This window comes from Motacilla alba, chromosome Z (assembly GCF_015832195.1).
Source record: "Motacilla alba alba isolate MOTALB_02 chromosome Z, Motacilla_alba_V1.0_pri, whole genome shotgun sequence".
Lineage (NCBI taxonomy): Eukaryota > Metazoa > Chordata > Aves > Passeriformes > Motacillidae > Motacilla > Motacilla alba.
In genome coordinates, this window is record NC_052046.1 from 63,840,249 (window position 1) to 63,984,427 (window position 144,179).

The window sequence follows — 144,179 nt, forward strand, 5'->3', positions numbered from 1 at the left end:
ACTGAATAAATTCTTGCATTTTGAAAAGGTCGTGGACAATAGTCAGGAGGATGTAAACTGTAATGTTGTAAGGTGTAATGGTTCATCTAACGTATAGTATCAACCTTGCTTCAGTGGACAAAATTCCCAAAACAGTGAAGCTCATCTGAAAAAAAAAACATTTAATATTAGATATACAACATTTTGTCTTATTAGAAGGTAGTTAAGTAATGACTTATCACCCTTAAGTAATGACTTATCACCCTTAAGTAAGAAAAGCAAAACTTCTGGCAAAAAACATTTTGAACAGTTTGTCTGCAAACCAGGAGGCCTCCTATTTTGCCTTATAAATATATTCAAGTATTCAGCCTCTTTTAAGCCATTTAAATGCTATTTTTATTCGTGATTTATAACAGTGGTCTATTCCCAACATATTTTTTTACTGCTACTTACAACTAAATTTCCCATTGGAATATCTATTTTTTAACAGAAACAAGGAAAATGTTTCCAGTGTGGGCTTGTTCTTGTTATAGTTGCTGTAAAAATATAATTGTTTAACAACAGATGAAGTGGGAGGAACAGGGGAGACTCAGATATCTTACTCCAAATTTCATCATGGAGGATGTTCTTATGTCTGTTATGTTCTGGACTTGCAAGACATTGTAATGGTGATGAAAGAATTGCCTAATTTTTAACTGTTCAGCATCACATCTAGTATGATATGAACCACAAAAGAAATTAGGTGCAGTGGTCTAGCAGTCCTGTAATTATCATATGCCTACACTAGGTTTTTATCGTGTAATTTTAGACATGTTCTTGGCACTCTCTCAGCTCTATTTTTCAAAACTAAAGCATAATTTCCTCCTACCTGGTAAGATTTTGGTTTTTAATGTGGAGGAAACATGCTAGTTTTCACATATTTTTCTTGGATTTGTGTGTATTTTATGTTGTGCATAAAAACTCTAAAATCATTAATTCAGTTTGAGAGAAACATTTGTCAAACAGAATTGAAGCCTTCCCAGGCAATAGGGCACCACTGTGTGCCAAAGGTATAGCCTAGAAAAGATTTCCATTTTGCTTCTCTAAAACACCCTTAACATCTCTGCTACCTCTGTCAGGATGGTTATATACCTTGAGCTTCCGTAACTCTGCATTCATATTTGGAAAAACGTTTAGTGTGGCGGCTAACAACAGGCCTAGAGGCCTCACAGTCATAGATAACCCGAATTATAACTCAACAAGTCTATGCCTGTGGTGGTGTGTTTTTTCTTGAGAAGTTTGTAATGGCATGTTACATTGCCCCTGTGGAGATGGTTTGCCTCTGAGTCATATATTCTCACCGCCTTTGTCCATCTTCCTAAAGACCTACCCTCGGTTCCCATTCTTTCCTTGCCCATCACTGTAACCTTGCCCCCCTCCCTTGTCTATCAGGAAGCCCTGCCTTTGTTGCCAGAACTTACCATCATTTGTGTATCCCTTGAGACCCCATTGGATTGTTCAAACTGTTCTCCTCCCCTGTTACTCCCGATTGGTTTAGACATTGTATACCCCACCTTGCACTCCTCCCTAGGTTCCTTGCAACTGGCTAAGGTTTGTTTCCTCTCCTTGTACCTTCCCCCATTTATAAGTTGATGTAAGCCGGTGTTCGCTGCCTTTTGTCCCTGACCCTTTCTGGGTATTAACTTTCTTGGGAAACCATACGAAAGGTCCCTCCCTGTTCTTTGTCCTGATCCTTGGTGCGGATACAGCTTGTGCTGTGGAGAGCAGCCTCGCTGCTGTGGCATTTAGCAGCCCTGTCTACTGCCACCTGGACCCATACAGGTCAGGGGTGGCCAGTCTCGGTGCAGTCCATGAAAGGGCTAGCTGGAAGTTCACCCAGCACTTGTGTCATATGCTGTTTGGGAAAAAATATAAACATCCTTAGAAGGAAGGCATAGAGAAGCCGGGGGATTCAAATTCAAACAGCAGATGCCACGCCGCTGCCTGCAGCTGACTGGACAGCCCAGCCACCGCTTGGCATGCCCGCACACAGCTTCGGTGCACAGCCAGAAGCCGGAACTCGGACAGTGCCCAGTGCCAGAAGCACTGGCCTGGAGCTGCTAGCACCCAGAACCACAGAACACCACATCCTGCTGCATACGCAGCCAGGGCTTGAGAAGCCCGAGGGAAGCCATGGCAGCCAGCGTCCAAGGGGCTGGAGAACCCTGCCAGCCCCAGGCAGCCGCGGGGAGCAGTGGAGTGGAGAGCGGAGTGGGGCACCCCACCACAGAGAGACACCATGGGAAGACGCTGAACCACATCACAGAGCAACCACCATCTGCAGTCAGAGCGCTACATAGCACTCTGAGCCAACCAAGAACCACCAAGAACAGCCACACCAAGAACCGCTGTCGTGGGGTGCAGTGGAAGGCCAAGATGTCACGGTCCACTCTGCAGCCCAGCTGGCAAAAGCCGGTAGAGAAGCTCATCATCCTTACTTAACAATCACAGCATCAGCATGCTCATCCAGCTATCCAGCTCTACAGCATTAAGAAGGCAAGTGGATATCACAAACAGGATGGGAAACCAATACTGCTAGATGATTTCACTAAGGAAAAATCTACCTTTTTAAACATCTAGAAGCCTTAACAAAGGCATACTGTAACACTGCTTTGTCCATAGGGTTTCAACAACTACATTGTATATACAGGTGGTGCCTGTATATTTGAATGAAACTAAATATTTCCCTAACTAATATTTTCTAAAAATGAAACTAAAATACTCCCCTACACTGTATTTTACCATGGCATCCGTAACATTCCTTATGTCTCACCCTGAGAACACTGAAAATGTGTGAACTCTTCTACTAGACCTCCTGTCCTTAAAATATGTACTGTATTTAATAACCTCTTAGTAACATGCTCAAGTCTCAGCAGTCATATATCTCTATATATTATGGCTGAATTTGTTTGCATATATAATACTTGCAGTTTAAATCAACTAGAATTCAGCCTTATCTAATGAACATCTCAAAATTAATAACCTGAAATATATAACAAAAGTGCTCTGCTGTATTTCACTACAAGTATGATCAGTTGTTTTGCGTTTTAGGGTAACAAGGGAAAGAACGTATGCCAGGAACAAGCCTTTGATTATGAGAGGCAGCTTGAAGATTTTAAAGGTTACTTACATTGTTGTTAGGAAAGTGGAATGAATAATAGAAGAAGAAAGCTGTTGATGATACATCTACTGACATGGCAAACTATTTTCAAACACAGAATGTATTGTGTGGGGTAGAATGTATTGTGTGTATTGTTGTGTTACAGACTGCCTTAAAAATAAGAGATACTACCACCCCAAAAATCTGATCAAGTAAGGCACTCCTAATCTATTAGTCAAAATTAACAAAGTCTGAATTTATATTTTCTATCACAAGGCTTTGTACATTTATCCATTGTCCTGGGTTGTAAGATATGGTTTGGGGTTGTGTATTCTCTTGCCATCTGTTAGAGGTGGGGCATTTATCTTCTGTTAGTTGGGCCACCTGTTAAAACCAGATGGGGCAATATTCTTTATCTCTTCCACGACCAATCCTCCCTCCAGGGAGATTTCGTCCGTTAATGGGCCATTGAGCCTCACAGCATGACTGATAAAATTACATCATCCCATTGTGAGATGCTCCACCCAGGGGGAGGGGCCAAGCATTCCTACCTGGATATAATCTGCGATTTGGAACAAAGAGGCAGCCTTTTCCCACTGGATTCCCAGAGGAATACCAGACTCGTCTACACCCCCACTGGACCTCCAGAGGAAAACTACACCCTTCTGCAGAGTCACTGCTTCAACAGAACCACATCTGTCACTCCAGGAGGACTGCAGCCACCATTTAATTGGACTGCTACCACTACCCTGATGCACAGGATGTCAGGTCATATTCTGACTCCGGAAATATTGTTTTGTGTTACTGAATTTTTAATTTTATTTTTATTTTCTTCCCTAATAAAGAACTGTTATTCCTACTCCCATATCTTTGTGTGAGAGCCCCTTAATTTCAAAATTATAATTCAGAGGGAGGGGGATTACATTTTCTTCAGGGGAGGCTCCTGCCTTCCTTAGCAGACACCTGTCTTTTCAAACCAAGACATCCATCCACATGATATGACTGTAATTAACTACAACTGACACGCAGGTTTGCATAAATACTGTTTTCCCAAATATAATGGAGCGTGGTAGTGTAGTTATGATATTTTGTGAGAATCCCTTTGCTAGGATTTTCTTCTCCTGAGAAGCTGAGAGGACCTCAGCTTCAAGTGTGAACAAATTGTTATCTGCTACTGTGGAATGCAGCAGGTGCTTTCTCGATTGGTCCATGTGAGATGTTTCTACTTGGTGGCCAATTGAGGAGACAGCAGCTCTCGGACTCTCTGGGAGTCACAGAACTTTGTTATTGATTCTTTTCTATTCCTGTCTCGCCTTCTGATGAATCTTTCTCTCTGTTCTTTGTAGTATAGTTATAGTGTGGTCTTTTTTTAATGTAATATATATCATAATATAATAAACCAGCCTTCTGAAATGGAGTCAAGATCTCTCCTTCACTTCACGAAGTCCTAACTGTCCTGAAGACCACCGCATCATGGTAGGACAATATAATGCATTGATTGCAGTATCTAAAGGCAGTGCATGTGTTTAAATATTCCCTTTGTGTTCAAAGTTTTAAATTATAATGAACAGCAAATTTTTAAAATAAAAGTACTAAAGGTATTATAAATAAAAGTAATAAAGGTTTCCATGAACTCAACAGATCTTAGAGAAGTGTCTGAAAACTAGGTATGTAGAAAGAAAAGAGTTTCATTAGCAGATTTCAGTTGCAGTTTTCTAAATGGGTATTTGCCACGTGTCACTTCTGCTTACAATGTATACAAAATCATTTTAATGCTAAAGATCACTGACAACTACCTTTCATATTTATTCATAGCTAATTGCTCATGCCAACTCCTTTTGAAGTCAATAGCAGGTTTTTTAATATAGCAGCAATAGGATTAAGCCTAAAGGATCTGTCACTGCTGTCACTGAAATACTGATATGCATGTTTTTTTCATTTTGAACCAAAATATGGCCATGGCTTTTCATATTGGGTTTTTGCAGCTAAGTGTGTAGATGCAAAAATCACAGAACTGAGGTCATTTGAGATTACACTCAAAAAACTATACATGTGAAGGCAATAGCAAGAACTTCTAATTAGGAAAAATATTTGTCCTGCAGCATTGAGGTCATGTCCTTCTACTTTTTCTGAAAAACATATTGATTGAAGACGTGGCGTCAACCCAAAAAAGATGTTTAAGGTGTTGGAGTCCAGGACATCCCTCTGGGTGCCCTGGATGGCCCGAGCCGCTGGCAGGGGGCTCTGAGACCTTGGCATGCAGCCAAAGACACACATGGAGTTTTGATCTTAGCCCATGGAGCAAATTACTAACTCTGTATGAAGAATTACAAGCCACACACAAAAGTTTAGATAGCATAGTAGAAGTAGTCACGAAGTGAAGGGTAGGATTTTTGAGTGCTGTACAGGGGGGTTTTAAGCCTTGTACGCAGGGGTCCAAGTTTTGTACATGGGGGTCAGGGGATTCTAAGATGGAGGGATTTGGGTGTGCCCTGTCCTCTTTCTTTCTCCTTCCTAGCCTCCATGTCTTTGGTGATGTTGGCACTCACAGATTGGTTTAGAGTAGAAAGTCACCATTCAATATAGATAGTAGATATTGGGGAAAATGTATAAACATGTAGTATGTAATATATGATATAAAAGATGGCACCAGCCCCTTGGGAGGGCAGAGTGCCTTTATCTGAGCTGCTGAACAGGCCACAGCAGTTCAGGGAGAAGAATCTTTAGATAAACAACAATAAACAACCTTGAGAACAGACAACAGAGGACTCAGTCTTTCTTTAAAGGCACGGGTTGGAGGAGAGACTTTTCCATCTTTTGGGGTCACCCCAATCCGGGGGCTGGAAACCCAACATCTGGCATCCCTGGGTGGGCAGGAGACCCGACATAAGGGTAATTGGAATTACTGATTTAGCCCATGTGCACTGTAAACTAGCACCTTCCTTTTTTATTTTGCTGATTGGCCTGTCATTTTGCACACAATGGTACAGGCACATATAGTTATTCATAGCCCATCTCTTTCAAAATCTGCTCTTCTAAAAAAGATTTGAGTACATAAAAACAGTGCATCTTACCTTTGAAAAGATCATGAGCACAGCCGGAGAGGGGCGTTGCTAACTCTGACTTAATTTCAAAACTCTTAATAAAGGGAAAAGGTTCATTATTTATACTGCTGCCATTGAAATAATTGAATTCGAAAATTTGAGCTTCACCTTGTCCCTTAGGTGTGTATTTTTACTAAGCTTTAAACCCAATGCCACACAAGGCACACACAAGAATCCAGCCAGAAGATATTAATTGATGTTACTTATATGCATTCCTTTGATTACTTGTGAGTTGTTTATGTTAAGAAAGGTTTTTCTGTAGATATTACCAGAGGTTTGTTTTCAAGGGAAACCTTCCCAGCCAAGGTCTTGGCTCTGGCCAGGCCCTGGCCCTGGCTGGCAGGGGAAGTATGCCATCAAACCCAGGTGTTTCTGTCCTAAGAATTAAATCAAGACACTTTGACTTGCAGATTTTGTCTTATAAAAGCTGGACCCCCTTTTCAGGGTAAGCTTGGAAGCCTTTCCCAGAGGGGCTCCCCAAGTCCTTGGTAGGAAATGGGCTTCCCCAGCTATGGCAGACCTTGGGGGATGGTAAGCATTTAGGCAGTGGTAAGTATTTTGGTTCAGTGGTACGTATTGTTTTATTGGATGTGTTGTTTTATTGTTCATAACAAGAAAAGGTGCATGTTATGCTAAACCTCCTTCTGAATTTAATAGGTTAAATTATGTCGATGTTATAGTTATTAACACTGAGAACAGAAGTGGGTACTGATAACCTGAACTCATCTAAAGCATCCTTTACAATGGAATGAGAATCAAAGACTAGAAGAATTATCAGCCTAGTTGCTCAGTGCTGTGCTGTCTCTGCATTTTCTGTTCCTGTGTCTAAAAGCAGAGATGCAAACGTAAAAAGTCAAATTCAGGATGCCTACAAATATGCATTATGATTGACCTGTTCTTGCCAGGTCAAGACCTGCACAAACATTGAAACCTTTTAAATTACTGTGTTTAAAAAACTGTTATAAAAAACTATTCTTAAAAAACACCAGCCTGACAGCCAGCATTCATCCTGAGTGTAAGCTTAAGGCTTTTTAAAGGATTGTTCAAAGATACCATAATGCACTGAATTTTTATCAGTGAAGCTAACTAACAAAAATTTTCCTCAGAAGTCACATGTACTAATTTCAGCAGCCTAACCTACAAAGATTCTAGGCTGCTATCACCAACTTACCTGGACCAGACTATGCAGGTGACCATGCATGAAACAGCTACCTTGACACTTATCTGTGAGAAGTGTCTCCTTATCTGCAGCCCTAAAACTGAACTGATCTTTTAAGGTAATTGCTTTAATGGTCAAATAACTAAAACATCTGTGGAGTTCTGATCTGTGAACTCTTTTCTCTTTGATTGCAAAAGACAGCATTAACTATTTATTCTATTTAGTAGACTGACCATCCATTCATAATACTCAGATTTTTCATCCCACCACCACAAGTGGGAAACAAGTGATTCCATGCTATCAGCACTGAGTCTCTCAGCCTTGGCAAGTTCAGCCCAGTAAGATGCAAATGTCAGATAAACTATTGGCAAAGGGCAGAAAATGATGCATGGGAAAATCCACCTGAATATGAAGAAGAGCTTTACATCCACACTGGAACATGTTGTCGCATTCCACTGAGGGAAACTGTGAGTTCTTTTTAGAATGAGATGGTTGGGAAAAAAATTAGGCCAAATGAGACAAACCTTGTATCTGAGAATTGTTTCTTGGTAACAAAAAGCAAAAAAGTAAAAGAAGTTACCCAAATGAAAGAAGGCTGGAAAAGACAGAAAAGAAGGAAGGAAAATGGAAAAGGAATGGGGTGGGGAGCAGTTGGAGGAGGGAAGAGAGAGAGGGAAGACAGAGAAAAAGCAGGCATTACCACCAGTGGATCAGGGAGTGCTGTCGGCAACCAGGTGATGGAGGGTGGATGGGCTGCCTGCTAATGAGCCTGCACAGCTCTGGAAAGACGCAGCTTCACACGTGCGGCTCCTGCAGCACCAGGCAACCGCACAACCACACAAACGCTTTGAGTGGGCGCTTGGACAGAAGTCCAGGACCCTGGACAGGGTGGCGGTGAGGATAGCAGCAACAGGCTGGATTGGAGCAGCAAGGTTGAACCGAGGTCGCTCAGGCAGGGATGCGGGGGATGAAGCAACCGGGTGGCAGTCAGGGATACAGGGGGGCAGGAAAGGTGCGAGGGCCAGCAGCAGCCAGCAAGGGCAGGAGAGCCAAAAAGCAGGCTGGGGTCAGGTCAAAGAAGAGACCCAGTGAGCCAGCAAGTGAGCCAGCTAACGAACAACAGCAAGCACTCCCCAAAAAAAAAAACCAAGTCTCAAAAGCCCCAACTCACCAAGCCCCAAAAAGCAAAAAGCATGAGACGCAAAAGCCCCCATAAAAATAGACAAATCTCAAAAGTCCCCAAGACATATGGTGGAGTTACCTTTTATGCCCTCTGGCTCCTCCCAAAGTCCACCTGCTGAGAGGACCATTGGCCCAGTCCAACCTTCCATGGCATATCTTTGTGTGAGAGCTCCTGAATTTCAAGATTTTAATAATTCAGAGGGAGGGGGTTTATATTTTCCATTTTAAGGGAAGCTCCTGTGTTCCTTAGCAGACACCTGTCTTTTTCAAATCAAGACACTGAAATATAAAAGAAATCTATTACTCTTGAAACTAAAAGGAGATTGTTGATCATTGATATAAATTAGAAGGTAAGTGTCTATAAATCAACAAGGGAAATAAAGTTTCAAAGATTAAATGAGCATTTGGGAATTAGAGAATTTCTTCTTTTTTCTGGGAACTATACAAGAAACAAAACACTTTCAATGACACCATAATGAGACCTTCTGAGAAAAAGGTATGTCTAACAGTTATGAGTTTGTTTTGTATGAAGTGGAGGGTAGCTATTGCAATGCTTTAAATTGTAATAAAAACTTGCATGGATGTTAAGCAGCAGATTCTAATAAACTTTTTAGGAGCTGCTTAGCTGGATCACTGATAAATCATGGAACATTGAAACCATCTTAGAGGGAGGGAAAAACAACAAGAACATTCAAGTATGGACTTCTAGGTGAGAAACTCTTCACCAAAGAGTTCTTAAAGTTTGTGTGATATTGGTTATCTTGATTTTTATCACTACCTTCGAAGAAAATATATAGTTATTATGATAATTATTATAGTCAAGATTATCACAGAGCTACTGAGAAAATTTAAATAAGGAAAGATATACTGGTGGATTTGGGCTACTTGGTAATCTGAAAATAAGCAAACATTTATCCATCAATATTCAAAGTGATACATCAGGAAGTACAGAAGTAGTTTCTGTTGTCTTAAAGTGTAGGATTCTAAGTTGATGTGAAATGATCTGAACCAAGCTTGGACATACAATGATAATTAAATAAATGTGAGATTTTGAAAGCACATGTACAATTTATTTTTAAATAATACATCCAGCTCAGGTGTCCACAAATTCTTCAAGGTCTCTATCAAGTGAAGAATATTCAGCAAGAATCATATTAATTATCAGTCCATATATGAAACAAATAAATTTATAATACTTGTTTTAACCAATTTTTAGATCTTTTATTAATAAGTATAAATGTAGCAAACAGAAACTTTCAGCCCATCAGGCAAGGATCAGTAAGGTACTATCATCCAAATGTAAAGCAAGTGAAAGAAAAAATACTACCTCCTTTTAAAAACCCCATGAATATGGACACTTAAGACTTTGCATCAACTCCATCTCTAAAATTTAAATCCTGATTTCTCCTGGCATATTGCCATTGGTCGGCAACAAAAAATTAATGAAAACCTAGAGCTTTTGCTGAGTTAGTGATGCCTATTTATTTTTGCATTTTTTTGCTTTTTTGCCTCTTTTTTTCTTTTACATATTCTCTGTACTTTTCACACATATATTTGGAGACCTGTGGCCTATTATTGAATCTGTAGCTAGTACTTTTCCTGTTCTGATAGGCAGAAAGACCAAACCTATTCCAAAGCCCCTATCCTGTCTTGTTTCTCCTTAGGAATCCAGGCCAAAGCCAGCTCTTCAAGACATATTTTAGTCAACAAGTTCAGTTTTCATCTGAGGGGGAAAGACTTAGAACGGGCTTTATCTTTGGGGGGAATTGCATCATCACTTGTACTCCTAGTTGGTGCTTTTTTGTCAATTAAGCTAATTTACAAAACTTATAAAACTGTATGCACCCCCCTGTAGGTGGGCTTTTGTGGACATTTTTCCATAACTGCCCTTGGAGGCCTCCAATAAAGACTAGCTCTTATATTACCTCTTATATCAATATTATCTCAAAAGTGTTTGTTATTCCATTTCTAGGTTGAAAAAGGCATAACTGCAAGTCAGACAAGGTGATCACAAAAGGTCCCTTAGGGGTAACTCTACTTCAACCTTTTGGTCTAGTTCTGTTCTCTGTCACTGCCCTCTTAATGTCCAGAATGGTCCTCCTAGACATCAGTGGCAGCATGGTTAAGCACAGCTAGGTATTCCTTGCTCTACTTTCTTTTTTCCTCCATGCTTCTCCAGTTTATGACAGCGACCAGTACATCTTAAACTAACATTTCAACTACTTTTGTGTATATTTTCAGGTATATCTTAAAATTCTCTCTTAATGGAAGGGCTCTTTATTTACTCCACCATGATGGCCAGTAAGTAGAATGCAAGAGGATAGATTCTGATCTATCTGTTCAGCATACCACCTTGTAGTAAGTATTTTTAAATAAGTAAGCCTTTATTACAAGTGTCATAAAGAAAGATCCTGAAATGCCCTCCCCAGTCACCATGGGTAAATGGATTAATAGCTCATCTGGGGTGCATCTACATCAATGAATGCAGCATGGGCAACAAAGAAGAGGAGTTAGAAGCCATTGTGCAGCTGGAAAACAGCAGTTTAGTGTGACCAGCAGAAAATCAGGATATAGATTGTAGCCCTGTATTCAGCATTGGTGACCTCACACATCAAATCCTGTATCCAGTTTTGGGCCCCTCATGACCAGGAAGACATTGAGGCACCAAAGTGAATCTAGAGAAGGACAGCAGATCTGGGGAAGGGTCTCTAGCATTAGTCTGATCAGAACAGCTGAGGGAGTTGGTGGTGTACAGCCTGGAGAAAAGGATGCTCAGAGGGGACCTTGTCACTCCCTTCAACTGCCTGAGAGGAGAATATATCCAGATGGTCTCTTCTTCCAGGTAACAGCCAACAGTATGAGAGGTAATGCCTCAAATTGTGGCAGGAGAGATTTAAACTGGATATTGAGAAAAAATTCACAGCCAGAAGAGTTGCCAAGTGTTGGAATAGGCTTCCCAGGGAAATGGTGGAGTCACTCTCCCTGGACATATTTAAAAGATCCGTAGATGTGCCGTTGAAGAACTTGGTTGAGTGATGGATTTGGCAGTGCTGGCTTAACAGTTGGACTTAGTGATCGTAAAGGTCTTTCCGTTCTCTGGCTCTATGACTTAAAGACATAGTTTTGTCCTGAAAAGGCAACAAAAAGGGCTTTTTATGAAAATACAAGTGAAGAGAACTACTTCTGCCTGAAGATACTATGTGCTTCAGTTTAGCTTAAAGTTAATGTTTTGCTGTTACAAATCAACATTAGCAAAAAAGGCAAGAAGCATCAGTTTGCTGTGATGTGTTTAAACATCAGTTTGCTGTGAGAAACTTTACCATAAGTGGGAGCTGCCTTCAGATAACTTCTGCGTGCTGACTACACCTCTCTCTGATGTGTGATCTTTTCTATAATTCTGTACAAAGACTCCTGACATGTATCCTTGTGGAGATCTGTACAGGTAATGTGAAATTCCTTTATTTTCCTGTATTATTCTGTGTAACATAAGAAATGAATTCTGAAATTACAGAAATGGCCACTATTGGGATAACTGATAGAACTGTAAGCTATGTCTAATATATAGTTTTAACATATTTAAAGATTTAGTTTTATTTTGGATTAATTTTGTATATGTCCAGAAAGAACTTCTTGTGAATAACAGAAATAATCCTTCCATTAATTGTGAATAGAAAATGTCTGATAGATGTTTTAACATTTAATAATTGGCATTGGTTTGGAGGGAATGTTTATGAAATTTAATAACGAACAAAGTAGGATCAAACTGGATGCAAATTTAAAGATTCAATTTGATTCATCAAAAAGAAGTTATGGCATAATGTATCTCACTGTTGATCTTCAGCTTCAACAAAGATGGTCATAAATGTTGACCTCTCCTATGTATTAAGAAATTACATGATGAAGAGAGAGACTGGATGGCTGAAAATTTGTAGAGACCATTAGCTTTTGCATGTTAAAATTACATTAATATGCTTCAAAAAGCATGGCATTGAAGAAATATTCTAGAAATACATATAGGTCACATCGGGGTTTTGAATCTTCTAAACATATGTCGTGCTTAACAATGAATTCTACCTACATACCATATCATAATATACCAGGTGTTACAGAGGAAATGTGTTATTTCCACAGGCATCAGAGATTTCCTGCATCAACATGACATATATGAAGTTGTTACTATGATAAAACTCCTTTGACAGAGGGGTTGGATGCCAGCCAACATCTTAAATGCCCTGCACTGATGTAAAACTGTCCTGCCAGTTTGCTGCTTCTTTCATAGTGGTCCTGCAATTCTTTGCTGCCTTTTTTTTTTTTTTTTTTTTTTTTTTTTTGGTGGTTGCTGTTTTTGGTGATGATGGCAGTTTTGTTGTTTGAATATTGGTGGGGAAGGCATTTGGTTGGTTGGTTGGTTGGTTTGGGGTTTTTTTTAATTAAAGGAAAAGGATGGATAAGAAAAAGTCTTGAGCCATGGCTTCTGTTACGAATAAATATGAGCATTTAGATGAGTCCTCGCCTTTTGACCAGACTTCTGGACTTCTACTTCAGCAGACAGTAACCTTCTTGGGGTGGCCAGCACCCTAAAACCCACTCTCACATAAGACCTGCTTTTCCCCATAAAAACCTCAGTTTCTACCTGGTTCAGGAGGGAGCTGTCATCACTGGCCTCCTTAGCAGGGTGCTGGAAGAAAGGCTAACTCTGCGGAATAACTACACGGTGCTCCTGTCTCTTTGTCCCTGTGTTGGCCAGGATACACCTCTCAAGACAGAGCTGAAAATCACTGCTAAGAGCTGAAAATCACTGCTAAAAGCTGAACTGCCTGCCCCTTGCTGAGGTTATCCAGCGGCTGAAAGACTTCCTGAGATACCTAGAAAGTTGTGTCTTGCAGGACCTCTCTCTGGAAGGTTGTGGCATCCAGGTTGAGCCATCAGACCTCTGATCGGCTGCCCAACAGGAATAGACATATTGAAATCCTTTCCCTCAATTTCCAGAAAAGTAACCATGAAGACGCATCCAGCTTCAGGGAGTATCCATCTTACATGTTTCCAGGGAATGTGTAAGATGCTTCTACCTCCGTGATAATTTTTGTGGCTTTTATAGTGTCAGACAAGGTGTTTTAGTCATTAATACTTATTTCCTTTTATCTCTTCCCACATCTGCTCTGCATACCAAGATGTTGATTCTTGGTTGGACTGCAGACCTTTTGGCACCAGGAGACAACCTCTTTGTTGGGCCTTTGACCTGCCTGGTTTATCCCTCCCATCTGCACCAGCCATCTGAGGAAGGGTGGTAGGAAGTCCTGCCACAGCTTCCTCTGGAAGACAACAATTTCTTTCCTCTTTTCAGTCATCAGTAGCACTACATCCAGCATACATGGATGCCATTAGATGCTGGTTATTTAATTGTATTAAACAAATGAAAGAAAAGATGCCATAATTTCTCCAATTATTTCGTGAACTGTGAGTGACTCACAGGCAAGTTAGAGGACAGAGGAGAGGCTTTGCTGACTGGCTACATTTCTCTGATTCCTCTTATACAGTTCAAATTAATCTCCACATCAATAACAAGGACAATTAAGCTGCCCAGGGAGGAAGTACACAGGGATCCCAGGATTTAGGAACAGTAGAATGATGCAGGAATGTCAACACCATCTAGGTAGAAAATATTCTGTCTTTATTTATAGGCTTTACCAGGAGTTGACACTTTTCCCTTTTTTCCAGGCTTTAGAAAATAATGACAAAATTACTTTCTTGTTTGATGTTTTAGTCAGTAATGGCTATAAATACTGTCTGGTTTCTATTGGTGAATGAGACAAAACAGTTGTACATTTTTGCTGACATAAGGTACGTGTCACAAAGGCACGAAAGTCAGACTAGAATGCTAAAATGCGTTCTCTTTTCTGGGTATTCTTCTCAATAAAGACCATTTTACACAACATTCCTGAAGAGACTGCACTGATTTCTGTTACGAGGTCAGCAATTACATGGACCTTTGGAATTGTCTGTCCTCTAGAAATCTGGAATATTGGCATTAATAGATTCAGTTTAGTAATTTAATTAATAAAATTCAGGCCACAGATGTAGAGCTGAATTTCTTTCAAATTGTCCAGCTAAACAGAGTTTGTGGAGATAACTAGGATCAGAGTTCAGATTTTGGTCCAATGTTGATATGAGTTATTCAGTCCTCTGATCTACTCATGGACAAAAGCTGGTCATTGCCTTGCACATCCATTCATTAGAGACCTTTTTCCTCAAGCAGAGGTTTTTTTTTTTCTTTAACATATACAGTTTCTGAACTCTTTGTAGTGATGATGTGATTTTTCTTAGTCCCACATGGCTCTAGGAAAAAATTGTCTTCAAAGGCATTAGGAAAAAATTGTCTTCCAAGTCTCTGAAACTGGTGTCTTTGAAATTACTGTGCAGAAAGAATGATCACAGTACACATTCTGCCTTTTTCCATCACACAAGAAGTAAGATTTCCTGAAGATATACCCTTAGTTATCAAATACTAGCACAAGACTATTTTCACAGAATAGTAGGAGAAAACGATCTGAAAATACATTTCAAAAAGTCAAGTAGTCACTAAAATAAGTAGAGGAAGAAAACATTTCATTTCAGTGATTGCATGGGCTCCAGCTGACTATTAAATATATGGTTTTGTTGCACATTAGATCTATCTCTTTCCATTTATTTTATATTTATTACTTTTTATTATTGAAGACATACACAAAATCTTCATTTATTTATCTGTAACCTGAAATCAGTGCATGGCACAGACTGATGCATATTGAAATTGGAAACAACAGGCTAATCCCCAGTGTTATATCTTTTAAACTGAAAATAGACCCGAGTTATTTTGCAACGTCAGTTCAAAAAGCTAATGATAGTTGACATGGGGACAGGACAATATTCACTTTAAGCTTTGGTAGCTTTGCTCAGTATGAGGAAGAGTGCTCAAATTCCATGGGATAGTGTTTAGAGTAATTTTGCTTGAGAACCACATTTGCTGAAACAAAATACTGAAAATGTCTTTTACAAGTGACTCAAAAGCTTCTCCTCTGTGTTATTGTGACCCTCTAAGCAACCAATGACCTGGAAGCCCCTTTTGCTAATACATCATTTTCCCCACAATTAATTTATGCTGTTGTACTGATCAAGTTCTTTTATTTTGTGATGTTTATGCTTCTAATGTGTATTTTAGGCCAGTGATGGCAGAGGGTACTATGACATACAATCATCTCATTGACACAAATAATTTTGTTTCAGAAGTAGATAAATGAACATTGAAATAGTTCTAGACCTTATAAGAACTTGGAAAGCAATGTGGTATGTCATGCTTCCCTAAATGTAACTGTGCACAAACATGTATTTACACCAGATACTCACATCACATACATTTCAGATGAGGCTCTGAAAATTCTTGTATCATGCTGAGAACTGATAAAATAAATGGGAAAATATTGTCATGGACTTCTTTCACACAACTTTAAGCAGTATACGATTCACTTCCACTGTTACCTCCTGTGATAATATTTAAAGGATTTTCAGTGGTTTTCCTGGTAGTCAAGACCAAATGTGAGTATTCCATCAGTGAGGCTTTCAGATTTTTTAACCCTGAACTTACTGGGAATAATGAAAAAAACCACATTAGAAGTTATTTACTGAGCTATCAGTGCAGCACTGTATTTGCTCAGGGAGTTCTGCTGTGAGTTTCCTTAATCTGGATACATCCTTTTTTTTTTTTACATTTGTGTGGAGTTTTTATCTGTCTTTTCCAGTTAGAGACAATTTTGTTCTTTTGATTTTTTTGGTATTTTTTAAATTATAAGCTATCATAGACAAATATAAAACGACATGGTTTGTAGTAAGCCTGATATATAGATTTTCATCTTTTGCTACTCCTGAATTTATTAAGGTAACAGAGCTTTGGAGGCCTTGAGTTTTGGGCAATGCTTAGGTACTAATCTTTTTATTTTTTACTGAATCAATTTATTAAATTTAAGTCCTGATAAGACTTGGATGTTGCATACAGAATTAGAAAGATCTAAACAAGGATCTGTGAGTTCTTATGCTGGCCTCTGAAATGAGAGCCTAAATGCCTGTAACTGTCCCAAATAATTGTTTTGGCAAGCCATGGCATTTGTTATATTTAATTTTCTCCAACTCTGAATCAGAAACAATGATACCCATCTTCCTTAAGGAAAGCAATGATAAAATTGGTCTATTATTAAGACATTTCCCATATTAGGACTTTTCTTCCACAAAAGTTATCCTAATTATACTTTATTAAATTGAGTTCACTTCCAATCACAAATCCAATCTTAACTAGTTCTTTTCATATGCATTTTTGGTATTTTTTAGTAACCACAGTAGCAAAAGCAGATGAGTTGCAAATGTGAATCTTCTGTGGTATTGTTTGCCCTCAATCATCTTTGTAAAATTGACATTATGGGTGTTTTCTAGAAACTCTTTTAGGAGCATCACCTGATTTACTCTGTGTTGAAATGCTTAAAGGAAATGCTTAAAAATGTTTACATCAGTAAATACCTAATTATTTTGGTTTGTCCACTGCTCATAAATTCCACTGATTTCTCAATGGACCACTGAACTAGTTTCACAGATCTTCTATTTTCAGTATATAAGAAAGCAGTAATAAAAATAGATTGCATTAGTCACTCTCATTTCAAGCAATTTTTGTGGCATGTGTATCATATATTACTGTTTTCATTTTATGCATACTCTCTAAGCATGGAAGAGAAATGTATTTTAGATCTCTGTGAATAAATACCAACAACAAAAGCAATACATACTCTTTCAGATGGATTTAGTCCGTTGTAACAGGAAAAGACATTATACCATCACTGTTTATATAAGGGTGAAATAGCAGAATGTAGCTCATAGGTGATGACAGCTCTTAAATTAACTTGAAAAGGAAGAATTTGCTAATAATACAGCCAAGAAAATTTCATTCTGTTGTTGGTAAGTCTCAAAAGTAATATTTAGCAAATATTGAAACTTGAAACAATGGTGCTAACTGTGTTCTTGGGAATTCTGAGTCTTAAGAAAAAGTAGAGAAAGAATGGTGTATTTTCAGCTTATGTGTGAAAATTTTTGAAGTTATTTGCCTGCCTGTTCTTCTGATCAGGATGTTAAAATGCATCCTGATCAGTCCAAGTGCAAATCCTGTGCATTTTCTCTTGACATAGTGCTGCTGTTAGAGAGAACTTGGTGCTGTAGGAAATTCTCATCACCTTTCCTTTTTTCTAGAAGCAATCTTATTTATGCTAATATCTACATGGGGATATCTCTAACATTAGCAATGTGCAGCATCTCTAGCATGTGGACATACTAGCTGCTCCACTCCCCAAAAACTTTTCTCTGTTAACTAAGAAAAGCCAAGGAAAAGGATGGACTATCACAAGGAAAGTATTCCTGCAGTTATTACTGCTGAGCAAATCATTGTCATAATGTATAATTGGTCTTAATTTTAATTTCCTTGTTGTGAATGTTGTGATCTTCCTGAAGCTTAGACATTCCTTGCAGAGCTATAGATAATCCATGTTTTTTTTTACTGAAGCTGTAGAAGACATTCTCAGTATGTGGTGCTGACTATAAATAACTAATCATTGCCAGATGTGTAATTACACACAAAAAGTGGAAGTGTCCTAATTTTGGTCGGGCTAGAGTTGGTTTTCCTCCCATTTGTAGCTGGTACAGTGCTATGCTTTGTACTCAGTGTGCGAATTGTGTTGATAACACACTGATGTTTTGGCTCTTGCTAAGTAATTATTACTCTGAGTGAAGGAGTTGCTAGTGTTTTATGCTCTGCCAGTGAGGTGCTGCACAGAAGCCAGAAGGGAGCGCAGCCAAGACAGGTGAATGGCCAAAGGGATATTCCAATACCATAGAAAATCAAACCCAGTACATAAATTGGGAGCAGATGGCTGGCAGAGGCCAAGTGCTGCTTGGAGGCTTGGTGGGCATCAGTCAGGGGGTGGTAAGAAATTGTATAGTGTATTGTTTCCTTCTCTTGGGTTTTATTCTTTTCTCTCTCTTATTTTCATTCCAATATTATAAGTATTTTTATTGTCATTATTAGCATTAACATTATTAGTAAAATTTTAACTAATAAACTTCTTATTTCAGAAGTTTCACTTTTTTTCTGATTATCCTGCTCATCCCTCCAAGGGCAAGGCGCAGTGAACAGCTGCATAGTACATAGCTACTGTCACGGTTTAAGCCCTGGCATGGAATAACAAACCTAATTTCTGTTAAAATCCCATATTTATCAGACAGTTTCTTGCCTCTATTGTTTGATAATTACAGACACATTATGAGATTTAAAGGAAAAAGACTAAAGTAATACTCTTGTATAATATTTGTTTTTATTTCTTTGTATCTTTTGCACGAGCTGAGTAAACTGGTCCTTGGAATACATTTTTTGTTACTTAAATGCATCTTTCTGTTTAAAAGAATGAATATTCAAAGAAGAATCCCACATCTTGCTGGTAAGAAAAGCTGTGTACTTGGACAACACATCTTAAGATAGCTCAGTTTTTGAAAGACTTACTAGCAAGTCAGCATTCACACAATTGTAGGTGCTTTGAGTGATTATAGTTGTTGATAAAAGATCCATGTGTCTGCCTGAAGATATAAAGTAACTTTTCCTTATTAAAATAAATAATATTTTTCACCAATCTCATGAATTTGATATTGATATAATATAATTTGAAGGAAACTTTTGTATGATATTCAGCTACTAAACCATAACAGTAACTGATGCTGAATTAATTCTGTAGTTGGAGAGTCTTTTTCTTATCTTTCCCAGCCTTTCTTTTCCATGCATAGATTTCTATATTGCAGTGGTAACGGTTATGCACTATTCAAAATAAGCTTTGAAAGATAATTTGTAGTTGAACTTTTCATATGCCCAAAAGAAAGAGGCAGAGCTGGATGAGTCACTGTAGTGTCAGATTCCTTCTGCTTGCTTGTCTTCCTTTCTCAACTGCTGAAATATGCTTCTGACAATACTTCACTATTATGTCTTTTTCTTTGTTTTTCTCCCTCATCTCATTCAGACTCAGGTGTTTTACAGTGATAAGTGACTGTAAGGGATACCTTTTATTTGAGAATATCAAACTGAATATGTGTAATAAGTTGTCTGCTTTGTAACAGTGGAAAAATAGCAGATTATACTTGTATCAATGGATTAAATACTTTCATTCACTGAAATATGAAAGACGGTTTTAAGATGAAAATTAGAACCAAAGAAATCTGCACTTTGTACATATAAACTGCTCAAAATACATTGATAACAGTTGATAGCGTACTCTTGAGATGGTGGCATATCCAGAAAATAAGAGATAAATAATCACTCAGACAGTTTTGAATTAGTTATTTCTTGGTTACAAGAGGTAAAAGGACTCTTTTTCTTGTATAATTTATACTGATACTTACATACTTTTTTGTTATATGGTGATGTAGCCTCTCTTTCAATGAAATTTTGTGCACTTCACATTGTAACATTGCACATAATAAATCCTGATGTACTATATAAAGAAGGACTTTTGACAATCTACAAGATTTTTATTTTTTCTTCTCCTACTTTGGAAATTAAATCTCTCTGGCTATCATTTGTTTGTAGCTCATCAGTAAGTATGTCTTCACATTCTTATGTGCCCATACTGACCACTAAATATTAATTCTTAATAGAATGAAATAGAAATTTCATGCTTGGAACAAGAATCTACAGGAGCAGCCTATTCCATCGCATTTTCTCTTGTTAATTTCTGTATTTTTGTCTTTTATGTGGAAGAATTTTTAGGACAGACCTCTTAGGTCTTTAATAGTGCAGCTTGACGTCAGAGAAAATTTGGAATCATACCCTAATTTTTGGAGATTTACCTAGGAACTCATTTACATGCATGTTTTATTTGTTCTAGAACATCTAAAAATAGTGTTTGGAAGCCAGATGAAGTTTGGGAACCTCCAGTGTAGCCAAAGGAGGAGTGATTGATATTCACATATGGCAATGCTGTATTATCACAATGTTAAGAAATTTAGGGGAAAAGATTATGTATGATCCTTCATATTTGTGCTTGTTAGGAGTAATAATGTTTTACTTAAAGAGTAAAAGAGCTACTGTCATTAAAAGCTTTCCTAGAGGAAGAAGTTTTGTGCATTTAGCCTGTCTCGGGAGTTGTTGGCAGCAAAAGAAAGATGTTCTTTCAAAATTCTTTCTCCTGCTACAGATTTCATCATTTTGCATCCCAATTGCAAGGATAGGAATAGTGGAATTATGTTTCTGTTCCTGGTGTAGGTGCTCACGTATTGGCAGGAACTGGGGCTGTCCAGCACCACATACATCTGGTTGCAGCCTTCTCCAACAAGACTACCAGGCATAGCTGAGCCCCTCTGCAAAGATGCTGGTGCCTCTGGGAAAACACATTAAAAAGATGGCAAAACACTGCACAAGAGAGAAAGGAGTGAGGAAAACAGCTATGAGAAACAGCCCTCCCTTCACCAAGGTTGGTGAAGGAAAGGGAGGAGGTGCTCCAGACCCTGGGGCACAGATTCTCTTGCAGCCTGGGAGGATCATGTTAAAGCAATTTGTCCTCTACAGCCCATGGAGGACCACGCTGGAGTAGAAGGTTGCCTCGACCATTAGCTTCAGTCACCAAATCGGGGACTGCACAGGTCACTCTGCTATGCCAGGACCAGACAGAGCTGTAAATATATTAATTAATATATTTGATCTCAAAAGAATAGGTATTATTTTGTGCTCTATCCATTAAATATATTTGGGTTAGAAAACCTTTTGCTAAGATTTTATCTGTTTCCTTTCTTTTTTTTTTTTTTTTATCTCTTAAGATACAAACTTTAAACTAGATTCCTGGAAGCTTGCAAACACTTGGCAGCTGTGGAGAAATATTGTGATGGACAGGCCACTTGCTTTGTGTATTGCTGACTGTCACAAGGACTAGAGTTTCCATCTAGAGTACTGATGATGCAACTAAACTCAAGCAGGCTTTGGTCGTATTAACTTCAACATTTGGATATCTACATAGTGGTGCTAGCAACCAGGACAAGGAACTGGGTTCACAGTATCACCACAAGCAAAATAAAACCAATTAAGACTGAGCTTGCAGTGCATAAATTCCAATATGACAGAAGAAATAGACATGTCACTTTATAGCAGAACAATGTGAAAGATAAGGTGAAAATCTAAAATAAATAAATAAACAAATTTGAATGGAATTCTGACAGCAAGAACTCTCTGAGATGCAAACATTTAGGAATGTTTTCATTCAATCTTCAATTCTTAAAAACTCTGAAAATTAAGCATATATCCTGTGTACCCCGTGTCTGGTGTTATGAGATGAAAAGGAGATGTATATACATATATTTATCTGCTATTTACTCTAAAAGGTAGAGAAAAGGCACAAAGGACTTATTTTATTTTTTATATTAAAGAAATGTGCTCTGTTTAGCCTTAGACCTGCAAGTTCTGTAAGTAAATTTATCCCATAGACTAGTGTAGATTTTTAGTTTTCTTTCTCCCATGTAATTTCTTTAGCATTTTTAGATTCTTTGTCAAGTGATTGTCAGTTTATGTTGCAGTTGTTATTGATACTACAATCATTACATCATCAGTTCCTATATCCAGCTCAGAGCTGCTTTTTAACATGGATAGGATGTTTTGTGCTCGGTGACAAGTCATGACTGTTTTTGCTGTTCTGTTTCTTTCCTTAGATGTTGAAAATCAGTTCTTGTGACCTTAGGATGGTATTGGCTTGCTCAGTATTGCATTTGTGACACATGGCGAATACAGCTCATGACTAAGAGGGCAACACAAAATATAGCCCATTTCAATTCTTTCAGTATGATTTCAAGAATTCTTTTTAAAGCCTTTTTTACAACTTTTTTACAGCATTTATATAAATATTTGTGAATGAAGTATATATGAAGGGTGATGAAGTGACAATAAGTATACTCTTGCCAATCTGGTTCTGTATTTATTAACTTATTCAGAGCTTATTAGTGTTTTTCTCTGATAGATTACAATGTGACAGCTGCCTAGAAGCCAAAGAACAAGTTTTAGGACTATCCATCTGGTCTTACGATTGTTGGAAGATCTAGACTTCTGCTTATGAACAAAGTCCTATTAGATGGCAGTTAGGATTACACATTTTCATTTTAAGATAAAATTTCTCTATTCATCTGTTAGCAGTTTCTGTTACTTGACATGAACCCTGACATAGTTAATGAATTACTGTATCTGTTCCCACAGAAGAGTTTGTTACCCTTCTGGGATTCAAATTATCTTTATCATAAGGCATAACAGCAAAAAGTAGTTTTAACATATTTTTGTGTAATATGTAAAATATCCACTCAATTTTGCAACAATGTAAATGTAAAATGTAAAACTCCTTTTCCACTATTGTATGAGATATGGGTTGTAGTTAATACTAGAGGGGAGATCATCATATATACAATAAATTCACTTTAACTTGGCACTAACACAAAAACCAAACCCTTTACTTAAAGCTGCTCACTGTTATTTCCCAAGAAATGTTAATGCATCTGGTAACCATAACAAGCAGAAAACACCCAGTTACAGCACTATTTTTCAGAATACACATGGGCCAAGGTCATTCCCATGTTCCAGAGGCAAAGTATTATAGATGGTACGAAACTGTCACAGCTAAGAACTTTGTCTTCTTATAAGCAGGTAAGATTACTTGAATTAAAAACCTGAATTCTGCATGTATGAAGTACAAACTTGAAGTCTGTGCTTCAGTCTAATGTGAGTTATAAAAAGATGGGTACATTTTCCAGCAGCTTCTCAAGCTGCCCATACTGGCTACTTGGTCTAGTTTATCCCGGTTACAGTTTATCATTGCTTCTGGTACCTACGGAGTGCATTTGTAGTGAACTACCATTAGTCAACTCAATGTAGAAATCCTCATTTAAAGTATACCCAAGTTCTGCTTTCAGTCCTAAGAGAAGCAATAAACTCTGTTCTTCCCTTTTACTATCCTTTTACTGCTTCCAGAATATTTTCTTCTAACTAGTACTCCTAGAAAACTTGTAGAATTCCAGCAGCTGTTGTGCTGATTCTGGCGGTTTTCTCACTTCCTGTTGTATGACAGCTCCAGCTGCTTCTGTTGAAGCAGAAGATAGAGAAGTTCCGAAGAACAAATATGACGCCTATTTCATTATTTGTTTACAAAGTTATTTTGAACTACTTACTGAGACAACAAGCATTAGGGACACTTCTTGATCCTAGAAGATGCTGGTAAATCATTTCTTAGACGGTCTGTAATCTCCTCTGTCGTTGCAAAAGATAAAGGATTTAATTAGTCTTTGAGAACATGAAGGATATCATACAGGAATTTAAGGCATTACCTCTCAGAGAAAAGATTTAAGGCATTACCTTTCAGAGCACAAATCTAATTTACATGCTGCCATGTGCACATTAAAGGGTTTGATGTACATGAAGAAATGCTCATGCATTACAATTTAAAGCCATAAATTTTGAAACTGTATTCTCTCCAAAGCAGGCAGATCTTCCTGGGGAGGCGTCACCGACGTATTTTATGAAAAATCCTTTTGTCAGGATTTTCTTCTCCTGAGAAGCTGAGAGGCCTCAGGAACAAAATGTAAACAATGACTATCTGCTGCTGTGGAATGCAACAGGTGCATCTGTGATTGGTCTCATGTGGTGTTTCTAATTGATGGCCAATCACAGTCCAGCTGTGCAGACTGTCTCGGTCAGTCACAAGACTTTGTTATTCATTCCATTCTATTCCTGTCCAGCCTTCTGATGAATCCTTTCTCTCTATTCTTTTAGTATAGTTTTAGTTTAGCATTTTTATTATAATACATATGACAATATAATAAATCAGCCTTCTGAAAAATGGAGTCAAGATTCTCGTCTCTTCCCTTGCCCTGGCTGCCCTGCAAAGACCACTTCAGGGAGGAGTAGCAGGGTTTAACATACAGAAGACAATACAGTTATATTGTGTTGGTACAATATGGAGAAGGTAAACTCCTAGACAATTGAATTCAATTCTATCTACTACTAAATAATAAGGAAAAGTACTGTCATTATTTCTTCTGGTCTTTATTTCTTTATTTGGTTTCTTGGGGGTCTGTGTCAATTAGGGCTTTCTCTGGTCTTTAGGTGTATGCGTTAGAAGTTAGTGTAGGGTGGGACAACAAGTCTAGGGGGCAGCAGTGGAAGCTTTTTAAAGAGTTTAACAGTGTGGACAGAGGTTGCTCTGTGACAACTGGCCTCAGCAATGGTCATCTGGTAACTAGTTAACTACTGCAGGAAGTAAGCTTCCAGCATATCCTTAAATACATGGGAGCAGAACACTAATGGGAACACTACTGTTATTTGTCACCCTTTTTTACCAGAACACAATGGAGCAAAATTTCGTCTCCCACAGAGAATTGTGCCTGGAATTACAGAAATATCTATAATCACAGAAAGGAAACTACACCACTGTTTCCCAATTAATTGAACCAAATGTTCAGTTCTTGAGATTTGATATGAGACAAGAGGCCTAGCCAGATTTGGTTAAAGATTTATTTGTTGATGACGATGGATATTTTGAATTAGTCTGTTTCAGCTAAGGAGAGACCAATAAGGAGGATGTTGAAAGTGTAGCCAAGATAGGATAAATATTTATTTAAATTATAAATATTACAATTTTATAAAATAGGTAAGTTACCATAACAAATGATCACTTTTCCTCTCAGGACAATCAATTAGCTCCTTGCAGCATTTTGTTTTGAGAACCTGACAATCTTCCTAGAAGGTCTGGGCTATCACACAGGGAAACTGAGGCAGGGTGGATGGATTGTCACAGTTCACAGAGACACCACAGCAGGTAAAGTACAATTGCTCTAACTGCAGGTGACTTTTGTTACTACCCTTTTAACTGAACATAAATAACCAGTGCTGTATTTAGGAGTCCTGACAGTCCCTGCTTAAAAATGCATGCTAAACTTTGTGTGTTGCCTTTTTAGACATGAGGGTAATTCACTAGTTTCATAGATGCAATTTTACATAGCTTTTTTTTTTTTTTGAGGAGGTGGGGGGTATGTTTCTAAATATGTTCCCCACTTGCATGTTCCTAAAAATGGAAAAGCATGCTGTGTTGTGATGTTGAATTACTTTACAATTACTTTACATTCTTTTCTGATCTTAAAGTTTAATTTAGGAGTGTGGACATGTATAATTCTTCATGTGTACTGATCATTCTGAGGTGTAAAACCAAAAAATCCTTTTATCCTAACTCATTTATACGTGCTTCACCAATGTTACACTGCCCCCCCATTCATGCACCAGCCAATCTCTGGCATATTTAACACCACTATGCGTTATTGTAGTGTTTTTCAATTTGTTGCTGCTTCTGTGAAGCTGATGTTTGATATTGTGACCAGTGAGAGGCAAATAAATAGTCTTTGGAGGATATGGGCATAACTGACTTGTGCAGAAGTCTGTGACACAGCGAGGAAACAAGAAGATTCTGCCCAAGATCCAAATGTATAAATTTACATTTAGCCTTCCTAAACCAGTAGTGCTAAATAACTAGATAATTTCTTTATGTTTATGAAGAGGTAATGGTGAGAGGAAACCTGATTGGTTATCATTTACATTTTTGGTCTTCAGTCATTTAATCCTAGCATAAGCTTTTAATTTAGCTGCTAAATCTCCCACCAGTAAGTTTGGGCCTTAGCTGTTTTCTAAGTGGTGGTCTCTTCAGTTAGCAGTATTGTATTACCAAGACAATATACACTTGCTGATTGGTCAATGGGCTTAAAACTAGAAAAGAAATAATGAAAGAATTTAAGTGGCTAAGCACATCTCACTCTCCATTCATATATAATTTTAATGCATATAGAAAATCTTGCCCTTGTGAAATAAAAATCTGCTTCTAATACCATAATGAAAAATGAAATGAAAAAAATTTAAAATCTCATTAGTGGGAAATTTGATAAAGAGCATGTTGGCTTGGAAAATTGCAAGTAAGAATAGCTTTCCACTTCCAAAGAATTATTCAGATATTAAAGAGTAGTTGCTGAATGAATTGGATTTTAAACACAAAATATTAACGTCCTCCACTGCTCTCAAGTAATGTAATCAGAAATGTGATAGTTAAGATACTCTTTTAAGATATTAAAACTTAGGGTAAAATATCATTTAAAAAAGGAAAATAGTGTGTCTTCATCCTGTGATAATTTTTCATTAAAAATTATCTTGGCAAGTTCTCCATTAATCAGCAGGAATTTTATTAGATAACTTAAATATATTCACTACTCTATAAACTAAGCAAGCATTAGACTAAGGGAAATTGCTAGGACAATTTTGTCCTAACTACAGTTTATAGCTATCTCTTCAACTGACAGGTAAAAGATGTTACAGCCACATGGCACTGCTGATACTCTTTGAATACCAGATTTATGTCTTTGCATTTACAGAGTAGCAGAGTTACTAGAGAAAGCCTGAGAATTAAAGCCTTGGAGAACTCTTAAATTAACATTTTTAATTTATCATTATCTGATAGATTCTATACAAGTAGTAATTTTTGGAAAATAAACAATCAGAGAAATTAGAAGATAACTCAGACTTTCTAATTTGTTTGAAAAAAAAATTAAGAGCACCTGAGCATGAAAAGATGTATTGGAGTAAAAATAAATTAGACTTGTCTGTCTAGCTCTACAGGGAATAAAATGTAACTTGCTACAATTTAAATAATACTGGAAAAATTTTAACATTGAAGAAATTCTTGGATGTTGTTTGCTCTGGTCTCAGCTGGGATAGATAAATTTTCTTCCCAGTAGCTGGTGAGGTGCTGTTCTTTGGATTCATTGTGAGGTGATGTTGATAATGAACTGATGTTTTGGCTCTTGCTAAGCAGTGCTTACCCTGAGTTAAGAGCTTATCAGTGTCTCGTGCTCTGCCAGTGAGGAGCTACACAAGAAGTTGGGAGGGAGCATGGCCAGATCAGGTGGCCTGAATGGGTCATTGGAAAGGGTTATTTCAACACCACAGAACATCATGCCCAGCACATAAACTAGGTGCAGTTGGCTGAGAGAGGGCGAGCACTGCCCAGGGTTGGGTTGGGCATAATTCAGTGCGTGTTGAGCAACTGTATGGTGCATCACTTCTTTCTCTTTGGTTTTATTCTTCCCTCTTTCTCTTTTCTTATCATTACAATTGTTATTGTTGTTGTTTCTATTGTTGCTGTTGTTGTTATTAATTTTATCTCTTTTATTATCATGCTTTCATCTCAACCCACAAGTCCTACTTCCCTTCTGACTCCCCTCCTCACTGAGGGCAAGCAGATGAGTGGCTGTGTGGTACTTAATTGCTGACTGGGGTTAAACCAAACACTAGTTTAAAAGCAGCTTGAAAATATGAACTTGAGCTGAACCTTTTTATAAAAGGAAAGAAAAGCCAAACAAAAGTTAATATAATTGATAAAGGGGTGCAATACTTACCTTAGTTTTTCGTTTGTCGTTCATTGTGTGTTTGGTTCACTAGAGATTTTTCTTTAGTGGAAACCATGAACCAGATGGAATGCAGTGTGAATCTTCAATATAAAATAAGATAAAGTCTGCCTGTTAGTCCTTTTTTTTAAATTAACTTTGGACTTTGAAAAAACATTCCAAGAGCACTTTGCCTACCTTGTGGAACTGCAGTGTTATCAAGCTTGATAACCAAATATTTTAATGTAGAACTTTGTGTTCAATTTAAATGTATTAAGCTCTTCCATAAGAACAACTTTGGAAGCTGTTCTACAACTGTTCTACAGCCAAAGGTCATTCATGTCTGTGGTCTTTATTTCCAGACTGAGCAGCAGAAATTCTCTTAGTTACAATTTATTGACAACTGAGCATCAAAATCTGCCTAATACTTGCCACTTTTAAGTCTGGTGCATTTAATAGACTTCAGTGACACAAAACTTGTTCAAGTCAGAAGTGGAGCTAAAATATACCCAGAATGTTTCACACATAAGAAACCTACTCATCACTATGTGAAATGTTCAGTTGAAGTCACCAACAATACAACCAAATCCATGAAAATTTGCAGAAGTGGAAATTTTAGGCAGAATGAAGATGTCAAAGTAAAAACTTATGCGTGCCCTAGAAAATTCTTAGCTTCTGTGGGGCTTTTGGGCGCATCCTCTTCACTTCAGTATAAAAATTTCTGCATGATGACAGTTTCAAGGTTGTTTTCAGAGTAACACTCTCAGAGCATTGTTGCAAACACCAGGATTTTCCTTTTCATCTCCTCAAGGGAAGGAAGAAATTCAGTCCAGATCTCATTATCAGGGTGAGGCCTTTAAACAGGAAATCTTGTGTGAAAGTTGGTACTTCACAACCAAAATCAGACTACAACAGCACTATATAAAATTACAGTTCTCCCTCTGCTCCATGAAAGAATGGCTGAAGATACATGTATGGTATATGAATCACAAAAAACTTCTGATTAACATATTGGTCACTTTTCTGGGGTGGCTCTTGTGGTATTTCTGTTATTGAAACTGATCTGCTTCAAATGAATTCAGCCATTGTTGAATGAGATTGTCTTCAAGCAAAGCTCTCAGTTTTCCCAGCCCAGAGGCTCTCAGAGGCTCCATTGAAGGAGGCAAAGCCTGTACAGGAATGATCAAGAAACCAGGCTCAGAATCATAATTTTTGACAGTTATTTAAATGAACACTTTTTCCCCTAATTACAGCTTCTTTAGAAGCTGTAATGCTTCTCAGGAAGGATTACACCAGGAAAGGATGCTCAGTGGAAAAATGTTTCTGCCTGCTAAACCTATAGATCTCAGTTACAATTGATCAGCAGAGGACAATTTCTCAAATGTCAAATTATGCGTGAAAGACACTTTTCAGTGGACTACTGCCATAGTTTACCCTATGCTATGCAATGTTATCTAGAAAATGTTGCCCAAAACAATGTTTTCCCTCAAGGAATCTGCTCCATTATAATTCTCTGAATTTATCTCTATTTAAATTTAAAACTTTCCCAGAAGACAGATTCCAAAACTCTTCTTGTAACCTTTACAGTAGACTTGAAATGCATTGTAATTTGGGTTCTGTTTTCAACTCAATTTAAGGTGTTTTTCTATTAAAATTACATTTACAGCTTACATCAAAATAGGTGGTATAGTTCTGAAAAAGAAGTTTAGTGAGTCACACATTAAAACTAAGATAAACATAATAGCCTACTTAAATTAATGTATTATCATATAGCCATTATAACAGTGCATTTATTTTATGTGTATCATAACATCATTACCCTCTTGAAGTAGTCTATGATTCAGCACCTGAATATTACTGAAACTGGCTTTAATCTACTTTTAAAATAGACAGAGAGATATGCCATCACACTTAAACAAATTCATCAGTGTAAAGCATTGCTTTATATTTAGTGGAACAATACAGTCCAATGTTTTAATTTGCTTAGGTTTCAGATATTGAAAGAATGGCTGCTTTAGTAAGAAAGCAGTTACAATGTTTTACTTTGAAATTATTTTACAAAAAAAACCTTTATTAAAAGCCTTTTTGTATTAAATTTTGTTGCTTTGCAGATTTTTTCCCAAAAAGGATCTATTGTAATTTAAGATGAATTGTTACTTTCCTTTTCTTCTTGTACTTTTAAATAAGTTAACTAAATATCTTTAACTGTCTTTGACTAAATTGGTCAGTAAATCCTTGTATTTAAGTAAACTGATTTTTTTTTAAACTCTGAGTAAGGCTTAACTTCTTCAGATTTCTTTGGCCAAATAGCTATAGATTTATATGTAAGGCATGAGTTCTGTTACTTACACATTCTCATGTCTCAACACAAAAGAATCTAGCATTTTTACTGGAACTAGGTACTCAGTAAATTGGGTAATCTGATTCACAATTGTGGAGTGCCAGTGTAGATCAAATGCCTTTTCTCAAACTGGCACGTCTCTGCTGAAATTGGTGTATTAGTTGTAGTGTGCTTACTTATTAAAGAACCACGAAATTGTTAAAAGAAAATTAATAGGATTTCAAAATTAATTACTTGACAGTTAGAAAATAGCAGAATGAGTATTTGGTATGGAAACGTAGTTCATCTGACTGAGTGCACATTTTCCATGAGTCTCCCATTTCATTCACTGTTAGTAGCAGATACTGTTCAATTAAATTTTCCCCCTTTCAAACTATGCTCTGTGGACAATGTTAATAACCTACTTTCAGAAATTCTCTGATAGTTATCATTAGAATTACAATATTAATGAATTATTTTCAAAGCATAGCTTTGAGGTGAGGGAGAGACACTAATTCCAAATGCAGAGATACCAGAATTGGCCAAAACATTTGGCTACCTACACTGAAGTGCTAGGATCAGAGACTTCCCTTTTCATTGTGCACAAGTACACCTCTGGTGACTTCAGTAAAGAAGTGTTTGCTACTGCAAATCAGAGTCTGTATTTATTTGGTTTGCAATCCTAGTTCAAGAGCCCTCCAATCCCCTTCCTCTTCTCCTCTTTCAAAGATACCCAGGGTGGCCCAGGTCCCCATCCCCGGCACTGGCTGTGAATGATATCTGACAGACAAATCTTAGTCATCCCTTGCCGAACCCTACATGGTTTAAGAGAAATCTTTTAATGCATGACAGCACTGGAGCCTCATGCCATAGCCCTGAGAACTGGGATATGTTTTGGATCAGCATAGCCACAGGATCTCTACTGTATTTCCCAGTAATTAATGTGCAGCTTACTGGGAGGAACCCTAGGGCCAAATGAAGAGGGATCTAACTTTCCAGGGCCTTTCTCTTGCCCCATTCTCACGTAAAATATTCTACTTCATTCATTCCAGTCCTCTATGAGACAAAACCACACTGAATTAAGTAGAAGGAAGAGTAAGGGAATAGCTACCATGGTTTCCCTAGGAAATATGGGAACTAAATTAAGGTGTGACCAGCTTGATAGTAGTATTTCCTAGCTTTAGACTGCTTGCCTCGGCAGAAACAGTTACATTGTCTCACTAATGATAACACTATTTCAATATTTTGCTGTGGTGACACAAATTGCGTCTGCAATAACTGTGAGGTGAAAGACAGTGAAACAACTGCTGAAAGCTGTTTCTCTGCCTGATGATGTTTTGACCCTAATTTTAATGCTGGTTTACAGTACTTCACTGTATCATGAGCATTGGTAGCTTGATCTTTCAATTAATTGTCTTTTATTTTTAGTAATGTAGCTGTATTCTGATGGACTTATGCAAAAAATACCATGATTTCTATATTGTAATAGAGTAAGAGAAAGCTATACAAAAGCCCACCCACCCACTCACCCATCCCTAAAAAAAACCCCCAACCAATTCAAACAGACAAAATCCCACACCAAACAAGCAAACAAACACACCTAACTAAAGAAAAAAACACCTTCACAAAATACCCAAGCCAAGGCAATTACATAAAAAGCATTCCAGAAGACATTTTACATTATTTTAGACAAATGCAACTTACATATACATACATAAAATAAAGTATGAAGGCAATGAAATTATATTTTTATGTCATGTTAAATGTCATAAAATATAATAAATCATCAGTCCTTTCAAATTTCTCACTTGTAAACTGAAATTCTTGAAGGCACTTTTATTAAAAAAATATTTGCCTGGTAACATAACATTGTGGACTTGGATTTACAGATTGAAAAATCAATTCAGAGGAATTTGGACTGAATGAAAAATTAAATTAAATGTTCCTTAAAGTATTTTTTAAGCTCTTCTCATACACATAGTACATCATCATTACAGGGGCTCACTCTCAGAATGGCTGTATCTGTTATTTTCTTGTCTTTACCTCAAGGTAAGCCCGTTACATTCTGTAAGCCCTGGAATCACTGCTTTAAATTTTAACTTGGTGAAGATGTGAAAATCAAGAAGTAATAAAATAGAAAATGGTAAAATTGTACTCCTTTTAGGAAAAGAATTGAATCAAGTTTGAGCATATCCTGGGAGGTTGTAATGAGCTTTACAAAAAATTAAAACATTATTTAATGCTAAAAATGAGTACTATTGGAGTGAGAATGATGTCAGTTTTTTAACCAGGGGGGAATGTTTAAACTTGCTTTAAGCAATTCCTGCATATATCATAATTCTGCAAGTGATGATGGTCTTACCTGCCTTGTTTTTGGAATCTGAAAGCTTGGTGACAGCTTCAAAAGTAAGATTCCTTAGTATGAGGCAACTTGAAGCTAGCTGGGTTCAAGATAATCACCCAAAGCTTTTACTGAAAGAAGCTGTTTTCCCTTGCAATTTATGTGTTAAATTAGCATGCTTAAATTCAAACTGAAAAAAGAAAACATTTGTCCAAAATTGCAGATCCACAAAAAGATAGCCACTTCTCCTTCCCTTAAATGACTACAAGGAGACATGAGGTATATTTTTTTCATTTTGGATCGAGTACTTTTTTTTTTTTTTTGGTGGGGGGGTGGGGAATGAAGAAGCAATGTGTATCTATACACATATAAATGAATATGTAATTTTGTGTATATATATTCAGATATACACAAAGTCACATAGCTTTCAAGCTAGAACCAGACCAGATGTGACCTTATATATGGAGAAGAGATTTGGCTGTTTTTTGAAGTATTAGTGTACCAAATATTATTTTATGACTATCTTAAATGTTAACACTATAAAACTTTTTCTCTGATTCCTTGCAAATAAGGATAGTCCTTTATTTAATGTCACGGATGTTCTTATCTTCTTACATTTTCCATTTTTACAGTTTTTAATAGAGTCCACAGCAGAACTAGTAAGTTCTTATTATTGGTTCTAGCTGGAGTACCCTTACATCATCTGCTTGTTTTTAATGTAGATTTTGTATGTAAATAATGTGTTGTTCAGGTGAAATGAAGTCATTACTAGATACTAAGACCTTTTAAAAGTACATATATTGTGCATGTATTGTGCACACTAAGAGCAGATGGTCTCCATCTCCTGTTTAGAGGGTAAAGGATCCTGATCTGAATGTAGTAAATGACAATTTAGTATTGACACCTGTCCTGGTTCAGGGCAAATTTGGGAGAGAACCCCCAAAGGGGCTCCTCTAGGAAAGCAGATTCAATTGGCCCCTCCCCGCAACCGGTCCGGGAGAAAATACCTCCTTGGAGAAAAGTGGAAAAAACCTGTTTATTAAACAATCAAACCTGAACAATATTAAACAATAAAACCCCTTGCTGCTCCAAAAGAGATGACAAACTCAGAAAGTCCCCTCTGGGCTGTAGCTCAGCTCACTCAGTCTCTTATCAGTCCCTCTGGTGCTGGCAATGCCGCGGCCCAGGCCCGGCCTGGTGGCCACAGGTGCGAGCTGCCGCTGCTCTTCTGGTGTTCAGTCCAGAGCAGGTTTAAACAAGTCCAAGGAAAAGGAAAAAACCCACAGTCCAGGGAACTTCTTTGCCTCAGCTAACTAAAACTAACAAACAAAGGAGAGCTCTGTCCCGCTGTCTGTCCATCCACAGACAACACAGTCCAGGAGCAGGAATGTGAAGGAGTGAGAACAGTGTCTGAAAACAAACTGTGCACTTCTTCTCTCCCACCTTCACTCTCTGGAACAAGCCTTAAAGGTGCAAAACTTATTGTTCACCATAAACAGAACAAGACAGTTGGGGATAAAAGCATCATATAGTCAACCTAGGACAACACTTCTCTGTAAGCCTGCCTTGGGAATTTAATATAAAGTTCTAGAGCAGGTTTATTCATGCCAGATTGTTTTAGTTGGCCCTTTCTCATTTGAATTTTTTGGGTTTAGCTGTCTTACCAACTCTGCATGCTTAGAGAAGGCTGAGCTGGCTGTAAGACTGCTACACTTCTTTTTGACAGATATATAGTTGCTGGGAATGGTCCTTACCACTCCCTTTAGGCCTGTCTGATTTGATTTAGGCAGATTTGATAAATGAGAGAGCAAGTTTAGGTTCACTTTAAAATATCAGGTGTACTCCAATACTCTGAGTCAATAATTTGAGCTCAGGCCATGGGATTGTTTTATTTTAGGCTTACCTGTTATCTTTGTGTAGTGTGTCATCTAGCAAGCTCTGTGCTTGTCAGTTTTTGAAAACATCACTAGTGTTTAATTGTTGTCCCATGGAGGAAGGGTAGGATTTTTCATCTCTGTCCTTCAAAGAATGCAGGACTACATTTCTTTTCTTGAAAGCTAAACATTGTGGAAATAAGGAATGCAGAACATGTTCACCGAGCTTTATAGTGAAAAAAAGAACTGATCAACCACATAACCAAGGATGGACTGTGACCTGTAAAGTGTGCTGACAGACATTTTTGCATTCTTGGATGTTTCAGGGTACAGGGTCTAACTTAGTGTTTCTCACCCTGACATTATACTGCATTAGAGAAGGAACTGCTAAACGGACAAAACGTGCTGGCATCAGAATGAAGGGGTATCTAAAATCTCTTCTGTATTAGAATCATCTAGAGAGCTGCCTCACAAGTTCTCACCTTGGAACCATTTTTTCTGAGGAAAGAATCTAACACATTATCCTAAAAAGAACATCTAATCAGTGCATCATCAAATTAATAAATTATTGAAATCAATCAAATCCATGAAATAAACAGTAAAAAGTCCTCAGGATCCAAAGTGGAAGAGTCAAAAGCAAGAAAGAAATTCAAATGTGAAACTGCAAATTATTAGCCATAATTTCTAGTTTCCTGAAGCCTCATCATCAGATCAGGAACAAAACTATAGTCACCACCTTAAAAAGAGCTTTCAGAGTATTGTAGAGAACTGTTGACTCTGGTTTACTTACTAGGGAAATGGTTTGAACTTATAACAAAAAAGGAGAAATGGTTGCAATAAAGCAAAAGCAAGAGAATGTACTATTCCCATATTAAAGCAAATTTTAATATATCCATCACTAAAAAAGTTAAGAAAAACTTACCTTTCTGTCCTGCTATGGGACAAAATTTAGGAGGAAATTTCCCAAAGGGGTCTCCTCTGAAAAAACGCACTCTAGTAGCTCCTCCTCCCAGCTGGTTTGGGAGAAAAATCTCCTTGGAGAAAAGCATAAAAAACCTGTTTATTTAACAAGCAAAGTATTCACAAGCATGAAAAAATTATTAATAGTAAACAATGAAACAGACAGTGTCCAATCATTGCTCTGAAGAGATGGCAAAATCAGAGAGAGTCCTTCTGTAGTTCAGAGAATCCTCTGTGAGTATGTCTCAGTCTCTTCAACCTCTCTCAATCCCTCCAGGCTCAGACCCAGTGTCCAGGCTGCAGAGCAGCTTGGAGGACTCCCCCAGGCGATTGTCCTGGTGTCCTGGACTGGAGAGAAGACAAACTGTTCCAGAAAAAAAGACACAGACCTGAGAAACTTTCCTTGCCGTAGCAAACTTGGAAAACCAGCGAAAAAATCAAAGAAAATCTCCCTGTCTCTCCCTCTGCAAAAGCCAAGAACTCGGAGAGCACTGCACTCCTTATCTCTCTGCATTTTGAATACAAACCGCGAAAAAATTCCACCGCTCCCCCGCCTCTCTCTTTGTGGGCCTAGCCTAAAGCTACAGGACCCATTTCTGAGCAAAAATACTGACAATGGGAATACCAGCATCATAGAGTCACCCCAGCACACTTTCTTGGGATAAAAATACAATCCTCTTATTAACAACAGATTAGAAGTAATAATAAAGCTGAAAATGTAATTTTTCACAAAAGAGTGTTTCTTGGCTGTTGTGCCACCTGTCTCTGGTATTTCAAAATCCTCTTTCTAAAGTGAGTAAGATCATTTAGGGAAACAAAAACAAAGCCAAAAACATATACGGAGAAAAACAGCTCCCCCACACTCCCACGCTCACTTTCACTCCAGACTCCTTACTCCTAATAGCATCACAAGGCTACACATTTTCCCTACAATGAGGCTGTTTGGTGGCATTGTGTGTTTGAGGTCAGGATTTTCTCCACTGCTGCTCCTTATTTTCATAATTTTTCTCCATGCTGTTGTGGGTCCTCTGGAAGTTCCAGTCTCTTTGGGGAAGCACCTCCTTCTCTCACCATAGCGATCCCACCATTGTTTCTCACTCTTGCTTTCTTTCCTCCTCTTCTCTTTCCCCACTGTTCCTTTCTCTTCCTAAAATATTTTTGCACAAAGGCATGACCACTCTGGCTGAAGCATTCAGACATGGCCTAAAAAGGTATCTGCAGGTGCCTACTGAAACTGCACAGAGCAGTCTCACTCTCCCCTTTCAGAGGTGGCTCTGAAGCCATTTGCCACCAGCACATGGGCACCTGCACCCAGTAGAGGGTTTAAGGTGCTGCTACTTCAAAATTTTCCAAAGACAAAACTAAGATCCCTGCAAATGGTTCTAGAAACTAGCTGGTGAAGAGATAAGGAGGTAGAGGACATGCAGAAATGAAAACTGCACAATGATGAACAAAAGGAAAAGTACCTGGGACTCTGGTTTGTCAGTTGAGAACTACCCATTATAGCACAATTTTGCCAGGAATGGTAGGCAGCTCAGTCTAAAAATCTAGGAAACATTAGGGAAGAATAGACCAAAAAATATCACTATTGTACTGTCACATCTTGAACTCTACATGCATTGTAACCCTTTTTCAAAATACTGAATCACAAAAATGCAGAGAAGAGTAACAATTATGGCTGAAGTTATACCATTATTTTTAGAGGAAAAGGAACTGTAAAACCTGAAAAATGAAGGAAGGATAAGAGAAATAGATGATACATCCCTGCAAAATCAGGTATGGTACAGAGAAGGTAAGTATAGACAATTCATTACTCTTTTTAGCACCAAAACAACCTGGTAGGCTCCCACTGAAATGAGCAGGAAACATTTTTCCTGGGCCTTTTTTGAAGGGGAAATGCTTTTTCACAGTGTGCTTAACATCAAACTGTGAAATTAATTTCCATAGGAGGTCATTACCACCAAAAGTACAAATTAATCTGAAAAAAATGATTAGGCAAATTAGTGGAGCAAAAGTCCATGGGGACTAATTAGGTGATCACTTGGCTCGGGATGTCATAAAATTACTGATTCCTGGGATGTTGCATTACCTTGTAGCAAGCCTTAGAGAGCAGGCTTTGCAGGATACTACTGAAGGCAAGTTTTTGGCCAATGATCTGAACCAACACAACATTCCCTGAACACAAAACATGGGGAACAGCCTTACTTAGCCTAATTCCATTGAAATACATATTTACTAAAGAAAATAGTCTTTCCATTTTACCTCTTTTTCTCTCTTTTTCTCCTCTTGGTAAGTTGCAGGCCTGAGTTGTGCATTCTATTCTCATTATCTTTTTTCTTCCCAGAAAATATGAGAGACAGCAGTAGGAAAATAAAATTGCAGTCAATAATAAAATAACAGTTACCTGTTACTGACAAATAAAACCCTAATATGGAAGAAGGCTCACAGGAGATGGGCAAAGGCAATGTACCCACAAATGCACCACAATGCAGCATGGACTAATGTATGGAGTGACTGATTAACCTACATTTGTATTGTGTTTTCAGTACATTTTATTTCCTTGTTTCATCACTTTGTTTCATTTGATTTCTCTAGTAAAACAGAAATCCCATGTAAAATCATCTTCAAATAAGTAAATTTTACATTAAATATAGCCTTCCCTCTGTGGAATATCTAAAAGGACCCAGTCAGAGAGTATTGGACTGTGGTACAACTATAAATCAGCATATTTTCTTTTGAAATAACACAGTTACTAAAACTATGCTGTGCAATGACCAAGGCAGGGACTCAGACCAGCATGGATATTGAGACATTTTTTCAGACAAATGAAAAAATTGTTTTATACACTTCTTCAAGACACAGTATTTCCTTACACAGTATTTTTCACTAAGCAACCTATCACATATTGCCATGTCAGCTTTCTTAATGCCCTTATATTCAGTGATCGTGTGCTGCTCGGGTGTCTGGCAGCTTCCAGCAGGCTCCTCTCTGCGCAGGCCATCTGCCACATTGCATCTCCTCCCACCAAGGTCAGGAGGAGAAAAACTTTTCTGTGCTGGCATGGCATTCTGCAGGCACTTTCCACAGCCTGTAGCTCAACTCTATCTTATCTCTCTCTGCACTGCTGAGGACCCCCAACCATACCTCAAAAATATTTCCAATCTTCTGTTTGCTTCTCTGCAAAGGATCTGTCATGGAACATTTTAGTTCCAGTTTGGGTGGTTTTGTAGGTATGGTGTTGACTGCAACACCAAGTTTCATCTTATTTTTCAGTATACAGTGTGATGAATGAATAACTAAAGGAAATTACAGTATTTTCTGCACATTTGTTTTATCATTTATGACAAAAATAGAGCTCATCTCAACCTATTTACTTTGGACTTCTCTTCTTTGTTGATTTCATAGGCTTTTTTCTCTGTAAATATTACTCAGCATAAGTTTTTCAGTACTCTCCATTCACATAGCTTCACTCCAAACACTCATACCTTATTCTTAATAAATCCCAATTATATCCACCCAGTTATCAAACTGTTTTGATGTCAACCCCTGAGGGGTTTTTCTGTTTTCTCTTGCTTTGATTTTGGTTTGGTTTTGGTGTTTTTTGTCTTTTTTTTTTTTTTTGAGTGAGTGAGTGACTTCTTGGTACTTAGATGATGGCTGGGGATAAACCACATTACACGTTAATTAAGAAAGACAGAGAATGGTATTACATATAAGGCACTGTCTAAGTCAGCAAATTTTGAGTAAATGGCATAACAATGCAGTGAACAGTGACAAATAAAGATTGCCATCAGAAAATACAGCAACATTTGCAAACATTTTCTAAAAATGACTGAAAATACTGGTTTTTCTCCACAAAAGAAGAAAAAAGGTGGGAATTGCATAGAACACAACTTTGCCCTAAAATATATATTCATTAGCTCCAGCACTTAGCACTCATCTGGCTCTCCACTCCAGACATTAATATCTTTAATATCCAATATTTGTGCTGTACTCCCATAGTAGTAACTTTAGTAGAAATGTAAGGAGAACATCAACCAAAACACATTAACTTTATAACATGTTTTTAGTTTGAAAGTAAAGCATTTAAATTATGTCATTAATGTATTCTCTCAAATTGCAGTTCTCAAACAGATGCTCTACTGCACTTACTCCCCTTATACTTCCTTAACATGGAAGTAAATGCAGCATTTAAAATGGGAGAATAACATAAATAAAAAGGATTATGATGAAGTTTAAAGTACCACTTTATAGACAGTTATCTTGGTCAGTAGTAATGGTGATGTTTTTTCAGTGTGTTCATTGATCACATCATTCTCACCTAAACACAGATTTCTCAGTAGATCGGAAAAAAACCTGAGAGTCTGGTAACTATCTGCTTTATTTTAAAGGGAGCTACTTACATGCAGTAAAATACCAAAGATGGGTTGGATTTAGTTTTCGTTTTTCATACACTCCAGTGCTAGAGGTTTTTGTGTGGCAACTGAATTTCCATTTTATGGGTGCTTTTGCCTAGCCTAAGTAGCACTGGAGGCAAAGGAATGAGATCCCTGCTGCAATTGTAAAAAGGAAATACTAGAGGTTATTTTGCATAAATTATATTTATTCTGATTGCCTGGGCTGAGTATTTAAAAATTTGTTGTCACCTTATAATCAGTGTAGGCCACTTGTAGAAAAACTTTATAGTAGTAAAAATGGTAATATACAAGAAAAAGAAGGCTCTAGAGGCTGAGTCTATCTTATAGCAAGATTGTCCAATTTGCAGGGTAGGTTTTCTCCTGATCCTGAGAGTGCATGTTTAAAATTGTCAAGTTTACATAAATAAATACAGAAAAGTTGGAATTATTTCCACATAAGTGAAAGGCAAAATACAGCTCAGAAATCTTATTTCATCTTTAGCCAGGTCAGCCCCTTGAGAATTTACTACTGTAACAGTTAGGACTGATTGAAGCCCTAACAAATTTTAAAATCATCTGCTTGTTTTACTCATGTTCCTGGTAAAATGACAGAATTTTTAATTTACTAAAAGAAAAAACTTACTCTGTTTTTGTTTTTTTTTTTTTATGAAAAATACACTTTTTGAAGTGCTGACTTAATTTCTGACTCTCAGTTAAGGCTTAAAAAAACCTCCCATTTCATTTGTCAGTGTTGTACATAGAGATGTGGTTTCAAATTTAACTGGAAAGGTAATTTACAGCACTTATAGCACAGAAAAGAAGGAGAGCTATATAGGTCATATGGCATTACAGATAACTTAGGAAAAAAAAATAGAAATTGCCCATAATTTGGAATTTACATAGAAGTTTATTAGTGAACGTGAAGATATACATTTATTGGGTTTTTTAAAAAAAATTCATCTGTTTTCTACTTGAACATCAAAAGTTAAATACTGTCTGGATGATATGAACCACCAGAAGTCCAATCAGTCCTATGAGTCTGTATTTGAGAAACAGGATGGAATTTCTTTGTAGCAGTTATAGACAGCGGAAGCTGACAAATGGGGAGACCTTTCTGTGTTCCATGTTTTGCTACTTCAAAGAGCAAGATCATCTGCAGACATACATAATCTTTTTGTGTATTAATATAAAGTGGCAATTTACTCACATTGCAATACTCACCATGAGTCTAAGAATTATTAATATACATATGTATACTATGAAAGATACTTTGAAAACAGAAAGAGATTCATCAGTTCAAGAAATACATTTTTTTTACATTTACATTTTTTTACAGGGGTTGTTTTTTTTCCGGTCTTGACTGGAAAAAAAGCATTCCTGTTCAGAAAATCGTTATTATGTGAATGATCATGTGATTTACATCTACACGGGAAAAAAAAAGCGAAACAGCTGTGCAATTTTTAATTCTTACACATTAAAAATAAAATAATAACAAAAAGAAATTTAACAAAAAGCTAAAATGCTTTAGCAAGAGTTTGAAAGAAAAGTATGAGGCAAAGATATCAGATGACTTAGCTGGGGAGGTTGGGGTTAGGCAGAAGAGTTCAAACACTTTAATGTTAAAACAGTATGTCTAGACACTACTTAAAAATCTATATTTTCTTGAGTTATTATTCAGACCTTATGTATATTTAACTGCCAGGGTTGTAGTTCATTCCCATCTTGATTTTTAGGATTTGACATAAGAGATATTCTCAGAGCATGCTTTTTTGGAAAGTGTTCAAGTGGAATAGAGTGTTACATTTGAAAAGAATCTTGTTGCAGTACTGTCAATATCCCTACTTTTGTATTTTTGCATTTTTAATCTATACTTAGATGGTGGGATTAACACAAATATTTCCTCTTTAGCAGGAATTAATTAAGAAGTACTTTATCTTTAAACTATTATCCATCTTTCAGTCTTTAATCCAATCTCCAGAGTGGAAAGCATGTCCACAGTCAATTGACCAGGACTGATGAGCAGGTGCTCAGGATGGCACGAAGGTAAAATCCAAGTGAGATATGACTTGATTCTGCCATTTTCAGCTCATGTGGTAAGAACAGGTGTAGACTGAGCTAGCTTCTGTAATGTTGGCTGAGTGCTGCTCCGCTTCGGAGGTTCGAGTTCTTTATTGAATAATTCAACAGCTTGTTAAATTTCTCCATATAAGTAATGTTGAATAAACAGCTGCATTATGAGAGTCTACCAAAGTGCAGCTGTTAAAAATAATGTGATAGCTGTAGTCTCCAGCTTGTTCCAGTGTATGCATTACATGAGGTTTTCTTGAAGCATAAAAATTGAGTATGGATTTCAATGCACAAAACTCCTCCTACATTTGGCTTAACTCCTTAATCTGTATTTATTTCTATAAATATAGGGCCACATATGCACCCTGTAAGTAATTCTGAATTGTAACTAGAACCTTGCCTTTTTAAAAGTATTTCTATCTGTTCTTAAAAGAACTCATTAAAAAAAAATCTCTGAAAACCAAAACCCCAAAAACCCTGGGAATGAATATAGAAAAAATATTATCTGTTAGGACTAAAAAGTACTAAGAACACTGAAGATTAAACCTGTCTGATTTTCTCTGCTGCCTGTAAAGTGTGGTAGAATCTTTTCTGAAGTACCTGTCACCTCACTTTTGAGTTCTAAGAAAACACAGCAGCTGTTGTTCATAGGCCAACTATAAACAGCAGTAAAGAACACTCTTGATATTGACTTATAAATCACTTCGTATAACACACAGGCACTGGCCAGTATATAAAATCCAACTGTAGTGCTTGATACATATGCACCTGTCCATCAATATGCTGTTAATGTAATGCTTAGAGATACAGAAGAGTATCCACAAAGCCTGTCATCAGGAAATTACTTCTAAAATAACTCTTTAATAGCCATTGTATGTATGCAGAGGAGCAGTATTATGTATTTTCCCCATATTGTTTATTTAAGTGAATGTAATTTATTTTAGGCCGATCTGAAAATCCTAAAATGCACATGGAGAAAACGGAGGTGATCAGGGTAATATTTCAACCATATCAGCTTTCAGAGATTCAATTACTGCTCAAATAAAAATGTTACAACATAAGTAAATCTGTGCTTATATATATATTAAAAAAACTAACTAAACAGGAGAACAGATTTATTTCTTTCTTAAATGAGCCTAAGTTAACCTCTGTACATTAAAGAGAACTTAGTATAGACGCTGTTCTATAAATAGAAGTTCTCTTCAAATGGTGCATCGTCCTCAATCTTTTTGTGGCAAACTGATTTAGGTCTACCAAGAGTAAAAATTATTGGAATGGACTCTCTTCTAGCAAACTATTGTTTTGCCTAAAATTTGAAAATATTTTGAAGCCCTGAGTAATAAAACAGCTCATCTCACAAAAAAGCAAAATGCATCAAGGACAAAGACAACTTTGTCTATACAGAATCACAAAATACTCTAAGTTGGAAGGACCCATCACAATCATGAAATCCAACTCCTGGGCCTGCAAATAACCATCCCCAAGAATCAGACCATGGCCTGAGAGCATTGTCCAAACACTTCTTGAACTCTGTCAGGTTTGGTGCTGTGAGCACTTCCCTGGGGAGTCTGTTCCAGTGCCAAACTACCCTGTTGGTCAAAAACTTTTTCCTGATATCTAACCTAAACCTCTCCTGACTTATCTTCATGCCATTCACTAGAGTCCTGTCACTGGGCACCACAGAGAAGAGACCAGTGTCTGCCCCTCCTCTTCCCTCACAAGGCAGTTGTAGACAGCAATGAGGACTCCCCTCAGTCTCCTCTTCTCCAGGCTGAACAGGCTAAGTGACCTCAGCCATTGCTCATATATCTTCCCCTCAAGGCCCTTCACCATCTCCGTAACCAACCAAGGATGCTCTGTAGTAACTTTAGTTCATACTTATATTGTGCTCCTGCCATAAATGAGTTAATTGCAGGATATCTCCTTGTATAGCTACAATGAATCCTAACCAACGTATACTTCTGCATCACTGACAACTTCAAATTCTTTGCTTTTTTCATCAGCAGTAATTTTTTTTTTTTTTTTAGATAGCATATGATGTTATTGCTGCTGTTATGGACTGTATGATTTATTCCCTTTTGTCCTGCATTGCTCAGCATTTTTCTTTGAGAACTGACCCATTTATTGCAGAGACACCTTGTTCTAGTTAGTGATTTACCCTTCTGTGACTCTGGCTATAATACCTACGTTTAATTATCTAGTTTCTTTTGCTTCCTAACAAGAGCATTTGTGAAGCACTAGCTTGCACTAGCTTTCACTAGCCTTGGAGGTATTTGTCAAGATTTGCAGAGCAAGCCTCTTTCCTCACACTAACTTTGTATGTTGCCTTTCATGTCATGCTAAATATGGTCACTGAATAAATTCTGTTATATTGCAGCTTTTTAGAAAGATGTGTGTTGGTGACAGATGTGTCTGCAGTTTCACAGACCACCTTGCATTTCCCCCTCAAAACAACCTCTCATGCACAGATCAAAAAATTCTTTAAATTTTGAGTAACTTAATCTAGGAATTTTTCCCCATTCCTGGTGAATAGTTCATAGGTTCCTGAATTTTTTGACATGTAGGATTTCCCACATGCAATTTCTTTACCTTGCAATTTGCTTTAAATAGGAAAAAAACCCCAAACTTTACAGAGGGTCAGACTGACAGATACAGGAGGGAATGTGGAGGTTTTATTTCACTTTTCCTAAGTGGTTGTTCTCTTTTTCAAGACGTGTAATGGAAATATGGCATACAGAACTGATAGTGAGAGGAAAATTTTTAATTTTCTGGGCCTGGTCAAAGGTTTCACAGCATAAGGAGTCTCTGTGGCTGGAAACTGCAGAATTAAACATCTACTCCTACAGATCTCCTTAGTCACATGATCCAGAAATTTGGTGAGAAAAGCGTCCAAAAGATTGCATTGTTTTGGCACTGAAGGAGATCACCAAGAATTTAAACAAGTTCAAAAGATCAAGGGAGATAATTCTTCTTTCCCACCTTTCATTTCTTTCTAGAGGAATGAAGGAAAAGCCCAGGTATCCACTTTGGCTTTTGCTGAGAGACCTTCCCTTCTGTTTCAACCTCATTTTAACAGCTGAGAAGACCAACTGCAAAAGTAGGTACTGTTTCAATCAAGACCTCTGGTTTTTATGTGTTTCACTTCTCTGATACAGAAACTCTAAGGATATCATTAACACACAGACCAATTACAGGGAGACTAGCAGAGTTCTTTCACTCGTGCCTGAAAAAGAGCAGAGCAGCTATGGACTGACTACCCACAGAAGAGCCTTCCCACAGGGCACATAAAAATGTGGTGGCTGGAAGGAAAGGACAGGCAAGTGCTGCAGCAGAATTAAAATGTGGTAGTTACGAGGGGCTGACTGAAATGGTAGCTTCAGTTAATATTCACTTGAGACCTGAGACAGAAACTGAAGATCTGCTTTACTTAATATGGAAAGAGAACATATTGGTTTTCAATTGAAAAGTAAAAATTACTAAAATAACAAAGAAGTTTTACAGTCTTTATTGATTTAAATAAATTCTTCTAGAGAGCAATGATAGTAGTTGTAATACAGAGCTGCCAACTAAAACACAGAGATAGCTTAAACTTGCTAAAACTCACTAAGCCCAAGAAGAAACTTGGAGATAAGAATTAACAGTACTTTGATGCAACAACTCTGAATTCAAATTGGTCTTGAAATGTAAATATCAGTATCAAGGAGATGACAGGATACAGGCTGTGACAGCCAGGAAGCCAAGGTATGATGTATGGAAACAAAGGTGCCAGTCATGTGTCAGTGTTTGCATGGGTTGGTCAGTACTGCTGAGCATGCACAGGGTGGATTGAGAAAAGGGCCTGCACAGCATGCTGAAATGTAGTGTTTTCAGTTTCACTTTCATCTTTCTGGTGGAATATAAGAATGACCTATGTATGCTTAAATACAGGACTCTACTCTTAAGAAATATTATTCAGCATGGTTATGAAGTTTCACCTTATGAAAATTCTATTTTTACTTGATTGGTAAAAATACTGGTTTTTACTGGTTTTGCCAGAGTTTGGGTATATCTTCCAGCCTTCAGGAAGCAATTACTAAGCCAAATCTAAAGATGAAATGGAGCAAATGACACACAATTCAGTTAGTTTAAAAATGTCCTATGCTGTAGAGGAGACAGAGCAAAACCAACATGTAATGCCATTGACAATGGCTAATTGACTAGATAAGGGGAGTTGAGACAAAGGAAAAAAAACACTGCGTTCACAAACCCAAAGAACTGGTAGCCTGCCAGAAAAGGTGTATCTCCTGAGGATAAAAAGCAAGGAGCATTTGTAAGGTGTAGGATCTGTCAGTGGAGAAGAAGGTCTGTGAATACATAACAATGTTTCATCTGAAGAGAGTGCATGTCATCAAATTGCTTTCTGGGTTGCCCTGTGAAAATAATTTCACAGGTGAAGAGCACAGAATGGCATGTGGTAAAAGTTAACCTAGCAAAGAACAAACATTTTTTTTTTGTAGCAAGCCTGAGCTCATTCATTAGCAACTTGCTTCCTTTTCCACACTGAAAATAAGTTTCCTCCAAACAAGCAAGTTTTTCTTGCAAAAACATCAGCCTGCATTCTAAAACCATTGCCCTAACAATGCTGCTTTGCAGGATGCACAGCTCAAATCTTGACAATCTGATATGCTGACAGAAATGCTAGGAGTCCTGGATGTGAGACATGTCCAGGATTAATTTGTCCAGCTCAAGATTCAGGGAAAGATGCTGTTAAATCCCATTTGCAGTGCTGTGGTTCAAGGCTAAGGTATCACAGGTGCTTTTGAAAGCTGAATGTCAATGCACCTGTAAGTGTTAAGTGATTCTCTTATAATATACTATAAAATCTGAAAGCCATTGATTTGGAGGACGTGAATGTCACCTGGAACTCATTATAAATATTACACTGCTGTGAAAAAAAGGGCTTCCTAAACTCTTATTCTGAGAGCACAGGATGTTTTTGTGCTCTGTGCCAGAGCTTGAGCTGGTAGGACCTACCTCACTACACAGCAATTTCCAGTCACTGCCAGAGAGGATTGTCATTGTACACTACACTTCTGTCTGTTCTTCCTTCTGCTTGGCATTTTTTTATTTTGAGGAAAGGACATGCAAATGAGAACAGACCTAGATGTGGCACATCTGTGTTTTGCATTGTGGAAATTCTCCACTGAGAACAAACAACAAGACTACAGCACTTTGTAGCAGCTGAGAGAAAGAACTTCTAAGTACCTGTTTCTGGACACAAACCTAGATTCATCATATCTTTCTTTAGCCTAAGACCAACACACATTTTCTCACTTTCCAGTCAGAAAAAACAAGTATGTGAAAATATGGAAAAATATCCCAAAATTCTGCCAAGCTAAGTGGTGATTTTCTGTTCAAGCACTTCAGACTCAGATTTGTTTCTTCCTCTGTAATTCTGTAATTAGAGAATATTTACATCTTGTGACTTACAGCAGTTTACAAGAGTTTGTTTACATATATACTTTTTCTTCCTTTCATATATTACTTTCTTTCATTTAGGGCTAAACCTATGATTTCAAAACCAAATATTTCTTTTGCTCTAATGTTAAAGCTCACAGTCTGTGTTGTTTACTTTCCACAGTATTCCTCTGAACTATAAAAATAATGGTGTTTTTAGTTTCTATCAAAAATAGCTATTTTTGGGTTTTGTGACATAATTTTCTTTAAAGAGCACTAAAAAATAAAGTAGTCTAAGCCAAACGAAAATGTCCTCTCCCTTTTATTTAATGCAAATCATATTTCTAGAAGTCAAAAGAGTAGGTCTGAAATTGGTTCAATGCTTATACTTCCTCAGAAGAAATAGTCTCAGCATTGAGAAGCTTCTAAAGGACTTCCATAACTGTGTCTGGTTAAGAATTTGTGAGCTTTTCCTGAGTTATCAGAGTTACTGTCACAGAAAAAATAACTGCCCTCAATACTGTCTTTGACAAGACTACAAGTAATAGGATTAGATTATCACTTCTATTTTTATGTGATAAAGTTGCCTTATTTGTGATTTTTAAAACTTTTTAGTTCAAGAAATTGAATGAAAAATACTAGAGAACACTAAGAAATATCTTTCTTAATATGTCATTTTAAAATTTAGTGGCTGCCTATCTTGACTATATGACTAGAAGTTAGGTGAGCTGCAGGGATAACCTAACACTGTTGAAGTCAATCAAAATTTAACACCAAAATCAGCAGATAAGCAACACAATCTTAGATCTTCTTCACAAGTCTTCCAATTGACCTGAGTGACATACGGGAAATGTCATTTCCTTGTGGATTTATCTTGCCTGGGTTGGTGCCAGTGTCTTCCCTGCAGACTGAAAATTTCTGGTGCAGGCTTTCCCATGGGAATTTAAATACGTAGGACCCTCATCATCTGTGAGTGGAACACCAAATCCCAGTTTGCAAAGAAATAAAACATAGAGGGGGGGGAAAAATAGACATCCTTGCATTTAAGAGAATGACTTGACCTGAAGAGGATGCCACTTACTTATTCTTGGAATGGAGTAGATGAAGTAGGTTTTTGTATTTAGTGCCAGGTCATGTTGTAAACCAGTTTGTCTCACTTTATACTGTAAAACTGTCATTGAAAGTCACCATTAAAGACAAACTTGATCATGACAATGCAGGCTGAGAATTAGCTTCACAATTTACCACAGCAGAGGGTGTACTGTAAACTTAGAGCATCCGTTAATTATGCAGTAAAAAATCACACACATGCTTTTGTCTGCAGCAAATACAAGATTATGTTAAGGTATTTTAGCTGCCAATCAAAAGGGCTTGCTTGTTCACCTGGCCATTAGGTCTGTAAGGTCTATAAACTGCTGATGAAGACAGAAAAATCCCTTTTTTGACAGGGTTTGTATGCCAGGTCAGTGCAGAACAGACTAAATTAATGTTAGGTCTGACCTGTCCCAGTGACCAGAAATTCAGTTTTGGATATGGAGAAGATTTCTTTTTGTTGAAACTTATAAGAATGCTGTAACAGTGTTGTTGAACTATGCTTTTCCATTCAGGAAAAATAAAGGGAAAATAGTCTCAACAAAATGTCAAACTCAGCAAATGCCCTAAAGTGTTACTGGCAAAGAAATATGTAAGAAAACATAGTTAAAGGCATGGGAAACTCTTTTGTATGACTTCATCCATCACAAAGTAATAAAAGCCAAGCAATTTTGTACTCTCTTACTATATAATTTAACCAACATTAAATTAAGCAAAATTTAAAATAGTAGTAATAAAAATGGGAATTAGTTCCCAAAGACTGAATAGCTGTTGCTGTGGCTGTAACTCAGGAAAAAAAAACATTCTTTCCCCATCTTCAAATCTATAGCCTTGGTGGGTATCTGGCTGTAAACTTTTATTAAAATTATGGTTCTTACTGGGAGGTCATTCACTGTTTTAAAAATATATATCATAGAACCTCACAAATCTGCTATTTAACTTCTTAGAAAATCTCTTTCCTATTCTCAGTCATGGAGAACTCATAAAGTAATCTCTCATAATTTCACAAAAATATTCTTAGGAAATATATCTTCACTTCATGCACATAGAGATATAAATAAATGAAACTAAAGCATAGCCTTCCAAATGAAGGAAAAAGTCAGCTTTGCTTTTACAACCGTGGTTACTCACTCTGAAAAAGAAATCAACATGCAAACTCTACATTAATAGATGTAAACCGAGTATTATTTTATAACTTTATGAGATAATTCCTCAAACTTCATTTTTGCAGTAACAACTGAAGATTAGCAGGAGTGTTGACAACATTTCTTAACTACAACTAATCACACTGTTGTGCAGGGGTTTGGATTATGTGGAAACCCAAGTTCACCTTGCTGTGACTCCAGGCCTTTCAGCCCTAGAAGCTTGCCTAAATATTAGGGAAAAAAAATCAACCCGGACATTTTGTGCCATATTAAAAGAGTTTGCAAAAGCAGAGATGACCTGGCTACGTCTGATCACTTCTTAGCTCAGGAGGGCCGTTTGAAACACCACAGGGTCAACACAGGGTGCTGTGCTTAAACCCCAGCCAGCAGCCCAGCTGCTCACTCACTGCCCTACCAGTAGAACTGGGGAAGATAATTGGAAGGGTAAAAACCAGAGAACTCAGGGGTTGAGATGAAGATAGTTTAATAAGGAAAGCAAAAGCCACACGCACAAGCAAACAAAACAAGGCATTAATTCACTGCTTCCCATGGACAGGTAGATGTTCAGCAATATCCTGGAGAGCAGGGCCCCATAATGTGTAAGGGTAACTTGGGAAGATAAACATCAAACACCATCACTCCAAACATCCCCTCACATCACCTTTTCCCCCTTTTTCATCCACTTTGTATACTGAGCATGATGTCACATTTACCTTTGGTAAGTTATGGGCACCCATCCTGGCCACATCTCCTCCGATCTTGCCACGTATCTCCGACTTCCATGTCAGTGCATCAGTATGGAAAAGAGAAAAGGCCTTTAGTATACAATGACAAAAACATCTTTATACTATCAACCCTGTATTCAGCACAAATGCAAAACAAATTAGCTTATCAGATACTATGAAAAAATTGTAACAGTCAAAACCAGTACACAGAGTAAACAGTTTCAGACCTTTCTGATTGTCCAGTGGAGTAAGGGACTCTACAGGATTCACTGATCTGAGACCACCTAAAACCAGAATAGACTCAATGCAGCTGAGTTAAACCTCATCCAAAACATAACACTTAATCCTCAACCTTAACCTGTAACCCCTAGGCCTTAACACCTAACTCTACCATTCTAACCATAATCCTAAACTGCAATGGCCAGAACCCTAATTCTAGGAACCTTAACTCTAACCTCAAACCCAACCCTGATCTCTCACTCCAAACCTAAACCCTAACCTTAACACCTAAGATAAAAGACTTTGGACAAGATTTCACTGCAGGCATGACCAAGACAAACGTATTAGGATTAACCCAATGATAACATATAGCTGTGATTTTTCTTCTTCTCTCCTTCAGCAATATGTCCAGTTCAACTAATAGCATAAGGAGGTGTACAGAGTCTTTTGAAACTCTCCTGAATACCCACTAACTCATAAAGAATGTGTCAGCAGGGCTGGACAGTAGTGGAGGTTATCTTAATTCCCTAAGTCTTACCTGGAAATACTTTAAATCATGTTTGCTATTTTCAAAATTTGAAGGAAAAGCTGCCCTGTTGCCCTAATGAAAAGAGGATTGGAGGTTTGATGTAATCAGAAAACAAATTGCTTTCTGGAGTTGTAAATGTTTATCCAGTTACATTTTAGATGTGTTTGCAATTTACAAGTTAAATTGCAAGCTTGGAAATATGGCCAGAAATTTACTTCACTTTCTTTCATTTGACCTAAAAGAAACACCTAAGTAAAAAGCAGTCTTCTGGCTAAGTAATATTTTGTCTTCTAGAAAGAAAAATTCTTCATTTGGACTCCAAAACAGAAATGTATCTGATCAATGGAGTGAATTTAGGGCTTGACCACAGGTGCAGGCACATTTAAGTAAGGGAGTCAAGGGGCATGTTCTTGCAAGAAGGACAGATCGAGAGAAAAAATAGACACAGCTATATGCATTTCTTACCTTGTTTACTCAGTAGGCCTGAATTAGTCAAATTTCTCCATTTGCACTAGTTGGAAGGCAAACCAGTGGGAGATTTCAAGTCAGAACTACAATTTCATAGGAAAATTTAAATAAGTGTAATAGTACAGAAACACTAGCTTAACCTGACAGAATCAGAATACAACCTGACACCCTGTTGGTCAAGGTGGTGGGAGCAGTCCAATTAAATGGTGGCTGTAGTCCTGTTGGAATGATGCATGTGGTTCTGTCGAAGCGGTAATCCTGTCGTAAGGTCTGGTCCTTCTCTGGAGCTCCAGTGGTGGTTATGATGCTCTTTTCCTGTGGAAATCTAGTAGTGCTGCTCTGGTGTTCTAAGCCTCAGATTATATACAGGTAGGACTATTTGGTTCCTCTCCCTGGGTGGAGCATCTCACAATGGGATGGTGTAATTTTATCAGTCATCTGTGAGACCTTGATGGCCCATTATCAGAGACAGCCCTCTGGAGGGAGTTATCAGGGCTGACTCGTGGTGGAGATAAAGAATACTGCCCCACCTGTTTTAGCATCTTATGAAGACAGTAATAGAATACACACTTTTGGTTACATCTTACAGTGTAACCTAAGACATCATTTAGGTAGGTTCTTGTACCCTTTCTGGACTCTGAACTTTTCCTCCAATTTCTTTTTTTGGATCAGATATAGCTGTTGCCCTCTCTCCCAGTTGCCAACCCTTTAATCCTTTCATCTTCACCTTTCTTTTATATCAGCTTCTTCTATCTTTCTCTTCTGTTAGTTTCCCAGTGTTCTCTAACCCTTATCTCTGCTCCGTAATTTTTCTCTTAATCCCAATTACAAAAAAACCCAAAAACAACAGGCTGTCTCGAGCCTCACTCAAATACAATATGGGAAGTACTGCAGCTCATCATTATAAAATTTCACATATACAGTCCCTATGCATGTGATAGACATTTTGATTAAAAGTAATGAGGTTTTAGCATTCTTGAAAGGCATACTAGCTGAGAGCCATCTTGAATTACCACAGAATTAGCATTTTTATAACCAATGTTTGTGGGACTTGTGCAATATCCTATGTCACAAAAGGAAGGAGAGATCATGACAACTGACAATATCTTCTTTCAGAGTGGTCCCTATCTGCATGATCATTCTGCTTGGAATATGGACATGGTTTGTATTTTCCTACTATAAAAAAAGCATGCACTGATCAGGGAAGTATGTGATGCAATAAACACAACAGTGTATGCCCCTAAATTAAACATGCTTCCTTGCTGTTGCACTGCAACTTTATCTGGGGACCTCTGCACTGGCTAAATACACTACTGCAGAAAAGAATGTAAAACAGAGAGTACGGCTTCATTGGGATTTAGTTCTAACACTTCCTAAGGAATTACTGCAGAATTTCTTCTAAAGAAAAGTATACGCTCCTCCTGTCACCCACACAAAAAAATGGCTGAGAAATGTGGATAAGTTTGTTCTGTCTCCTCACTATTGATCCTGTGATTGTTCTGCAAAGTGATTGCAAAGACTAAGTCATCATTGCATGCTAGTCACAAAAGTGACAGGGAAAGTGAATGGGAATATGGATTCTGACTTGACTTTTGTGCCTCTGAACATCATGAGAAATTTAACATCCACCAACCCAAACCTTGAGTCCTATATGGTAGAATAGCTACAAAAAAAGCAGCTTAGTGCATTATCATTTATTCTGCTGCCTATGGAAAAGCTGTTGCATTATAATTATGAAGTATTTGATGTGCTGCTATTTGTAATGCCAGTAGTGCTAAAAATGAAATGCTGGACTTCTGTTACTAGAGGAAGAGATAATATTTCAGGAGGTGTATGATGAAAGTATGATAGATGTAAGTATCATACTTTGATGAAAGTATGATAGATGATGATAATCAGAAGCACAGAAAATATTTAAATTTAGGCTGTACAAGCAATTCTGTAAGTATAAGTGTTCTGTGCACTTAGTCATAAGCAACTAGCAGGATATCTGGTGCCTTTGCTTGAACCATCAACGAAAATATTGAACGATATTGAAGTCTGCAATGACAACAGATTGAAGTAGCAGTCGTACTTATAAATTCACAGAGCACCATTCATTGTTTTAGCTGGGTTTTCTAAAAAAAAAAAAAGAATGGTTAGGTTAATATTATTAAATACATTCCATAGGATTAAATCGGAGTTAATGTTGTTAAGCAAACGCAAGAATGCTGCATCAGCCTTGCCTGCTCCTGAAATAAAAGCATGTACAAACGCATGACCTTTACACAATGTTGTGTATTTTATTGAAAGTAACTGTATAGGAATCAGAAATCCGTATTCACTGTAATTTGATAGATTGACATAAAATTATATGTTAAAAAAATAATGTAAGGGTACCTGACAAACTTACCTCATTCATCCTTCTACCTTGAGTTAAAAATCCAGATTTGTGTAACTTGGTCCTAAAGACAACAAGGGATTGAAATGCTACAGTTTCCCCAGGAAATCTCTTCTAGTCTTTCTAGTGATAAAACAGGCTGGATTAATTCAGAAGAGATTTCTGGCCACTCACATAAAACATGAAATACTCTTAATGAAAAGGGACTTTATATGGTAATACGCATTAACAAACATAAATGTTTCATGTTTCTAGCCATCACCTTCAGCATGAAACGCAGTTCTTCAAGAACTCTTTGCCATAGAACCTAATTAGCACTCTGAAATTTGAAATGCTTAAATGCATGATTATTTGTATTATTCACATTTTTGCTCCTCCAGTAGTCTTTGTGAAAGAAATTCTACTGTTATCACCAGATGCCATGAAATAGGATTTACTGAACATGTTTCTGGTTCACAGAGCTAAACCATGCCTCTAATTAATGTAAAATAACCAAACTATTTGATATAAATGCAATTCAAATATTTGAATTGATTAATGATTTAAATATCATGAGGATGTATGAAAAAGAGGAAATAATTTCAAGGCATTAATTTAGATAGCTTGATAGAGGTATGAATTGCTGTAGATGGCACATTAAAGATGAAGGAATTGGTGAATTACTAAATATGAATAGTAAAACTCTGCACAGTAAACTCATTTTCTGTAAAAAAATAATTCTATCATTGTAAATGAATGTAACATTTGGCTGAATTATATTGCATATGTGCTATACATATATGTGTTATTTGTGACTGCCTGTTACTTGAGAATACAGTAGAGAATAAAACTATACCAGGAGGGAAACCTAAGGAAGGGCGGAACAGCTAAGAAAGGGGTCCTCCTCACTGCAGTCAGAGCTGTAAGACTATTTCTGAATGAAAGCTCAGGAGTGATTTGGAAGAGGAATGAACAAATTGGGAACTTGCTCTGGATCCACTTTTAAGCAGCTTCTGAGATTCTGGGTCTCTGTTATATAGATAACATCGGAGCTTTGAATGGCATGGACAGAAGGTGAATACAGTGAATCACTGTAGGGGATGAGCTGGTTTACGTCTTAGGATGCCACAGTCCTTTTCTGACCCAGAAGTATGTTTTCATGGTAGTAGAATGACAGGCATGGGAACAGCTGAAAATTTTCAGGAAAATTTCAGTTTTACATTGTAGTAACTGGAAAAATCCTTTTGAGTCTTGGTGGTTAGGTGCTTGAACTTTTTTGGTCAGTTTCAGTCAGACTGGTTGCAACCAGACTGGGCAGGGAGAGAAAAGTGCACTGCTGGGCATGGCAGGAACATCACTGTCAGTTCTCAAGTGTCTTAGACACAGGCAGGGATTTCTTGTGTTAGGTGAGAATTAGTTCTCATGAAGCAGCAGGGGAGCTGGGTTTTTACCTTCAGGGCGGATGAAGTGCAGCAGTATGTAGAGAAGAAAAAGATGATGGAAGCAACACGGTTTTCTTCTGAACCTACATGTGGCCTGGCATGAAACCAAGGAGCTGTTGTAACTAACTGTATCATAAGCTGCCTTTGGCAGTTGAGGATGGAATCAAGTAAAACCACCTCTGAAGACGGGTGAATTCAAGATCCTCTATATACATTTTCCATGCCTATTTTCAATTAGTCCATCTGAATACAAAAATAATCTAATATACAAAAACTATATAAGGTATAAAAAAAAATCACAGATATTCAACAGAATTGACAGAATCCTGACTTTTAGACTGAACATGTGATGTAGTTTTTACAAAGGTATTAAGTAGGGTTTTGCATTGAATCAAGTTTTTGGGTTTTTTTTTTAAGAATGTCAGGTATTATACAATGGGAAATTTGAAATTCATTCTCACAGATAGAATGGGTTTTTCTCCTGTTGCTGCTGATGCCTTAGAGAGATCACTTTCTAAGACTAAGTTATCAGAGCCACAGCAGAGTACAGAAAATGCAGCTTGATCAGGCTTGTGTGGAAAGAAACTGCAATTTCCATTCCATTCCACTGAGACTGAATTAAAACTTTTTTACTACACACAACTGATTTTTCCAATGTAACTACTATTACTACTGTAACTACAATGTAACTACTATTACTACTTAAGATTTTCAACAACTTCTCTAACCTTTCTTCACTCATCATGCCCGTGAGGGAGTACTCTCCTAGAAAGGGAAAATATGTACTTACTTTCAAATTTCTTTGCATCCTCTTGTGAAATGTCTGTTACAGATCAGTTCTGGACACAAGGTAGCAGACCAAATAGAACCAGGGAAGGGTCTGTCATCCCGTGAGCTCTTGCTTGTAATCTAAGCTAGGAAAGAGAAGTCACACTAGATTTACCAGAAACCCTTCCTGGATCCCGTGGGAGGTGTGTCATATTGGTCTTACTTGTTCCGTAAGAGCAAACTTCAGGGCTGTGGGTAGACCCCTGTCACACAGGATGAGCATAGTTCCAGGGCAGTTCACTCACTTTGAAAAAGGAAAACAATACTGAGAAAAGCGGATTTAGCCAATAATTTAATTTTCATGTTGCATTATCCATCTCAAAGGTTAGGTCTTTTTCGTTTCGTTTTGGGGCTTCGTGGTTTGTCTCTCTTCCTTTTTTTTTTTTTTTTTTTTTTTTTTTTTTTTTTTTTTTTTTTTTTCAGAGAATCTGTCACAGCAGAAATTAGGAAAATAAAGAAATAAAGGCCGTGTTGAGACGTGTGAATGAAACAAGTCCCTGGGGAGCGCGGCACGGGCAGTGGATTTAGCCGGACTCCAGAACTGCAGGCGGGTCTGTGCGGGGACCACGTCGCTTCCCTTCTGCATTCCCGCCTTCTCCTGCGGCTTTGGGACAGCAAGACCGGAAAAAAACTCCAGTGCCTGGTTCAAGCCACAATCAACCATAGCGGGAGCGAGGGGAAAAAAAATCACCAATGACCAAAACCCTTCATCCGTTCCTTTTCTGCGGCACAGCACTGGCACTCCTTCGCTCTCACTTTCAGACGCCCAGCTGGGCAAAACGGACGTGACCCAGGCGAGGAGTGCACGCCTTCCCCAAACCCGGCGGAGCTGCCGGCGCGGCTCTCCCACCTCCTCTCGTCTCGCCGGCGTCGCCCGCGTCCTCCGCCCTGCTCCGCACGCCAAGGCCCCACCCGCTCTGCCCGCATTGGCCACGCTTCGTCCGTCCCCACCCCTGCCTCGGCGAGGGCGGCAGTGGCCGCACCTTCGGCCGAGCGGCGCCGCAGCGGATCTGGATGGAGAGGGGAGCGGCGGAGCGCGCCCCTGCTCGGCCCTGCTCGCCCAGCGCTCAGCGACACCGTGGACTCGTCTCCCCGGCCGAGGCGAGCGGGTCGCCGCTTGCGATCCCAGCTGCCTGGCAGGGCGAAAGAGAGACAAACTAAACGCCAAAGAACCTCCAGCCTCTGCTCCTGCCTGCTTTTATTTATATCATCTGTGATTATTTCGGGAAAAAAAAAAATACATCTCCTTGTTTTTAACAATTCGTGCCGCGTGTGCAGCTGTTTTCAGCACGCCCCTGATAAACAAAGGAAAAGGGGGAGGGGGCCCGCGTTTCGCAGAAGACATGCGTTCCGGCAGGAAGAGGTGGACTGTGTGCACCATAAGTCTTCTCCTCATCTTCTATAAGACGAAGGAAATAACACGGACCGAGGAGCGCCAGGAGGCAGCTTTCGCCGGGTAACTGCGGGTCGCCGCGACAGGAGGGCGGTCCGAGGGGACGGCTGGGCCGTGTGGGTTGTCAGGTGCTCCGGCGCTACTCTGGCTATGACCCGCAGCCTGCGATGCCAGCGCAGCTCGGCGCTCCCGCTGGCGGGCGCTGCCGAAGGCCCGGATGCCGCTGCGGGACGAGCGGCGAGCGGGGCTCGCTGCCGGGGCTCGGCGGCCGCAGGGTGGGTGCGAGTGCACGGGAAAGGACGGGAGCCGCCCTGCTTCGGAAGTTGCCTCCCAGCCGCAGTAACGGGGCGCTCCTGGGAAGTTTCCGCGGCTACCCCGGAGGCCGGGACGGCCGGAGGTAGCGGCGGCGGTCCCTTGAGCGCATTGTGCGTCCGCTTCTTGCCTTTCGCAGGCAAGCGTGCTGGGATGCCGGTGAACGCCTGCTTCCGTCTTTGATGTTTGCCTCGAAGCTTTGCTTAACTTGACTTTTTCTTAAGGATTGTTGCTCTGAGAGAAGTGTGGGTCATCCCCTTTAGCTCTCGACCTTCCTCTACTGGGAAGTCTGGTCCCTCTCTGAGACCATCTGTTACAGACTCTCCATTTGTTGCCTGTATTTGACTCAAAACGAAAGGCAAAGAGTTCTTTGCCATTTTTTATCTTGCACCTCAGCTTTCTCTTCATGTACGTGAATGCCTGCATTCTTCATTTTTCTCCCAACTTGCAGCTGCTCTCTGGAGATGCTGAGTTTTCAGTCAAGCTGTTTTTTCCATAGAGGTGTATAAGATTTTAGTTTCCCTGGAGCAATGCATAAATTTATTGGTCGTTCAATGTAATCGATAAAAGCTAAGTAGGAACTTACATTTTCTGTTTGTTTGTGCATGTCGACTTGGGTAGAATTCTTTTACAGCAGATTTTTGTCCTCTTGTGTAAACTCTTGCCTTAATTTAAGGAGGAGGCATAAGGGGATTTTAAGTACCCGTACAGGCCTGGAGGAAGCTGAGGCAATTACAGCCTACTTGGCTCCCGGAGTTAAGGACAGAAAGCACATCCCTCTTTCTCAGGCAGTCTGGTGAGGGAGGGGGACACAGGCAGCTGAGCACGGCTGGGCAGCTGTGGCCCCGGTAAATGCTGAGGGCAGGGGCTGTCCTCACCTCTGTGTGCAATATTTGCTTCTTTTTTTATTCAAGATTTTCACAACTTTCTGGTATCTCTTCCTCTTGTTCAGCCTGGGTGTAACCCGATTTCTACCACAAAACTGGTAGAAATGTTAGAAAATGGTAGAAAACTGGTAGAAGGAGATGTTCTCAGAAGTTTAAAATTTGGGGTTACAGCTGTGTAAAAAGAGACATGAAAATGAACATGTGAGGTAGAATTGTCATTGATACCCACGTTTCTTAGTATGTGCTCCTTCCTCTCAGCCTAGAAGGAACTGAAGAAATTATTCAGAAATCACTTTATGTAAGTTTGCAACAAAAAACCTGCCTTCCGCTCACTGCACATTGTTTGACACAACTTAAAACCTTACTAAAATGAAGTGGCTTTTTTCAATATTAAATGGAAGGAAACAAGTGTGTTTAGTTATAAATACGTATGTTCCTAATGTTATAAATACGTATGTTCCTTTTAAAATACAGCTTTAATATACTTCTGACTAGTCATTGTGATATCTCTGTTTCTTTATCAGGGAGACTTTTTGTGCTGTATGGTACTACTCACCTTCACTATATTTTTTTCTTCACAGCCTGTCATTCCATTCATTACTGTATGAAGCAGAAAGAATAGCCTAAAAATGTATTGCTCATAACTGCTGCCCCTATTGATGTTACACTTGCCTTTCTCCTGAATTAGGGGTTTGGGATGCTGGGTTATTTTTGACTGGTCATGTGGGCAAGCAAAGTCAGTTTTCGATGGGTTGTTTTACTTTCAGAAGTTATGGATGTATGAGGTGGCCCATTTTATGGTTATTAGTGGTGCCAGACAATTCAAAATGGACTGGCTATATACAGTTCCAGATTACATGAGAAAGTCTAAAACAGCTGTGTGCTTTCATAGAGAAGTGTGCTAGGACAATTACTGTGAAGCACAACCTACTTCAAGTAGACAATAATGTCCCCTTAAAGGTTAAGCAAGTAATGAAACATGCATGCTATGGGCAGAGTAGTGTTGCTTAAGCAGTGTCATTTTCTACTGATGTGGAATACACTTGAAGTCAGTTACTTTATTTAATGAACTATCTTCATGAGAAGAGAGCCTTCTTATATAGGTCTGATTGGTCACCAAGGCAAGGTAATCCAAAGTGAAGGCTGACACTGTCAGCTGTAAGCTGCTGCCACAGTATGGCAGCTCTTACAGTTATATCAGGGAGGATTGCAATGATTCTAGAACATACAAAATAATCCACATTTCTTTCACTTATTTACACAATGAAGAATTACCTGGAGAAAGTCTTGATTTTTATATATTAGTTTATTTAATATTGCTTTAAGTGAAAATTAATGTAATAAAAGGGAGAGGAGCATCTAAATGAGCACAATTGTGTTCACAGTAATAACTTTAACACAAAGTGCTTAGGATCTTCTTTCATAAGAACATAATTTAAGATTTTTTCAATGTATTATCTGTGTAACTCACCGCAGTTGTAAATTGCGACTATTGAAATCAATCACATTTCAAGTGCTATGGTTTAAGTGTTGGCAGTACATTTTGTTACTAAGTTTTGTCACTCGTTTCACTGTTCAAGTGTGTACTAAATAATATTTAATCTAGAATAAACTAGAGACATCTCTGTTAAATTATATATAAATTATATACATATATCTAAAATTAATAGTATTACAACAATTTTGGAAAAGTTTTAGAGAATAAAACATTTTAATGTAGCAAAAGGTATTAGTTGGATTCTGGCTATTGGATTGGCTATTGGACTTCTGCAGCATCTTCCTGTGCCTTCAAGTTAGCAGGATTTGGGCAATTTGCGTACAGATCACGAACCTAAAGTTGTAGGTTTTTGGTAGATGGCAGCCTTACCTCTGCATCAGTGTGATGTCTAGGCTGCAGGGTGTTGGCATGAGGGTGAGGGAGAAAGGGAGCTGCAAGTAATGTAGGATGGTTTTGGTGAAGAGTATGATAATGGTTTGTTAGTTACAGGAGCTTTTGCAATGACAGCACATTTTAGAAATTACTGCATGTTACCAGTTTTGTTAAGTTAGCTTAATTAATGTCCTGTTGCAGGTTAGCTTGTGTTTAGCCTGTTGTATCATTTACTAAGTATTATTGCTTTATATACAGCAGTAATGTTGCTGTGTTTCTAAGGGCACTGATACCATTGTCATCAAAGCTTACAGCCACAGAAAAACAAATGTCAGCAATTCTGGAAAGCTTTCGGTCTCACATCTTTACCATTTTGTTCATTGAAGGGCTATGGTCAGATATTCTGTTTCCAAGTAAAGTTATTGTTATTGGCAGTATTTCAGAGCATGCTTATTTAACAGACAAACATAATTCAATATATTATTGTCCTGTATACACCTGTGTTACAAGACATTTTTTGTGGCCATTTTTGTGTTGGACTTGTACATCCAACAACTTTGATGTATTTGTCATTAACAGCCATGTTTGAACTCAGCTTAACGTTGCTCTGGCATCTCAAAGACTATGGATGATACACTATGGATGATATTGGAAAGATGTGGAGATAAAAATGAGTTTTAGTAATACCTTAAGTTGTGCTTGTAGTGCTTAGACTTCCCTGTCCCATGTATATTATCCTGTTGGCTAATATCACTGCAACTTGTGCTAGCTCACCAGGTGTTCAGTGGTTATCACCCAAAGCTTACTGTATTTATGTTTTAAGGTTACCTTGCCAAAAAGTTCCAATCATAAGACTGATGGACAGGATAAGACAATTGGAATGTTTTGGATGTGTACATGCAAAAGTTTCATGAAGTGTTAGGAAAATTTTGTATTTTGTATACCATTAAGCTCCAGAATACCATACTTTAAAATCTTTAATGTTTTTAAGCAGGAGGCTGAAGATATCTGTTAAACCAGTATTGCAGATTATGAGCTGGGCAAAGGCTTGAAATGTAACACTTGATTCTTAGTTTAGTACTAGAAATTTAGAACCTAGAAGTACAGAATCTGCCTTGCAATCATAATGAAGTTTTTTCCAGATTCACAATTTGGAGTTTATTGTAGTTCTTGGTATGTCATTCCATTACAAATATAAACAAATGTAAGCTCTTATTTTGAAGATTCAACTATTACAGATAGCTGTGTCATAGATTATTTTTTTTCTGTTACAGTTTATTTTCTTTAGAAAGCTAAGAGATAGTTGCTTATTTTTGTTGTGAATAAAAGGATATATTGCTGGTGCTTGGGATGTAAATTACTTAAACTGGAGTTAACCTTGACGTAATTGTGTGTTTTCTATATTGCATTGCAGAGATGGTATACTGAGTTTGAGTCGATCAATGATCAATAGCTCCGATAAGATAATTCAAAAGGGTGGCTCCTCAATTTTCCAACACGCTGCAGAAGGTTGGAAAATCAATTCTTCTTTGGTAATGGAAATAAGGTGAGTTTCTTAAATAAAAAAGCAACTCATTTCACCTTGCCTATAATTATTTTCATTCATGTTGCTTTATAATTCCTTTGGTCTATAAAACAGTAATTTGATTTACATTTGCAGGTGGATGTTTTTAAACTGTACCTATTTAGGTTTCAGTGTTAAATGCAACTGCATGACATTAGGCTTCAGAGTAAAGTCATCCTTCATAAGAATTTATAAAATGTTTCCATCTGGCTGTGACTGTAAAACTTGTGCAATCAATCTCTATTATTCATGTCCATTTTTAAGCTGGTTGTCTAGAACTCTTCCACAATCAGTGGTGAGAAACTGGTGCTTTTAGGATGTGATTTTCTCTCATCCTAAAGGTTTGATATAGAACAGGTGAAAGTATGCTAAGCATCCCAGTTTTCATCCCTTGACTATAGAGGGAGCTTAGGCAAACAGCTGGGATGCAGGAGTCAATAGCTGGGCCATCAAGTGTTTCGAATCCACTTGTGACTGTGGCTGGTCCATGTCACAGGTTCAGACACCTGAACTGTCATAGCTGTCTCTTAAGCAGTTTCCTTTCTTGATATCAGGCCAAAAAGAGCCTTAGGCTTTTGCTGAGGGGGCAGCCCAGTAGCAGAGTTGAGCTGTGTGATAGTTCTGATGTATCTTTACAGTGGATCTCTGCACCTCTGCACCTGGGGCCAAAGAGAGTAGCAAGATGCCTCTGAGAGTGTCATGTTGTATCTTCCCCATCTTTATGAAGAAGATGGCTCCTGAGAGAAGCATATGGAGCGTGGATTGGCAGTGTGGAGATCTAGGAGTGCTGCATTCTATGAAAAATGAGGGAAAGTAACTATTTTTAACAACAATCACATAGCAGATTAGACTTGATTTCTGAATATTAAGATTTTGGATAGTAATGTATTCTAACTAAAAGGTAGTTTCTATGTGATTTCCCTTTCTACTTTTAAAATTTTTTATTTTTAATTTTTTAAAATTACAGGACAATTTACAAACCCCTTAATCAGGCATTGTTTTCATGTATAAAAGCATTGCTTCTCTGAAGGAGAAATTTAGGGATTTTTTAAATGACTGCTATTTTATGTCCCTCATTCTAAAGCATGGAGAAGATAAAGGTAGCTCAGAAATGTATGTATCATAAGTTATGGGTCCAAAAGTTGGGCGAAAAGAGCTTTTTCTACTTGTGAAGTAAGCTGATTTGGAAATGATTGAGTGGCTATAAGTAGAGACCATTATTCTCAGTCATTTTACTGAAATTTGATTATCATGTTTCAGAAACATTTAAAGCCAATACACCTTGCTGCTCCAGCCAAACAACAAACAAGAAAAAAATATTACAATAACCTTTTGGTTAAAATCAAGAGAGAAAATTAAGCTTGGGTTTTGCCAATTTTCCCCCTGTTCCAAATGCAAAACATATTATTGAGACAAAGAGGTAAAACAGTAGAGAATGCTTTAGTATTTTTTCATCCTATTAATACATGTGTATCATTTCAATCTACTAGATTAATGAGATTCAAAATAGCTTTTTTCTTTATTGTTTCCAGAAGGGGCAATTTCTCTTATGTAATAAATCACTATTGTGTACTTAAGAACCACTTTTATATGTGGGTTTTTTTAAAATACCATGCAGGGAAGGGGGTCTTTTTTGTCTCATTAGTATAGTGAAGAAAACAGTGTGTCTTACACACTGGCTTAAGTACTAGAAGTAGAGGTTCCAGTGTAATTCTTCCATAGTAAGATTTTCTGTACCATAGAGGGCATAAAGCTGAGAATATTTAGAAGTCTACATTGCCAGTCTTGTTTTCAGAGTAAATGGCTACCTTAGTGAACTCTTGGGCAGAGAGTAGGTGTGAACCAGAAAACTATTTTAGATTAATGTGACTTAGGGCCAAAAGCTGACATGAACTCTACAAAAGGAGTCAGTGCTACCCACCAGGCATAATCTTTCCAGAAATCCTCTCTGCTGACATGCATAGCACATTCAGTTACGGTTCTCAGTGGTGAGGGAGGGATATCAGGCATGCTTTTCACTGAGGAAGCTGCATGCAACCCCTTATGATGTCTTTCAGTCTGATGCTGACTAAATTATGTACATTCTCTACTTTTTCAGGTGGTTTGCTATGCACCTTTCTTCCATGTTACAGCAGTAAGAAGCATTTTAGCTGTAGTTTTACACTTACACACCTATCAGGACTAACTTTAAAAGTGTCTAGCAAAGTCGTACAATATTCTTTTGGTTTAAATAACAGCTTAGCCCTCCATAATATGTTACATGCACTGTGTAGACTATGAAGATGATTCATTGTCTATAATTGCAGCTGTAAACATGAAGAGTGGTTGGTGGTCTTGTGGTGGGACCATAGGAAGTAACAGTAAGAGAGAAACAAAAAACAAGCTAGTGCCTGTTGAGTAATGTATAAGATGTTATCAGTTCTAAGTAGTGGAGAAATAATTTGTAAAGCCATTAGTGTGCATCATAAAGATATTTCATAAAACTTACAGTCACCCATAAATGAGAGATGTTTTTGTGTCTTACTTCAGCTTGCCACCCACATTAGCAGTTTTCAAATGTAGAAAGTATTTTTTTGCTTTGTACAAGGACTATTGGTCAGTGATGTGTCAAGTCTTGTTGATTGGCATCTAGAATATTTGTTATTGCTTTATTGACGTTGTGGGCATCATCTCTGGCCATTTTATTTTTGCTCAAGTTAGTGATGTGTCTATCAGCCTCAAAGGCCGTAGGAATTCTTGGCCAAGCCAGACTCAGATAGGAGTCAATGAGTGTTAAATCTTGTTTATCAGGGCCCCAGGAAGGATGGACAGCTTCCAGTGGGTTTATGGTGCTCTAGAACTTTACAGCCAGAGAAGGCAGTCTGTAGGGTGTAGGAGACTTCTTGGGAAGGCAGCAGCCTTTTGGAGATACTAAGCAGGCTTAAGAAAACAGAGCTAGACTTTCTGTGATTGAGGTGAAAATTATGGATATTACTAATTACTTGGGACTTTGTGAAATGTGCTGCCTTTACAATGACTTGATTTGGTGGGAGACTGATTTTTGCAACTTGTTGCAAAATGTTGCCTTCTCATTTCTGGCAACTTCTTTTAAGAAGAATTGATAATTCCTGTGACAAAGGGAAGAAAGGGAAGAAGACTGCTTTCTTGGCTCCCTTTTCTATCTGAGTTATTTCAGTCATGAAAAGGAGTCCACCATCTGCTAAGGTGTTATGTCTTATGTCCTTTTTACTCTCTGTAGCAATGTGAAGATTTTCCTTATGCTTATAGAAATAAGGAGACTTCATTTGTAATGAAGGCTATAGTTTCAGAAAGTGGGGATGTGGCTGAGATGGTACAAACCTGTTTGAAAAAGCCTTCCACACAGGGCTGATGACAGCACATCTGTGACCTGTGTGAAATGAACTACAATTTGATGTCTGTGACTTTTTTCTACTTACTTTTAGATAAATATGGGAATTTGTGTTGAAAGGAGCAGAAGAAGGTTATGAATTGCAGGAAGGCAAATTTTTTAATAAGTACATTGGAAATGTATTTATCTCTGCAATGTAACTAATGCAAAGAGACTATTTCCAGTTAGAAAAGTGTGAGAATTTGTAAGATGTCAGCGGCATAAAAAAAAAAAGCATCTTCCTTCTTCAAAAGGTTCAGATTATTATCAATTTTTGTCTTACAAGTTCGTGTGAAACAGCTGTGACAAGTCCCTGAAGTGTCAGCAGTAAATACAGAACCAGCAATAGAGCACTACAATTGCTCTGAAACTTTTGGAGCAATGTTCTGAAGCCATTTGCACTGATTCTTTCTGATTGTTGTTGTGTCAAAGACATAGAATCCAGGGTTCTCTGGTCTGGTTTAGTCATAATAAACCTCAGGAGATTTTTTTCTTGCCAATCTATCTTACTCTACCTTGCTTATCTTCTTCAAAAGCTGGTATACGGACGACCTTCCTGTGATAAGTAGTTGAGTCATGGTCTGTTTAAAATCCCCCTTCCTTTTGCATGCCCAGTCTCTTGTATTACAGCATTTCTGTTTGTGCAGCCTCCATCAGCTGAGAACTCCTAGAAGCCCTTCCAGGGCTATTTGCAGCTAGGTGTGTTTTTAAAAATCCAAATTATGGGTTGAACTAGATGATCTTTCAAGTCCTCTTCCAACACATACTATCCTCTGATTCTAAAGGCTGCTTTCCTGGAAGAGCTGAAACTTCCTTTCAGACTAAAGTAAAACTTAGCCCAGGTGCAAATAGCTGTGGTCCCCACTGCCTCCTCAAGAAACCAACAGGAGCTGGAAATCTAGTCATGTACAAGAGCAAGCTGGGATCTTCTGTTACCACAGAGTTTGTCCTTTCATGTTGTTTTTAATTAAAATAATTTAGCAGGCAAAAAATCATGTTTTATCTAGGCTGTAATCCCTGGTGATTCTAAAGAATCCAAACAGTCTGCAGGAGATCAAGAGGAGGGATTAGAAATCTACAGCATAAAAGTTTAAAAAAATGTTGAGTGGTTTCTTATCTCCTGGTAAATGAAGGATATTGCTAAGAATAAGGTGTAGTCCTAAGCAAGGCATAAGGGACAAGAGCAGCCTCAGTTGCTGTGGAAAAGATCTGAGGAATAATATGCTTCCAGTAGGGCCAGGGAAGCTCTGACAGAGGTGCATGGGGAGGTTGTCAAGTCCCCACCACATGGGATTATTAGGAACATATTAGATAAACATGGGCTGGGGGACATGTAGATAAAGACACATCTTCAGTGGGCACAGAGAGGATCAAGTCCATCATTGTTCCATAAGGTGATTGCTGGTGAACCCTCCTGGGCACTTAGGATGTGTTCCAGAGGCTTCTCCTCACACTGGAGGTCTACTCAAGTCCAGCAGCAATGATTTATGGCACTGCCTTCCACTACAAAAATGACTTTTCCCAGAAAAAGCATTGACAGTCCTATTTCAGTTTTCTTAAGAATGTCTAAAAATATACACGGTTTTGTAATCTTAAAATTCAAATCATCTAGTGGTCTGTTTTCTTTTGTTCATTCACACAGTTTTGAGGCAGATGAAGAACAGTTTGAGATTGTATAAAGTTCTGTGGTACAAAGACCACAGTACAAAATGAAACTAGAAAACTGAAACCGCGTCATAAGAAAAATCTCACCATGCTGCCCCAGAGCAGTATATAGTCTTAACATTTGGAAGGCTGTTCAGAGACATTACTGTTGCATGAACTCATCAGACAACCTGGAGTTTCAGTTGGTTCTTAAATATTATGGAGATCTGTTTCTGCTTATTAAAGAAAAACCGTAGGTCAGCCAGAAATTATGTCACTGTGGTTTTTTTGAGTCGTGTAGACATGTTCCAAGCAGCTGCTTGACTACAATTAAGGTTGAGTCACATCAGTCTCACCTGCCCACAAAATGGCTCAGGTCACATCCTGACACAGTTTTATTTGTCATAAAAAAACTTTAAAACCACCTCAAATAAAACTGTTTGTTTACACAGTTTAGCTTAAGGCTGCAGAACACCGTTTCTTCAAGGTTTGCTAAAAATAGTGCTCTTTTTTCCCTTGCAGTTGAGCTTACTTTTGAATTTAATATGCAGCTTGAAGTGGATTAACACTTACTTGTCATTATTTTGTCATGTCTGTTTAATCAGAATAACTTTGTTGTGCTATTTTTGGTACTCTTTGTGGGACAGAACAGAGGTTTAAACAAGTTGTTATTACTAATCAGCCTCAAGACTGACAGAGACACTCAGTTATGTACACTCAGTATTTGTTATGCCCCTCAGTGGTTTTTTTTTTCCCTTATCTCTAACATGAAATCGGAAGTACTGTTATTGCCATGGTATCAGTGAATCAGTAGCACAGAGGAACTTAAAACAATACCATGGACTCTGCATTATTTATCATATTACTGTCAGTATTAGAAGATACCTGGATGCAGTCAGATGAATCAATGAAATATATTTTAATGTTAACATTATTGCGTAAGGATTCTACTGTGTACTACAATACCTGTGTTCACATTTAACTAAATATGCTAATGACAGCTTTAGATAAGAAAATATTTTTAAATATGTGAGAAGATACTAAGATTAGAGACTTCTTACCATCTCAGCATTTTATTGAAAAATAAATTCTGTAGACATTTTTGAAATTTCAGCTGTGTTAAGTGAGTGGTTGATTATCTGATTCTAATTCAGGTCCACATGAAATTCTTTGGAGGACTTTTATAAGCATATAGATAATGAGTTTTGAATGTAAGCAACCAAATGAATAATGGAAGCCAATGTGCTTTTACTTTTTTGACACTTTTTGTGCAACTTCACTGCCTTCCTCTTACTTTAAAAAATAGTACAGAAGATACTGTGTTCATGCCCAAATGTTGCTACTTTTTTGCCAACATGGACAGTTTTAGGCCAATTTTTTTCTAGATAACAGGGACTAAAGCAAATCTGGTGATCGTGTAACTGTTTGTAGTTAGACATCTAGTTTCCGTGAATTGCACATAATTTTTTGAAGTTTTGAGACTCATCAGTGGTCATCCCTTCTCAAGTCAAAGTTCATGTGAAATGAGTTTCTCGATGGCATGGCTGATGATGTTCGTGGCTTTTGATGGATTCATATTATTCTTTACAGCCCCAGCTGTAGTAGCTCTCTTCCTATGTGATGAATAATTGCAGTAATTTTTAATACTTCTAGATTAGGCAATTCTTTCTTTCTTGCTCTTTTTTGTTTTGTATCAGTTGATCTATCTGTTGCCGAGTGCCCACAAAGTTAAGCTATGAAACGCAAGGAGATTCAATTTAAAGGCCAAATTTGAGTCTTCATCTTCTTACAGAAATACCTTGACTGGTCTTACCAAAGGCTGAACTAAGGATTTTAAGATAGTCTATCATGCTTTATTATTCTAAGTCCCTTGTATGCCTTACCAGAAGGTGCCTTTGGTCTGAGGCTGCTTGCTTCATATGTGACAGCTGTAACAGCCTAACACATTCCAGATATTCTTTCCTTTTTTCTTTTTTTGTTTTTTTCCAAGTTTAGAAAATGAGAGGAATTAGTTTAAAAACCTTTTTATTATGTTTCACTTCTCCTATGGCTTTTAAGATCAATTCCATGGTGAGTATTTTGTCTTGTTGGTTGCAAGATTCAGACATACTCTTCTTTCTTGAGGCAGCAACACAAGAGCTGGCTAGTGAGCGTGGGTGTTTCTGTAGTTCATCCCTTTTAATTTGTGGGAGATTGTTTCACCTTTATGGCTGTGACTAAGTGTTGCAACTGCTACAATACCATTTCTAGTTATCTTTTCCTGTTTGGTTGTGCTCCATGGAAGCTCTTCTTTAGAAGCTTAATATGTAAAAAAACTTTCTTTTAATCAACAAAATATCCATTTTGTTTTAAATTCCACCTTACCTACTGACAACATTGAAAAATATTAAGTTTTTGTTTTTCTTCTTATCTTGGTAGACTTGCAGAGGCAAAAATTTCTAGTAGATTTATTATGTACTAAACACCCTGCCCCGGCTCAGCACTCCCTGTCTGTTCCACAAAAAGGTTGTATTTGGTTCAGATGTGATCTTTCTTCACAAACGTACCTGCTTCACAGGTGGACACAAGCTTGTAAATCTTCGCTCATGTCATGGTTTGAAAAGATAGATGCCTGCTCAGGAAGCCAGGAGCTTCACCTGAAATGCAAAATGTAAACCACCTCCCTCTGAATTATTATAATTTTGAAATTAAGAAGCTCTTAGGCAAAGAAATGGGAATAGGAATAACAGTTCTTTATTAGGGAAAATAAAAATAAAAATGCAGTAATAGAAAACAACAGTGACAGAGTCAGAATATGACCTGACACCCTGTGGGTCAGGGTGTTGGTAGCAGTCCAGTTAAATGGTGGCTGCAGTCCTCCTGGAGTGACAGATGTATTTCTGTTGAAACAATGACTCTGTAGAAAGAGTGTAGGTTTTCTTTGACAGTCCAGTGCTGTTGTAGATGGGCCTGGTCTTATCCTGGGATTCTAGTGGGAAAAAGCTGCCTGTGGTGTTCAAAATTTCAGATTATATCCAGGTAGGACTGCTTGGCTCCTCCCCTTGGGTGGAACATCTCACAATGGGATGATGCAATTTTACCAGTCATGCTGTGAGACTCAATGGCCCATTAACAGAAGATATCTCCCTGGAGGGAAGATTATTTGTAGAAGAGATAAAGAAAACTGTCCCACCTGGTTTTAACAGATGGCAATAGAAAACACATTGCCAGACATGTCTTGCATTTGCAACCTAAGACAGCTCACTTGCAATCCTGGGCCATCAGTGGCTCCTCCATCTCTGGCCCAGGGATTTTTTCAGCTTTTTGTGTCAGGGGTGTACTGAAAACTGCTCTGCACTGACAGTTTAAGTGTCAGTCATTGTGTACATTAGTTAAAACATTGCAGTCATTGAGTATCTCTTTTGAATCTACGTATTGAACGTGTGCCAATTTTTGGACCCTAGTCACTACTTGTTGTGGGCAGAATGGAAGCTTTGGACAGCGTTTATTACCAAATTCCTCCCACTGAGTTACAAGGTACAGAACTTATTTTCTAAACTCCTTGCGCGTTAAACCCCTTCTCAGAGAGGAGTCAAGGTATCATTTGATCTAATCTTCTACCCAGACTTGGTCAACAGTTTCTGTTTAAAGCATTGTGCACATGCAATTGAACCTTTATGCAACTTCGTCCACAAGATTAAGTTATTGCTTAATACATACTTATTACAAATATAGTTATTACAAATATACTTAAGTTATTAAAGTAAATTATTTATTGATGATCTCAATGATAATAATTAGACTAAAAGATCATTTTTATTTAATACATGGTACAGTTATAACTTCCAGTATAGTGCACTCTTTACTGAAGCCATATTGAAGAAACAATATTAAAGCTAGCAAAATAATTGAGAAGAATTGATGGTACTTACCGATACCAGTGACCATGGGCAAGTCTCTTTTACTCAGCCTTAAGGAGTAACCTGGAAGGGGATTCCCATTCAAGGAAGGAAGCTACACACACGTTCCATCCAAGAAGGAGAGTGTCAGAATTCTCTGCCATTAAAATGGGGGCCTCGCCTTTTGTACTGTAAAGTGATTGACAGTCAGATGTATTAGCTCAGCAGCTTTACTTAAGTTATCAGTACTGTCACTTGTTGGTTCCATTATAAGGAGCTCTGTCTGCTGTATCCTCACCAGTGTCAGTTTCTGTTGGGAAAGACTGTTCTTCACAGAATAGTGTTTAACTTTGGGATTGATGAGTCAGGATAGTCTCAGCATTCTTCAACACCAAAAGCAGGTTGAACCCCTCTTCTCCGTCAGCGCTGATAACTTTTGCAAATAGAGACATGTTTGAGCTGCTTTACCTCCACCTCCTTTACCTCAGGATGCAGAGAAGCAGATACCATGACTTCATTTTTCAGCTGACATAAAAGCAAACATTCTTCCTCAGTTATTTGCTGGGAGCTAGGAGTATACAACTGTTCATCTGCTATAGTTCACTTGATACATCGTAGTTTATTAAACCCTTATATTTGGTCATGCGTGTCTTAACCTCTGTAATAGTTTAAACAATTATTTTCTGAAAAGATGATTAATGTTTCAAAGTGTTGATGAGTTTGTAAGAGATTTGAGTTTGGCTAACAGCTTGACTGGACCCTGAGCTGCAGTAGTTTAATTTGCACTATGTTTTTAGCTGATTTTGTTCAAATTGGTATAAAACACTGGGTGTGTTCTCATATCGAGTCAATTAGGATAGCTTTAATTAAACTTCAGTTAATTAGGAGGAAGTTTATGCTAAACTGAATATATGGTGAAATAAGAATCTACAAGAAAAAATGGCCATTCCTGAGCCAAGCTGATTTGTAAGACATAACATTTCTTGATCACAAATGTTTCATGTATTTGTTTGTTTTTATGAAAACAAATTGACACAGTTCTTTTTAAAAATGTCTTCATTCCAAAATTTTGTGAACATAGTCAAGCACAGTATGCCTTCAAATTTTCAGTTATCTTTCCTTAGTCTCTCTGTGTCTGTGTGTGTACAAGTCATTAAGCTCTAGTTCTGTGGTATTTGTGTGTTACATTGTAACCGCATTATTAACTCCATCCTAAAAGCTTTGTTCTTAACTCCGTCCTAGAGCATGGGAAATTGCCCTGGCTGCCCTCTGCTTTATGTTGTATGGTTTGTGCAGTCTATATTGCTGCTAGATAAAACTCCATTTGAGCAGGGAGTGTTGGATTTTGTCTCTGCATTTTTCTGTCAATGCAGGAAGAATATTCTTCAGTTCTTGGATGCTGAAAGAGATGTTTCAGTGGTCAAAAGCAGCTTCAAGCCCGGAGATGTAATTCATTATGTACTGGACAGACGTCGCACTCTAAACATTTCTCAGGATTTGCACAGCCTTCTCCCTGAAGTTTCCCCAATGAAAAATCGCCGATTTAAAACCTGTGCAGTTGTTGGGAATTCTGGCGTCCTTCTGAAGAGTGGTTGTGGAAAAGAGATTGACAGCCATGACTTTGTAATAAGGTAAGTTTTTACCTGCTGTTGAAGATGCAGGGTACTATGTTCCTTGCAGAAAAGTTGGGAGAAATGTTTTAGTCTGAGGTACATATTACAGGCATTATCTGAAATTAATCTGAAACCAACAGATCCACCAACATGTGATTCCTCAAATTTAAATTCATGCCTACATTATTGATAAGATGATTGTGAAAATAAAACAAAAGAGAGGGGTTTGCATTACTTAATTTTGCTTTTTGCTGTGCTTATTCCCAACAACATTATTCTTACAAAGGTCTTGGTAGAAAAAATGCAAAATGGTTTTCTCTTTTAAAAATACTCTTTTCTACCTTTTGGTCAGCACAGATGGCCTTTTGTAAATTAGTACCTTACTTTTGTGCAGCATATAGTAAAATTTCAGTGTGGTATATTGATGTTAAACTAGGATAACACTGAGGTAGTTGGAAGTCACCCTAAAATATTCCTTCACATTGGTTTAAGAATCTATTCTTCAGTTTGGGGAAAAGTGATATGTTTCACTTTCTGTTCATTCTTGAGACACACACAATAGAGGGCCTTTGGATTTCATGTATCATGTCAAAGCTGACCTTATTTGACATCTTGGCATTATGTAGAAAATACTGAGGAAGAGATGGGTACTTCCACTTTTGAAGCTGAAGTTTCAATTGATTTAGTTTGAGAAGGGTGAAAGGACAGAAAACAGGAGGGTTGTGACAGAAAGCAATATAGAAATATTAGTCATTGTGAGTTATTTGCTTTTTCTTTTTTCACCTTAAAGAGTGATGGGGACAAAAAATAGTAAAAGGACATGGAAAAGAAAAATAATGCTTTTGCAGTACATAAATAGAAGAAGAATATACATGCGTCATATTTCATTTGAAAGTTATTTTAACAAGTTGCAACTGAAGCAATAACACATTTCTCTTTCATTTTCCGTATTAGTCTTACTTGTACCACTGGTTATTGAAATTAGCATCCTTACTTACTGCAGAGGAAATCTGAAAGTAATTACCACAGTTTTAAACTGTATGTAGCCTATGGCATGCTTTTGTATTCTCTCTGAGATTAAATGTGATTCATTTAACAGGATATCTTGGTTTTGGACAAATTTAGGAGGAAATGTTCTGAAAGGGTGTATCCTTTAATGAAGAGTGGGTTTTAGCAACTTTTTTTTTTTTACAGGTTCTTACAGGTTTGAAAGGATTTTTCTTGGAAAAAGTGAAAAATGTTTATTTAACAAGCAAGATGTTTACACATATGAAAAGAACAAATAATGTTAAATAATAAAACTTTTTGCTGCTTTGAAGAGATTCAGAATTTCTTCTGTAGTGTGGTTCAGTCTCTTTCTGAATCTGGAGCTGACCTCTATGGGGGGAGCCCCTGGACAATATTTTGGTGTTTTGGATTGGAGAAAGGTTACATATTCTAGAAGACAAAGCTATAGCTCCAGGAAAAACTTCTGCTTCAATTAACAAATGAAAAGCTAGCTTAAAAAGCAAAGAAACTACTCTGTCTGTTTTCTCTAGAGAGAAAAATCCCCAAGTTGGGAGAAACAAAGAGTCTTATCTCTATGTTTTTAAACACAGGTGGCAAAAAAATGTTATCACTTCGCTTTCCTCTTTCTCTCTCTCTCTCTGGGTTTAGCTTAAAGCTATAGGACTCATTTTTGGGCACAAAGCAGGCGAACAAATCACCCCAGGACAGAGGACTACAGAAAAAATTAGATCCTAGATTTTCTAGATTAAAATTTTCACAGAGAAGGCAAGGCACATACTTTATTTTAAATCATGTGCTGAATTTCTTTGCAGTCATCCCCATGCTCTTCCTCACATTTTAACTCGCCATGAAACTAGGTGAGGATATCTGATAGGATGTTTTAACTAATTCAACTACACGGAGGAAAGATAATGTTCTAAAGACTTGGTGGGGCTTAATAGGATCAGTAGGAAGTTACTGTTGCTAATCAGGTGTTTCTACTGGAGAGGGATGTGAATGTTCTGTGAAGATGGTGAGAAAATAGAACAGGTTACCCAGAGAAGCTGTGCATGTCCCATCCCTGGAAGGGTTCAGGGCCAGCTTGTATAGGGCTCTGAGCAACCTGGTCTAGTGAAAGGTCTCCCTGACCATGGTGGGGGATTTAGAACTAGATAATCTTTAAGGCCCCCTAAACCATTCTATGATTCCATGAAACATCTCTCATAAGGTATATGACAATTAAAGAGATCTGTATAACAACTAGTGAGTCTGACAATATTCTGATTAATAATCTCTAATGTTTTGAGAATAGTATGCTTGCCCCTCCTGCCTATAGGGAGTTTCAATGCAGTGATTTTTTTTTTTAATTTACAAATGAAAGTTAAGATGTTTTAGAATTTACATATTATAATTTAGACTATATGATATTTATTTATTTAAGTCTCAATACATGTATAGTTATATAGCATCTGTTTAAATAGCAAGGAATTTGTTTGTAACCAAAGTTAAAGAAAAAAACAAATCATTCATCAGAGTTAGTTTCCTACATTCCTCATCTTCCATTTAGAAAAATTGAACATCAATTGATATATAATCACATGGTATAATTATGAAGTTCTGGAGTGCTTCATAAGCCCTTACCTGTATTGCTGTTGGGATTCTGGTATTAAAATAAACCATGACACTCTGTTAATTTTTTTACTTTTATCTGATCTCTCTAGAAGTAAAATGTCCTCACTTATGTGCCATCTGATGGTATTCTTGAAAGGAGTTTCTGAATGTATCCAAATGTATAGGCTGGTGAAGGACAGTTTTGTAGAATCTTCTGATACCAAGTGCATTATGCCTATGGGCTGTGACAAGTATGTCATATTATTCTGGTTAAATATATTCCCTTGATTTTGATTTGGTATCCCCACTATTTTATTGGGGGGGAAAGGGGGAGGCAGGGAGAGGGGAAGGGGGTGAAATCTGAAGAAAAATTTTGTCTCTGAGAGTTGTTTCTTAGAGGAACAGTTCTTAGGTTAGAGTTAACACCAACAATACCATTAATTTAATGATTAAACTGACAGTGAAGGTCAGTGACAATGAAGATGACACAACAGATATCCAACAAAATTTCTAGTATTGATTAACTCAAGATCCTATAAAGGAAGTGAAGGTGTTAATAATGATAGATAAACACACAGAAGTTTCACAAGTTTAGTGAAGTCATGCCTATTTTGGCAGTAGAAAATGTGATCGATCTAATTAGAATGGGAAGGAAGGAGACTCTTTGTTTTTAAAAAAACCCCAAACTGTGATGACTCTGAACTATTTTCTGATTTCCATATACCTTTCCTTTTCACCTCTCATGTTTTTATACCCCATTAGGAACTATTGATCTGTATGCCTCTGCTACTCTCTTCTAGTGCCGAGCTTCAGTGTGCTGCATTTTGATGTACACCCAGACAGAGTCTGAAGCATTCCAAAATATCTGATTAGATCAATAAGTACAACTTGTTCCCACATTTATGCGCTTTCTCATGCTGAAATTACCAAGCCAGGGCTGAGGTAACTGTTGCATCTTGGAGAGCAGATGAACTTCTTATAATAAGTGGTATATTTTGAAATGCAGTGGTTATGTAGGAGTTTCTGAAAAATGCAGCTGTATTTTGGGCAAGTGTAAAATAACAATGCTAAGCATTGCCAAGTAATAACTTGGAATTACTTCTGGAAACCAATATGTACCAAACAGTTCAGCTTTGTGTTCAGAATTTGAACAATACCAAAAATTAGAGTAAGTAGTGTTATTTTTTATTTTTTTAAATTATTTAATTGGACATTTGTGATGAGACCTACGCAAAAGCAGAGGCCAAGTTCAGTTTTGGAGTAATTTGGTTAAAACCAACCAGTCAAACAAACCCTAGTAAATATATTGTGTTTTTTTTCTTGTGGTAACCCCACTTCTAGAAAAGTCCCTATCATTTCAGTTGGACAGTATGGAGAAGAGGCCTGTTGAGTGAAGCTTTTCAGTAGGTTACGGCTATTCTGACAAGGAACAGCCATGCTTCTTTCTTTGGATTGAAGCGTCTAGTTAATATGTTACAACTCTTCTTTTCCCGCTGGAGTTTTTCTTGGTGACTCTGCCAGCATTTAGGAACCAAATGGATGTTTTTGCCATCACTGGTGATAAAATTTTGCTGTGCAAATGCAGCTCTATTTTTCCAGCATACTTTGACTTTTGTTTTTTAACTTTACCATCCATGTGGTTAGTGAAGTTGACATGAAAAAGCTTGTTGTCTTTTTTTTTTTTTTTTTTTCTGTTTGAGAGGAAAGAATTCGTCCTTTAACAGATGTCTTGGTTTGCCCTGTATATAGGTGAGGATAATCTGATTTGCCTTTCTCCCTACCATATTGATTTTCGGGGGCAATATGTGAATATTTTTGTGATATGCAGAAGCAAGCATCATATATGGTATGAGCAGAAGACAGCAAATATGGTCTGGTAGAAGAAAAGGACAAACCTAATCATATTGAGGAGGTGTGGTCTTATGTGTCTCTTATTTCAGGAGAGCAATTTAAATTAATAAGCAGCAATTAGTAGTAGTTTCATTAATGTGTGTTGTTCCTTCAGGCACTAGGAAAAAATCATTATAAATTTTTCAGAATAAAGGTATTTACAATATTAATTTACCTATATCCTGAAACTTGGTTTTTGTAATTCATATCAGCTTTTATCTTCAAATCTTTTTTTAGTACACCTTGCTTGGACCATGGCCATTATGCCAAGTAGAGCTAAATCCTTGGAGCCAGCAGATCTGTTGAAAGCAAAGTTGCCAATTTAATACACATATTTTAAAGCATGAGTCTTCCTCTAAAAATAACATCTGAATACATCGTGACTAGATCATTAAATCCTTTTCAGAACTGAAATGTGGCAGCTCTATTTTTGCCTTCTGTTTCTTCCTGAAACATGTCACAGTATGTTAAAACATTAAATGAAAGCAGAGGAAAGCCATCATCTTTCAATGTTCTTGCTCAGGGATTTGAGTGTCTTAGAAAATGGGAGCTCTGGTGGAGTTGTTCCAGTCAGCCAGGTGTGAGTGGTGTCCACCGCAAGAGAGCCTTGGAGAAGGCTTGACTCATGTAGCCACATTTTAGGGTTGCTGTTTTTTGGTTTTTAAAAAAAAAAAAAAAAAGAAGTTAGTCCTTAAATAGGTAATTTAGTAGGATATTTAAGGACAGAAGTCTAGAATGCTCAAGAACTACCAGTAGGAAGTGACTTCTCTACACCTATATACAAATGATCATGGGTTCTAAAGAGGCTACTTGAATAAATACATGTCCTAGCAGACAGGGAGCAGATAGGGTTAGTCTGAATCTTCCTTGAATCTTCTTATAACTAGTGTGAGAAAAAAGGATACTATTATTTTTAAGTCACTTACTTCTATTGTTGATAATACAGAGCCTTTGATTTATTAGTCTTCTAAACGGTTGGAAACTCAGGAACACAATCCTTTTTTTTTTCCCATTGACTGTTTTTTAAGAGGTGAAACAGTTCAGAAGAGTCTTAATCTAAATAACTGGCTTTTTAGCTGTTCTCCATTTTGTAAAGTTCAAACTGCTGCTGCTTTCTGTATTCCATTCTAACAGCCCCAAAGTGCTTATCCAAAACAATGAAAATCATAATTTTTTTTTTCTGAATTTATTGCAAGGGTAATAATTTTTTAACCCTTTCTGTCCCGATAATGTTGTAAATTTTTTTTTTTTTTTTAGATTTTCTGTGTCAGAATTATAACAGTTATGTGGGTCTTCATAATTGCCCTACAGAATATGCTCTTTTATAGATAGTAATGCGTGATGGTATTTTCATATTAAAAGGCTAAGGCACAGGTGCTCAGGATACTGCTAAGTTCCATTTCTTAGTTTTTCGTGCAGTAAAATATAATTTTTAATATTTCACTGCTGTAGTTTTTGTAGGGTTTTAATATATTTTTATATATGCAAAAAACTTTCAGTGACAGAAATTAATTGCTTTATTTTCTTGTCAAAGGAGTAGTGCTGGGAAGAACAGCAAATCTAATCCATGTGTAATTTTGCAGCAGGACACACAATAAAGATGTAAATAATGTGTTTTGCAGGTCTTTCTAAAATGCCATTTAGACTTTTTCTGACACTGCACTATGCTGTGTCGATTGATAACTTGGATTTCAGTCATGGCTGTTCAAGGAGATGCTGGGAAGAAAGAATTTGTTGATTACCAATAGAAGTTCCAATTTGGGCAATAGGAATTAATGAAGTTTTTTAGCAGGTGATGTTACAGAAATCATCTTCATACTGAAGTCATAGATTTAGTATTTTTGTAAACTTGTGTTGTGAAAGGATATATCAAATCAATATTTTACATGGCATATAGTAAAAACCCCTCATGATTGTTGTATGTGAATAGAATCTGGAGTACTGTACCTGAGCCTCTAACCTTGCAGTTCTCATGAAACATCCTCTGTCGCACCATGGATAAGAACGGAGCTGATGTGGGTATTCAGTATTACTAGGGGATTCAGTATTACTTCAGATTCCTATGGTTAATTTGGAGCAACTTTAGTTTTTTTCAGTAGCCAAAGAAGTATGCAGAACATATGAGAATCCATAGACTTTACTAATTGAATTTGTTGGGAGAAATAGGAAGTTGGTGCATGGTTTTTTTTGTAAATTCCTCTTATTTTGGGACTGTGAGAAAGTTACCACAGTACTGCTGCACACCTTTATTTGGAGAACCGTGTGAGATGATGTGCTATATGCACACAAGTGTTAGGGCAGTGTGCTTCTTTACATGTAGATTGAGTATAGTCCAACTGTGAGATTTCTCTTCAGTCTTGAACTCTTTTTTTCCTCTCCTGCTTGCTCGAGCCTTTAATTTTTCTTTCATGTCCAATTATTTCCTAAAAATGGCATGAACCACTGAACTCAAGACTACTATTTTGATTCTTACAAGAATTTGGATATTAACCTGGATATGAAACCTTGCAGGCTACATAGGAAGCAGTTTATGTTATTGACACTAATCTAGTGTAATACCTTATGTTTCAGAAAGGTTTAATATATCTGCCAGAAACAATCTGATTTTCATTTTTTGTCTGCTCAGATTGTATGTGTTTATTGTGCAACTGATATTTTTGGCTTAGTCTACAAAGAGAAGATATTAATGAAACAAAGCATCAGTATAAAGCACTTCTTTCCCATGGCTTTATAGTGTTTTAAAGTACTTATTTTGACTTGCAATCCTCAAGTCCACCAATTGTTACAGGATTAAGAAGTGTACAGGTTCATGGCCATTTCTTGCATTATTCTACTGTAAGTAAAGTATTCTTTTGGTTCTCAATGTCAGATAAAATGGAAATGATAGCCATTTTACTCAAGGAAATTTTAATGGCTTTTATTTAAAACTAACTTGAAATATGATCTATGAATACTGTGTGCTGGACCTTTGTATTCATATACATGATCTGTATACTTATTAATGACAAAGCAAGTTGAACGGAATCTCTGAGGAATAACTGACTTCTTATTTGAGCATATTTTTGATGATTTTGATTGCATTGTTTTCTTTGTTGAGCTCTGCATTCTGAAAGACTATGATGTTATGGATGTTTGGGCCATTAAGAGGGCACAGCAAACCCCAGGGATGATCACCCAGTTTGGTGAAAGTGTAGTATAGGAGCACCTACTCCATTCTTCATAGACTTAGGTCTTTTTCTAACCCCCTCTCTTAAATGTATCAATCTTTGTCTCATTAGACCATTTTCTAAATACTTCTGCCATAGATAGTGCTTAGAAGTATGGGGACAAATAATAACTAATTATTTGCTAGTTTTGTGCAAGGGAAGGAAGTAGTAGGTAGAACTTCTGATTAAATGCTTTTATACTGAAAAAACACCCATGAGATTCTTTGTTTCAAACAATGTACTGAAACTGAATTTTTGTGGGGAAAAAATAGCAAAGGAAGCCATGAAAACCATTATTTTAGACAATTGTTGCTGTGAGAATCCTCATTTTTTGTGTGGAAATGGTTAATAGCTTGCTCAGGGGAAGGAGATGTAGGAGATTTACAAACTTTTTTATAATGTGATATATTAACAATACTGAAATTTTTAGCTCTTTCCTTAATTAAGCCAGTCTTCAGTGGTCAATGTGACTCTTCATTACTGTTCTTTGGTTCTCAGTAACAATAGCATAGCAAGTTTGTCTTGCTCGGCTTTCACCTCTTGCCTGCTTACTTGCATGCTAACGTGAAGACAACACTGAGGTTGTTTTTAGAATGAATAGAAAATGATGGTATGTTGCAAGAAGTTTGTACATATGCATTCATATGTTATAAGGTACTAATAATGTAGCATGTGAGAAATAGGAAATTCAGTAAATTACGATCTTCTATATATTCTTCCTTAAAAATCCTCAATAAAAGTATGGTTTCATTTATGATGAATAAATCCCTAGGAATGTAATGCTTTTGGTGCAGAAACACTCTCACTACCTCATCTCTGTTGTGATTGTATTTAGCATCTGTGCCTTATGGCAAATTAGCTAGAATTAAAAAATACAACAAGGGAAGGATATTGCTTTGATTATTTAAAAGTTGTTCAGTTAATAGGCTTTATTTCACTTAAAAGAATGTTAATATATGTATGTTTGCCTCTGAATGTGAAGTTTTCTTGAAAGAATCATGAGAATTCGTGGGAGGTCATTGACATCGTCTAACAAAATAAACTTAAAAATTCCAACAGCAGTATGAAACTGTGGCATGGCATAAAGATGTATTAGAGGTTAAGATAACAGTTCCAAAACAGGTAATAGCTATATGCATACACTCGGGTCTGCCGCTCGTCCTTGCTAGATGGTGACAGGGAGAGCAACAAACCCCTGCTTTGGGCCCCGTTGAATCCCAGATTCCAGTGACGGCACAGCATAAACAAAAGAGCAGCACCACAGGTCCTGGGGTAACTTTATTCGATGGTAAAACTTCCCCTCTTCAGCATCCCAGGACCCCGAACTCTTCCCGAAGGGCAGACAAAGCTTATAAACAAGGGGAGGGGTGAGGGGAGGATACAATATTTAACCAATCAGGAGAACTAGAGATAAAACACAAGGCGGGCATACAATACGTCAACCAATGAAGAATCCCAAGGGAAAAAAACATTTTCAGTGAACTAATAGAGTTTGAAGAAACACAAAACTGACAGGGAAGTTTCTCAAGGGAAGGAAGGCTTGGGGGAAAACTGGCATTTAATGAAAGGAGGAGTGAAGAAAGTTCTGGGAAAAGGGCAGAGACCAAAAGACAGTATAAGGAAATTACAAAATTACAAATCAAACAGTAGACATACTAATGAAACAAAAAACACACCACAACACAGGTCTATATACAAATACACAATAGCCAGTTTTATTAGCCATGAAACATATAAGAAGTATAGGGATAAACTTTTTAGCCCAGCGTATTGCTACAGGACAAGGTGCAATAATTTTAAAGTGAAGGAAGGTAGATTCAGACTAGTTATAAGCAAGAAATTTTACTATAAGGGTGGTAAAAAATTGCAGTCCTATTGTTACTGAGTGTATTTGGATTGCTCATTGGTTTTCTGAAGTTATACTTGAAAAATCTGAATATGCGATAAGTTAGAAGTTTTTATTGCTTACACTGTATACCTTTCTAAAATACAGATTTGAGTTACTGATGTAGAAGTATGACATGCAATGTATGCATGTAGCACACAGCTTTTTAAACATGATGATGTTGGTACATGAATGGTCTGTTTCTCAAAGTTGGACTCAGAGAGAGCAGGATTTGCAATGTCAAGATCTGTCTTACATTTTTCAGTAATAGATTTCATCACGTGTGTATATGTGAATACTAAAACAAACCCACAATGCAAATCCCTCATTATGTTGTGCAATCTGCCCTTAAAAGAGGTATTTTCAAAAGCAGCAGTTATTCAGTCAATTTGATTGGTTGGTTTCAAGTACTTGGTTTGATTATTTTATCACATTCATTTTTAGATTTTGAAAAACTTTTAATAGTAGCAGGTTGTAAGTTCATGCATTAAGGTTTTCAGAAGAAATTTACAAAGCCAGTATTAAATTCAGTGGGAATTAACTACCCTAACTACCATTTTCTAGAAGATACTGCTCTTAGCAGTCTGAAATGCATGCAGATGGTTTGTGGAATAAATGTGTAAAGATAATGAAGAATGTAAATCTGTTTCCTTAGCCTACATCTGCCCACATGTAAACAGAAACCTGGACTTATTTATCTCCTAGGAATGGTCTTTATATCGTTGATTTATAGTTGCTTTATAGTCTTCGGAATGTCTTTCTGAAGAATGTAGGACCAATTCTTAACCTGATAATTACTTCATGAAAATTTTTTTCTGGGTAATTAGTATTATCAGATGGGATTAGGTTATCAGTTGGTGTTAAGTAATGCTGACTTATGTTATTGGACATCTAGCATTAGAAGAAACTCGTGGATAAAAAATTGCAAAATTAATGGAATACTGTTTATATTAGGAGTGTGATAATGTGCAAATGTTTTGGAGGAGCCTGTTCCAACATTGCTTCTTACCATCCTTTGCCTCAAACAGAGCAGTTATGAAAATATTGTTGTGTCAGAGTACATTTTTGGGGCACACCAGCTACAAGCTGATTCATTGAGGTTGTTGTGGAAATGATTTGTTTTTGTCACAGTGTACTGGTTGCTGAAGTCACAGCTAATTTCTGAATTTTGTCACCTGCATTCAACGCATGTGTGGGATTACATGTGTATGCATTTATGTAATTGAGGTAAAAATCTGATGAACAATGGCATAATGAGAACTTTTCAACCCTAGGAAAAGGCACTAAGCTACTGAAAAATTAAAGAAGGTTTGAAAATGAGATATGAATGAAAAACTGAAAGTTTAATACTTCTTTCCAAAAATTGCAGTTCTAAGTCAAATAAAAATACTAAATTTCTAAACATCTTACCAACTGCAGTGATAATAACAAAACCAAAAGTACCAAAAACTCATTTAAAGATGCGGTAGAGGTAATTTGTAAATAATATATAAATATTGTGTTGTAAGTAAAGTAAAATAAAAATGCATGGACTAAATTGTATAAAATATGCCTTATTTTGTTAGCATGGCTTTCTTTGTGTGAGAGCTGGTGGCAACATCATGATAAATAATGAAAGGTAATAGGTTTAAGAAAGCATATTATTCACAAGTGCTGCTTTAGATGTTGATGCATTCTAGAGCATAATGATATGGTTTCCAAATGATTCCAAAGAGGAGCATTTTTTTGTCACAGCATTCTGTACACTTAATGTTTTTAACAATTTGTCTGATCCTTGTCCATGTTGAGTAAAATACTATGTATTATCACACCTTTTATACAGGTATTTTTTTCTCACATTAAATTGAATTGGGCTTGCAAGTTTCTTTTTAGCTTTCCCTTCATGCACACATTTTTCTGAGTTAATGTTTCATATTTGTTTTCATTTTCTCCATTAACTTTTTTCCTTTTCAGGTGCAATCTAGCTCCTGTGGTGGAGTATGCTGCCGATGTGGGAACTAAATCTGATTTTATTACCATGAACCCATCAGTTGTACAAAGAGCATTTGGAGGCTTTCGGAATGAGAGTGACAGAGAAAAATTTGTGCATAGACTATCCATGCTGAATGACAGTGTCCTTTGGATCCCAGCTTTCATGGTCAAAGGTGGAGAGAAGCATGTGGAGTGGGTTAATGCATTAATCCTTAAGAATAAATTGAAAGTGAGAACTGCCTATCCATCACTGAGACTTATTCATGCTGTCAGAGGGTAAGTGTATGGAAAGGACTGGTCTGTCCTCAGCACAATGAAATCATAACTAGAATTCCTAGCAGGCAGAAAAAAAAATGAGTGTCAAAATGAGCATGGTATTTCCCATATTGATGTAATGGATTGCATTTATGACAGGTTTGTTTGGTAATAAATGCTGGCCACTCATTTAGCCAGCTCTGATGCAAACAACTGAAATGCATTTGCACAATAACTTTTCCAATTGCACTTTTTATGTAAAAAAAAGTATCATCATTTTGTGATAAACTAATCTTAAAAATAGTCTGAATTCAGTATACAATGAAAGTGCTACATGTCTTCCTTGGGAAACAATTGTGAAGATAAAATATACAATCTAAACAGCATCAGGGGTAAGGAAGCAACCCTGTAAATAATGAAGCCTGGCAGATCTGAAAGTACTAAGCTCCTTCATAAAATATTTAGGATTTGGAGCAATCTTTCTCCTTTTGAATTTGGCCAGATGCTTGGGCAATTCAAAAACATTGATCATAATCACTGAAAATGTTAATGAAACACTTATTAGAAAAAAGATGTATCCATGCTTTAAGCAGATATTTTTCTTTTTAACCTCATAATGAAACAAAACTGTCAGATGAGGTCTCCAATGTCTTTGTAACTATTATATATAGGTCTGTGCTGAAAGTATATAGGTCTGTGCCTGAAAATCATTCAAAAGATGATGGTAATGCAATGTGTTCGTACATCAAATTATGACAGTATGGTAATATTCAGCTTGAGTTCCTTGAAATGAATGCTGTTTATGGGGTGTAGGAAGTTGCCTTAAAGTACTAGAAAGTACTTGTAAGTGTAAAGTAAAGCATATTGGCTTGTACACCAGTTACTGACTGTGTAGCTGTTCTTACTGTTACAGCAGCAGAGATAAATTTAGAAGGGATGTTTGAGTCGTTATCTCAATGTAGTATGAGAGTAAAGCTTAGGCATAAATTATTCTTCAGGATATTTTGCTATGTCTCATAGATTAACTGCTGCATTCCCTCTGTGATGCACTTCTGGCACTAGAAAAAAAATCTGTTGCCTGTGAAATTAAGGAATCCCTCAGAAAACCATTACTTTATTACTGAGTTACTCCATTTCATTAGACATTTAGACTTTAGCTATTTATGGGCCATGATTGTGTAGAATTTTCAAGTATTCAAAATGTCTGTAGTACATAGTTATGGTTGTTTGTATGCGTATATAAACCTGTCTGAGATTGCTTCTGGTTTACAAACAACAGTTTTAATTTCTACCTAAATCGGGGTAAAATTATCAAATATGAATGGTAATTTCTCGGGGTCTCTGTGGTCAGAATGACCCCGAGAGTCCCAGCCCGATGGTTGAAGGAAGAGTCGGAGTTCTTCGGCTCTGGTTCACAAGGTTGTTTATTATTTCTTATCTAAAACATTTTTTCTCTGGTCTGCCAAGATCTGTTCAGCAGGTCAGTCCGAGGCACATTGCTCGCCTCCCGGGCTGGTGCTATCTTTTGTACTAAAAACTATGTGTACTATATTTACAACTATGTTCCAATAGCTATCACCTATGTTAGACAGTCAGCTTCTATTCTAAACCAATCTAAAAGTGCCAACATCACCCAAATCATGGAGGCTATGAAGAAGAAGGGAGGAGGACAAGGCACGCCCAATTCCCTCCATCTTGGGACCTCAAACCTCCATTCTAAAAATCCCCAAAATTCTATTTTTCACCCTGTGACAACTGTTGTGCTACTAAACTTTTGTGACTTGTAATTCTTCATACAAAGTTGGTAATTTGCTCCATGGACTAAGATTGAAATCCCAGGTGTCTTTGGCTTTCTGCCAGGGTCCCAGAGCCACCTGCCAGCGGCTCGGGCCATCCAGGGCACCCAGAGGGGTATCCTGGGTTCCAACAGTAATTCAGAATGTGCAGTCTTTAACTGGCCAATTTGAAGGTCCTTTAGGGGGCTTTGTCTTAAAAAAAGTATTAGTACGTACATTGTCTCTCTGAATGAGGCAACAAAAGCTCTGCCATCTGAATTGTTGAAAATTTGGATTAAGTGTATTTTAGATTATACCTAGCACTGTCATCTGATATGACTGCATAGATTTGTGCAATTGTTGAATCTGCAGTTTAAACTCCACAGTAAATTTAAATTGATATCAAGAACTCTTTGATTTAATGAACCTACAATTATATTAAAATATGGAGATATGATGAATTTTGGGTGAAATAGTTTCTTATCTAATAATCAGTAAGGTCCATGGTTCCAACCTGACATGTTAAATACAAATATATCTTATGCTGAAGGGTGCAGGCTCAAGGTTTTAAAAGTGTCCGTATTCCTTTTGATATGCATCAAACTGTCAAATTTTTCCTTCATTAACCTTTAAAGCATATGGTGTTAGGCACTTTCTAAGGGCAGAACATTAATTTTCTTAGACTTCTGATCTAATGAGGCCAAATTCTTTATTTCTAATGCAGTATAAAGTTATATTAGTGTTTTATCTAGTAACAGGTCAGATTATCTAGTAACAGGTCAGAATCACAGCACTGCACCTAAATTCTCACTCTCTCCCTTCTCTTTTAATGAAAGAAACGTTATGAGCTGTGTTCCAGAGTTGCTGGTGATCACACAGTCTCTATTGATCAGTTGACTGCATTCTGAGATAATTTTTGAAACTTTTTTTTCTGTCCATTATGCACTTTTTGGGTTAAAAAGAAGGTAATGTGGTATTGGAAAAAAAAACTACTGTTTTACTGATTTCATGCTTTATAAAGTTGCTGTGAGTGATGGATGCTCCTCTATAATCTCAGAAGGATTTTAGGTTTTAAAACCAGATTATATACATACAAGGTCCAGCAGAATAACTATTTTTTTATTACTAGTATCATAAATGGCCACTGTATTCAGATTTTTTTTTCTTCAGTAGATTTAATTCAAGTGGTTACCTGTGATCATCTTTCTCTATTTTGTTTTTTCACTTCTTGTTCAGTAAGTTTTGAATATGAGATTTTGAGAGTGATTTGGGAGACATAGCATGATTTTTCTCCCAAAGTGTCTCTAAAAGTTAATTTATGGAACTTTTAATGTCACTATGCACATATTGACAAAATAAACGAGGCAGAGTTCAAGATGGAACTAAGATCTTTAAATTAACATCTTAACTGATTAAAAACATCTACTTGCTCTCTAATGTCACTGCCAAGAAGTTTAATTATAAAGTAATTATAATGAATAAACCACATAACTTCTGTTTATAGACTTCAATGACTAATTTCCCAAACTTTATTAAGAAGGCCGAGATTTAATGCTGAACTGTTTCATTAGGATTATTTGTAGTAATACTTTCCAAATGAAATTATACTCTCTGAGTAGTGGAAAGTGTCTGTATAAAGGCTTGTCTCAGTAGCAGAGCTGTAATTGAATGTGGATTAAAGAGTAGGCAAACAGGAACTGAGCCTTCTGGGGTTAAAGTCCAGATCATACTTCTACTGGTGGCAGACAACGAAACTCAAAAGTAGGATTAGCAGGACGTTCTGCTATGGATCCCACCTCATGGATCCATCGAGGGATTAGAGAGGATTCCTGACACTGATCATGTAGTTGGTACATTGAGCAGATGTCATTTAACTCCCAGAGCTTTGCACAACTCTTTTTATTTTTTCGTGCTTCTGCTGGTGAATATTTGAAGATGTCTGTTGAAGAGGCTGACCACCACCACCCCCTTGCCCTGACAAGCTATACAGATTCAAATTAAGCTAGTTTTCTGTGAAGTTTTTTCTTGTATTTCCTCTCCTAAATCCACAAAACAAAGTTCTCACGCTCATCTTGATGTGTAAGAATGTTTTCTTGGCTGCTCTTCCAACTGGAGCCAGCAGGAAACTGAATATTTTGAACTATTAGTCACTCATCAGCAGTATCACTGAAACTGCTTCACATTAGATTCCTTTTCATCTTCTGGGTAAGGAACAATTGTGTGGACATCCTGTGGGATTTGCCTGTGCTCTATTTATTTCCTCCTTGATCTTGCCTGTCAAAGAGCAGTATTATCCTGCATTAAACATGGCAGAACTCCCACTGAAATTTCTGAATTTTGTCTATGTAAGGAGTATGCTGTACCTATTTATGGTCACTTCGCAGTGCAGGGTCTCCTTTTCTTTATTAGTCAGAACAAACAGCTATTCTTTGGATGTAGTGACCTTTTGCGTAACTTTACCACATCTTCAGAGTTCTTTACTCCAGGAGTTACAGAGAAAATACTTTCAGAAACTGAAACATGCAGAAATTAAGTAGTTCTCCAGCAGCTCTGTACTGGTAAACAACTACTGTGAGTAATCTATAAACACTTCTGTTTATTTTCTTCCTGCTAACAGACTTCCATTTTCAGTAAAGTGCCAAAATGTATTTATTACAAAAAGATGTTTTGGGATACATGGATGAATAAATCACTTCAGGGGAAAAAAATGGTCACTACACTAAAAACAGAATTCTAATTATAAACTGACTGTGTCTTTTGCATCATGTATATAAATATTCAGAATACTGGCAAAAAAATTCACACTAGCTACTTTTCAGTGGAATATGATCCTGTTTTTTCTACATGTGGATGTTAAAAATAAGAGTTTTACATTTTAAGTACCCTTGTGCCCTAGCCTAAGGTATCCTTGGAACTGGCTTTGTTTAAGTTATACAAACAAATGGGAAGACGCTTAGTTTGGATTTTAAGAACCTGATCTATTGTGTAAAGTTGTTCATCTAATCCCAGTATCCTGTCCTGTGTGGGGAGCAGGAAGTGATGTTCCTGTTCTTGAAGTGGCGACACTCCAGGGTTGACTATTCAGTCTAGCACCTGCTTTCCAGAGCAGCAACACTCTGTGTCTCTTAAGGATATGCCCTGATCTTGTTTTAAAGTTTCACAGGATGAGCTTTTATTTCCTTTGCACAAGTTCTTCTATTTTATCACATTTCTAAAAGATTTAGCAAGGTCTCTCAAGACATAGCTTACTTTTTGAGAGTTTTAATTGGAGGCTAGCACAGTTGAAATAGAGGACATGAAAGTAGAACTGACAGTGCACTAAACTGCTGTTTTATATTTTTCACTCCCTGGTCCATTCTGCCAGGTAAACCGAGATAATAGGGATATTGCTATCCTTTTTTTTTTTTTTTTTTGTTCTTATATACCTTTTGACAATACACTTATGTAAGTTTTTGTTTTGGGGGGATGGTTTCATCTCTTACTGAGGTAACTGCATTGTTGCCTAACACTACCTAACACTTATAAAACTTACTCTTCCCAGATTGAATTTCACGTTTCAACTACTGGACAGCAATAGAATTAGTCATAAGAAAGAATAGGAATGAAATTTTCCATTTCCAAGTTTTGTTGTTTAGGTTATCTACCATGAGTAATAACACTCTAACTAACACTAATGACTCCTAGGAGCTAAGCAGGGAGTAACACATTGTTTATTCATACAGTGTATATGTAAATTTATATTTATTTGAAAACTATTTGGGTACTTACTATATTATTTTTCGATTTTAGGTTATTTTTATTTATTTTCCTTTACATAACACCTGTGTTTCTGAAAACCATAAAAATGTGTTATAACTCCCATTTGATCATTTCACACTCCCATAAAAAATCTGTAGCTGTGCTATGGAGAAGCAAACTAGAAACATTTTTTGTAGTCTATTTTTGATGAACTCGTAACAAGACAGGAATCCACAGAGAGCGAGGTTGGCCATATAGTATTAATAGAATTGAGAGTAGCTTCTCTTGGGATTTTTTTGACACATGAGATGAACTATCTGTTGATTCTGTCTAGAACATGTATGCATAAGAAAATTGTTAGGTTTCCTTCCTTTTTTTTTAAAGTGGTGTTTCCAAGATAAGACAATAATAAAAATTCTACTTTATTTTGATTGTAACGCCTTCTTAGAGTTTTTAAACATGCGTGCATTTAGTTTTAATCTTACTGATCTTCTGTGGTGAGGAGAGGTTGTATTAAGCATCCAGCCAGTAATAGATTTCTTCAAATGCTTAGTTAACTACTGAGGTGATGTGGAAATAAGTGAACAAAGCTATAGCTGTATGCACTATATGGTTTGGCCTTTTCCTTTTGTCAATTCAAGTCATTGGGCTGTTAACATGAGTGGTTCTTCAGTGAAATAATACACTGGCACAAATGTAAACAGTGGTGTCAGTGTAGGAAGGAGCAGTTTGGTTTAGTGTCTTCTGTAGCCTTGCTTTTTAATGCATATGAGTTCCTTCAAGAATATTTAAATGGATTTGTTTGAAGTCTCTGAATTCTTGATGGTATACAGGGAGAGGTTTAAGTGTTTCAGATCAGAAGCACTAAGAAGTATGTGGGGATGTTTTTTCTAGAGTTACCAAGGTCTAAGACTAATGGCTACTTCCTTCTTCCCAAACATTTGTACCAAAATGTAGGTGCTGTGTGTTCCATTTGTGGGTAAAAAGTTGTTAATAACACACCAGTGTTTTGGCTGCACCTGAATGGCACTTGCACAGCCTCAAACTGTTGCCTGTTTGAGGTAACTTCCCTGTTACCAATGGAAATGCCATTCAATCTAGCATCATGCGCAGCAAGCAGTACAACTGTGGTAGCAGAATAAGAAGGTGAGAGGCGGTTCTTTCATTCAGCCAGTAAGCTGTCTTTATCTTGATTCCTGACTTCACTTGATTTTGCTCTTCCTGTTCTCTTCCCACCACACTGAGGAGTGGGGAGGGGAGTGAGAGCATCTGGGCAGTTTCAGGCCCCCATGTGAGGGAAGGAATTTGTGTATTTGATATACAAGTCATGTATAGGCTTTTCAGAGGCTAAGGGAAGCCTGTTGGCCTGTTTCAGTTTACATCAAAGAATTAGAACATGAGAAAAAGGGTGAGCATTGCTCTGTTTCAGACCCCTGTGAGGGTTAGGTCAATGCTGACATGCCTGGTGTGATGTTTTAAGAACAGAACATGTTTTCAAAGAAAATAACTGCTTCATTGGGTGATAAATCTGGATTGTGCTCCTTTGCTGTTGGAAGGCTCACCATAGTTGAGGAAGATGCTGGTAGTGCATGTGTTTTGGATGGAATGAGATTTGAAGTCTGTCACCAGTACTAATTTCCATCCCATTCTAGATAGAAGTCTCTGTCCCTCTTCACTGTCTTGTGTGTCTCTTTCAACAGTTGACAGAAGTTGCTTCTGTCAATCCTGTTCTTAGGTATGATGTTTATCCTCATTTGTAGTCATGAGGACCTATCTGCACATGTGTGGAAGGTTAGTGCTGTTTGGATTCACGTTAGGAATTCAATACTATAACACTGCTGTATTGAAGTCCTTTTCTGAGCTTTGTCCTTCTGTCTTCAGCAGGTGAATTAATAGGCCATAGCAAAAATTAGGAAAATAATAGTTACTTCTGTAATGTGTAAAAGAGAATTCCTTTCATTTCTAACTTTTTAAGCAATATTTCTGGATAGAAATGTTACAGTTCCTATACTTCATGAGCACTGCAGAAACAGCTTATTGATGTTTTCTAGTCTGTATTTAGTGGAAGCAAGTCTCATAATTTGCATTTTTGTATCATATCTTTAGTAAAGTAGTCGGAGAAAATGCACTTAGCAAAGTTTTTGCTAGAACTTGCTTCTTCATTTCACGTTTATTTTTACTTTATTGTCTACCTCTGCGATACAGGGGACTTTCCAAAGAAAATGAGTAATCATTTTCTTTTGCAAGAAAGAAGACCTGTAAAAGAATCTGAGATAGGGCCATACCAAAAATAAGTACAGCCCCTGGTTTCAGAACATTTTGGATGCCCACAAGGTGGGCGGTTTTGCTTCCTTTGGTTTTGTTTTTTTTTCATTTTAGTATAAGTGTGGACACACCCACTAGCAGAATTGGCAGAGGGGAAGTAAATGGGTGTTTCACAGTCATACTGAAACCAACAGGTGGCACAGCTTCTGCTTGTATCAAATTATTTAGCCTCAGATGAAATGTAACATACAGATGGGCTAACGAGGCTGTAGAAAGATTCATGTGTGGCATGAACTTTACAGGTGAGGCCTTGCCTTTTTCACCTTTTAGTCTGTAATGGACAGAGAATTGAAATGCAGTAGGAAAGAGGTGGTTTACATGGCTCTTGATGACAAGAAGGTTTCAGAAAATAATCTCAGTGTTATCTTCCTTTGGAAAGCTAGCAGTCATTTACAAATCACTAAAGAGAAATCCTGATGTCTGATAAAGACAATGTGAAGGAGATAAGCTCTCCCTCCATGCTGCAGTGTGTTCTTCACTCTAAAAGGCATCCACTGGAAGCTGTGTTGGGTGTGTGAAACCTGGGAGCACAGCTGTGCTGTCAAAAAATGAGTGCCAAGGAGATGGGACAGCTCAGCCTGCTGCAGGAGTATCGCTGCATGCTGGCACTGGAAAAAAAAATGCAGGCTTGGTTCTGGTGGCAATTAGGATTTCTGTTGCCTACAAGGAGTTTGTCGTGAGTTTCCAAAGAAGAGTTTATTTGCTGTAGTTTGTGGGTTTCCCCAAGGGATGTTTCACAGTGGGAGCAGATCCAGAGGGATGATGCTTGCTGGCTCTGGAGTCTATTAGAAAATGAACTGGATGAATTCAGGAGAGAGAAAACAGGTTTGAAAAGATATGGATAGAGGAAGATTTGGTTCCTGCATATATGTCAGCTCTCTGAAGATGTAAGTAGCAAACATCTTTTCCAAATGAATCTCTTAAAAGAACAGTAGGCTTCTCACAAGCGAGGATAATACATAAAGACTGGTGAAGAGCACAAAATTATGCCTCAGATCTCCTTGAGTTAACTCATGAGATTGCTAAGCCATCATTGCTATTGTGGTATGATGATCATTCTCTAAAGCAGAGGTGAAAGAGAACAGTAAATGTGTCTTTCTAGTTTTGTTTTCAAATTCATTTTGTTTTCAAATTCAAATAAACTTGTTCATAATATGCAAAGCAAGTTCTGGGCACAGAATATCTGGGAAATGTGCCAATATATAAACACATTTCATTTCTATAGCATTAATGACTTAAAGTTGAGTGGCTTGAATTCAGACAGAAGATCTCACTTTAGATGACTGTTGGTTACATGGTTGATGGTAACTTAGTGAAGCCACTAAAAATATAAAAAGATAGCCTTGTAAGTAGCAGTAAGCTCAGATTTTGTTTAAAGGCTTTAACCCATAATGTGATAACTATTTCCTTTGAAAATAATTCTAAATGCATTTACACAACCTCTTTTTTTCTTTTTCTAAATTTGCTTTGTTTAATCTTTCAGTCTAGTGAAGTGGGTATATGCTTTGGTTCAGGATTCCTTTTTTTCTTTGTTTGATAAATAACAGCAGTAATAAAGTGTAAAATAGTAGATACCTACCTACTGTATGCCTCTACTGATGCAGTGCAGATTTAAAGTTTGTGAAAATAAAGCAAGTTGTACAATATAGAGGACATGTTTCTATTTTTTTTAATACTAGCCAATAATGGCAAAGTCTTTTTTCATTTTTCTCTATATTCCTCTTGTATATAGTCAGAAGAGAAGATGATGCAGAAGGCTGTCAGATCAGAAAGCAAGCTAAAGACAGAAATTCTTTGTGGAGTAAAAACATCCAATAATCTTCTTACTTTTGAAATTTCTCTTGGGAAGTTATTGCTTGTAAAATCAGTAACGGGATCTGAAGCCTTACACATAGGTGTCGTATTTGTTTCTGATGGATTGTAGAAATGACTAAAAACAATTTTTTCCTTCGTATATTGCATGTCCTTGTGAAACCGGTTGATGGGTTTGGCAGAACTCCAGTCACATCCCATTGCTATTTAATGGGCATTTTGGTTGGTATTGTTTGCAATGAGCTAGAATTCAGCAGAATGTGAGCATTCATTCATTCTTTAAAGACACAGGTCCTTTGGTATGTGGACTCCTGTATTATTCAATTGTGTTTTTCATATTTAATGGATTTTGTAAGGGAATCTGCCACTTTGAGTTACACATGAAGTTGGGATGCAGCAAATTGTTTCTGTTCAAACACATTCTTCAACACACGCTTGTACGTGCTTCAGTGAATGTTTTTGACTGCTCAGCGGTTTTGCGTAACCTCTGCAGGTAAAGGAGTAACTTCTGCCTCCTTCATTTACTGAAGTAATATACTTCTATTTGTATGAAGTCTGCTTCTATCAGTTGGTTAATTCAATGAGAACCATGGGGGTTTATGATGATGTCTCACTTCTGAGACAAATTTAAGAGAGGACACACTGTAATGAGTCGTCTCCTCTAAAGAGTTTCAACAATGCCCCTGCACCAGTATAAAATTAATACTAGAGGAAAGTGAAAAAAACCCCAATGATTTCTTAACAACAAAATGCCTCCAATGCAAGGAAGAAAAATAACACCGAACCATCAGAACTTGTGTTCCGCCCCACACTGACAGAGGAATGAAAACCCAAAAATGCCAGAAAAATGGGGAAAATATGGGAGAAATACCTCTTCCCAACACATGGTTCAAGGCAGCACTAGCTTTCATTCTGAGGGAAGTGGAGCTTCCACGAGGAGTTCCAGCAGGAGGCAAAAACCTGGTGACTCTTTGGTATTGACCTCCTCTCCACAGCAGTCATGACAGGCGAAAAAACTGGTCTGGAGCCTCTTTCTCTCCCTTGGCTCCCTGAGGCTTGGGGCTGCCCTGCTCCTGCTAGTCCCACTCCGTTCTCAGACCTGCATCTGTTGAGTTCACCTCAAGGCAGATAAAAGATTTCTACTGCATCTTCTTCAAGCCAGGGAAAGAAAAAGCTTTTTGCCTGCACCAACAAAACCGAGCTAGCCAAGCAGAACCAAACCTCACAGAGCCATGGAACACGTGCGCAGTGAGTCCTCAAAATTTCCCACCAAAACCCCCCATAAGCTCCCCAGTCCCCTGCCCTGCACATACCCAGTCCTGAGCCTTAAAGATACAGCAGCCATTTCTGGGCGTAAAGCAGAGGATCATGGAATAGACTATCATCATAAATCACTCCAAGACGGAAAGTAAAATAATAGCTTTTATATCCGATTAATCTGTTCTGGTTCATTTCACTGATCAAATTTAAGGTCCTGTAATGCATTTTTTGTAATAATCTCTAAACAGAAGACTTTAGTTAAATTAAACTAATATTATTAAATTATTTTTATTAAATCAAAACAGACCAGATTTTCTTCTATGTAACTGAAGTTATATAGAGCTTCAATATATTTCATATGTATTTATATAGAGAGAACTTCAAGAATTTCAAAATGTCTAACAAGTAGCATAGCAATGAACATGTTGTTTTACTGTATCCAGAGCTGGTGTTAGGCATTATTGACTTCAGCTGTAAAGGGTAGTTTGACACAAGCTGAAAGCTGTTTAAAACTGTTTATAGTCCAGTAAGCAAGGAGCATCCTGAGCATATTCTCAAATTTATAGGCTGCACTTATCAACATTTCTTTCAGTATCAGTGCCATTAATGAAATGCTTTCAGATAAGGGCAGAGGACTCATCCTGGGATCGTCTTTCTTTTGTAGCCCTATTTAAAATGGAGTTGTTTTCTTTTGCCTACATTTATAACTGTTTTGTTAGGATTGGGCCCAGAATGAAAATTCAACACAACTTTTCCTACCAAGCTTTTTCTTTTTTTAGGGTACATTTAACAGGTGATGTAAGTGATCATTTGTTTTTAGAAAATGGGCTTTCAATAATACAGACCTGTGGAATTGATGTTCTAGGCAACAGATAAATTATTCTGAAGTGATCAAAGGCAGAAATTAACAATTTGAGTGGGTCCTTCCATTATTATTTTCCTGATTCCCGACTATGCATAGTGGACACTGCATTTTATTCCTATTCTTCATATATTAGATTTTTCTTCTGAACATGACTGTATTTGCATTGTTTTGAAAAGAGAGAAAATTAGTTTGATGGGATTTTTTTCTGTTACAGAAATATATTAATTGGCCACTAGCATAAGAACAGATATTCACTCAGTAGGAAAGACTAGATGTAATGGTGAAAGCTAGAATTAAGGCAAGTTACTAATTTTAATTACAGCCCTCCAATAATATTCTGTTCAAATTTTCATAGGAAAAATGCTAATCAATTATAAGCTGTTGTAATGCCTTCATAAAATATGAAGAATTAACACTTTATGTTATTAATTTTATGGTGTAAAATATTAAAAATTAATGTAAGTCTTTGAAATCCATATTTTATGAATTTAATCTGAAGTTACCTGTGTGTTTCAAAGCACTTAGCAATGTCCCAGTCACACTGGTACACATTACTGTTACAACTTTGCACTAAGGTTATACAGTTCTGTTTTAGTCTACCATCCTTAAACTGATTTTGTTATATCTTTGCTCAAACTGAAGATTTTTCCATGTTGTTAATTTGACATGGCTTTCCCAGACAAGCTTTCACTAATACAGTTGAAGAATTTTATCCCATCAGTTGCACTCTTTTTACAAACCAAATTCCTCTTTCATTCCATTTGCCTGTCTTTGGCATGAGAGATAGATTTTTTTGGTGGTAATTTTTAATGGAATATAATGTAATTTTTGTTACATCCTCACCAATTCCCAGAAGAAGTCAGAATGCCAGGACACATTTTGACAAAGCACAGAAGTTCAAGATTAGTATAAACATTTGGTTTTACACACCCAACGACATTGACTCTGTATAACCAAGTTACTGTGCAGAACATGGGTCAAATTCATTTCTTGTTACCTTTGCTGACATAAGCCATTATCAAGGTTTGCTGTCAAGGGACTGCCTCAATAGTCTTTTTGAGGCTTGAATAGCTACTTTAAGAAATATAATAAGGGTACTTTCAGGAAGGGAATAAGGCTGATAGAAAAACGGCTGTTTATTTATCATCCTGCCTGATCTCTGCCTATTAGAACTGCCCCTGTGGGTCAGGTGGGTTATACTCTTGGGTTCAGATTTCTCAGTTTAGCTCCAGAAATAGAAGAGGTCACAGAGTAGGCTTGTGTTACTGTCATTCAGCTTGAGGATGGCTGCCCATAACAACCCCCCTGATGCCACAGACAAAATCCCTGCCAAGGAAATTCACCAGCCACATCCATCACAGTTGCTGTGCTCTGTATCAACCTCTAGGTCCACAAAATTTTCCAGAACAGCAGCCATGTACCACCCGTAGGTGAAAAAGGAGCCCTAGAAAATGAGTGGAGTGCAGAGGAATTCTTTCTAGCAGTTGTTACCATTCACAGCCAAACTTTTTCTTCAGTGGAAGAGTCTACTTCTAAAACAGACCCAGCACAAACATGAGTAAAAATATAAGCTTAGGCTATTAATGTCCTAAAACCTGAAAATATCTCTTTCCTGTGACTGCCTTCTCATGTTTGCTGGAGCTTTTCTGTACACTATACTTTTGGAGGATTTTGCCTGTCACTTTTGCCTACTTTCAAGCTTATCTCTCCCACCTTTTCATAAGTTTCTGTGTGTGGAATGGTGGTAGGTAATCCTGTTTTCCTGAGTAGAAAATTAGGTTTGTAAGATGAAAAAAATACTGTTGTGCCATCTTCAATCTGTTTATGAATCATCCCTTTGCTTCATTGTTTCTGTTTAATCCAAACTAATACCAGTACCCTTTGCAGAGAAGAAGTAATATTTACTACCTGTACAAGAGGAAAAAAAAGCCACTGACACCCTCTGAAACCATTTGTAGCCCTATTTATTTTAAATATAGTTGCATTCTTTTTACTTACTTTTATAAATAGGTTCTATTCTTAGAATTGGTCCAGTGTGCTTTCTAGAATGGCAATCCCACACAACTTTTCCAGACAAGGCTTTTTCTTCTGTAGTTGTGCTTTTTTAATCATAGTCATAGGTAAATAGTTTATCTTCTGAGGTTTCATGCAGAAGGAATGAAACAAAGGAGAAATGAGGACTATAAAATTATGGCAAATAGCTGCTTATATTCAATATTCAACCTGATGGTTCTTTTTCTTACTAGTTTATCAGATACTCTCTCTTTTGTGTTTTATCATTGCTACTGTATATTGCTACAGATATTGTATGTCACTTAGATTTGATTGTTTATGTATTGTCTAAAAACATTTCATATCCTCGTAAAGTCACGCATGCTTCTTGATCACCACTTTTACATCTACCAGTCACACTATTCAAATGTTCTCCAACATTTTAAGGTTTTATCTTAGTTCTTAATATTTCCATATTTTGAAATGGTTCCATGGAACAAGATAAAAATACACAAAATAATAAATAGTTGTTAGAACTATTAGAACTGTAAAGGGAATTTAAAAAAGCCTAGAAGTGCTAGGAGTTTTCAACAAATTTCGAATAAAAATAGTTTACTTGATTCAGGTTAATCAAAACCAGATTGATTTGAAATTACACACTGGCACATTGACTTTCATTTTATAATTGCGAAAGCAGTTAATTAATTTAATGTCTGTGTGGGTAGTAAAAGAAAAAATTGCTGCAACAATGCAAGTTTATCACTGGTGGATTCTAGTTTATGGCTACAAATTGATTTTAGAAAATGTTTTTTGAGTGATTAGGATTTCTTAACCTGAAGGAAACATTAACATGTCTTCATATGTATATGAGCTGGAAATGCACACTCACAGCACAGAAAGCCATTGTGTCCTGGGCTGCATCGAAAGGACCGATGCCAGCAAGTCGAGGGAGTTCATTCTGCCCAATTTTGCTCTGCTGAAACCCCACTTGGAGTCTTGCATCTGGCTCTGGGGACTTCAGAAAGAAGACGGTGACCTGTTGCAGTGGGTACAGAGCAGGGACACAGAAATTATCAGAGGGCTGGAGCATCCCTCCTCTGAGGAAGGGCAGAGAGAGATGGGCTTGCTGAGCCTGGAGAAGAGAACACTCCAGGGACACCTTACTGTGGCCCTCCAGTACTTGAAGGGAGCCTACAAGAAAGCTGGAGAGGGAGAGACTTTTTACCAATCTCTCCAAGACGGGACAAAGGACAGTGGATTTGAGCTGAAAGAAGGTAGGTTTGGATTAGACAGAAGGAAGAAATGTTTTATCATGAGGGGGTTAAGACACTGGAACAAATTGTTCAGGGAGGTTGTAGATGTTCCATCACTGGAATTGCTCAAGGCCAGGTTGGATGGAGCTTTGAGCAACCTGGTCTAGTGACCATGGACCAAGTATGTCCATGCCCAGAACAGGGGGAGAGGACTAGTTGATCTTTAAGAGTCTCACACAACTGAATCAATTCTGTGATTCTCTAATTCATAGAATTCTATGTGCTCCATTATCTGCACAATAGGCATATGTTATTGTCCATGTATGTCACAGAAATAAGATAGCCATAGAACACCTCACTGGAAGATCTATCTCTTTCCATCATATTCCAGTAAGGAGCTGATCTGTCAGAAAGGAAAATCTTTTCTCCACAGGTTTCTCTCTTGACTTTCTGAGCCTGTAAAATGTACTCTAGGTCTGTTTTGCTGCACCTTTGCTATGTGTCTGTGTGCACATATAGTGCAACTGTAATCTCAAATTATTTATAGATGAGTTCTTCTAAAACTGAGCTATGTTCCACTCATGAAAATGGTTTTGTGTGTGAGTTGAGTGAGCAACTCATGCCTTTTTAGCAGAGGCATGTACTGTGCTAGAATGCCAGTTGATGACTTTCATGACTCTGAAGCAAAGGTAGACGTTTCAGTCTCTATGCAGTAGAAAACTAACCATATTTACTGGCAAAGGTTCAGGTCTCTTTTTCATGTAAATGGATTACTGAGGGCTTAAATAATTTTTAAAACATATTGATGGATATTCTTGGCAAGTTTCATAGAAATATAAGTAAGTAGCCTTTCCTTTCCATTGTTGTTCTGTAGTGTGATACATTCAGCTCAAAACAGAGAACATTTGTAACTACTAAGGAGGCAGATCAGAACAGAATCTTGACTCCTTGGGTAGAGCTCTGATGGAGTTTCAGCTCTTCATAAAGTGCATTATTCCTTTTAATGAAAAAGGTTTTCTATGCATGCTCTTTGAAAATATTGTACACTGAAAACTTTCAAGTAGATCTTGTGCACTTAGCAGTGCTTTTGTGCTGGCTGTCGTATTTTCTGTGTTGTTCACACTTTTAATTCTTTCACACTTTAGATTCCTTGTGCAGCATTCTGCACAAAGCATATCTCAGTAAGAAAAAGAAAAATAGTGCATTTTTAATTAAAATATTCACATAAATTGAGAGGGCAAATTGAAGAGTTGTTCTGTCATTGGTGTGATTAATCCCACTGAAGACAAGAAAGTACAAGGAAAGGATTTGTTCTTTGAATTTGCGGAAGATACATGCCCTAACATTTTCTTTAGAAAACAGATGTTGGGTCCAAGAACAAAAAAGTGGCTATGTAAGAGATCCCTTTATTGTCTGTAGTCTTACCAGTGCCAAGTGCCAACACAAAAATGTAGAAGAAAAGTTATAAACAGAGGAAAGATTACCCTGGGATATATGCATCACCAGCAGCTTAGCAAACCTTTGAGAAGGAGTTTCATCTGCACCACTGGGTTGTGTATGTTGACAAGCTGGGTTGTGAATGTTGACAAGTTATGAGTTTTTTAGTCAGTTGGCCAGTGGCATCCAAACATCCTATTGCCTTGAATTCCCAGTTCAGTGTTGTATTGTGTAAAAAGTACTTTCATCCGTTTATTTCAGACCTGCTAATAAATGACTTTACTGAGTCAGTTAATTTTAATGTTAAATTAAAATTGTACAGGGCTTATGTTAAAATAGTAATTAAATTCCTATTTGCCACCTTCACCACTTCATAATTCTGGAGTGTTTTGCCATCTTCCCATCTAGTTGTCTCTTTTTCAAGCTATTCCATCCTCATACAGAAGTTACTTTATTCTTCTAATAGCATATGTTGCTTTACTCTGTGTCTTGTCCTGTTCTGAAGTATTTTTGAGCAAGTGTTATCAAGACATCCTCTACTTTCTCACACAGACACTCTTAATTGTTTTGTTATCTTTCAGAATGTTTTTTCCCCTAACTTCCTATTAATGTTAATATTTTAACTTCTCAAATACCATATATGATTTCTCAGAAAGCTCTTTTTAAAAATATTCTCTCTGTCTATAAAAGGAACAAAATTTCAGTGACAGCCAGGTATGTTAATTAGGTATGCTTGGAGATCAGCTTGGATATCTCAAGAAACAGAGCTTGTTATATTGTCTTTTGAGCTATTCGGAGTTTCAACATACATGCTTCCTCAGATTCAGCCCTGTCCAGAACAAGGAATTCAAAATCCATTTAAATATACGCAGCCAGATTCTGAATCTCTTTATGCTATGACATCTAATGGAATTTGGAAATAAGGAGAATAAAGATGCTAAATACACTAAATTACCTGGTATTTTAATGTAACCCATCATATCTGATTTTCTTTGTCTGAGACAACACTTCACTCTGAGTACAGCCATGAGAAAGCACATGTCATGTTTTAATTTAGTCAGAAGTCATCTATTCCACAGTAACAGGATAAACAATTTTAATTTGAATTCCCCATATATATTTCCATTCATATAATGTAATGACAATTGGCATCAATTGTTGCATGTATTAGTCATTGTAATAGAGTCTCCTTAGAAGATCATTTTAACATTGACTATTTTAGAACAGATGTCTGTGGGTTTATGTGTTTACCTTAATTTAATTTTTGTCAATAGCTGCAAAAAGTCATGGTCAGGTAGCAACATGCTGTTCAATTGACATTCCCCCCGCAGTCATGCTGATAGTAGAACATTCAATTTTCGTAAGTATGTGGATATCTTGCTAGATATAGGTGAAAGTGTGGTGGATTTGACTGTATATTTAACTATAGGTGATATTTTGATCTGGTAGAAACAGGTTTAGTATTTTTAAAGGCCAAAATATTGAAGTTCCATAAACTCAAAGACAAATGTGTTATTTACAACAGTGCTTACAGTTGTAAATAATTTATTTATCTCATATTCACCAGGGCAGACTTTCACTTTTTTCATTGCTTTTTTAAAATATAGACAGAGTTTCCCACTCAAGCAACTTTGAGCCCCCTTAAAGCACAAAAAGTATTTTCCAGCTGAAGCAAGATAAACAGTGAGCTACAGAGGTGATTGGGCTGGTGTCACGATCTGCTAGTACAAGCGGGGGGTCATGATGGTTTGTTAACTGATGTCAGAGTGCAGAAACAACACGGAGGGGATTTCAGTATTCATCAAGACAAATACACCTTTTATTGAATGACCACAGCAAATGCAATAGAGGGACTGAGAAAGGAGATAAAGGATAGAGAGAGAGAGAAAGAGGGGAAAGGGTATAGCTATCAATGCAGGGACGAAATTCTCGATGGTCTGGACCTGGGGAGAATCGTTACATCGGGGAGAAACTCAAAGTCCTGGTTAACTCACAGAGGGATCTATTATAGTCCTTTGCCGAGGGGGGAAACAGATCTTGTAATCACCAAGGGGGAACATATACAATAAAGAATAAGTCTATTGAAATTGCTGAGGGGGAACAGGTATTGAAAACAGGTACAGACAGTCCATGTTTACAGCAGTGAGCAAGACCCATTGTTTTCTTAGTCCAGAGAACAAAACCCGGGTTTGCTTCGATCAGGCCAGTTCCCCACCCCATGTTAGGATTACAGGGGTCTCAATCCTTGAGAGGGGGCTTCAATCTCCATCCATCACGGTGGTAGTGAAGCAGATGAAGGGTTTTCTCTGAGGGACCACCAGTTACCCCTGAAAGTCCATTTGGCTGAGAGCTGGGGAAATTCATGAGTCATTGTCGTGAAGCAGGCACAAGCAGATACAACAAGTCATTCCTTGGCAGGCCCTGCTAGAAGTAGTAAACCATGATGGCACTGTAGACACAGCTGCGAACAATCACTTGGCAGGGCATCCACCTCAACCAGGCCAGAACTCTGATTAGGGTCTTCAGTGGTCCCAGTCTCTGTTCTTGTGACAGTCGTGAGGCAAAAATGAGGGAAACTTCAGACTGTCTCTTTCAGCTGGAGCACAGGCCCAGCCAGCAATGGCTGAAGAGCCCTCCTTGGAGGATGGCACTGGACTGAGATCTGAGGTCTGCTGACATTCCTTCCAATACAAATAATCTCATGATACTTCTAAAAGTCATTATTACTGAGCAGTGTAGGTTTTGTACCAATGCCTCAATTAAAAATCAATTTTTTTTATAATTTTTTATGGCTTTTTGTAGTATTATAGTGGAAACAAAGAAGGATCTTTGACAGAAAATACAGTTTTACATACAGAATTGTAAACATGTCTTTAATTTATGATGTGGAACTGCATATGGAAACTAGGTTTAATTGAGGTAATAATAAAAAGGAAGGAAAAAACATGCATGTTTAAAGCATCAGAAAGTATTTTTTTCATCTGAAGTATAATGCTGGCAGAAATCTAATATTGACAATATTTCTTTCTAGTACTTACAGAAATACCAAAAATGTCTTTGATTATTTTCATTTTTTAATGTAAAATACAGTGAAACATGCAAGAGATCTTTGTTCAGATTTTAAAATTATGTTAAATCTATTTGAAATGTCTATGCTCTGTAAAAAGAAAGGATTGTAGAAGAGAGATCCATATTGGACTGTGTGAAAGAGTTCTTGGACATGTGGCTATGACTCACTATCTAATATGTCTGAAGTGGGTAAGAAGTTTTGAAGGCAAAGATCCTTGGATTTGGGATGAGGAGCTGAGGTGAAAATAGACAGAATTTTAGTAGGAGCACAATGACATTGTTCCAGAAACCAGTACCTGCTCAAATACCCCTTCTTTTCATGGAAGAGGCATTTTTAGCAATCCCCTGCTGTCAGCATGGTGACCCTTACTCTTACAGTGTGTAAAAAAAATTTTTACCCCATTTTTTACCTGTTGCAAACATGGTACTTATTAACAGCAATTTTATAAATTGCAAATACATGGACCTAAGTACAGACCTGACCTTCCTTTCATTGCAGACAGTTCAACATACTCTCTGTTTGTGCTGTTTTTCACTTACCCTAGAGATTACTTTTAACTTTTGAGCATAAATTTAAATGCATGGTATCTTGCCATATTTTAACGTAATTTGAAGTGAGATCTCTTTAAATTCAAGCTACTCAATTTCAATTCACAGGAATTATAGGATTAAAGAGCATTTATGCATTGGCACATTCAGTAATCTTCAATAAATTCAGCCTTCAGGCCCCACAAAGGAGTTGTTTTAGCATGAGGCATCAAGAAAACGAGTGATGGTGCGCTGCATGGCCAGTTACAGACTTCATAGTGATGACTATTTTCTCACATGGTGAGATCCACCCAGTCCTGTCAGTTAAGTTGATGCTGTATCCAGCTAGAAAATCAGGAATTGGTCATGGGTGAAAATCTAGAGATTAGTTGTGAGAAACAAGAGAGATTCTCATTTGGTTCTATAGTTAGTTGCTTCCTTCATGCTGTAATCTTAGTTAAAGAGAAAATGAGTGCATCCCAGAAAAGTCTGTTGGGATAGTATCTTTATGCTTTAAACTAAAGCGATAATAAAACTCCCGTGTCACCATTAGATTGGACGTCACATACACACATGTGATCAGGGTCCAAGAACGAAAAAGTTTTTATTCTACGTGTTCTCCAGCTTATATACTCTTAACAAAGCGTGATCTTAAGTCATTAACTAAATCACAATAACTTACTATATTCATTGGTGCAAAGCAATTAACGTCAATACAAGGCAAAAGTTTTGCAGGAATTTAATAAGGCACATATACACATCTACTTATGCACATAGTCTAGCTTACAAAGATTTTAATGTATCTTTTCTAATCTGTTTCCATGCTGATGGCCTTGTCTTCTTTCTTGCTATGGATACACTCGAAAATCATCAATTGTTATTTCTCCTAATAACTCATCTTTGCTTGCAGGCCAGCTGTCAAGCCCCTCCATACTCCAGAAATAAAAAACAGGTACAAAGAAGCTTATTGCTTAAAGCATCTATAATATCAATCACCCCTAAGCAGCCTTAACTCAGAGATTAAAACAGGTACCTGAGTGACTGAAAATTTGACACGTGTCTTTCAGACCAAAAATCACAAAAGACTACTTGAGATTTGTGTCACCACTTGACAATTCTATTAATTCAAGCAGACATGGGAGCCAGGAATTTGCAGGGATAAATGATCTTTAGGAAGAGCACTAAGTGCCTCCAACTGTTTCATTTGTTGCTTTTTTTTTTTTTTTTAATCTGAAGTATAATTGATCCCAAGTTACAAAATTTTTATAGTAGTTGCATCAAGTACTATATTTTCAATATATAGAGAGAAGATTCTGGATATCTTTTAGATTTTAAGAAATACCAAGTAGTTAAATTTCTGGTTTGTATAACAGAAGAGAATAGATGTTTTTATATGCTGAAATTGTAAGAGGGTCTTTATTGCATCTTATTCCTTCATTACATGCTTATATCTGGACAGAAATGCTAAAGTAATATGTAGTGTCCTTTTCATATTTACCTGTTTACTAATTTAATTTTCTGCCGTGAGCATCCTATTCCTGGAAGGTTGAAATTCAGCTGGAGTGATAGTAGTGGTACCCTGTAGTACCAGATGCATCAGTTTTGACTGCTCTTTGGCTAGAAACACTAATGTTAGATGGATGACTGCATGAGATTAAAGTACCGACTTCTCAAGAGACAGCTACCAGTTTCTACAAAAATTAAGTAATTAGCTTTTAATCTGTTTTGCTGTATCTGTGATATGAAGTGCTAAAAGTGCTTCGATTTCTTTCTCCAACAACTTTTCCATAAATAAACATTTATTTTCTAGAATGGAGTCCCTCCTTTGGTTTATCTTGTCTTAGAGTTGCAGTTTATGAGAGTGAAAACTGCTTAGCATGTTATGTCTAAAAAATGGTGTTTATGAAGACAATAAAAAATTATATATGCATGTGTCATTTGTAGAGGTACCCATTCCCAATTGCATTCACCCCTTAAATATACTTTTTGCTATCCTGTTTTTACAGCCAAGTGAAATTGTCCCTATGCTGGCTTTGGAGAAGCAGTTACTAAGCTCAGAACTGTTCCCTTCTTGCAGGGTCCTTCAGCTTTCAAAAAATAAACTTCAGTACAATGCAAAGAAACAAACAAAAAAAAACCCAAAACAAAAACAAAATTTAAAAAAGCCAACAACAAAAAACAAAGAAAATCAAAGAACCCACCAAAAATACCAAACTAGCTTTCACATGCACACCTATCTATGATTCAAAGCTATGGTTTTGGCAAAGAATGAAACTGAAAAGGCCGTTTTCAATGGGATGGTTATAACTGTTGCATATTATCTTTTGCTTTTAACATACTTTAAGCTAAAGGCACAGTTTTGCTGTCCTGTCTCATACTGAGGAGTGGGACATTCCTCTTAATGCCTTTATAGCACTCTGGATGCATAATTTTAAGTTTCAGCCTTATTGAAATCCCATTTAAAACAAGGCTAAGTGGTCTGGTGAGGCTTACCTCACTTGACCTTCTTCCTAGACTGTGGTAGAAGCAATTCATAGCCTACAACTAAGAGTACAGTGGCACACTGCGATGGTTTTACATTTGTGTGGTAATGCTAAGTCATACTTACTTCCCCTACTTGCAGCCACACATTTCCACAGTCCGATCAGTGGAGCTGTGTGCGTGGCTGTTGTTTGTCTGAGTCAAAAAAATGACCAGGTTTAAGAATCTAAGTGACCTTTTTCATTTTCATCAAGTACTAGTGTACTTTCTATTGAATCAGACCTGGGAGAAGTGTTTTACCTGCAATAGCTGGCATTATTTTAATGATGTTCTGATTTTAAAGGTTAGAGATGTAGAACAATGTTGGTGACAGACTTTGAGGGTACTAACATGAGCTATGTGCTGGAATCCAGTTAAGTTTCCATTTGTGTCTTTGAAAACTCTCTGCTGCTTTTAAAGCCATAAGCAGACTTCTTGGTACTGGCTCAGGAAAACTGTCCTGTAGCCTCAGTCAGACCAGTGAATTTTTAAAACCTTTTAAAAATCAGTAGTGTTAAGGTTTTGCTTATCTGGAGACTGCCTTTAACAACAGGTAGGTTTATGTGTTTAATCACAAGGAAGTAAATTGAGCTTCTCTTTTACTGACTTCTGAAAGTTACATTCTTAACTTATGTTTATCATTTCCATTTGCTTTCTATTTAGACAAGCAATATGTGAAGTAACCACCAGACCAATCAAATATTCAGCATAGGGATCACTTGATCACATGAATTGGCTACCACAGCAGGTCAGATTTTTTTATAGCAAGAGACTGTTCCCTGATATGGCTGAGAAGGTTAACTATGGTCTTCTAGCTTCTGCAGACATGATGTTGTGTTGGAATTAAAGCCTGAACTAAGTCTCTTAGTTGGCCAGGTTTTTTCCACACTGTGCTAAGGTCTCCCTTAACCTCTTCTAGAAGGAATGAAGGTGCACCAGAAGAGTGTCATTATGATCTCAGTTTAGAGAAAAGGAGACTTTCACCTTTTCATAGTGGAGAATGAATGCATAGTAGATAAAATAAGTTCATAGGATTTATTCACGTGAAGTTATACGAGTTTCTTAATGCACTTTTTCTTTCTTTGCAGCTATTGGCTGACAAACAAGGTGCACATTAAACGACCCAGCACTGGTCTTCTCATGTATACACTTGCCACCAGATTTTGTGATGAAATTCACCTGTACGGATTTTGGCCATTCCCAAAGGATTTACATGGAAAACCAGTCAAGTATCACTATTATGATGATCTGAAGTATCGATACTTTTCTAATGCCAGTCCTCATAGGATGCCATTAGAGTTTAAAACATTGTATGTGTTACATAATAGAGGAGCACTTAAATTAACAACTGGGAAATGCATACAGCAATAAAGCACAAGTATTGTACAATAAATACAGAATACACTCCTTATCATAAAGATGTTGTGAAATGGCAGTGGGACCACAGTGGGGATTTGTTTCAATACCCCCTAAGTCATTGGAAGAACGTGTTATATCAGAAGTACATAACCAGCTATTATACCTGTAAAGTGCTATATAACTAAGCTATCTTTACTGCAAGGGTTCAAGTGCCACTTTCACTAAGAACAAAGCTTGAATGTATGCTCAGTAGTGTTTACAGGATGCAGTGACACATTCATCACGAATTAAAGAAGAAAAAGAGCCTGCCAATTTGCAGCTGTGGTCAGACAGCCCACACAAGAATACCCAGTGGATGGAATATTTACTTGAGTAAATAAATCAGGCTTTGGCAGAAAATATCACGATGGATTTGAGTAGAGAAAGTGAAGTCAGTAAGATCAAAAAAAATCAGTAAATGCCTTCAGTCAGAGAACTGTTTCTGATACTGTATTATAACCTCAGCTTTTGTTGCTGTTTTTCGTATTGCCGTTGATTGGGTTTTGTTGCTTTTAAGTTTTGGAGCACTTACAAGATTTCAAGAATGTTATGAGTAATTACATTTTTTATCTTATGGAATTGTTGTAATGAAAAAAGATTTGTAAGCATGAGAGGGTGGAATGGAACATCAAATATTTTATCAAGTGTTATTGTGTTGCATCCTGCTGTCACACAGTCCTTAACATCCCAATTGTTTTTCTAGCTACTATTGTCAGTACCCATTACATGAAACCACACAGAAACCATTTTGATCTGACTTACAAGTTTTTCTCTCCTGTACAGATTTGAAGATATTCAAGAAGGTGACCTTGTTTTCAGTGCCAAAGATTACTTTTATACACATTTTTCCCTTATCTTGGAGAAATGGTGTGGATTTATCTTTCTTTGCTGTTTAAAGGAACATATTCTTTGTTATTTATATTTTTAAGCATCTCAAATCAAAGCCTCTTTATAGACTTCACATATAGAATTCTTCAGAAAAATCTGCAGGAGTAAAGAAATTACTTCATGCATTCAAATATATATGTATGTGTATGTGTATATATACACACACACGTATATATATATGTATGTGTATAGTTTTATTCTTGGTGGAAAGAAAAAGTCTAAAGAAACTCAGGTGACAGTGGAACTAAAGGGAAAAAAATACAGTTCTTTTAAACTTCTAATGCTGTTAAATTATCTCTTTATTTAATATACCTCTTGTATAATCTAGATGTTCTAATGTGTAACTGACTGAAATAACACATTATCTCACAGTTGGTTTTTTGATCATCAGTCTTGTTTATAAAAAAAAAAAAAAAAAGTTCTTTCACTTCCTTCTTTCCAAAAAAAAGAAAACAAGAAATTACAGGAGCAAAGGAGAGTGTGGAGTGTCAGTACAGCGTACATTAGGAAGCAAAATTTGTCATTCTGTGATGTATTTTAGTGTTAAAGGAGCACATAAATAGGTAACATCATGGTTTCGTATCTTGCCTGTTATGCTTGGCTAAGGAGTAGGCATGCAGATATAATGTATGGATATTTTCTTGTTACATTTTCAGAGCTACATCAGGTCCTGATCTCCAATTATATTCAGTGTATCTACTGATTTTTTAATCAGTTGAACAATTTAATATGTTTTATCACTCTCACAAACATTTACTAGCTGACAATGCTCTTTATTACCTATTTTCTTCTCTTAAATTCATTATTTCATCGTGCATGATTTGAGATCTGGGATTATTGGTAGCTAAATCAGTGCCTTGCATTCAAATATTACAGGAAGTAGAAAGTCAGTTCTGTTATATGTAAGATAGAGTAACATCTTTCTTATTCACAAGACTCTTGTACTTAGGACAGTTCACTTTGGCCCACATGCTAATGTGCAATAAGTGGTCCTAACATTAAACTCACTGAAACCAAGACATCAAGAGGAAGTAAACAGCCATGCAGACTGGAATGTGTTTCATTTGATGTTTATAAACCAGAGGGTGCTATTTGTTCACTATGTACACGTTCATTTTAATACAAGGTTATTTCTTCAATTAAGGGTGAGCATATTCCTGTTCTTGCTGTTAGGGTTTTGCTACTGTTGATCTTCTAAAGCATATTTTAAATACATTGACAAAAAATGCTATTGGAATAAAGAATTCACAGATTGCCAGTCTTTTAGAAGCTCAGAGAAACATCTGCTCAACTTTATCTTCTGGGAGTGTCTTTTCTTCTCTCTCGTGTTAGGCCATCGACAAACCTCATGCTCAAGTCTAAAATATTAACTGACAGGTGATTTTGTTCACCGGTGGAAGGTTTGAGTGTGCCAATTGATTATGTATCTGACAGCAAAGTCAATGGGGACTCTCATATTCCTTGGCAGTAAAAAAAATATTTGTGCGAATGAATACATGAAAAGAATATCATGTAAATAGAAAGAAGGTGAGAGAATTTGCCTTTAAAAGTCAGCAGAGAAATTAAACCTTGGGCTAAGCCTTGGTTTTGCATTCTTCACATTTGATTTTCTGCAAGTGAAGTTAGTTAACTTTAGTACAAAAGCCATGGAGTCCAGATTTTTACCCCATCACTAGATTTCTCTGACTTGGTTTGGCACAAGACATGACAGTAGCACCTGCTTCAAAGACAACAGAGTTTTCCCATACCTCCTCAAAATAGAGCCTTGACCTCATCTTCTGCAGGCTTACTGCCTTCAGTACTGCACTCTTGGACACTGTGAGCCATAGGCTCAGGGCACTCAGCTGTCATCCACACTCATCCTTCTCACAGCACTCTCCCCTTAAGCCAGCACCTAGATGTATCTCGTTACCAAAACCATGGGACTCCACACCAGTACACCTCTTCTCTCACCTGCCTCACTTTATCCTGAGCTGAGGTGTGATGTAGTGAGGGGTGGGTCCCAAAGTAGTCTCTGAGGCAAGTGGCAGTTGTAGTCTGACTGTGTTGGTTTTTACAAGGACTAGGGGTCATTTTATGCTATTGTTCTTGTATAAGACCTGTGTACATGTGGAGCCCAAAGATTCTGGGAGGCTCTTTTGTGTGTGGTTTGATGTTTAAAAAAACAAATTGTTTTGAGATGATTTGTGACCACCAGTTACTGTTTGGTCTAAGATGACCTGAGATGAGACATACCCAGAACTTTCCTTGTTGTTTGCATTCTACAGCTGGGAAGCTGTAGCAATGGACTCATTGCAGACACCCTTCTTATCTTTCCCTTATACTTCCTGGGGCTCTTGGAGCATTTCTGTTAAGGCACCCCAGAACCTAAATGGAAAAACAGATTACTTCCACTGTGTGACTTTTCCCCTAAAGGTCACCCAGGACATTGCAGCAAAATCTTAACTGCTGTTTAGAGACTTTGAGGTGGAACGGATTTCACTTTGCAGTCCTTTACTGGTTAGCAGTCAACAGTTTAAGCCTTCATAGCTGCCTTGGGTGATTTATGTTGTTTTATCTATATTCACACCTCTGCTGCCAACAGCACAGAGCAGATAATCAATTTATATTATAATTACCACTTTTACAATCCAACACTATCAACTAATACAAAGTAGTAAGATAAAAAGAAAGATCCCTAATATTATCTGCCCTGGTGAAGAGCAGCTGAAATGCCAATCAGTGTTCAGAGTGTTCCTCAAATTTATCCTCTCATCAGCTATATCACTTGCCTGCTGTAGTTCCTAAATGTACATTAAAAATAAGAACTGGAAGCTACATCAAGACAGCAGAATGTGTCTAATTTTCCAAAGGTTATGGCAGCTTTGCATTAAACAACTTGATTTCATTCTGATAAATTGTTTGTAAATTGCTTGTTAAGATACATGTTAATGTATTCTGTGACAGTCCTTCATATTTCATGCAAATAATAGATAAATGTTTGATTGTTAACTTTCCAGCTTTGGGACAGTTCTCTTCCACAGCTCTGAGCCACTCTCCAGATCTAAGATAAGATCTGCTGAACCTTTCAAATCTGAGTCTGATGTGTAGTAATGACTGTATCACTCTTTTGTTAGACAATACAAGCAACATGTTTGAGGTCAGTACTTTTTCTCTAATTGCAATTTGAAGAAAAACAGGTGCAGGTTTAGTACCTTTTTTTGTGATTGATCTAGCAAAGTGCTAAGCACTCTTTGCAGTGACTTTCCTGGGAGAGACATGTCCAGGATTTAGATGGGGATCTAGATTAGCATATTTTGGGATAGAACTCTGAAATTGCACATTATTTATTTTTAAGAGCAATGTTACTTCGTGCAAGGAAAAGCACAATTGTTATAAATGTAGATAAAGGAGAGTATTATTGCTACTGAGTGTATGTCATACAATTTCTGTGGTTTAAAGTATTGATACATAGTCTTTCAGAATTGCCATGTTTGACACTGTTAAGTCTTTTTTCAAGTACAGTTATGGGGATTGTTTTATATTTGTATAACTGAAAAATAAAAATTTCCTTTCATGTTTTCTGCTATATTCTGTTCCATTTGTAACACAGTTATGGTAATTTAATCAATCTTGTGCTAATTGTAAGAATCTGTGGAAGAAGAATGTCTGCTCCTTTAAGGTTTTTGGGGACTTTCTCAACACAAAAGGGGATATTTAGAAAAGGAGGAAGCCATAAACAGGCAAAGAGAGACACAAACCTGTCTGACCAATAACAAGGGAAGCAGAGATGAGAACCAAAACTGATGAGTAACACAAAATAGTAAGGGTCATGTTTAGGATTTTTTATTCCAGTATGATCTTCTGATCAAGGACTTTTTCAAATGGGGTACTAAGGAGAAGGGGGAAGCAAAGTATGTGGAGACCCAAATCTGACAGGCAAATCATAATGGAGACAACAAGAAGAAACCAACCTCATCAGTCACACTGAGCAGCTATCAATAAACTGTGGGCAAATGGTACTTTGCAACTGATAAGAATGCAATCCTGGGGGTCCAGAATGTTGGAAGGAAATACACACCTTTATTCTGGTTATAAATACTAGAAAATATCCCAAACTTTTTCTATAATGAGTTGCATATTTCTATGCTGTAATTGCAGTTTCAGTCTTCACACACTGCTGTAGCTTATGTGTCTTTGAAAATTCTATGACTGTCTTCTTTTTCATTACACAGGCATAAAAGAGGCCAAATTTTGCTGAATTCTGCTTATGCCTCTGAAATATTAATTCAATTGCTTGAAATTGCTATCCATTCTTATTGAAAAGTGGTGTCTTTTGGTTGCTTACTACAGCAAAAATGCAAGCATATAATTGTCATGGTGGGTGGTTGTCCAGGGTGCTGCGACCTTCCCAAAGAAGCGTCTTGAAAAAGACACCTTGGGGGCACAGGCAGGTCTGTGCTCACATCAAGTGATTTCAGCTCTTCTGTGATCTGGGCAACACGGGAGAGATGGGGTCCTTGTGTGGAGTTCCAAGGAGAGCCTTTACTGTCTTCCTTGAAAGGTCCAGTGACGAAAGAGCCACTCAGGCAGGGAAATAGGGATCTCAAGGGGTGGGACAGAATACCAGGGCCAGTGGGATGGGAGCACAGGGGTGGAGTGAGGGGGAAGGGCCAATGGGGTAGAAGAAATTGACATACAGTTGCAAAGGGCTCTGGCGGCAATTTTCTTGCTCTCCCTAACAAAAGGGTTGTAGCTCAGGTGCTGGCCCTCCAGGGGAACACAGCAGACTTTCCCTTTGCCAGTTCTCTGGCTCCCACATATAACAAATAGAAAGTAATTGCATCAATGAAAAATTACTGCACTGTAATGAAGACCTGCTCACACTGGCACTGTTCAGCCATACCTTCTCCTGCCACTCTCCAGCAAGTGGCTTCATGAATCTCTCTGTATTCAGTTTATGCCTTATCTCCTGCTTGTTCCTTATATCCCCAAATAAATGCACAAATCAATGAGATGTTTTCACCCTTTTTTTACTGCAAAACTTTAAAGATTTTTGATGAGATTCAAGTCTGCCTTAAGAAACCTGATTGACAAGATGAAAAACTGCTTTTCAAAGGAGTCCTCCCAAAAGGAGTAATGCAAAAAGCAGATAGTTTCCACTTCTGGTTAAGTTGTCCCTTTATGGTGCTCAGGTGGTAACAGAGCTAGCCAACTGCACATGTAGCTGGTCAGCAGAGTAGCACTGAACAACTGTTTGGAAAAGACCTCTGAAGATCCTTTAGTCCAACGCCATTGCCAAAACAGCTTTACCCAGCAACCACTGACTTCAGAATATCTCCAGAGATGGATCCTCTGCAGCCTCTCTGTGCAGCCCATTCCAGTGCTCTATCAACCTCAAAGTTAAAGCTTTTCCTCATTCTGAGATGGAGCTTCTGTGTTTCAGTTTGTTCTGTTGCCCTTGCAGAGGCTGTGGTCCCAAACAAAAAAAAAAAAAATTCTTTCCTGGAAACTAAAATGTATTCCAAGGGAAGTGCAATGAGAAACATAAAATTACAAAAAAGAACAAGAAGGATCCACTCTACAAAGGAGACGTTGTTTGAGTCCCAGTGCTCTTTTATGGTTTTTGGGCAAACAGCTGCTAGATCAGAAGACAACACAGATATTTCAGGAAGTGGTTCTTCTTTCGGTGCTTCTGACTTGATTTTCCTCTGTGTGTTTCATCTATGTAGTAAGCAAAAGAGTGAGCCTTGCCATCCAACTCTCTTTTCTGCCTAATTACATCAAATCTGCTTTTGATAAGTTTGATGGTGATTCTTTAAGCAACCTAAACCATTCATTGACAACATACTGTGACAATTATGTTAATGTGTGAATAACATACAGTGAATAATCATGAGTATATACTGAAGTAAAAATTCAACTCCTGCCTTTAAGCACAGTCTCTATCTAAGGGACAATAAAAGACATTCCTGGAATGCCCCTTGCAAAAAAAAAAAAAACAAAACAAAAAAACCAAAAAAACAAAACAAACAAACAAACAAAAACCAAACAAAAAAAACAAAACAAAACAAAAAAAACAACAAAAACCAGTTGACTCACAAGGGTGTTACCAAGGAATGAAGACCCAGACCTATTTGAAGTAGGAAAAGTTATAAGTTCCAGTGGCAGAAAGGGCATGGACAGTCAGCCAAGGCTGCCTGATAATATGTTCTGTACATGTAATAAAGCCTTTCAAATAGTCACCATCATTATGTGATATTTATCTCCAAAAATACTTTGAAGAGATGTTGGATTTTTGTAGTAGGTCTTCTTGCCTCAAATTAGTAAGCAATCAGTCAACTTCTGAAGTCCTGATAAAGTGGATTCATGTTTACAAAGTGTTTTGCTAATACAGAAGTGATGAAATGGGCTACTACCCTGGATGGCAGAAGATAGTCAGGTGCAAACATCTTTTCTGAAAAAGTACATCCTAAAAAAAAAACTTTTTGATGAATTAGTTGTGCTGTTTTGATAATATTCCTAGGACTTTTGCTTCCTTATTAGCTCATGAATATTAGTAGCTTCTTTTCCTTTCAGAGATTGACAGCTGCTATTAAATAAACTTACCTGCCTCCATTCACTGTAACATTTCTCAGGCTTACCTTCATGACTCAACAGCTGTTCTGGGTCATTCAAATCCTTTTTTTCCAGCCACTTTCACGTTGCACTAACAAGAAAATACTTCAGGTCTAATATGTTCAAGAACAGTGTCTGAGCAGCCCATTCACATATTTTGCCATATAATCCTCTGACTGCGGAAAAGGAAGAATCAAAGTGGAGGTTAATGACATTATAGGAGTATGAAAATAGCAAGAAAAATTTTTAAAAAGTAACAAAAATAAAAACAGATGCTTTCAAATATCTCTCCTGAATCTCCAGCTGTATGGCATTCACTCTTTCCTCTACAGGACTGTCTGTCCACTTGCTCTCCAGGCCTTTGTTCTTCCTTCTGCTGAAACATTGGCAAGTGCAAGCTGAGTCCTAAATCTGTGTGTGGAGAGAGACTTTGAAGCCTGAGGCAGTGTTATGTAGCAATGCACCAACCTGGAGGAAGAACAGATATTGCGGTAAGGTGCTCCACATGGATTAATTGCTTCTTTAAGAAGAATGAAGGAGTTGTCTGGGAAATGGATTATGGTAATGCTTTTTGCTCTGCTTCTACAGCACACAGAAAATTTCATGTGATGCAAGCAGCATTCAGTTCTGTAATGGCTCTAATTGTTTATCAAGCAAGTCAATGTGCAAAGCCTAATTTTACAAGTATGTTCTGAGGTAACCTCAGCTCCTCTCATGACAGCTGTATCACTGCTTTTCCACCTTCCATCTTTACACTCCCAGTGTCTTCTAGAGCCCTCTCACTGAGCTGCCTCCTCTTCCAATGATGCCATATCCCTGCTGTATCCACTGTTGTAGAACGGGAAAAAAGGATCTGTTCCGCAAAGACAGGAGAAGCTCATAAGCCAGGCAGCCATGCAAGCACTAATATGCCCATGCTAATAAGTCTGAATCTCATTTAGGGGACTGTTGCTGCTGAGGGAGTGCAGAGTGCTAACTGTCTGTTCTACAGAAGTAAAAATGGTGTTCCCTCTTGCTCTTGTCCTTGTAACTTACTTATTTCCAAAAATTCCTAAGAATTTAAAATGTCTAAGTCAGCTCCTCTTCTTGCAAATATGGCTGAATTTGATCAAGGAATATGGAATCAGAGAATAATTGAACTTGGAAGGGGTCTCTTGACATCATCAAGTCCCTCTCCTGCTGCTTGAGCTGGTTCAGATAGAGCAGTTTGCCCAGGACTGTTTTATGTTTTGAAAGCCTCCAACGATGAAGACTCCACAACCTTCCTGGGCAGCCTGGTCCTTTATTTCACGACTCTCACAGTAAAAAAACAAAAAAAACCCAAAAAAAACCAAAACCAAAAACAAACCCAAAACAACAACAACAAATATTCTGTTTATATGGTATTTCCAATTTTTAATTTGCACCTTTTCCCTCTTGTGTTGTTGAAGTGCACTACTGAGAAGAATGTGGCTCCTTCTTCTTCCTTTAAAGTCATCATTTATTTATACACAATTTTTGAGACCTCTCTGAGCCTTCTGCAGAATGAACAATTCCAGTTCTTCCATACAAAAAATATGACAAAATAAACAAAAAAGTATGAAATTTTCCTCATACAAAAAATGCTTTGGACCCTTAAATTTCCTCATGGGCCTGTGCAGTACTTATTGGCTAAGTTATTAGGATGGACTGACAGTGGCGTCATTTAAAGTTTATTGCATTAAAAAAACCAAGATGAAGTTAGCTGTACCTAAAGACAGAAGTATGTGATTTTAAATAGAAAGAAAGATGCCTGAACATAATTGTTTATGTTGTCAATGAGATAAACCCTATTTCCTGGTCTTGCTACTACTGCTAGTATTTGAACACCCTCATTGGGGTATTGATTGAGATATAAAGGCAGATGAGTAGTAATCCCCACCATATTCTTCCCATTTCATTTTCAGTAGCTTTTTGCCTGGAGCATGTGATGAATGTTTGGAAAGATAATGTGTAATTCTGATAGGGAAAGTAACTTGCTTCACAGGAACAATATGAAAGTTACCATGTAGTCCAGGAGAATTTTGTTCTTAAATTCTTGTGACTGACTTGGGTCAGATTATATTTTATAGCTTTAATGTCACTTCTGCGTTGAGCAGATCTCTAGGTAACTATAATGAAGTAAGTGATTCTAGATACACGTGCATATTGTTTACTTTCATACTTTGGACAAGATTTCAATTAATGGAAAATGTATTAAAAACATATGTCCATTTGTGTTTGAGCTTTATTTTTAGAGCTAAATAGACTAATATGTCTGGAAGCTGGCTTGAAGGCAATCACTTATACTGAAAAAATATAATGATCTGGATTTTCTTCAATGTGCCATTGAAACCAGTTATATGGAGAAGATAACTTTGTGGTTTGGATACCAGTGGGTCTCTAAAATTTGGTAAGATTTTGTCATCTCTGAATAGCATGCAGAACTTGCAAGTGCATTTGAAATTGTTATAGGTAAAATGCCAATTAAGCCCAGTCGATAATTTGCGAAAGCCAAATTATAATAAAAATAAAAAGATAAAATTTATTTTGCATTTGGATTACAATTTATGCCAGCCACGATTCAAAAGGACAGAGTCAAGCCTGGGACTTTGGGTGAAACACACAGCTCTGATCGCTGGCGCATCAGCGTGGTGAGTTCAGGAACTGTGCGCGTGCAGTCCAAGTTACATCCCAGGCCGGGCGGGTGCGGTGATTCCCCCGCGGCTGCAGGGGGCGCTGTGGCGCGAGTGCCAATCGTCTCTCTCACCTGGTAATGGCTGACACAGCTGGCAGAAGGGATGGAGAAGGAGCTTCCCGTACAAACCCCAAGGGGCAGCTGACCGTGGTGCCCCTCTGGATACAAGAAGGAGCTGCAGCAGGGACTTCGGAAGCAGGAAGCTGTAACAGCAGGGAGGAGCAAAGTCCGGAATCGGTAGATGGGATGTATCAGAAACTCTGCAGCTGTAGCTGGAACGGGGACAGGCCGGCAGGGGTGAAGGGTTACAGTGTAGCAAAAAAAGCCCCGGAGCAGTGGCAGAGGTGCGGGGCAGACTAGCAGCAGCAGCCCAGCTCCTACACACGGCAGGGAGAGGCTCCCTGGAAGGGGGAAAGGGCTGGGCGATCCCGAGGTTTCCCCTGAGGCTCCTGAGCAGAATGTGAAGGGTCCCTTGTTTGGAGAGGTAGGGTGTTAATAAGGTCCCAGTGCAAAGGCCGCTCTTACGAGCAGAGCTCCACTCATGGTAGAAGAAAGGCAGCAGGAGACAACCTGATGTTGGTGAATTCTCCCACAGCAACTGCTGCCCCTTTCCCCCTCCGAATGCCGAGAGTGCAAAGAGAGCAGAGTGCTGCACCCAGCCCCCTTTTCCCCAGCCCAGTTCTCACGCTATCTGTGCCCGCTGTCTCTGCCCCTCCACAAGAAACCACCCTAGCTAAGACAATAGCCCTTCCCATGGCAACATCTTTTGTCTTTCTTAAGTACCCAGTAGTTATTTTCTCTTGCGACAAAATGGGAAAAAAATTCCCTAAGAGAAATAAACAAAAGGAAAAGGCCTAAACCCCAACAGTAAAACACCTCAGAGTTTTGGTAGATTTCAGTTTTGGTAATTTCAGTTTCAGTTCAGCTGCTACTGTAATGAAAGTCAACAGAAAGTCACAGAAGAGTTAATGCAAGCATCCTTCTGTTCTTATATAGTGCATATCTAAAGGGAATCACTGTAGCCATGATATTTTATGAAAATCCTTTTGTCAGGATTTTCTTCTCCTGAGAAGCTGAGGGGCCTCAGGAACAAAATGTAAACAATGACTATCTGCTGCTGTGGAATGCAACAGGTGCTCCTTTGATTGGTCCACGTTTGGTGTTTCTACTTAATAACCAATCAAGGAGGCAGCTGGGTCAGACTCTCTGGGAGTCACAAGACTTTGTTATTCATTCCATTCTATTCCTGTCTCACCTTCTGACAAATCTTTCTCTCTGTTCTTTTAATATAATATATATCATAATACAATAAACCAGCCTTCTGAAACAAGGAGTCAAGATTTCTCGTCTCTTCCCTCGTCCTGGCTGCCCTGAAGACCACAAGATCACTAAGCAGAGGATCTAATCTGCTATAACAACAGTAATAGCTAATTAAAATTTATAATGGAAATTTTGAAGATGGTGCTCATGGTGCTCTTATTTAATCGTGTAGGTTGTTTTGTTGTTTGGTTCTTTTTTAAGAAAATAGAATACTGTTTTAATGAAGGTGTTCTCTTTGTTTGCCAGCTGTTAAAAATAGGTTAGAAACTGTTGTAAAATAGTTGATAATTGTTAAGCATGTACTGTTAGTTTGGTTATGGTAAAAGGTATTTAAAAGGGTAGTTGCAAGAAATATTGTACTCAGTGTACCATTTACACCTAAGTAAAGTGCACTACCCCCAAGTGAAATGAGCCGGCCTGGACAGATCTGTAATGGGCCAAACAAGCGCCTTAAACCTTTGTGCAAATGAAGGATCCAAAAAGAAACCAATCCAAAGGGACAAAAAAACAGCATAAAAAGGAGACTTCTGACCCACTGAACCTGTGCCGCTCCACCTCGGACATCGGGGACATCGCTGCTGAGAAGACCCAGCACCGGCATTGCAGCATCCTCAGCTGGAACGCTCCTGCTCGGCCCGCGGGCCCCCATGCTTTAGGCCTTCCTTTTTCTTATAATAAATGCTGAAATCACTTTAGTACCAGGAGCATGCTCTCGTTTTTAACATTAGCTTCTTTGGTAATTGTTATAGAACAACAAGATTTATATCCTATGTATACCTACCAACATTGAGAAAACAACTGGCAGAAAACTTCTGAGCTGGGAAAACACTTGTGCTCAGCCAACCTGCTGTCACAAGGCAATCATTCCATCCTCATCAGGTCACCTATCCACCTCCTGCCACCAGGCAGGAGAGTATAAAAACAAAAACTGTGTAACCTGGGGGCAAGAAGTCAGTAACTGTAAGAAATGCATCATTGGTTATAGTATGGACACAGTTTCCTATTTGCAGGCGAAAATCTTGAAAAGAAAGGTCAAACAGGCAAGCATTGTGAAAGAACTGTAGAAGATCTACAAAAAAAGTACTCAGCTATATTTATCACAGTCTTTGGACTTCACAGGAGGTTCCATTACCCTCTGGCTGAACACAGTATAGCAGGAATATTTGGAAACAGTCTCTGACTTGCAGTGGCATTGTTCTGCTTGGCTGTTGAAAAGAAGAATACAGGTTCTAATTTAAGCCAATTCGTCTTGAGCTGCCTTGACAAAGTAGTAAATACTTCACCGAACAGAGTAAATAAATAATACAAATAGTTATTTACTTAATTTATTAAGTATAATAATATTTCTGACCACCCAAATTAGCTTAAAGCACTTTGTGCAATTAAGTGGATCATTAAAATTTTAAAGCGAGCTTCTAATTTGACAAAGGCAAAAGCTCTTATTTTTGAATGTTGAATAATTTATAAATTAGGAATGATCCATAATACATGTGACTTTAGACCAAGCTCAGTAATAACATGGGCATATATCAGAACAAAAGATTTTTCCCTTGCCTATGGTTGATGTCACTGCTGTGGCTGATGATGCAGCTGACAAAAAACTTTTCCTTCTCTTATGATGGAGACACAATTTAAAGTGAAAAGGAGTCCAGATAGAAAATAGGTGAGTATTATACAGACAGCAGAGCAAAAACCTCATTGGGTAGGTATGCTTACTTCTATCTGTGCATGACACCAGCTTACTTTCTTAGAATGGTAACCAAGAAGTGATGTTTGACATGCAACATGAGTAGCTATACATTTTTACAACACTTTTAATAGAAGAATAAAGCCTTTGTTTCCTTAGAAAAGGAATTCTGCAATAATGACTGAAACCACTGGTAGAAAGAAGTACATGAAGGGAAACTTAGTCCAGTAGAGTGATGAGTGGTAATGTGGTGATGGGCAAATTATAAGGACCACAAACACATGAAGAGGGGAAAGAAAAAGTTTAGAGAGATGATTTTAATGGTGTGATCCTGCTGCTTTTGCCATGTAAGTAAAGTGCGCTCATTTGTGCCCATGTCCCCTTCCAGATCTGGGACAGGTGCTATTGCTATTGCTTGAGTCTCCTCTCATTAGCAAGACAAGGGGCATTTTTGTAACTGCTGGTGGTAAGTTTTGGTCTGAGTAGATTTGGGGGGCAGAGGGAAGTGAAAGAGGACTGACTTTTTAAAGTGGTTCTGGGGAAATACCATCTGGGTGAGTTTGTTTCAGAGTAGCAGCACAATAAAGCAATTAACATTATTGGACCCACTCAAGCTGTTTGAATCTTAAACTGCTAGAATGAGATTCATCATTTCTGAAGCCTTGTAAACATGTATTTTATAAGCATTTATAAACATTTAACCTTCAGTTTACTGATCTTTGAAAGCTTATGCCAGTTAGAATTCATAATGTTACACAGATCTATTGAAAGGAAAAATTGAGAAAAACACTTTCTTTCCCTGTGCCATGGCTAGCATTGACAAAGTACATGGATTATTCATTTATTATATTTCTTACATTGCCACATGTTGACTTTTTTTTTCTTTTTTCTTTTTTTTTTTTTAATTAAATACCATTTACGCTTAATCAACCTCTGGAATGAAAACTAAGTGAGTTCTTGAGCAGACACCTCTGGGTCGCTGCTAATTGCTAATCAGATTCTCCTCTTACTTTAAATGCTTTCCTGCAGCAAGCCAGAAATTACAATTTAGAGTCAGCTGATAATTAGATTGGGTTCTGATGCTGTGCAGGTTAAATAGCAAAACACCATGGAAGCTCTTGTGCTTTCTACCAATTAGAAAAGCCAGCCGGATGCAGAAATAATCAAGAGATTATTACAACACATATATATACATGCATGGGAGAAGTGCCAGGAGTTAAAGGTGCCAAAAAAGTTTTTGAAATGAACCAGTGGCCAGAACTGAAAATTGACAAATGTCAGCAGGAAAGGAGTGATGCTCTTTTAGCTGTGAGGCTGGTTAAGTAGTCTGACATACACTAGAAATTAATAATTGTGGTAGGTGGGAAAACAAAACCTTTCTGGAGGAAGTGTCCCCTGAATATAGTAGGGGAAAAAAAAAAAAAAAAAAGCAGAGTCTAAAAGCCCAAAACCTTACCCTAACTTTTTCATCCTTTTTGTTTTACAGAAATTAGTCCACTATTTCCTTAGTTTAAAGAGGTAAAAAGTTTCTGCTTGGAGCACTGTATGAACGTGTGGGTTGATTTAAGAGATGCCTTAGATAGCTGAGTCTGGAAAAAAAAGGCATTATGAAGACAGAATTAACTTTGGGAGATTATTGTTTGCAAAAGAACCAGGCAAGCCTTCAGCACTGCTCCCACCCTTGCCAGCACAGACAGGATTGGTGTGGGATCTTTGTACACTGACTTGAAGAACAAGAGATGATGCACTGAAGCTATTTATATTATAAGAATACAGACAAAGCTTTTCAGAGCTTTGAGCTGAAAATAAGCTGTTATTCTTGAGGAAAATTTGTATTTCTATGGCAGTCTGATAGGAAATAAATATGATAGAAAATCAGTCTTACTCCCCTAGGTACTTTCTAAGCAGATCCTGTATACCATGAAATAATGATGATGGGTAGGTTTCACTTCTACAATGTACCCTGCACTGACATTTTACAAGATCTTCTACAGCTTCTTAAAAGCTTTCAGCACTGAGGGGATTAAATTTGTAATATGGAAAAGGTTCACAGCAAGAATGAACTGCCCTAATACACAGGCTGGAAATATAGGGCACTTGAGAAATGACATAATTGCAGCCCACTTTTCTGGGTACCCCGAATCCAAGCCAAATTCAAGCCTAAACGTATTTTATTGCATCTTTTACTGTAGCTTAAATCCAATTCTACACCAATATCTTCTGCCTCTTCGGAGAATTCATTAACTTAGTATTGACATACTAACAGAAATAAAGATGTTATAGATAAGTAATGAGATGATTTGCTCTCACAATTAAGGGATGAATATTATGTGTATGTTAAGAGAAGTTTTATTGATGTTATTGTGATTTGTTGTTTGGATGTCCTCTGTCCTCCATAGTCCTCTTCCCACCACCCTGCTCCCCCATATAGCTGCCAAGAGACAGCCTTGGTAGTCAGGACATGTAGAAGGAAGGGATGTACCTGTGCCCCTTGCATGGGGCATTTGGGAGAAGGGAAGGCTTGCTACTAGGAGGCGCGGCATGACAACACCTGACCTGCAATCAGGTTGCAAGAAAGTAGCCTCCACAAATAAACAGCAGGGAAGAGTTGACTGACAAACTTTGGGCGGGGGGAGGGGGGTAGGGTTGCCTAATACAACCCCCCGGGGTATAAAAGGTGGAGCAGCCATTTTTTAATGAGCTCCTGGCTGCTGGGTCATCAACTCCCAGCACACACTGTCCTTTCTCCTTATTCAGTCTTGCTTGTATTTTGTTAAGGTTTTTAATAAACCTTTGAACTTTTTAAAAAGTGACTGTCTTTTCTCACAAAACATATTTTGATCTTCTGCAGACTCCTTCTATTTAGCTCAAAATATGGGCAAGACAGTCTTTCATATGTTTGTGTTCTCAGGCAATGTGTCACAGAAGTCTGATGAAAGTTTCAGTACAAAGCAAGTGTACATGAAGAAAAGATTCTCCCAAAAGTCTGTACGCTCATTTATTTTATGTTTGTGATCAGATAAAATTGCCATATGCTGAGTAAGATCCCATTGCTCACAAGGAATTACATTATCTTGTGAAGAGACATATGACACACAATCAATACAAAATATATTAACTCTGTGTAAAGGCAGCTGATATTTGGAAATTATGTGCTCAACGGATGGTGGCATTATTTTTAATAATGATAGCAGAAAGAAACAAGAATACTGTCACAGCACAGGACCCAGAATGAACCACCAACTCTATATTTCTTCAGCAGAAAAATGCCACTTTGGAGAAGGGAGATCTTTAATAGTGAGGCTGTGACATGATTCTAGGCAAAGTCTTGAGAACCTAAGTAACTCTTTAATTTATGTACTGAAATGTCTAAAAATCACATTCTTCATCCTAAACGAGGACCTTTAAGCCCTCATTTGCCCTAGACCTTTACCCCTCTTATTTTTCAGCATTCAGATAGATAGCAAACATGGCCAATCTGAATATTTTAAGCTGTCATTAATACATTGTCCCAGTATGCGCTCAGCTGCAGAACAAAGCATCTCCAGAGCTGCTTAAGCAGTGTGTGTTGTGTTTGTTAAGCAGTGGTAGATTTGAACTGTTTCCCTCTTTTAGTTCTGTCTGAAGGTAGAGGCAACTAGTTGGTTTTGGGTGGAGAATATTTTGAGTTTTAGACATTTAAATGACAGTCTTGCATTTCTGCCCACCTTCTAGGAGAGTTGTAGTCCTGTCAATAGATATATTAATCACTTGATGATACAGAAGTGTTAATTGTAGAAATATTTAGAGTAAAGTGTCTACAGGTAGTTGAATGTTACACACTTCGTCCTGTTGTAGTGAGTAATTCCTAGGGCAGTAGAAATAACCTGCTTTAGGGTTCTAGACATACATTCTGGCTGTTTAGGCATATTTGAGATAAAATAGAAAAAATTATCTTATTTTAGGACAGGCAAATTGAAAAACCAATTGGCTAATATGTTTAAATGTTTCAAGTCCAAAGTTATTGAATGAGCATTTAATTTAGGGTAATTTGATCAGAGCTAGTGACAGCTCACCAGAAAGTGCTCAATAACCCTTCACATCTCTGTTGCTCACTTGCAGGATGTCCAGTCATTCTGACAAAAGCTTTTAATGTTGGTCACAATTTTCAGGCCTCCATTCATATTGTTCCACGTTGTTTGCAGCAAGACACCATCAGGAATGAATTTCTTCTGCTTGGAGTCTGCAGTTAACATCCCAGAAAAACATCTGTGATGAGCCAAAATGAAGTCTTTCAAAGACAGCCACTGTAGCCTAGCTGAAGTGCTGCAGCAGAAGTCACCTTGTTGAAACACAGTTTTCATTTTAATCACAAGAGATTATTTTGTTTAGTGAACACAGTGCATACAATGAACCACCTCTTGCAGACTGAATCTTGGAAGGTGACATATGGAGGTTGGTCCGGAAGTTTGTCTGTGGGGCTCTGGGGGCTTTTCTTGCTTCACCTTGCTTCTGTACTCCAAATTACAACAACATTTCTGAGTTTTCTCATCATAGCATAATACTGTGTGATTCTCATGTACATATATTTTACAGAGATACTGCTTTCATGCTTAGATCACAGTGCCTAAAGTAGCAGTACCCCAATATTTATGCAGTTTCATAGCAGAAGATGTGGAAGGGAAGTTAAGCTCTGTGTCTGTCACAGTGAGACCCACTGATCTGCTTGTTGGTAGGAATGCATTTTTGGAAGTCATCTGATATCATAGCTTTGCCATACTGTAAGTACAAATCCATTATTCTCTGACCAGGTCTCTTGATAACACTTGGAGGTAATATAATGTTTGGGAAAACTGTATATTGAAAGTGATGTCAAAAGGGAGAAAAGTTTTGGATTTGAGTGAGGTTTAAGAATGAAGATGAAATCTAAGTCAAAAATAAGAAGATGTATGGGAGGGAAATGTTTCATTTCATTCAGAAGTTTTTCCTATATATCATTAGATGTCACAAATGCTCCTTAGTTTTATTAGTAAATTGAAAATTATTGCTTCTTGTGCTCCTCTCTTCTTCATGCATGTTTTGTCTCTGTGCATCCCCATTCTTCCTTTTATGTCTCCATCTCTCCCTCTTTCTTTCACTCTTTTCTCATGTAGTGCTGCCTCTCTCACTCTATTTCTCACTCTCTCTCATACCTTCTGTATCCAGCCACTTCTCCTTCATGTTCTACCTCTCTTCCCACCCCAGAGCCACTTCCTTTTCTCTCTAGTTCATCCAAAAGTAAAGAAATGGAAAATTCACCCAGTTAAATTGGTTTTTTTAACCCTAAGTTTAAGGAAAATAGCATTTGCAAAATAAACAGTTTGGATTTAGATTCTCTTTTTGTCAGAACAAATAACTCTGCTTCTGTGGGATAACTGTATTTAGATAATAGTGTGAGCTGCAAGAAACAAAAAGTAAAACTCCATATTCTTCTAAAAATGATGTGTCTTTGTCTGGCTACAATTCTTATCCAGGTAATGCCCTGAATGGAAAAAAATACTCTGCCAATATTTAGAGAAAATTATTTTCTTCTTTATAAGCTTTTTGTTTAACTGATGATCTGGTTAAAGAAGTTACAACTGACTCTTGTTTAGTTCGATATGTAGGTGATGTCATGTAAGAGTCTGTGACTGTGTATCTATTTTTTTTTAATATCATACTTGTGTGTGTAAAATTCTTGTGATTATTTCCCTTAAAAATCTATTTCCTTGGCTTAATTTTTCTTTCTGTGTTAACCTATTATAATTTTGTATGTCTGTTTTTTCTTTAAATAAATCTTACTGGCAAGAAGCTGTGGTTTGGAGGGGTGAATGAGAGTGTTCAGGTTTTTTTTTTCTTTACTTAAGAGTATATAAAAAATTGAAATCATTCTTCAATCCAATTTTACTCAACAGCTACGACAATAAAGAAGTAATAGTAATGTAAGTAAGTATTGAACAGTAATTTCTACCAGATTATGATATTTTAAAATACCTGTTGTGTCCGAAATATAAAGAAATTGTAATTCTCTTTTGAATGTCTATAACTTGTTTAGCTTTGCAACCAAGTATATTGCTTTCTCAGCTGAGTACTAAAATGAAGTTGTTCTGTTGGACCATCAGGTAATCTTGAGGTTTGCTCCTACCTCTTCACTTTAGCTGATTTTTACAGATTTGTCTTGAGATCACTTAATTTCTGCTGAGGAATTCTACTGAAAAATGGGATCCAAGAAACAAGATGAAGTATGATTAAAGGGAACAAGCTATTTGGGAAGAAAAGAGATCTTATATCTCACTGCTAGGCAATCCAAAGGAAAAGTGGCTATTTGGCATCAGTAACAAATGTGTGCTGTTGTCTAAGACTGAACATGTTTGATTATAATGTCAGAAGAAATTGAGTTTCTAAGAGGCCAAGGATGGTAAAAAAAACACAGCAGGGGTCATGTCACACAATAACAACAGAATGAATCTCTTCACTTCCCTTCAGACTTAGTGTGGATTTTGTGTATGCATAAGCCTAAACAGATGGAAGGGAAAAGGACTTTTCTTTGTATGAATGACAGCATTGCAAACTGTGCACATGAGAAAGGAAATACATTCACTCTCACAGGACTAAAAACCTTTCTAAACACCATCTCCGAAGTCTCCAAAGCCTTTTCACCCATCTGCAGCAAAGCAGGAAGAGGTCATTATCACCTTGGCCTCACTTTGTGTCGGAAGAAAAATGATTAAAAATTGCATAACCTTTATCAAATTACCTATAACCCTTCTTCACAAACTCTTGCATTTTATTCACACACGGATAGGCAGCAAATATGTTAAAAAAAACAGCTAGTACAAATGAAAACTTAAACACAGTAGGATTTACTTTTCACTCCAAAAATCCTTCTGTTTTCACTGGCGAGATATTATAGTCATTCTTTGTCAGCTCAACTTTTGGTTGTACATACCTGAATTTAGGGCTGAAACAAATACTTGTACAGGGACCTGAAAAAAAAAAGGTTTGCTTTTAAAGTAAGACTGTTCCATTTCTTCAAATTTAAAGGCCCTCAAAACCTAGAAATAAAACAATTTAAATGATGGAATGTGATGAGGAAAAAAGGCTTTCTAGACTGGAATGATGATATTCTACAATCCTCCCTCTTGCCTCAGAGCTTAGCTTTGATTACGGAGGGAATGGATAGATCCCAAAAGAATTGAGCTGGACTAGGATAAAATCTAACTTGACACGTCTCTGGAGCATTGCTATCCCAAGGAAAAAAGGGGAGTTCTGGGGAACTGCAAGATGACCATTCTCTGTAAATGCAGACTGTTTATTTCTCGATGATTAATGGCAAATAATGATGGAACTAAGTGGGGTCTGTATGCTTTGATGACCTACTCTTTCTTAATTTGTTTTATCTGTGACTCTTGACTACATATTTGAGGTCTGTTTTTATTCCTGCCCAACTACAAGGGACTCACAGTATTCCCTGACAGCACATGCAGGACAGCAAAGATTCTTCAATGTTCTTTAACCTCAGGATTATGACATACTAGGAAACTGCTGACTTCCTGCTTATGCTAGTCTGTTTCAGATAAAGTTCTCTACAGCACAGAGCATTTTTTCAATATTTTACCCCAGAGGTTCTACAGTTTGCTAATTCCCAACTGACATGGAATTAGTTTCTTGCTTTACTGACTGTGAATGTGCAGTTGCACATACAGTGTTTCATAGGTTTAGAAGATACACATACGCAGATCAATAGAAATACATAAATAACACTAATCTTTTGAAGATAAATGTGTATATATTAAATATTTATACATAAAACCTAGTGAAATGCATATCTATTCCTCACAGGATTTTTTAGTAACTTATCAATCTGTGACAATTTTTTATTTGTCTTATATGTTGACATGTTCTCAGATAATTAATCACATTATTTTTTCCCTCTAAGCTTTATCTTCCTTTCATCATCAAGGGTATGGAATCCCTTTATGTGTAGACTGAGATGAAAAAGGAAGTCTTTTATTATATTGTCTTTTACTAGATACTTCATTAGGGGTGTATTGTCTACAGCACCATTCATCATTACTACGGCAGTTATTTTAACTTTAGCAGGCATGCCCCTTTGTTAGCTAAGTGTCTACTTCTCTCTACATTTTTATTCAAAAAAGAGCAGTCCTTCAGCCTGGGTGTATTCTGAGTGCATACCAGAGCACTGTGAGATTTCCTGGGAAAAGGGCTGATTTTACCCCAGCTGAGTTAAAATCTCCATACGTACTTTCCCACAGACAGACTTCACCTCATTTCACTTCTTTGTTGTTTGATTCTCCTCCAAGAGAAGAAAAAACATAACGAAATGGAGAAGTCAACAGTTTCAGATCAGACTGCAAAAGAAGGTCCACATGATCTATAAGAGAAATGAAAGTCTTGCTCTTTCTTTCACTTCCTGCACCAGTGTTTATCTGAATGATGTGGAAACACTAGTGTGAGGGAAGAGAGGTTTCATATGATGCAAGAGTTTGCATTTGGAAGTTCCAGCTGATACTGCAAACCCATCTTACCCGAGAGTCAGATTACTTATTTTTGGCTTGAATTTATGAAAGTTGTTCTTATTTAACTTGAGAAAATTTTTAAAATGTGCTGAGCTGTAGCAGCAGAAGCATAATTTCTGTAGGGCTCATACCAGCACTTGCAAAGATGCCTGAAAATTTGCCTGCTTCATAAGATTGATCTTTAAATCTAAATTTAAAACTGATTTAACAAATTGGGCTAATTGAGAATTCTTCAGCATATTTGAAAGTAATATAGTATTTGATGTTGCTTGATTTTGCTTCCTAAATATAGAAGGGAAAAATGAAGCATGGATGTCCTCACTTTGAAATCACATCAGTAGTGGAAGGTTCAACACAGAAACACTGTCTTTCTTCATAAATAAAAATATATATTTTACTTTGACTAATCAGAATGAAGAAAAATTCCTATAGTTTATGCTGTATTTTTGAAATCTTGGCAGAGGTAGAATGCATGTTTTGCACTCAGAAATATTGACTGAAATTGTGAAATTAAACTGTTATTTGTTTAAAAAAATTGCATAGAACTATAGCAACTAGTTAAATTGAAATCTTCTAAAAATACCCCATTTTTATTTTCACATATTCAGTTTTTCAAAATAAAATCTAACTATTCCACAGAAATGGCTATTTGAATATTACTTTGCAAATTGTGTTAAGTAACAATGCTGACATACAGTAGAAGGGCTTTCTCTGGGTAAAATTAAATCAGCAAGATGTTTCTTAATTTATTAATCAACAGATACATAAGGAATATAAATTCACAAGATGTGTATTCCCAAGTATGAGTTTTATTTGATCAAATAAAGAAAATTACTTCTGCCTCCTTAAAATAAACAAGAAAGATTATGATTGCTTTTAAATTTGTTTGGGTAATGGAAATGTAAAGAAACTGTAAAGAAAGTTAATTGCGTGTGTATGGAAAAAATATTAGTTGTTTTTTCAATGAAAAAATAAAAACAAAGAGACAAAATTAGGCAAATTCAGGATCGCAAAGAGGAATGGGATAATGATTTTAATGCTGTGCCTGTGATGACATCTCCTTTCCAGGTTGCTCACAGCATCATTGAAATAATTTTTACTGATAGAAACAAGAGATAATCAAAATAAACAGTAGAAACAAGTGATCATTGAGCTATGCATATGTAAGTTAAGATCCAGAGCAAACAACTGAACATATATTGTATTTTGAAGAATTCTCTGGAAGTATCCAAGGGGGGAAAATGGTAATGGGTTAAATTAGGTATTCATAAATACCAAAAATATGTGTCTTCCTTCAGCATCTACTTCATAATGGAAGCCTTTACTGTCCTGACAGTCAAAAAAGGAGGGGAAAAGTGAGAAATTCTCCTTGTACCAAGCCCAAAGCCAAAGGATAATCACAGCTGAAGATTCTAACTAAAAGTGGTGCTATGTGGTATGCAAAAGAACAGCTTGTGATCCTTCCTAATTGCAGTGGTAGGGAACTGTTGATCCTTCCCTGTTGCTTTGGGGAGAGGATTTCAGAATCGTAGTATTTTTTTGGTTCTGCTTTGAACATCATACTAACTCTGACAAAGACTAACGCAGCCATAATCTGTGCTTGCTCAGTGTTAAATTATTTTCCACATCAAGTAACAGTGATTGCAAGACATTCCATGTCACACAGGAATATTGAGGAAGCATAAGAGTTAGTTGTACCTGTTGCTTGGAAAACAATTGCCTAAAATAATGCATTTGCAGCCTCATGTTGATGTCAAGCTCTGTCCTTCTGTTTCAGAGGGGTCATACTAACTCAGATAACATAATAACTGTAATTTTCCAGGATTTGAATGAGTTGATTCATTCCAATTTGATATTCATATATTGATATACTGAATTGATTTCAATATTAAAAGACAGTATTTTTTCATTTTAGTTATATTGGTAAGTTCAGTAGAATTTCAAAGCGTATGCACAGAAATGTACTCAATTTTCTGTAGAACAACAACAAAAATAGATATCTATCTTTATTACTATATATAACAAAGGCTGTTACATTTACAACTATTAGGTGATTCTTTCATTTCTAAGACCTGGATTCCACATGTACATCGGAAAGCTGATCTGGATTCCAAATGTACATTGTTGTCTTTCTCAATTTACTGCAATACTCCAATATTATAGCTCCCTTTCTCTTTTTAATTTGCATCTTGATTGCACAAGTTACTTATAAAGTATGCTTTGTGGTTTTATATATTTTAAATAGCTTGCAGATGAATTTGTCAGCTAAAAGCTTATGAAAACTTGAAGGCTTGAAAGTTGTCTCATGTTTTGTATGTACTCTTGACAGTTCAGATAACAGTGTAATCAAACTTAGTCTTTAGCTCTGAAACAACACTTTTTTGTTTTTATCTTAAACATACTCATTCATAGCCATTCAAGACATGGAAATGCATGGACCCTAGAAGCATAAAGTGAACCTCCTGAGGAAGAATGTGAACTTCCAGTAAACGTGGGTTTAGTGTACACTGTTGTCAATAAAACAAGTTTAAGATCCAGGATGATAAATTTAGATAAAGAAAATATGTTGCTTATTTTTAATGCCTTCATTATCTAAATGAAGACTTTTGAGTCGAAACTTGAAGGATCTCAAAACCTAAGTCTGTGTTTAAAAAGTTATGTATAACTTACATTCCTTCTGGATCCCTCAGTATAGTGTTTCCTATTTGGCAGTCTGGCCCTTTCAGAGGACCTTCTACCAATTTGAAATTCTTTAACTAGGCAATTTAACTCATCTGCAACTAAGCCGTTCTTGTCATGAGTGTGAGAAATGACAGAAGGACAGTTGTATGAGGAAAGTGATTAGTCTGTAGTATTACAGATATTTGTGGTACTCTCCAAATCAGTACGATTTAATAAGTGCATATACTTACAAATTTACCAGATGTGTGCATGGAAGTGCAAAAGCAATATCTTCATGAAATTAATAGCAATATAATAGCAGTAATGAGGGAAGAAGCACTAGATATAGAATATAAAAGAATATACCCAAGAATATAAAATTTACCTTCTTGGGTAGTACTTATATTACCATAAAACTCAGTCTTCAAATGTCTTTTTTTGGGGGGGGGAGGGGGGAGGGATGGGAGGGCCTACAGGGCTTGCAAAATCTACAGTAAACATTCCTAATATGAACAGTTTTATGCTGTCTAAAATTGCATAGCAGCAGGCTGTAATAATAAGTGCTATGAGCATTTTGTTCTTGCTTTTGAATTTATCTTTGTGGGTTTAATAATGAACAAATTGAGCAAAATGATAAAAAACTCCCGAAATGTACTTCAGAGCTTGGTCTGCAACCCATTAAGGGACAGTAAGACATTTTTATCCATGAAAGGAAATGGAGTAGCATCTTTAAATTTAAAAAAAAAAAAAAAAAGTATCAGTCTTTCTTATGCCTAAAAGCTCTGCTGAATCCGGCAGGGCCAGTCTCTTTTAAGTATTAGAACAAAATTCAACAAAGCCAAGCTATGAATTATAAGAAATGCCATTCACCCTTACTTGCATTTCTGTTTTAAATTTGCATACCTTGATTTGACTGAGGACATTTAATGAGTTTTATTGCTGCTGCATATGTATTACATCAGGGATAAAATTACACTACGTAGATTAATGAAACCTATAACAATTGGTTAATAAACCAATTGCTTTATGAAACAGCAATCTGTTAGATGAGCTCAAGTATTGTAATTTGCCCTTGCTATGCTTAATCTTTAATATATATTTCTTGGTTTCTTATGCTGCAGAGTCAGCTTTTCTGATCTCTTGCATGCAGGCTGTACAGAACTTCTGCCTCTTCTAGGAAACAGAGGGAATTTAGTGAAGGCACTAGAAATTGTTGCTTTGTTTTTGCATTATCCTTGCAAAATACAGACTGCAGTCCATAAAATGGAGTTTATCAAAAGATAAGTGGCTGAGAGGGGCAACCAGTTAACCATCTTAGTTAACTCTGCAAAGAAAAGACACCTATTTACACAAGGTGGTGAATGGAAGAAATGGATCACAGAAACAGCATCTGCTGTCTAAGACATAGAGTAACTCATGAGACCAACACAGTCCTCTCTTCTCCATTTCAGAGGAAAATGTATATTTAGCTTATCCTCTATAATTTATTAGACTTGTTGCATATTGTAAATTCTTTTATCTTATTTTGAACCTTTTTTTGAAAGTGACTTAACAGCATGTAAATGTTTGTGATGCAGTAGGTTTCCTAGTACACTTTTCCCAGCAAAGGGTTTACACTTAACTGACCATTTTCCATAAACTTATTCCTCTATTTTCCCACTCTTGTTTCTCCTAAATAATTAAAACCCATTCCCTTTCCCTTCCTGTGGTTCCTGGACTATATATCCCATAGGTAGACTTTTCCCAAAATGCTGTTCTGCGTTCTGTAATATGTCCTGTTTCCCTTTGGCAGTGACCACGCAGTCTGAAAGGTGATCTGGAATGGATTCATCTTAATGGGTTTCATGCCTGGACAATAAAGAATTTAATGTGTGGACAAAGCACCTGGCTCTCTCCTGGGACAGCTCTGGGAAAGACCAAAGCAGGGAGGCCTTTCTGTGTTCTTGAGCTCCCATTTGTATTTGTGCCCCGAACTCTTCTGGACTCAGGAAGATGATGCGTTAATGAGTCCTCTGATGGGCCTAGAAATGGCAAGGCAGCGTGTTCTTGGGCTTCCTGCTTTGTTTCTCCATGCTCCTCTGTTTGTGCAGCTGAGGTTATGTCACAAACGTAGCATTCTGACAATTAAAGGTACAACCACACTGTGCTCTCCTTGAAAGGCATTTGAAGACATCTGTTTCACCTTGTGAGACAGATCTGCTTACGAAGAAGATAATGCTGATGCCAGGTTTCTTCCCAGAGGGCTTCTAGGTCTATGTGGCTCCGGCGTGCTGAGTCCTACAGACCCACTCCCCAGGAAGGGAACTGAGCATCAAAGATGCTGCAGTTTTCAGGTAACTGTACTCAGCTAGAGAAAAGTGTACCACTTGTCTATACTGTAGGCTCCCTCAGGCTCCATTCCTACCTCACCATTCCAAAGTAGGTATTACTGACCAACTGTGTCTTGACAACAAAATCATAGAATTGAGACAATTTCATGGCACTGTATGTCAAAGAGAACAGAACACCAGGCTGGAAGCCACATTCTCCTAGAATGAAGTCTGCAATCTCTATGCTTCTCACTAAGCCTGCCTCTCTCTTTCCTTCCTTTTTGTGGATGACAGAGCAGGTAGAATATCAAAAATCAGGAAAGAGTTGAGAAGTCCACATACATTGATATGTATCTATATCTATCTATTTATCTACAGTAATATATGTATATATGGGAAATGAATTTTTCAGCTCAGAGAAAAACCAAAACCTATGAATGACTGAAAGTACAGCTGGCACCTCTGGTATCAAAATAGAAAATGCTTCTTACACAATGAAACTCTGGAAGAAACTAAAAGATATTTCTCAGAAGCAGAACTAGATGGTTTGTTAATTCATTCTGATTTCTGCATTCTATGTATTGGGTTTTTTATTATGATAATAGCAAAAAAAGTGAAAGTGAGAAGATTCTAAACAGAAGAAGAAGTACCATTTTGGAAACAATGACAGTTTGAACACTACCAAAATGCTTCATCTTGCTATTTGAGTTATCATTTTTACTGAAGAGCCATCATTGTTGTTGCTGTTTGCATTTCTCAATGCACAAAAAAAAAATGGGCCTTGCAGACAGCTCAGTTCTTCATAAGAATAATTAATTTAAATGAAAAAGTTAGCACATGTGCCCCTTTACTTTGACAATCTGTTCCATTTGAGCTAAAGAAATCAAAATTAAGACAATAACTTAAAGGATTCCTTCCTGGTTGTTCTGGTGGTTATTTTAATTACCTTAAAAGTAATGTTCCAGATAAATTGATCTTAAAAGCTTTCATCTAAGAGAAAGACAGTAAAAAAGAAGATTTAATGAGCCCAAGTAGTCACAGTTCTATTTAAGGGCCTTTTCAAATAAAACTTGCTTTGCTGTTGGTCCTCTGGTTTTAAAGCTGTGTCTTTCTGACTGCAGTGATACAGTACAGTGATAACCAAAGACTAAACCAACCTTAGGTCACATTAATACTACTTACATCTAGGAAAAACTATGAAGATTAGAAGGACTCCTTGGATAAATTGTTTTATAAATTTTTTCTGACCAGAGTGGAGAAAAAATGTTCTAAACATTACAGTTTTCACTGCTGTCACAGTAGCTAAGAACCTAAAATTTGTAGACACAAAGTGGAATGTCCTGGATGCCAGTGTATTTGAACTGAATTTTGTGTTTGACATTTTTGTCAAATGTGATTTCACTTTTGTCAAGTGATTTCGCTTTTGAAGCAGACCAGGAAAGTTCTAAACATCAAGCTCAGGCACAGGCGTTTTTGTTAGGATATTCTTTGAATTAGAAAAATGAAAATCACACACATCGTAGAAATAGAAAAGAAGATAATGTAGTTCATGGGACTTAGTGGAGACCCCAATCAGTGCTCTTAACAAAAACAAATACACCCAGTTTTATTCCTGTTCCATTCTACTTTAAGCCCTCAAAATACTTTGTTATTCAGAATGACAGTCTTGCTTGCAATGTTATTTGTAAAACTACTGATTATAAAGGGATGAAATGTAGTATTTACAACTAAAATAGCACAGAATTACTTTTATTTTTATGGCTATTGTGTCCTTATTGTAATGATGCGAGTGAGTGTTACTCACTGTCAAAAAAACCAAACAACCTACAGTCAAAAATTAATGTGGGAGACAAATGAAGATGGAAGAAAAAAATGCCACAGAAAATTGATGCAAACACTTGCATTTCTACCAATGTTGTGAAGCTATCCTAAAGTAAGCCTAACATTTGCTTTGCCTCCTAGTTTAATTCAGATTATTTCTGGTTTTTTATGCAAATGCTTCCTAGTGTAAAACAAAAGAGCTGTGGAAGGAGAGACAGAAGTTTCCCGGATGCCTTTACCATAGGATTCATAGTAATATTTGCTCTTGCAAGTTTGTTCATAGGCCCATATGGTAGTCTATAATCAACTCCAAATGTGATTTTTGGATTGTAACTTCCACATGGGTGTAAGACTCTGCCCAAAATTGCTTTCTCATCTGCCTCACGATCGTCGTGAAAAAACTGAGACCACTGAAAGAGGATCCTACATCCTGGTTTGATGGGGCTTGCCAGGGCCCCGGGACTGGAACTTGAGTTGTTGTTCACAGGTGCGTTTGTCCACCTTATGCTACACTGCTCCCAGTGAAAGGACAAGGGGCACCTTGACCTTCCTTCGCCTGCATTGCTCTGTGACAATGGCCTGGAGTTTTCCACCCCCAAGCCTGGCTGGACTCTCTCCTGGAATTACCCTTTGGTGGTCTCCACAGAAGACCCTTCATCTACTGTACAAACACCGTGGCAGATGGACTGAGATGGGAGAAGCCACTCCCTCTAAGACTGAGACATGAAACCCCTATATGGAAAAGACTCCTTTTCTCCTCAAGGACTGAAACCTGTAACCTGGGGGGAGGAGGGCAGTGTGTGTGGGGGAGAACAGCTGATCAAACTGAGATGTTTGCTTGCAGGTAGTGACCACTGAACCAGGGAAAACAATGGCTCTCCCCCACTGCTGAGATCATAAGACTATTGTATCTTATCCCCCCTCCTTCCCAACTTTCAATAGAAAATTCTAATAAAAACCCCTCGAGTCAGCTAGCTAACTCGAGATCGCCCCAACGTGAAGGCGACTCCTCGACTGGACATCGACTGGACCTCGAAGAATTGCATCGCCTCTATGTTGGTAGATACACCTACTCTGTCTTTCTTTTCCTTTTCTTTCCTTTAGGGTTTCTTTTTCTTTCTTTCTCTCTCTCTCTCTCTTCCCCAATCCCCTCCAATGCATTTTGCTGTGATTATTCAATAAAGTACACTGATTTTGATTGTTACTGCAAACCCCCTTGCCGTGTTGGTGTTTTGTACCCTGAGATCAGATAACGAACCATCAAAATCCTGTCCGTGAGGGCGGATCGTGACAATGGGTCACTAGGAAGTAGAGGAATCTGAGTCTAATCAGGCCAGTTATTGAAGTCTGTTATTTCTTGGGCAAGTCTCTTCTGCATTAACAGGCAGAAATGTATTCTGCCTTCTCATGTGTATGTGTTTTATATTGAAGTACCAATATTCCCTTGCTATCCAGCGAAACCAGAATTTTCATTGCATATCAGGATGGAAAGAACATGTGGGCTGTGATACTTCAACAATTTTAGATGGGGGAAAGATCTTAGATGCTTAATACCTTTGGGAATTATCCAAGTAAACCTAAGAACCTGGCAGACTCTTACATTATTTTATTTTAATGATCTTTAACTTTTAGGTCTACATATGATATGCATTGTGGCTGTGCTTATGATATATAAGAAGTGACATTGGTTTCAATTTTGCCAGAGGCTTCAAGAAAATATAGAATAATAACATGAAAATAATCAGAAAATAATTTTGGCAAGGGAGTCCTTTAGGAATTCACTAAAATCTTACTCTTGATCTCATTCACGCTGAATAAATCTTAATAGCTTTGAAATAAGTAATATTACATTGTCATCCATCAGTCACAGCCAGCACCAGTTCACAAGGGGCTGCTGTACAAACTTTATTTTCTTTCATGACAAGGTTCCTGATCTTGTTGATCAAGGGAACGCAGTTTATGTAATCATCTTTCTGAATTTCAGTAAAGCCTTTGATATTGTCTCTCACAGTGTCCTGGACAAATTGTCCAGCACACAGGTAGATAAACACATCATCTCATGGATGAGCTATTGGCTCATGGGTCAGGCACAAAGGGTGACAGTGAATGGGGTGACATCAGACTGGTGACCGGTTGTGAGGACCCTAAGAGGCATCCCTTGGTTAGGGAGACACAAGAAGCTTCCCTCAAAAAGCTGTTAAGACCCCATTGGCTCCTTCCCCTGTTCCTAGGTCCCTGAGCCACGCCCTCTCTATTCCCTGATTGTCCTGATCTTTGTACTGCCCCAGACCAGGGGACACCCCCTTCCCCTAGGGAGAGAGGAACGAGGAGGCTCCGCATGAGTGTGCCTTGGACTGTGAACGTCTCACCGCATAGCTGAATTAAACACCTGTGGATATTATGCAAAGGCCCTTTTTGCTTCTTTACCCTGGACTTTACTAGCAGTAATTCAGGCTACAACAAATGACGCACCGAACAGGGACCTCTTCTCCTGGAAAACATCTGTACTAGACCCCCCAAGAATTTGTGGTTTTTTTACCCCAGTGTGGTGAGTTTGAAATTTTAGTTCTTTTCTCCTTTTACTCTCAGGTGTTCGGAAGAGACTGGGTTAAGATGGAAACAACACTCACCCACGCACAACAAGAAGTCTATCCTAAGTCCTTCCTTCACGAAAATTTCTGTTTTTCAGAGGGAGAGTTGAGGTGTTTTATACACTGGTTATTTAAGCATTTTCCTTATATTTCGTGGAACTCAGTCCTAACCAATGAACTTTTGGAAGTAGTTTGGGAAGAATTAGGAACTAGGAAAGAATTCCATAAAGAATTCTATCCTTTCTTTAATATGATGATGAAATGCCCTCTGACTCTTGAGGAACATTTTAAAATTTGTGAATCCCGGATAAAAGCCCTCTTCCATGTTCCCCTTTTCATGCCCCTGCACTCCCTCCTCTGTCGCAAGGAAAGACTCCTCCATGTTTTCCCATCCTTCGTCCTGCTGACCAAGTTGGCTGTCACCGCATGCCCGCGGCCGCATGGTTGCATTCACGTGCTCAAGAGGGGGTGCAGATCGGGTGGCAGGAGCCACGACGCCCTCTGGTCCTCACGCTTCCTCCCACGGTTCCCACCGTCCCAGGAATGAGGGTAGTGGGATCAGAGGAACGGCCCCTGATTGGTAAATTACTGCTGCACCAGTTTCTTACAGCCAAGGGGAAAGAAACCCCACGTGCGAGCCTTATCCAAACACACGGTTTAAGCAGCCTTGCAGAGCTGGAAAGAACAGTAAACAAAAGAACGGATATGTTTACCTCGGTTGCTGTAGCGCCACCAGATGAGGCACGAGTGGCGAGTGCCGTCTGTCCTTGCGGCGAGCTGACGCCGCTCCGCCCTTGGCCGTGGATTTTACCCCGCGGAAAACCCGCGGCCGCCGCTCTGCATGGCCAGAGCGAGCCGGTCGATACATGCTGCCCAGCCCACACCAGAGAAGCCCGCAGCACCGAAGCCGAGGGCGGACAGGCGAGGCCGGTGGCCCCGGGGCGCCGCCGCTGCCCGGCGGGTGGGCAGCCCCAGCGGGTAACTCAAAGCCCAGTCCTGGCAGCACCAGCGCCACTGCACTGCAGGCCCCGTGCTGGCAGTGCCTGCGGGCACCAGCCGAGACAGACCCCCCAGAAGGGGCTGGGCACCAGCGCAGCCGCCAGCACCGGGAGCAGGACAAACCTCGGACAGCAGCGCCTCAGCACCAGCGCCAGCAACACGTCTAGCACCAGCAACACAAAACCACTGGCAAAGGTAAAAAAGTCCTTGCCATGAACATTTTGGGGACAGTGAAATGGTTCAATGTGAAAAACAGATACGGTTTCATAACCCGGAATGATAACAAAGACGATGTGTTTGTTCATCAGGCTGCTATAAAAAAGAATAACCCCAGGAAATACCTCCACAGTCTAGGAGATGGAGAAATAGTGGAATCTAATATTATGTAAGGAATAAATGGCCCCCAAGCAGCCAATGGGACAGGACCTGGTGGAGTTCCAGCGCAAGGTAGTAAACATGAATCAAACTGAAAACCTGCGAAATATTATCCATGTGATAGGGTTTGACCTTCCTAGGTTCACAGCCTACCACACTGGTGTGGGAACCCAGGACAGCCTTCTGGGTGCCCTGGATGGCCAAAGCCACTGGCAGGGGGCTCTGAGACCCTGGCATGTAGCCAAAGACACACGTGGGGTTTTGATCTTAGCCCGTGGAGCAAATTACCAACTCTGTATGAAGAATTACAAGCCACACACACAAGTTTAGGTATTGTAGTAGAAGTAGTCACGAAGTGAAAGGAAGGATTTTTGAGTGCTGTACAGGGGGGTTTTAAGCCTTGTACGCAGGGGTCCAAGTTTTGTACATGGGGGTCAGGGGTTCTAAGATGGAGGGATTTAGGTGTGCCCTGTCCTCTTTCTTTCTCCTTCCTAACCTCCATGTCTTTGGTGATGTTGGCACTCACAGATTAGTTTAGAGTAGAAAGTCACCATTCAATATAGATAGTAGGTATTGGGGAAAATGTATAAACATGTAGTACGTAACATATGATATAAAAGATAGCACCAGCCCCCTGGGAGGGCAGTGTGCCTTTGTCTGAGCTGCTGAATGGGCCACAGCAGTTCAGGAGAAGAATCTTTTAGATAAACAACAATAAACAACCTTGAGAACAGACAACAGAAGACTACTGAGTCTTTCTTTGAAGGCATGAGTTGGTCACCCCAATCCGAGACATGAGACCCCACACACTGGTAGGCGAGGAAGTACCACTCTGTTCTGCATTTGGGTAGTTGCACTTTGAGTGGTGGGGCCAGTTTTGGGCACCACCAAATATAAGAAAATTATTCAGCTATTAGAGAGTGTCCAAAGGAGGGCCATGAAGATGATGAAGGGTCTGGAGGAAAAGTCATAAGAGAAGTGGCTGAGGTCACTTGTTCTATCCAGCCTGGAAAAGAGGAGACTGAGGGGAAACCCCACAGCAGTCTACAATTTCCCTGTGAGGGGAAGAGAAGGGGCAGACACTGATCTCCTTTCTGTGGTGCCCAGTGACAGAACTCAAAATATGCGGTATGAAGTTGTGTCAGGGGAGGTTTAGGTTAGATATCAGGAAAACATTTTTCACCCAGAGTGTGGCTGGGCACTGGAACAGGCTCCCCAGGGAAGTACTCACAGCACCAAGTCTGACACAGTTCAAGAAATGTTTGGACAATGCTCTCAGGCCCGTGGTGTGACGCTTGGGGATGGTGCTGTGCAGGACCAGGAGCTAGACTCAATGATCTATTTTGGTCCCTTCCAGCTGAGCATATTCTGTTATTTTACTGTGGGTTTACAAATTATCTGTGATTTATCATGAAATATAATAGCAGTACCAGAAGAAACTAGCAATTTCTCATTAGCTAACCCTGAGACAGAGGTCTGCCTTAAAATATGTATGCTCCATTTGCATTCCATGACATTTTAGCGTTTCAAAATTCTTTGGATCATGCTTACCCATTTAAAGTGCAGGATATGTCTGAGAAAATTTCTGCTGCAAAACTACACCTTTGTTGCTGGGCAGGTATTGGGAAAATTTCGTGAAGAAAAAACACTCTGAAGAATTTCACGTAGCACAGAAGCATTCATGTAATCTCAGATGAATATTAGGAATATTTGAATATTGCAGTATCCCAGTCTGTTCTCAAGGTATTAGGGCCTAAGTTCTCTGAATTCCTCAGGAATTTAGATTATCAAACCATTTTTATTTGCATTCCAGAGCTAAAGATAACTAAGTGACAAATACTGGTCTTGTGGTATAATCTCTTCTATTTACCAGCTATTCAGATGAAAAATACTTTGGTAAGAATTATTTTTTTAAACAGTTATATATTGGAAACAAAATATCTTAGTTACTTCATAACTTCTTATTAAAAAAAAAAGAAAAATTTAATTTGGAGATAATACAAAACTGTTATAAGAGCTCACTAAGCACAAAGTATAGAAGAACTAGTGAAGCTTTAAAACTTCATGGTAGTGTATGTTCATGATAATGTACGTTTAAATTTTTCCTCTGTTTCATGGAAATTATTGCTAAAACTCGTATCTCAATATTATCTCAATAAAATGGTATTTGTACTTGGAGCATAAAAGCACTAGTATGCTGTCTACTGAAAAATCCCTGTGTGAATGTACAAGACCTGAGCCATCAGATTTAGTGTTCTGCCTCATTAGAAGGCAATGCATAAAGTATTAACTGACATGATGAAACTCTGACTCTGTAGCATATCATGTGTGTTTTAGAATCAGTATAATAAATAGCTCAGAGATGATGTAGAGATGACTCAGTGATCTGTGAGACTGGGGTATATTACACTTGCTAGTCTGGAATATGTATTTTGGAGGAGTGTGTTTTCCAAGGTATTCTTAGGGCTTTTATGCTGCTTTCCCATACAATGGAAGAACCCAGCTTTGTTCATCTTTTAGATTGTTCTATCCTGACTGCAATGGTCATGTCTAGACACACTTTTTAGTCCAGCTGGTATATCTAAATGTTGAAATTCATTGTAAATAAAGTGATCCCTTTTTCTTCATGGCCTTCTGCAGGACCATCAAGGGATGCAAGCTGCTACATGCTTCTCCAAATGTTGTCCAGCCCTTTGATCCTTTCAATCTGCTTATCTGCTTATCTGTTTGAAGTTAGGAGATCTTCGTAAAATCATAGTAATGCAAGTGAAGTTGTTAGTGGCAGGCGATTTCACTAGCTTTCACTTGCTTGACTCTCTGTCCCGTTACTTTCTTACTTTTCCTTTAATAGAAAAATTACCACAGGTAATGCTTGAAAATTTTGCACCAGCCTAAGTGATACAACAATTTCATTTATCAGCCTCCACACAATAGACTTCTCATTTTAATACTCTTTGTATATAATTATTCTGTTCTATTTTTGTAAGGAAATCAAGGAGACTTTCAGCAATTTACCTGTGAACATAGAAAACTGGAGAAGGGATTATTAATGACCATTATGTTACCTGTCTCCTGAAGAGATTTAAGGTATGATAAGGTATAAAGCTT

The 144,179-nt window shown here is 37.7% G+C and overlaps 1 protein-coding gene across 1 annotated transcript; it reads left to right on the forward strand.

Moving 5' to 3' along the window:
• Positions 1-57,575: 57,575 nt before the first annotated feature.
• On the forward strand, positions 57,576-110,618 carry ST8SIA4 (ST8 alpha-N-acetyl-neuraminide alpha-2,8-sialyltransferase 4). Its single transcript, XM_038124130.1, has 5 exons — positions 57,576-57,721; positions 62,142-62,273; positions 72,575-72,832; positions 84,347-84,640; positions 108,282-110,618. Exons 1-5 carry the CDS (start codon positions 57,609-57,611, stop codon positions 108,562-108,564), a joined length of 1,080 nt encoding a protein of 359 aa, XP_037980058.1. The 5' UTR covers positions 57,576-57,608; the 3' UTR covers positions 108,565-110,618.
• The last annotated feature ends 33,561 nt before the right edge of the window (positions 110,619-144,179 follow it).

What these genes read in the sequence shown, in the direction of transcription:
- ST8SIA4 (XM_038124130.1), top strand. Translation starts at nt 57,609, where the DNA reads ATGCGTTCCGGCAGGAAGAGGTGGACTGTGTGCACCATAAGTCTTCTC. An exon ending in CAGGAGGCAGCTTTCGCCGG is followed by an intron (nt 57,722 to 62,141) that starts GTAACTGCGGGT and finishes ATTGCATTGCAG; the next exon opens with AGATGGTATACTGAGTTTGA. An exon ending in CTTATTCATGCTGTCAGAGG is followed by an intron (nt 84,641 to 108,281) that starts GTAAGTGTATGG and finishes CTTTCTTTGCAG; the next exon opens with CTATTGGCTGACAAACAAGG.